General features: G+C 37.5%; 5 protein-coding genes and 1 non-coding gene across 15 annotated transcripts; 2 read left to right on the top strand and 4 right to left on the bottom strand.

Annotated features, from left to right (window-relative positions):
- Nucleotides 1-7,685: 7,685 nt before the first annotated feature.
- On the bottom strand, nt 7,686-11,010 carry LOC149017784 (zinc finger protein GAI-ASSOCIATED FACTOR 1-like). The gene is made up of 4 exons (XM_089152117.1): nt 9,978-11,010; nt 9,491-9,887; nt 9,205-9,383; nt 7,686-8,657 (listed from the first exon to the last, which is right to left on the bottom strand). The coding sequence occupies exons 1-4, from the start codon at nt 10,108-10,110 to the stop codon at nt 7,819-7,821; spliced, it is 1,548 nt and encodes a 515-aa protein (XP_089008243.1). The 5' UTR covers nt 10,111-11,010; the 3' UTR covers nt 7,686-7,818.
- A 36,816-nt stretch (nt 11,011-47,826) lies between these two features.
- Nucleotides 47,827-87,009, top strand: LOC149017783 (SIN-like family protein). Of its 5 annotated transcripts, XR_016172861.1 has the most exons (15): nt 47,827-48,476; nt 48,564-48,633; nt 48,789-48,899; nt 49,476-49,544; nt 50,404-50,553; nt 52,248-52,295; nt 58,603-58,709; nt 58,863-58,934; nt 73,387-73,438; nt 75,108-75,715; nt 78,562-78,771; nt 78,859-78,979; nt 84,060-84,178; nt 85,495-85,587; nt 86,187-87,009. XR_016172861.1 is itself a non-coding variant. In XM_089152115.1 (14 exons), exons 2-13 carry the CDS (start codon nt 48,568-48,570, stop codon nt 84,129-84,131), a joined length of 1,686 nt encoding a protein of 561 aa, XP_089008241.1. In that variant the 5' UTR covers nt 47,827-48,476; nt 48,564-48,567; the 3' UTR covers nt 84,132-84,178; nt 85,519-85,742. The 5 variants fall into 5 exon arrangements, 4 of the variants coding, with proteins under 4 accessions (XP_089008241.1, XP_089008242.1, XP_089008239.1 ...); XM_089152115.1 differs by lacking the exon at nt 86,187-87,009 and having other exon boundaries at nt 85,519-85,742; XM_089152116.1 differs by lacking the exon at nt 86,187-87,009 and having other exon boundaries at nt 85,516-85,742.
- Nucleotides 87,010-87,381: 372 nt separating this feature from the next.
- LOC149017782 (splicing factor U2af large subunit B-like) lies at nt 87,382-98,469 on the bottom strand. Of its 2 annotated transcripts, none has more exons than XM_089152112.1 (13): nt 98,152-98,469; nt 95,519-95,739; nt 94,062-94,187; nt 92,756-92,826; nt 92,243-92,307; nt 92,072-92,116; nt 91,930-91,989; nt 91,015-91,075; nt 90,828-90,940; nt 90,188-90,634; nt 88,956-89,091; nt 88,632-88,699; nt 87,382-88,378 (listed from the first exon to the last, which is right to left on the bottom strand). In XM_089152112.1, the coding sequence occupies exons 1-13, from the start codon at nt 98,266-98,268 to the stop codon at nt 88,241-88,243; spliced, it is 1,668 nt and encodes a 555-aa protein (XP_089008238.1). In that variant the 5' UTR covers nt 98,269-98,469; the 3' UTR covers nt 87,382-88,240. The 2 variants fall into 2 exon arrangements, 1 of the variants encoding a protein (XP_089008238.1); XR_016172860.1 differs by having other exon boundaries at nt 88,348-88,378; nt 88,632-88,851.
- Nucleotides 98,470-100,080: 1,611 nt separating this feature from the next.
- On the bottom strand, nt 100,081-115,507 carry LOC149017781 (splicing factor U2af large subunit A-like). 5 transcript variants are annotated; one of them, XM_089152109.1, is made up of 13 exons: nt 115,244-115,507; nt 111,508-111,824; nt 110,418-110,525; nt 105,693-105,760; nt 104,796-104,833; nt 104,591-104,650; nt 103,499-103,559; nt 103,300-103,415; nt 102,742-103,173; nt 101,557-101,701; nt 101,265-101,341; nt 100,843-100,954; nt 100,595-100,683 (listed from the first exon to the last, which is right to left on the bottom strand). In XM_089152109.1, exons 1-12 carry the CDS (start codon nt 115,364-115,366, stop codon nt 100,847-100,849), a joined length of 1,653 nt encoding a protein of 550 aa, XP_089008235.1. In that variant the 5' UTR covers nt 115,367-115,507; the 3' UTR covers nt 100,595-100,683; nt 100,843-100,846. The 5 variants fall into 5 exon arrangements, with proteins under 5 accessions (XP_089008232.1, XP_089008233.1, XP_089008237.1 ...); XM_089152106.1 differs by lacking the exon at nt 100,843-100,954 and having other exon boundaries at nt 100,081-100,683; XM_089152107.1 differs by lacking the exon at nt 100,843-100,954 and having other exon boundaries at nt 100,081-100,683; nt 103,300-103,412.
- A 314-nt stretch (nt 115,508-115,821) lies between these two features.
- On the bottom strand, nt 115,822-115,893 carry TRNAD-GUC (transfer RNA aspartic acid (anticodon GUC)). The gene has a single exon. It is a non-coding gene; the product is annotated as a tRNA-Asp (tRNA).
- A 4,070-nt stretch (nt 115,894-119,963) lies between these two features.
- LOC149017779 (COP9 signalosome complex subunit 4-like) lies at nt 119,964-134,637 on the top strand. Its single transcript, XM_089154226.1, has 15 exons — nt 119,964-120,236; nt 120,342-120,499; nt 122,037-122,140; nt 122,258-122,312; nt 123,503-123,595; nt 123,673-123,773; nt 124,972-125,113; nt 130,736-130,780; nt 130,883-130,951; nt 131,073-131,164; nt 131,255-131,297; nt 132,365-132,424; nt 133,600-133,659; nt 134,140-134,249; nt 134,347-134,637. Exons 1-14 carry the CDS (start codon nt 120,107-120,109, stop codon nt 134,230-134,232), a joined length of 1,245 nt encoding a protein of 414 aa, XP_089010352.1. The 5' UTR covers nt 119,964-120,106; the 3' UTR covers nt 134,233-134,249; nt 134,347-134,637.
- Nucleotides 134,638-136,818: the final 2,181 nt, after the last annotated feature.

The raw sequence follows: 136,818 nt of genomic DNA, 5'->3' as shown, positions 1-136,818 counted from the left end.
TAACAAAGTAACTCAAGTTGGTAGGAATGAATGTTAAATTCAAAAATTTTAAAAACAAATTTTTATATTTACTTGTTCAATACTTTTAGGCTTTCAGAATTATTTCAAAGTGACTATGATATAAGAGAATTGTGATGTTGTTTGGAAAATAATATTTCATAATATTAAAATTTATATGAATTATTATAGTTTCGTTCATTTTTTTGTGTATTATCCCAATAGATTTATGACTATTATCAATATCTTCATTAATTTACATACAAGAGTCAAAAGCAATAAAAATAGAGAAAGTGTGTGTTGATGCAACCACATATATTGTTTTAGAGAAAGATATCAAATAAAACAAGACATGAGTGTTACTTAATAATTTGAAAATGAAAATAGAAATAGATTAAAAAGTTTGCAAGTTTGGCCTTGACGGCTCGAACGTACCTTGACTCACCTTGAGCCTGTATGGGGCATGAACTCAAAATTCTAATATCAAGAATTGGTGAGAGTTGAGTGTTTGACTTTGGCAAATTCGACCTAATCCCTAGTACTTTATAGAATATTTTTAGTGAAAAAGAGACAACAATATGAAACTTACTAATTTTTTTATTATTTTGTGGTTAAACTTAGGGTTAGGGCCAATGTTAGAGTTTAAAAAGTCTGCCAATCCGATCTTATTGTAAATCTACTACAAACTAATGTTAAAACCGTGATTAATGGTGTTAGGTACTCTTTTAACTATTTTTTTTTAAATAAAACAATTCTTGCTTTGAGATTAAACACGTATCAAAAATCCAAACATGTATGAAAAATCTCTCTTTATGGGTAGAGGATCCAGATTTCAAAATGTACTCATGAAATTCAACAAAATCAGAAGAAAAACCAAATTCTCACCAAGTCCTAATGAACCAAAACAAGTTCTTATTTATATGGTGCAAGTAGAATCTAAGTGGCATATTGAGAATGTAAGCTCATAACAAATATGTTGAGGTATTTGAATCAAACTCAAATATGGTCGAGGTATTTGAGTTATACCCAAAATATTGTCTAATAAAGGCAATCAGATTAATTATAATCCAACGGTGTAATGGACCTTTGTGGGAGAGTCCAACTAATCGTAGAAAAATGTTGGTCTATAAATACTAGCTGGAAGCAACAGTCTGAACATTCCAAACTAGATATTCAGGGTATAATGCTTTAAGCAACCCTGTGCTTAAACTCTAAACCCTAATAGCATGAAATACCTACTAATTATAGTTGCTAAATAATTTGGTCTCAACCAGAGCTAAATGCATGGGGAAAGAATGAACCTATATGCTTTCTTTCATCTTTGAACCTTAGTGGATTATCATCACCAATATCTTAACATCATGATGCACAGGAGTCTTGGCTAGAAAAAGCTAGCTGTGTTGAAGCAGGAACACTCAGAGATCCTATCTTGACATCTCTACTTCTTTGTCGTGTCACAAAAACGGCTGGAGGGTAGAGACGAAGGCCGGGCTTCGTTGAGTATCATGCTTACCTGTTAATGCAATGGATCAATATATAAGTTGCACATCAATTGACTGATGAAATGATTCTTTAGATGAAACAAAGAAAATTGGGAATCATAGGAAATGTATGAAAGACACAATCTTCAGGTCACTTATGTTCTCTGCATTTGGAAGGTCAGTGGCAGCACAGACATGATAGATTTCTTCTCGTGCTTTGATCTGCCATTCTTGGTGCAATGCTAGAAGTAGAAGAGCACTGAATGGGCCTGAGGAATTTGTATTCTGTAGCAATGTTATCTTATCCATGTGAGGCTATCCAGTTGAACCAATACCTTTAGCACCTGGGCCTCAAGGGCCCATTTGAGGCACTCCAAAATCACACATGAAGATCATCACACCCTTAAACAAATGAATTTCTCTACGTTTGAATGCTGAGCTCTCTGTCCCTTTGTCTCCCTTGTAGAGGAATAAAGTCCAAGAAAATCATCGACTCGATCCTTCGTCCCTACCACACCTTTTTCTTCTTCTCCCCCCTTTCAGGTCTATGAGCACCCCCAGTCAATAAAGGTTATCGGCTTATGAGGAACATAAATTATGCCAATAAAAAAATACAAAAAAATAAATGGTAAAGAATTGAGTGTCACGGTATAGTTATTGATCACAATAAAAGCACTCATCTTAATTAAAAACCTAAATGTGAAATAAATTGCACAAATGAGTGGAGAGGTTGATATAAAAACTTAAGTGGTGGGTTTAGAACTCTCAAGCACTTATGGTCCCAATCTATAAAATGCTCCCAATTTTATATTTTTTTTTTTTTTCAAATTAATGATTTTATAAAAGGTGTTGGTAATTGTCAACTGAGTTAACCCATTAATGATTTTACATCGATAGTTTTTTTTTTTTGGTAAGCAAACATTTAATTAACTGAAGGGCAAGAAAAACCCAAGACGTCCTGATTACAAGCTTCAAGAAGCCAAGGAATGGAATTAGACCAGACAGTCCTACTTGCCACGGACTGGACTTTCCTAGCTAGAATGTCGGCTACAGAGTTAGCCCATCAATAGTTATTCTATCAACTTTGTTGGGAACAGATGATCAACACATCCTATCTTTTAATATGGGTAGGATAGTAATTTTATATCCAACAATATTTAACACAGATAAATGCCGCAACAATATGGCACCGTCAGTTTGTAGCGAAGGGGAGGGGGTAAAAAACATGTGGGTCCCACTTTTGTTATATTCCACAATTTTTTTCATAAAATTTTATCATTTAATGGGACTTTGAAAAGGTATGGCATGAAAAATTAGCATGCCATGCCAGCAAACAACAACTTTCCCATTTGATGAATTAAATGAGTCATACTTGCAAATTTCATGAAAAAATTTAGAGCAAATTGCACCGGCACCTAGGCATTAAAGCATTGATATCTTACTTTATATTTGAAAAACAAACATACCCCAAAATTGGATTATCATTTGACACATTAGTTCAATTTGTCACTAAAAATCATTAATTTTTTTTACTAACAAATTGAATTAATGTGTCAAATGAAAATTCAAATGAAATAATCAGTGATTTAATATTTTTTAACTAACAAATTGAACTAATGTGTCCAATGAAGATCAATTTTAATGTGTCTGTATTTTTTCAAACATAAACTGAAATGTCAATGCTTTAAAGTCTCCATTTTAGGGAGTGAATACAATTTACTCAAAATTTTATTTTTTCAAACTTTTTTCTACCTTATTTCAGATTCAGAAACAAACTTTGTCATGAAAATTATTCTTTGAAGTCTTCACCTATGGTAGTTGCTTCTAATGAAAATTCATCATTTAATTTTATTAATATCCATGCGAAACTATTCAACCAACACAAAATCATAAATGAGCAAGCAAAGAACTTTAATGCAGATTCCGATCATGCTGCTACGATTTGGATCAGATGAATTCAGATTTATCTTTAGCAGAAGCGAAAACTGTACCTGGTCAGATCAGTAGTTGCATGGAATTCATGAGTTTCTATCTCTTCAAGTAAATTGACCATTAATTAATATTCAAGTTCATACTGATAAGGAAGTTACAAACTTGTTCATCTGGTGTCTTCGGGAGGCCCCGAAAAAAACTTTTCCATTCATCTAAAGAAACCACCCCCCAAAATAAAAAAAAAGAAAAGACAAAGCACACACAAGGCATCACCGCTGGAAAAAGTAAAAATAAAACAAAAACAACCCACCGATCCTATTCTCCTCTTTTTTTATCCCGGTTTTTTTATTTTTTCTTTTTTCCCGCCCAAAATGAAGAGTGCCGAATCTCCACGTTACCTCTCCAATTATTCTCTCCTCACGATTTTTTTCCTAATTTTTGGACTACTAAATTATATTGAGATGGACAGTGGGCCCACTTGGCCCCTTTTCGGCCCCTCCAGTCATCCTGCCCGGCCGAGGTTGGTCCATTTGCAGACATGAATGGGGAAAGTTGAAAAGATAAAATTATGAATAAGCATTTAATGGAGTAGCTTGGCATTAAGTTCTGCTATGTTCCAAGCTGCATGAGAGTCACATTTTTATGGAAAGGATATAAGGACTATCAATAATAACAAATAATCAAACTTTGATTATCAAATTTAACATCTCATCAATCTAACAAAAAAAAATTATCATCTTAATGTTCAGGGTTTTCGTTTGTTTGACTATTCTCACGGGTCTATACTAACGCTATAAACATCAGGATCGAATCATATCAAGATTGACTGATGCTCAACTTTCACCGAAAACAATAAGATGTTCTCTTGATATTAGTAAAACGAATTAGGTCTCTTAGCACTGAAAACATTGTAAGATCATGAGCCATATTTATTCATTGATTTCTCCCTACTTTTTGGTTTTTGGTTGATACCATTACCATGACGAATTTGTTCATCGGAAGTGTCATATAATGTGAGGCATGATTCATGCCTTATTGATGGTTCAAATCCGTCCGTATTTGTATCTTATGTGGGTAACAAATCCAAAGTGCTTTAGACAATGACACTCTTATTATTATTATTATTATTATTATTATTATTATTATTATTATTATTATTATTATTATTATTACTATTATTATTATTATTATTATTATTATTATTATTATTATATAATATATATATATATTAACAGCATTTCATTCAGAGATCTAAAAAAAATAAACAAACACACTTGCATGAGTACACAAGGTTCGAAACGAACCAAGGAGCGGCAAAAGACCAAACTGACGTACAATGACACTCTTATCATTGGTACATAAGATGGTCTTACTAGAATGGCATGGTTACATTACATCCTTTCCTTTTTTTTCAATTTTTCTTCGATAAATCATTAGTGGCAACTGGCGACTCTATTTTATAGCACACACACAAAAAAAAAAAATCAAAGAACTTGTGTTGCACACAACTTATTTCCTTAATATTCCATATAAACTGCTAAATATAATTATTTATGGACTAGTCTAAAATTGATTATGACAACTGTATTATATAATCAACTCATACTAGTTCTTTTTTTTAACTAAAACTTAGCTAATTAGTTTATAAAACATTTTTTTTCCCGACAAAAGTTTATAGAAGAAATTGATGTTAACAATTTTTATTTGTTATGTCATTGTTATTTATAGTATTAAAATAAAATATTAATTAAAAGCCTGAAAGGAAAGTCAGGTTCTATATATATATATATATATGACACATGGCAATTCAATTACAGTCAAATATTATCGCCATATAGTTCACATCATCGTCTAGTCATGATAAATTTTAATGCCGATATGCATAAGTCATATGATTGTAAACTCCGAAAAGATGGTGGTGGAAGTCAACTAACAATTATGTTTGATAACAATTTAAAATTTTAAATATTATATATATATATATATAGTATTTCATATAGTAGAGTTGAATTTAATAATATATTTAAATTAATACCCATATATTCAGGTTCTGAAATTTTCTCCTCACAAATTTTTAAGGGATTCGGATGTTAGTGAATATTTTCATCTCTTTCAAACAGCATTCACTCCATGCCTTTTCTATATCTCTCACTCTTTTTTTTTTTTGGTAAACAGCACTTCATTTATATATCTAAACAAAGTACAAACACACATGCATGAGAACACAAGGTTCAAAACGAACCAAGGAGCGGCAAAAGACCAAACTGTCGAACATGCAAGAGACAGGGTTAGCCAGGGTAAGGGTTGGGTCAAGCCCAAAGTGGATCACAGCCACAAAACCCTTAGAACAAGAACACCAAAACAACATCAACACCCTCAAAGGGGGACAACTTACACGCCACAAGGGCGGACACAACACCCACATAGGGGGACAAACAACACGCCTCAAGGCGGAACACATAACTCCTACAATTGCAGCGATGGTAGCAGCGAAAGTGTGGAGAAGGTTCAAAACCTCCCATCCATCGATGCCGTAAAGGCGTACCGGTCAAGCTCGACGCAGAAGAACTTGAACCCAAAGCTGGAGTTGTTCTGCGGTGTGCACCAGGAAAAGCTGTAACCAAAGGAGCTGTTATGAAAAAAAAAAAAAAAAAAATAAAACAAAAAACAAAAACAAAGCACTGCAACCACAGATCTAAGGGGAAACCCTAGATCTGGTTATTAATGGAGAAAGCGAAACGGAGGAGGGAAAAGGGGAGACGGAGACGGGAAAGAGGACGGAAAAGAGGAGTAGGGAAGGAAGGCGGAGGGGAGACGGAGAGAGAGCCAACGGGAGAGAGAAACAGAGATGGGTGGGAGAGAGAACAGAGAAGCCGGGAGAGAGAAAACGAGGGAGAGAGAAATGGAAGAGAGAACAAAGAGGGGGAAGGAAAGAGAGAGAAACAGGAGGAGAGGGAGAGACGGGAGAGAGACGCTGGAAGAGGGAAACGGAAGAGGAAGAGGGAGAGCGGAGAGACTACTCAGGAGAGGGCTGGGCCGCAAACCGATGAGAGGAGGTAGGGAAGAGCGGTGCAGAGAATCGGGATCGGAGATGGAGTATGGAGGGAAGAAGATGGGAGGAGGGGAGCAGGGAGGAGGGAGATGGGACGGAGAAGAAGCAGGGAGGGAAGAAGATCGGAGGGAGGGGAGGGGGGAGAGGCAGGTTCGGAAAGGCTCTCCGCCTCAAATTTTAGGGGATTCAGATGTTAGTGGATATTTTAATGTATATCAGTGGTGGGTAAAATTAAGGCCTTTTCTATATCTCTCACTCACTAAGGCCAAAAAAAAAAATTCTTTCACTCCCACCTAACTCCACACCACGAACCACCATTCAAAGCTACAATTCCAAGAAATTCAATTATTTTTATTTTCTTCCGTGAAAATTTTTATTTTAATTTAAGTTTTCTTATGATAGACAACTTTCTCTCACCAAATTAAAGTGAAGATAAAGATTATACATGATAGAAGTCATTTTCATTGTTATCATCTCTAATTTCTTGCCACCATAAGGTATTGAGGGTTGAGATAAATCTCCTCCATCAAAATTTCTGAAGAGTAAGTTTTCGAATATTCATTATCCTTATATACCAAGAGATTAAAATTACTTAGGTGCTGCACAATTAATGCGCAATACTATATTAACAAAAATCCATTTTCCAAATGCCATTTTCACATTTTTTGAGAAACGGACAGTCGAGATAAACCCAGTGCTCCGCAACAATGAAATCGAACTTCCAAGAAATATGACAATCACTGCATATAATATATGTCTGCTCTGATGGATTAAAACCCAAAAACAAACAGATAAAAAACCTCATATTTATTTATTTTTCTAGTTACTTTTTCAATTTTAATTTTTAAAACTATTTTCTAATTTCATTTTCAATAATTATAAATCCCCCACTCGCAGGCGGGCAAAAAAACAGTTAAAAAAACCGAAAAAATCCCCAAGAAAAGAAATTACTGTATTTCAAAAGAAAAATATCATTGAGATCATCTCGAAGCCCGCGAAGGACAAAGTTTTGCTAGGGCCCAACGAGGGAAAAGGAGGAAAAAGCATTGGAATTGAAATCCCAAGATTCACATATCATAGTTAAGTTTCATTAATTAATAGATTGTTTAAATTTGTATCAATGTAATAGTTTCGCCCATGTCCTGTCCGCTGATTGTATATATTTTATTTTGATGGTTAGAAAGACGATCGATTATGGAGAAAAATCACATTCTGAACCAAAAAGCATTGTAAATTAAACTGCACAGAATTTCATTTCTTGCCTTCCCTTCTCTCTTTACAAAGCAATTCGTAAAACGTACACGCCCCTTCTCGAGGCTTCCTCGCGTATACAGGACTACAACGCTACACATTTGTCTATAACAGCGCTGGAGCAGGGGCTGCGCCGCTCGGCTTTCTTTCCGTGATTTCAGGCCTCCACGTCTTCGCCGCAGAATTTCCTCCACCAAAAGAGGCGGCGGCAGCGGCAACGTCCAACTCGCCACCACCAATTGACGTCATCAGAGCCGACAAGCCACCAGTGGGTGCACCACTACCAAGCCCAATGCCAAGCCCAAGAAGGTCCAGCGTCTTCGTTGGCCCAAAAAGAGATGATGGGCCCATCATTAACTCCGTCAATCCATTACCCCCATCACACGGAAGCCCAAGTCCAAGTCCCCCACCAACGCCGGCTGTGGCTGTCGTCGTGGAGCTTCCGGCTTCCGATTCCAAACGCCGATTCCACTGCAACCCCTCTTGTTGACCAGACGAAGACGACGATGACGAAGAGCTCAACCCCAAACCCAACCCACGCAAGAATGAGGAGTTACTAGCCACCCCCATCTGTGCAGCCTTCTGTAATAATGCTGTAGCAGACATCGCCGGCGACGAGGGCACTGTGTATTGCCGGCGTTCTGTCCCCAACGTCGCACCGAAGATTGTCGAACCACCACCACCACCATTGGATGACAAACAGAGAGAAGTAGGTTCCGCGGCTGAAACGGTTGCTAGGGCTGTAGACCGATCTGATCTTGCCATGGCGCATATTAAATCTGCTGACGAAGATGCAAATAGACTAGCAAAAACACTAGTAGTTGCAGCACCATTGCTGCTTGATGTGCAAGAACTGCTGCTGCTGTTGCCACTGCTCCCGTTTAAGCAGGTAGATGGTGGGATTTGGTTTATGATATCGCTTGAATTCCCTGGCAAATCTGTCACTAGAAAAACCCAAAAGGGACGAAAAATAAAAACAAAAACTAATAAACGGTAACAGAGGGGGAAGGAAAAAGGAAGAAGGCAAAGTAAAGTAAAGTAAACCTTTCTCTCCATTCTTTTCTGCAACTTTTTCTTTGATAGAAAGTAAAGACAATCATGTCTCTTTTCTCTCTCAATCTCCCAAGATCACCACCCCAAAACCCCCCAAAATAACCTTTCGCTTTCAAGCTTCGGTTTTATCGATTGCAGGGATTGAATCTCCCATACTAACGACATCTCTTCCCCCAGAAACAAGAAAAGGGTACAGAGAGCAAGACAACCCCCGTGTGTTGGGAAGAGAGATGGTAAATTGTAATTCCGGTTTCCATCTCTGTCTTAAGACTCGTCTAATAAAACAAGATCAAAAGAGACAAAAAAAAAATGCAAGAATCCAAGACTTAAAAAGAGGGGTTTTTGTATTTTATTTTGATAAAAAAAAATAAACACGAATGGGACAAGATAAAACAACGATGAATCTTCTGAAATTTCCTTTTCTTGACCTCCATTTACCTGGATTTTGGATAGGCAAAATCTCAGAAACGACAACAGATGATTGTGGAGGCGAAGAAGCAACAATCTGGCGCTTGGGCTCTTCTTCTGTTTTCGAATTCGCAACTGCTGGAGGACCTCTCGCGCTCTCTTCCGCCAATGCGTCACAGAAAGCTCTGTGAGTGATGAAGCTATCCCTTCTACAAACAGAGAGGAAGCACGAACATCAGCACCAGAAAAACCCAACAGAAAGGAAAGCAAAACCCTAATTTTGAAAACTAATTACGATTTGGAAGAAGATATGGACCTCGAGAACAAGGTTCCGCAATCGCATCTGTACTCTCTAGTTCCACAAGTTTTTGAATGCGCCTTCCAATCGGATTGAACGGCGTATTTCTTCGGACACTTATCGCATTTCCATTTCTTCTCGCCGTGTTTCCGACAATAATGCTTTTTAATCCCCGTAAGATCGCCCAGAGCTCTTGATGGATCATGGTGAACGCATGAAGGTTCGGGGCAGACATAGACTCGCTTACGAACCTCGTTAGTCGATCGCTGCCGGAGCTTCCACGGAAGGTTATGACCACGGCGGTGGAGTTGCAGATTCTGGTCGCGTTGAAATCCTTTGTTGCAGATCTCACAGACGAACCGATTCGTCGCCATTAAAGTTTTCGGCGATAGGGCAATTACCTCAGCATCAGGATCTGCAAGTAGGAAGAACCAATCAGTAATTTGGATAAGGAACTCGTCAATTCGTCTTGAACAAGCTTGGAATGAACATCTACCAAACTTACCAGGCATCCCAGGGAGGTTCCGCTTCTTCTTCGTCGGCGGCGGAGCCGCTTGGTTACCTGAAGACGAAACACTAGCTTCCCCAGAAACAGTAGAAACAGTCATGGCGGACGTATTTTCCAACTCGATAGGCATACCTCTCAAAATTCTGCAGCTCTCGAGAAATCAAACAAAGATTGAATCTGGAACTCCGGCTGTCGGAATCCAAGAGAATTCAACGATTTGACCTACCTGTCCAGGTTTTGAGCTCAGCTCTCATCTACCAGTCCCAATCCCAATTCTCTCTTACCTACCAGTTCCTATAGTCCCCCCGATCAAGAATCAACCCAAAATTAGAGCTTTAGCGACCGATCCAAACTTCGCAAAACACCCAGAACCTCACTGGAAAGCCGAGCTCTCAAAGTCGCTAAAAAGCCAAAAACCCTACCCTACCACCACTATAGAGCAGCACCAGCAGCACCGCCTTTAGCTTTAATCTCCACGAGTTGAATCAAATCAATGGAGTACCCAGTTGAAACCACAGAACATGGAACACCTACTGGAGTAGTACGAAAGGGAGAGTGGGAGAGGAGGAGAAAAAAAGTCGCAACTCGCAAGTGGGTCAGGTTTCCAACATTTTTGAATCGCAAAAATCTAGCAGGTTTTGCAACTCTAACAGACATTCGCAGATGAATCTGAAATCCTAGACACCCAGGCGAAAAATCCGACACTTCCGACGGAGTAGATCGAGCAAACAATTCTTCAGTCCTGTCCGTAAATCGTCGCCGGAGATGGTGGTCGACGGTCGTAAGAGGCAGCGGCGACTTTTGTGCGTAGCGATAGCCGAAGGGAGAGGGGAGAGAGTGACTTGCGAATTACGAGTCTCTATTTCGAAAGAAAACTAAAGCGGCGTAAATTAACCATGGTTAGGTTTTCAACTGGGAGAGCTTAACCATGGTCAAGAGGTAACCGCGTTTCCTCCCAAATTTCTTTCCATGCTCACTGGAACCAGGGAGGAATCTGGGGAGTAATCGCTGCCGTCCACGTTTCACACGCTGGACGACTTTTAGTCCCCAGGCCTTGGGTCATTTGGATTTTCGTTTTTGAGCTTTTCTATATAAGTGGAGTCTTGCATGTATAGAGTCTCGACTCTCTGGGTCACCTCTTCTACAATTTTTTTCAACACACATTTTATATAGGATTCATTGAATATGATAAAATAATTTAAAGATATAAATTACAAATTCCAGTGGGTCCCTCGTTGCCCATTAATAATATATATGTTAAAAATATTAGGGAAGCACATGGTGCTCGGGAGAGATGAAATGGACTCTTAAATATAGAGGATAATCAAACCCATGACCTCTTTACTAAAAAGTATTTGTCATTATCAGCTGAGAGTCTGAGCGAACATTTGATGTTACCTTAGATTTTTTTATTCTTTTATTTTATATTTATTAAAAAAATTCTCACTAGAGATTTTTAATCTTCTTAAAACTGGGGATTTGTTTGCAACCGTAGAACGTGGATAGATATTAGTAGATTGAAATATAGATGATGATTCTCACCCGGGGATTTTCAATCTTCTTAAAACAGGGGATTTGTCTGTAATCGTAGGTAGAATGTGAATATCAATAGATTGAAATATAAATGATAATTCTCGAGGAATTTTCAATCTTCTTAAAATTAAAGATTTGTTTGCAACCGTAGAATGTAGATATCAATAGATTGAAATTTAGATGATGATTCTCACCCACCCACCGCCAAGTCCCAAACCAAAAAAGAAGAAGAAGAAAGAAAGAAACAGGGGTGATTCGCTGAAGTGTTTGGAGACAAGAATATAGAAGAATATCTATCTAAATTTTCTTTGGTGTGTTTGGTTCATGTATGAACATTTGAATGGATATCTCAATTCCTTAATTAAATGCTAAGAAAGGTAAGGGTCCACCTTGTCTTTTGATTTCAAAAGCTAATTGGTACAGATATCCTACGTGGATGTGGACAGATGCTTAAAGGCTGCCGTCCCTTTTCACTGGTTTTGGGACATTCAATAGGGAAATTTCGTAACACCTTGAAGGCCATTTTCAACTTTATCACACCTTGAAAAAGGGTCTCCAAATAATTGAGCAAAAGATGGTCTTTTGATCTCACAGCTATCTCATCTATGAACACAGCTAGGTGTGATTTTTAATTCCATGAAGGACTTTGTGATACTTTCACACCATTTATGTGTTTGGATTGGGGGGTTATAGGTCTAGGAAATGGGGGGAGAAGTGTCGAGAGATGGAGATTCGAATCTAAGATCTTCTTAGTTTAACTGCTTCAACATAGGAAGTTGTATGTACCAAAAGCTTATTTACAAAACAAATTGAGCTTGCTCATGAGCCCGAGTTCAAGCCCGCCAATAGTTCACTTGTGAGCCGCTTGATCAATCAATGTCTATTCCAATCTAACCATCGGCTCAACATTGAGCTCCCGTACTCTGTACAACCTAGAAAAAGATATCCATCATGTGTAGATGTGGGATGAACCAAAGCATCATTGAATTTGATTTTTCCATTAGTGGAACTCTCAATTTAATATGGATCCAACCAATTTTATCACTTCATGTACTTCTTTTTTTGGTAACATATCACTTCATGTACTTACCATAATCCATAATTAAGGTTATGATAACACCTATGAACACACCCTAAAGCAAAATAACATAAGATCATGAACTAAATCATTACTTTTTTAGAAATTCTAAGTTGGTTTCTTGAAGTAACAAAACACATGCCTAACCTTTGAAACTCAAGCTAACTACAAGTGTTCTTTATCTAGCTCGCGTCATTAGAGAAGGCTATAATGTATAGTAAATAATAGATGCGTGAGACACTCACATAGGTTTAGGGATCCTCAAGGACAATTGTCATCAAAGACGGTTGGTACTTTGACAATAGTAAAAGAATCCTAAGAGATCATGGGTTCATTTTTCCTGTACAAGAGATTTGTTAAAATATGACTGATGTCCGTTAACGTAAAAAATCCCCTAAAAATATTCGTCCTAGAAGATGTGAAGGCAGACTTCAAAATTACGAGGCTAAAATATAATCATAAACTTGAAATATATTTAATCTTTACCTTCCATGATTACTTCCTAATCCTTATTTATTAAATGGCAAACTATTCAAAGTTTCAAACTCTATTATTTTATTAAATAAACTCATGTCTTCCAAGTCCTTAAGATACCTTTTTACTTTATTTTAGTCCCCAAATGTCAAACATTGCCCACAATTTACCTAATTAACAAACCCTTCCTGTCTCTTTCTTTGCTTTTTGTTCTTACTTGTCCCTTTCTCACTTCTTAAACACCTCCTCCAAATATAAAATTGAACTTGCAAGCAAAAGGCTGTTCATGTATGGCCACATTTTGCCTTTTAGGGTTTATTGATTACATGTTGTAAAAAATAATTAGGTTCATCAATAGATTATTATACTTTGAACAGGGTCTGCTTTGCTAGTTGAGTCACATAGCAAAGTGAGCCTTGCAACTACAAGAGAGCTTCCATGTAGTTTATTAGTTTATGGTTTTAAAAAGAACTTTACATGTTGGGAACTTCACATGTTGGCCACTTCCCCCTTTATTCATGTGGCCAATTTCAATTTTTTTTTGGTAAACAAAAAGAGAGGATGTCGTAGCGGTGACCTAGTGCCCCCCGCTACGCAATATTCGGACTTTTTATCGAGTGCGATTTATGCAAACATTAGTCCTGTGCACTACCACAGCAAATACTTGTCCCGTCAGTAGAGCCCCACCGGAGGCCGGATGCCTAGTATATATAGTCCATAGAAGCTGATAGCATTCATACCCAAACCAAAGAGCACACAATTGTCCAATGCAAGAAACAGAAGAGCAGAGGGGATTCGAACCTAGGACACGAGGTTTACCAAACCACTTGGGAGTGAACTTGGGACCACTAAACCATCACCCCGGTGGTAATCTCATCTCAAATCTCAATGCATTGTGAAAAAATAAAGCGCAATTTCCATTTTTGCCAACTTGTAGAGAATAAGAACCAACTTAATTAGGAACAAACCAAAATCAGAGAAATCTTCCAAAACACTTAGACCAAATTGGGTCCCAAAAAACAGAGTATACCCAATTTGGCCCAAGTGTTTTGCCAGGTCTTGGTTTATTTCTTTTTCTTTTTGAATATGCAATTTCAAAGTTTTTTTCTTAATCTAAATCTTACATTTAAATAAAATTTATGTTAAAATTATGAGCCAAAACCTTAGGATTTCGCAAAATACATGTAGAGAGTTAAATATTAGTTGATGGTTGATTTTAATTTGACCCCAAAATTTTGATATGCTCGTTGTTGGATGGTTAGACACTAACATCAAGGATCAGAAAAGTTATTGACATTCAATATCAATTATTTATTATAATCAGCATATCAACATATATGTCAAGATCATTTTTAACTAGTACTACTAGTTGTCTTTCATCACTCAACTATTACTCTTCTCCTTTTACCAAAAAATAAAAAAAACTATTACTCTTCTCCCACGAACACTCCCTCCAAAGAAAAAATCAGATTAAAATATCGCATGATTGGAGAAGATTTTCATCAGCTTTACATAATAGAGAAGTGTTTTAGGAACCTAGATGATGTAATGAAAATTTTGACCAAGAAGATTTGATGATAAGGGGGCATATATGGGGTGCTCGAGGAGCCCTAATTATATGCTACTCTCAAATATTTATATAAGATAACGTGAATGTCTAAGCAAAACCCAGAACCCAACACACCTTCTCATCACCTCTTTTTCCTCAAAAAAATTCTTTATTCCAAGAACAGAGTCTTTTTCCTATTTTACTAATATATAGATCTAGATATGTTCTAAGTTTCTAACCTAAAAAAGAATGTAGACATCAAGGATTTTTCAAATGTGGGGTAGCAGGGACCATAGCCATGAACCAAAGCTAGGACACGTTAGATCCCAACAGTAAAGGCAAGGAAGGAGGAAGAGATCATGATTCTGTACTTGCAAATCTGTGCAGGAAATCTCAAAATATTTTAAATTTTATGAGACTGTACAGAAGAACAGGGACACCATTCTATTAGTCCTGATGTGAAGAGTTATCTTGTGGATGACATTGGGAGAATCCAAACCAATAAAACAATTACTGCAATGCCAAGAAAAGAAAGTGAGTGACTAGTTTTGAGTGTTTGATCATCATCAGCACCTTGATTATTTTTCCTCTTCCTTCTTGCACTGTAACAGAGCCACCAAGTTGTATTCAAAGAGATTCTAGATTGTGATGTATTTTTACAAGGTAGCTATCCACCTTTGAATCTCCATTTCTGTATACATATATATCCACACCCACATATCTAATTCTCCAGTGTTCCTTTGCTTGGCCCTTATTTTTCTATATATATATCTCTTTATTATCAGGAAGTCCATCAAATCTTCTCATCATGTACTTAAAAAAACTTTCTTTTCACCTTTTTCCTTTTTCTCCCATGTTATTATGATACAAGCTGTGGGTCCTGGAAGTGTTACCTTATCAACATATTGGGTCAATGACCACTCATTCAGTTGAGTGTGTTCTTCTCCAACTTTTTTAAAAGAACAGAGAAGCTGACTCAGAGAGAGAGGGAGAGTAGTCTTTTTTTGATCAGTTTGTATCTCCTTAGCATTATCATCAACAAGACAGTGACTCATCCTTCCATGGGTTGATAGGGACAAGGGCTTGTCCTCAAACAACCATTCTCAATCAAAAAGGATGAATTGAATTACTATGGGATGAAAATGAAATGCCAGCACCAACCACTGATCAATTTGACTTTTGTCTATGCAAGCAACATCTTTCAACTTACAAGTTGGAAATTATTCTTGAATAATGGATCCTGCTCTACTTTAGACTAGACATGAGTTTGTAAGTTTCATTAGACCCTGGAGCTTCATCTTTCACTTTTCTTCTAACCCTTTTCCTCTACCCAGATACCCAGAAGCTCAGAGAGAGAGAGAGAGAGAGAGAGAGAGAGAGAGAGAGGAGGGAGGGGGTTCTTGTTGCATAGGTGTTGTGTTACTCATGAAATGTAAAAGAAGCTCGAAGTGCTTAACTCTTAAGCCACCTAAAAGGTCTAATTAGGTGTTGACATGTCCATGTCCACAGCCAGACACTGTGGCTGGCGTGGGACAGTTTCTTTTTCATTTTTTTTCTTCCTTTTCTCTTGAACAGACTTGCAACTGGGTGATCTAACTTAAATATATAAAGGAAAAGGAAGCCATTGAAAGACCCACAAAAAAAAAAAAAATGTAAACTTACATGAACATAATGGCATCACCTTTTGAACTCAAAGCAGTACTCTGAGGCTCTGAGCTATCATTCCTGCACCAGGAAAGTCTTTCATTTCAATACAGTGCATGAACAATCAGGTAATGGAGAAAGGTTTCCTTCAGCATGTGACTAAGGCATCTAATTTCAAACCAAACTTTATCTGAACCTTTGCACATTTGAACCCAAACACAAAACCATTTAACAAACTTCCAGCCATGAATAAAAAACTAGGGTCAACCTTGAATCCAATGTCATTGCGATAACGAACGCTAGTTATCCTTTCAAGTTATCTATTGATGGCACCACGTATCATTTCTTAAAACATCAAGATAATCAAATTATACTAAAACTTATTATAGGGAATATATTCTCCCTTGCCCAGTATATTCCTAGCTTTTCTCACAAAGTGGTACTTGAGATTTCACCTCTCAAGTCTGAGTTCGTTTTTAAGACATGTCATACATCCATACTAATTTCTGATTTGGGATCCTCTACGTGTCAACGTAAATATTTATACTCCTTTCACATGAATTCACTACATATTAGGAGAAAGTAGACCCACCTCTACATTATAACAAGATGAACAAAAAATATGACCCCAGTGAGTCCCCCTAATCTGTGGTGAAAAAGTGTGACAAAAGCAGAGACTTTTACTTGGCGGGTAAAACTCCCAACCCAACCAAACTAGGTAAATCACCGGTAATAATAGTAACTAACAGTAAACAAAAAGTAGGAGCCGAGAAGAAGGAAATTTTTCTCACAAAACAAAGGGAAGCTCCTAAATCAACAAAATCAAACGTTACATTAAGAGAAAGAAAGAGAGAGAGAGAGAGTGTGAGAGAGGGATCAAAAAGAAAACACTCACAAGGCCGCGCAAATCAATCAAGCGGTCCCAACATATCCACGAACTCAATTACCATACGAAAGCAAAACCCTAGAAACCAATAATTTGATAAAAACCATTACATCAAATTATTTGGTAGGGATAGTTTATGGCGGCCACCGCTAGCAAAGGAGGATTGGGGTGGTATGGTCAGGTGTACGTAAAAGATGGGTGACCCTCCTAAGGGTTAACTGTGAGATAATTAAAATATAGGTAAATTGGTGCTGTGTAATTTACTCAAAAATCAATTAAGCCCATAAATATATTTTAATACCCATGGTGCCCCTAAGGCTGCGTTTGTTTGCAAAGGTGGGGTAGGAAAAAAGGGGTGGGAAAAAAAAACATGTGGGTCCCATGTGTAGTGGGGTGAGGAGAAAGGAAAGGAAAGAAAAGGGTTTTCTGGAAAAGTAATAGGTGTGGGTCCCATTTTTTACTTTTCTCAAATTTTCCCACAAAGTCCCAACAAATATGTAGGGTTTTAAAATGGCATGGAGTGGGAAACTTGTCTCCCACTTTCTCATCCCAAGCAACCAAACAATCTATCATTTTGGGATTTAAAGGAAAAGTAAGAAATCTATACTTTTTTCAAGAATTTTCTTACCCCACCTTTATTCCAGCAAACAAACGCAGCTTAATGCAAACACTTATTTTGTATCATGTGTTATCAAGCTACTTTTGAGGCTCTTAAAGCTTTACTATATCAACACTTTTCTTCTTTCTTTTTTTCTTTTATTGGTAAACTTTTTTTTTTTTTTTTTTTTTAGTTCAAAGGGGCTTTATTAAACCGGGGATGGGATGTTCATATGGCTAAGCGAGAGTTGAACCAATGACCTCTTAAACATGAAATTTCGGGGGTAATTGACTTAAATGCAGAGCAACTTAAATGCAGAGCAAGTATTGAATCAAACACTATTTTCTTTAAATTCTATATAGACACCAAGATATCCTTTATTTAATGGATAACTTTCGTCATTGTATCCCTGTCTTTATTCCTAGGAGATTAATCAAATAGTAGATCTCTTAGTCAGGAAAGTCCTTTTGGTTTCGGGCCCCAAAAAATGATTTATTTCCACCATGTGGTTGCTGGCATTATATATATATATACACAAAATCAAATTCTTTTGTCTTGACAAGACCTAGTCATAGCATGAGTTTCGTAGAAAGCAGCTACTGTTACATTCAACTTTCACGTTCTGCTTTGTATTCAACCAACTTTTGACAAACATCTACAAACATTACACAAATATATAAAGAAGAACAGAAAAGAAAAGAAAAAGCTCATGCCGTACTTGTAAAACTGTATTCTGGATACACATGTGCACATCATCTACCTTGAGGACGGCAAGTAATGTCTCACCCTGCATCACCAAAAAAAAAAAAAAATCCATTGTTTTCGTACTTCCATTAATTGTTAAAAAACAAAGAAGCACTATTCAAGTAGAACGTATAAAGATTGGCTTCTGCTGCCACCTAATGGGAGCTGCTAACAAATACCTGCAATTCACTAAGAACTTACTCTGGCCTAACTGGAGCAACTGGCTGATGCATAGAAGAGAATACTTCACCAGGATAAAAGAGGCCACATCTGAATCATATCTGCAACAGAATTACAGGAGACGAAGTAGTTCCTTAGCTTTTCATACTTACTGGAGCGTTTTTTTTTCTTTCAATTTACTGGGCAGAGACATTCTGGGTAAAGATGCCAACCAAATGCATCCACCATGTCAACTGTAGCCTTCACATTGCAACTGGCACTCCTATCAGAGAGATTCTTTGCCACCTTCTTTCAATTATCATCGCTTCATAGCACAGTGTTGTGTACCATACATACCGAGGTGCCAGTAATGTTGGGAATCAGATGGTCCCATGTACACATATGTCCACCATTCCTGCAAGAAAGAAACTCACTCTGCTTTTTATATTGTCCTTTTAACGCACCTTTGTACAGACATAGAAATTGTGAATAGGGCACAGTAGGATCATGTGATTAATACAAAATGCAGGTAACAGTTATACTAAAGCTTTAAAAAAGTGTCTGTTGTGTGTGTGTTTGAGAGAGAGACAGTACAGAACTTCAGTTGCATGCTCATAAAAACCCAGAAAAATAAACATTATGAATATCAAGAATGAATGTTTCAGTAAGGAAAGGAAATTCGTAGGAACTACTTAACAATTAGCATCCACAGTTGACTAGTATACCTTCAGACCCAATTTTTGAAACTAACTGAATGAGGCTACACAGTCAAACAAAATCATCAGGACATCAAAAATCAGCAAGCCAAAATTCTCTTAGCATGGATAATTCATGCAGCAATATATATAAAACATACTTTTCTTACATTTTACAAGTCACATTCACAAATTGCAAACTGATGTCCCCAAGCAAAGCTTAGAATTAGCAGCATAATGGTATAAAGAGAAAACATTACAAAGTTGGTGGTCGGACAATTAGACATGCAACAGAGCACAAATATTTCTTAAAATTGATGAATAAGTTTCAATACGCTGTTGCTGGTCAATCTGGTGGTAATTATCTTCTTCTAACTTTCCATGCTTCAACCAGATTGCTTTGAAGATCTTTTATTTATTTACACCAGTTGCTATCCCCCGGCAATTCCATATCTCATCCAACCATTGGATGAAGAGAAATTTTCTAGGGCTCCTTCCCCTCTCCATAATTCCATATTCTGTCCTGATTTTGCTGTCACTGATGGTTTTCTTGTTGTTCTTTATCCTTCGATATGATACAGTTCATTTCAGCTGGTATTGGTTGTTGCTGCAATATTGAGAATTGTCCCCATGCAGCACTACACATGATGGGGAGATTGGAGGTATTGGATACTATTAGCTATCCTGTTCATGGAGATTATATTGCTTGCATCTTCTTTGGGAAGATTATTTGTTAACCTTCTTTGTGAAAGTTGTTGCCATTGTCTCCTTATTGGAGATTATTTGCCTCGTCTTCTCACTGAAGAGTTAGCCTGCAACAATGATATGTTCATCTTCTCCTGTTGCTACCTACTGGGATATTGTTACTGCTATTGCTGTTAAATGACAGCACCGGAAGCCTTCACATTCGCAATTTCAGGACCTCCCTACCTGATTATGTGAAGTTTTAGTAAGCCTTCCTACCCATCGACATCATTCTACCTAAATGGTGAAAAGAAACCACCTGGTTTTGGCATTTCAGGTTTCCCTGGATGCAGTGAATGTAAGAGTACTGAATTGGGTTTTCCCCTTTTTCCCATTTTGCCTTTCTCTCCTCTTTGCTTTTACACACTAGGTTTAATCAAAAAATATTCTTTCTACTTACAGAGAAGAACACCTAGTTATCTAGTGATGCTGATCCATTATACTATTGGAGTGTCCATCCTAAAGCGACCTGAACAACAATCCCATTTCACCACCACCTTGCAGGAATTTGTGCTGATTATGAACCTATGTTAGCTTGCCTAAGACACATCTTATAATTTGATGTATTAAAAACTGAGTTTTAACCAGTTCAATCACTAATACGGATACAGCAAGAAACTCTGGCATGTTAAGAGTTTGGGGAACCTAAAATAATGTGGCTGTGTTCATTTAAAGGATACATTAACAAGAGATCTATATGTTGGAACCTAAAGTTTTAGTACAGCATAGTGAGACTACGAAATGTGAAATTAATACCATTGATGAATTGCATTAATATGGAAATTTTAGGTTTAAACTGATCCAAGTGAGTTCCATCCAGTAGTAAATCCATCTGTAAGAAGATCGCAATTGAAGAGTGAAACCATGTTTGACGAAACATAGAACTCACTGAAGGTCAGATAAGCAGTGATAAGGATCTTTCACATAACTGGATCCAAGGAAACCCTTATGTTTTCATTTGTTTCTCTCTTATTTGCTTGCTAAACTGTAAGCCTGGTACAACCCACTACCAGATGTTGATTTCATTTGTGATTCCCTCCTCACTCTGAAATTCTCTGTAATCAGTTATCTACTTAAAACCTTTCGAATTTTTCTATAGTTACTATGATTTCTCAAATGCCTAAAAGAAACCACCACCTTTCCAGAAAATAAATGAAACATTTTACCTAATTAATTGTCACTGACTATTCTAACCAGGGAAACATCAAGTAAACTCTCCTCTTCCATTTGTTGTGTGTCTCACATCACTGAAGGCGCTGAATGAATGTGTGGAGATTCTCCCTACTTGGGGAGCCACTTCATCATCTAAGAAACCAACTTTCCATATTTACTTAAAGATTGTGAACTATGGCAGATACTTGCTTTTCTAGGTGGTGCACTACCGACCAAGGTTATAAGCTTAACAGAGGTTGTTAATCCCGATGAACTGAAAGATGATCAGGAGTATGAAGACATAATGGAAGACATGAGAACAGAAGGCGGAAAATATGGTGAATCTCATGATTCAAATATCTTCTTTCCTTAGATATATTTTGCTCCAATTATTTCCCAGATATTAGTCTTCATCATAGGGAATCAAGTTTCTCAAGTCTTTACAAACACTAATTAAGTGTCACAGAGAGCTGAGTTCATTTTATATGTATGACCCAAGCAAAGGACATGGAAGCACTAGACCAATACCAGAATATATTTCGTAACCCATATGAACTGATAATTGGTAGACTAACTTGTATTCTGCCAGATACAGGAAAACAAAAATATGAAAACAGAGGCTTACAGTCTCCAAAGATCGATGAGTTTCCTTTCTGTCCAACATTAGCCGTGCCAGGAATGCAACCGCATATGCAACAAGTCAGTAGATAGAAACTTCGAATATGAATTAATCCATGCTGAAACTTGTTGAGGAATCTGTAGAAACACTTAAACGATTGTTGTAATCACAATACTTCTTCAGAGCTTAAACGTACCAGAGGTACTTTCTTTAAGGTATTTAGACACCCAAATTGTCTAATACAGGTTCTAATTGTGTCTTCACCCCAAGATCAGTCAACCCAAACATTTAAGGTTGCACCCCAAAAAGGTTACTTAAGGTGTAATCAGATTATGTTCATTGCTTAATAGAATAACAATAGGGGGAGAGAAAAAGAAAGAGGAGAAAATTCAGTTTAAAAAATGAACTTGAAAATAGGTTTATTTAGAACCCCAAAGTCTGTGGGTGAAAGGGTAAAGTCACCTCTCTTTGTGAAGGTACCTATTCAACTCAACTCCCTATAGGAAAATACCTATCAGCTGACCTCCCAAAAAGAAAATGTCTCTCTAATAGCATCTCCTCGTTTTCACCCAACAGGAATAGGGCTCATGACAAAATGGGCTTTCTGGATCAAAGCCTATAACCCACAACACAACTCCAAGTCCCAAGTCATATAAAATTATTAACATTAATTAATACATATCTATATAACCATGGCTGGGTCACAACAGGGTTAGGCTTGATTCACGTCGCACAAGGTTCGATCATTTACCCAAAGTAATATTACATAGATCCTTACTATAACCCCATGTGGGACTAAATAAAAACCATAGAATAAAAGACACAATTAAAACTATAATTATATAAAAATATAAAATAATATAAAATTAAGTTTTAAACATATTTACAATAATCCACTCAGCACAACACGGCCATTTCATCCATGCCGTAGTGCTACAGCACCCTAAGTAGAACAACAAAGCAAAGGTTACATAGAAATCGGTAATCAAGCTGCAATGTGCATCACAAACAGTCTCACATTGCAGAATCAAAACGTAATTCTCAACAATTAGGGTAGAATGACATGATTAGGGCGTTATTACTTATTAATGAAAACTAGCAACGAAAGATTAGAATGACACCATAGCAATTAAAGTAAGATTGTTATTGAACTGTGCACTCCATGATAATCTTCAAATTTTCCATTAATTCAAGGGATGGGATTGTAATTTCCCTTTTAAGTTTTAACTTTTAAAATTTACCGCCAATCTGCTGTGCTGCGGGCAGTGTTATACTGTAAGTAAAACTCTTTGAATCGTGAATTTTTGTTTGCCTTTCCCTATTCGGACTTTGATCGGTGTATTTATTCAGATCCAACGGCTTTGAATTTTTCACTCTACTAACCACGGATCGTTAGATTCAGGGGGGGGAGATTACCACGTTAAGTAAACAAAGGCTATATAATAAGTGATTTTTATTCACACCCTTTCCCTATTCGGACTGTGATCAGTGTATTTATTCAGATCCAACGGCTTTGAATTTTTCACTCTACTAACCACGGATCGTTAGATTCAGGGGAGGAGATTACCACGTTAAGTAAACAAAGGCTATATAATAAGTGATTTTATTCACACCCTATACGAATTCTTCGTGTTCTTGTCTTTTTTTTTTTGGTAAATTCTTCGTGTTCTTGTCAGTACTGATTAGCAGAAGAATGTCTCTATTTACCTCCCAAGAACCATCTTCATCTGGTTCGTCTCCTCGACCTCGAAAGAGAGCACGAACATCCGATCAGGAAAATAATGAAGATGAGCAGAAAGAAAGAGCAGAAGCATCAACGGGTAAATTTTACGAATCTTACGCAACTGGTTTTCGATTCCGCCCAACCGACCAGGAGCTTCTTCTTTCTTACTTGAAGAAGAAGACCAAGAACGAGACAATGCCAAGAAACTATATTCCAGACATCGATCTCCGTAACTATAGCCCTGAACAGCTTTCTAGTACGTTAAATTCATCTGAAAATTATCTCTTCTGTTGTTAACGTCGTTTCTTTCCTAATTTTTAAATTATGTTCTTTACCTGGATTTTGTTGAAAATTTTGTTCTGTACTCTGTGGGCTGTGCTGTTGGGGAAGGGTTTTTAGGAATAAGCGAACAGGACTGAGGCAGTGGAGAGCATCTTCGATCTTCGCAATGGGAGGTTCAGGTTTAGGGATAGTATGATTAGGGAGAAGAAACAATGGGAATGCAGTGGAGAGCATCGAGCAAACCATAACTCTCTACTTTAGGAGCTAAAATGTATATATAAAACATATAATCATTAGTTCATCCAATGTGAGACTAAACACATATGGTAAATTAAATTATCAAATATATATGTCGAATTGCAAAAATATTTTGATTGGAATCTATACATCCAGAAGAGTCATATGATTATTTTTCTATCTATTAAATAGTAATATCTTTTTTATTAGTAAAGGTTTTTTATTTATATTACATAAGTGTTTATTTTTATTCATTGCATGATTCACAGGGAAATATCCAGGACCGTATGGAGAAAATGAATGGTATTTTTTCGTGTTAAGATATCGAAAATACAAAAATGGATCCAGACCATCTCGATCAGCTGGAAATGGTTATTGGAAGGCTACTGGGGCTGAACAAAAAATTTACGATGAAGAGAAAATTGTTGGCTATAGAACGTCATTAGTTTTCTATGTTGGACCAGCTCAGAAAGGTAAAAAGACTGACTGGCTGTTGCAAGAATTTCGGGTGAAAAAGGATGATACTGAACAAACTAAGAGAGGAGAACAGACTGACGTGATGGTACTTCTCTTAACCTTTTTGTGATAGATGATATGATCCATTCTATTTGGTTGATTTGAAATTTTTTTTTTTCTGCAAACACTAATTTGCTTTTTTTTTTTATTTTTTTTTTTTTTTTGTGTGTAGTTGGACCAGTGGGTCTTATGTAGGATGTATAAGAAAGGAAGAGCTCAGAATGAAGAAACTCAAGAAGAACGTGCAGACAATAATGATCTTTGTGAGATAGATTGTCAACATTCTTTGCCTGCGAGTGGTCATGATATTTCCAATCTAATGGAACCAGAATGCAACAATGAACGCAGTATAGTTAGTTACAATGGGCAAGGAAACCCATTTGGTGCGAATGAATTTAGTGGATTGAGAAACCCACCTGATGAGATTGGATGTAGTCATGCTCTTCAACAGGAATCCACTGGACTAAGAAACTTAGTTGGTGAGAATGAATCTGGACACGCTCTTCCATATCACACTGGAAATGAAAATCTAATTGGTGAGTATGAATCTAGTCATGATCTTCAGCATAACTCCAGTGGATTGAGAAACCCAATTGGTACCAGTGAATCCAATAATGCTTTTCATTATAACTACACTGGACACTACATAAACCCAACTGGTGATCAGTTTGTCTCCAATCTTTCTCCTCAATGTGGCTACAGTGGAAACCCAGCTGGTGAGTCTGAACCTTATCACGCACCTCAACATGTCTACACTGGAAACCCAGCTGCTGAGTCTGCACCTTATCACGCACCTCAACATGTCTACACTGGAAACCCAGCTGCTGATTATGCACCTTATCACGCTCCTCAACATGTCTACAGTGGAAACCCAGCTGGTGAGTCTCTACCAAATCATGCTCCTCAATACAGCTACAATGGAGACCCAATACGCAATTATGCTCCTCAACCTAGCAACCATGACTACCCAGTTTATGAATCTATACCCAATCATGCTCCTCAATGTAGCAACTGTGACTACCCAGTTGATGATTCTAGACCCAGTAGTGGGAATGAATATAGACATGCTCCCCGGCATAACACTACATTAATGAATCCAAAACCACGTCATATGCTTACTGATAAGCAATCTGCCAACTTCATCAATTATGATCATGAGAATATTGGTAATTCAGCTCAACCAGTTTCTGTAAACCAACCAACAAATCCAACAGAAGACATCTACAATCCAGGATTCGTTTGAGACTCAGCACCATGACTATGATGATCTGGGTTTACTCGAGAATTTCTTTGGGCCATTCAACTTCTGATGTGGATGTGGACCTTTAATTCCTGTTGGTCGTCGTGATGAGTTATCTAGTAGCCAATCGACTTCTACCATGGAGAATAAGCACTCTAGTCAGCATATCAAGTTGAGGAAAATTTGAGGAACTTATGTATAAATATTTTTTTCTTTTAATAATAAGTTAAAGACTTCATTCATAAATTCGAAACAGAACACCTAAGTGACGATAACTACACTTAAAAAACATGACTCGCCTTTATCCAGTTGCGGATTGGGCTTAGTTTTTGTATTAGTTTTTGGGTAGTTTATACTGTTGATTGTTGAGCCTTGGAAGCTCGTCTTCTTTTATTAAAAAAAGAAAGAAAAAAAATTGAAAACCAAATTTATAATGGCATTATTGGTATGAATGTAATTAACTTATAATAGAGCAGAAACAAAAGTGGCATGGTCGTAATTAACTCTTTAAATTTAGAGTAAATTGCATTGGCACCCCAATATGGAGGCTTTAAAGCACTGACACATGCCATTTTATATTTAAAAAACACAAACACCCCATTCATTAAACACACTAGTCCATTCTGTTAATAAAACCATTAACCCACAGTTTATTTATTTTAATTTCAAAAATGCCCTTACCAACACTTAAAACCCTAAATTCCAATTTGTTCTCTCTCCTCTGCTTCACCGTCTCCATTCACCGTCTCCAGCTTCCTCCGGCAACATCGTGATGATGCATCCACAACACCACAATAGTGACTCAAGAAACAAGTTCGAATTTATCCCGATTTTTCGGTGTCGTCGTTTTCATTAACATCATCATCTTCATCTTCTTCGACTTCCACTTTTATATCAAGGTCATCTACTTCTTCTTCTGGTTCATCGATGGATGAGAGATCGTGTGAATTGACACGCAAAAATTCGTGTGGTTCAAATTCCTTGGCCTTAGAACAGAAAGAGGAGCCTAGACAGAAGAGATATGGAATTGGATTTTCCAGTTCTTGATTAGATGGTGTTTTGGGGTGACGGGACGAAGGAGATGGTGACGGGGAATTCTCTGTTCCAGAAGATGGATTTGCAAGGAATTGAAGAAGCAGCAGGGGATTTGCAAGGAATTAAGCAATAGGAATATGATCACCAATTTGACCTCTGTTTTACTTCATGCTTCCAACATGAAATCTTTTAGTTTAATTGATAAAGCTTTGACTGCTAACTTCTTTACAATAAACAAGGATGATGCTGATGGAATCCAATCACAATTGTTTCATTTAAACCATCACAATTCTTCAAATCAACAGAATCAATCATCCTTGGAAGATGGCCAAAAAATCGATTCCGTTAAGGATCAAGTGTCGCTGGAGTTCAAGTATAAATGCTCTTGCCTGATGTAGTGATTATCAGCTGTCAGATATTTCAAAGACAATCCTCTTGATATGCATTCCCTGAAAAAGAAAATCACAATCTTTACTACTAAAACAGTTCATTCCTTTGCATCAACAAATGTCATCACTCACCTTAATCTTGTTGAACTAATTTGATTTGGTATCAACTCATCCACAATTTTGATGTTGTCCTGAAGAAATAGAAAGAATACTTAAGAATCATAATGTTGTGGCCCAGTCCACGTCCACCACAGATGGCTGAGAAGTGAGAATTGAAGAAGCAGCAGGGGTGTGTTTGGGCGTTGTGGTTTCTTCGGCTGTTTTTTCTTGGTTCTTTAGCGCTCGAAAGAGAGTAGGTCGGATCTTCAATGTTGGCTGCAACAAATTCATCGATTCCTTGATTGATAATCTGGTTGATGGATTGTTCTCTGAAACAGAGCTCAGCGGCTGGTCTGATGACATCTAAGGATTACAAACATATGGTGATAAAATATACAGAACTCGTTCGATCCCTTTTAATTTATGTATTTCATATACAGTATTTTCCAGTTCAGACTACTGCGAACACCTCCTTTGAATCGTTCATACCTGTTCACATCGGAAATCAAAATGACTAATCACAGAATTGGATCAATATTCAGATGAAATGAGAGAAGAATGTAATTGGAAGATCAACTTTGCAATCAAAATTTGAGCTTGTTTCTTGAGTCACTATTGTGGTGTTGTGGATGCATCATCATGACGTTGCCGGAGGAAGCTGGAGACGTGAATCGAGACGGTGAATCAGAGGAGAGAACAAATTGGGGTTTAGGGTTTTAAGTGTTGGTAAGGGCATTTTTGGAATTAAAATAAATAAATTGTGGGTTAATGGTTTTACTAACAGAATGGACTAGTGTGTTTAATAAATGGGGTGTTTGTGTTTTTTAAACATAAAATGGGGTGTCAGTGCTTTAAAGCCTCCATTTTGGGGTGCCAGTGCAATTTGCTCTTAAATTTACTACTGAGTTGGAAGTTGGAAGTTGGAAGAGAAACTTTCAACAGCGAAGAGACAACCGAATTGGCAATTGGCATTATGATTTACGGCAGCAATAGATTCTTCGTACCCTACAACACGGAGAATCTTTTGTCACACGTTCTTTCTTAGCGCAAAAGGAGTTATCAGAGTTAGACTGCGTTTGTTAGTAAAGGTGAAGTGTATAAAAAGAGATGGAAAAAAAAAAACATGTAAATTCCATGTGGATTGAGGTGAGGGAGAAAGAAAAGAAAAGGGGAAAAAAAAAAAAAAAAAGGATTTTGTAAAAATTGTTAATTGTGGATTTCACATTTTACTTTTCTTTAAAATCCTATACATTTTGAGTGGAAAAGTCAGGTTGCCACCTCATCCAACAAATTTCTCTAACTTTCTCATTCCAAGCAACCAAACACTCTACATTTTTAAAGATTTAAAGGCAAAGTAAAAAAAATAATAGGGTTATGAAAACAAATGCAGCCTTATGGAAAAAATAATAGGGTTGCGTTTGTTTGCAAATGTGGGGTGGGAAAGAAAAAAACATGTGGGCCCCATGTGTAGTGAGGAGAGGGAGAAGGAAAGGAAATGAAAGGGTTTTGTGGAAAAGTAATAGTGGTGGGTTCTACTTTTTACTTTTCTCAACTTTCCCACAAAGTCCCACTAAATATGTGGGATTTTAAAATGGCTTGAGATGGAAAAGTGAAAAATAAATATTTAATTTTTTTTTAACCAAAATTAGAATATCAATAGATACTGTAATGTTATCTCATCATTATCTCATCAGATTAACATAGTAGTACAACAATTTAAATACAACTTTGCTCTAGAATTGCAAAATTGCAAATTTATTCAGCTAATTCTAGTATAATAATACTTCAAAATTATAGTTCATAATAAAAATAACATGTCAATAAACACCTAATATGTATGTTGAAATATATAAAATTTTGTAATGGAAGGATTTAGATAATCATTCAATTCATTCAGGATAAATAGTCTAATTTAGTTCATAGTTATGAAATTAAAAATATATATATATTTGAGTTTTTTCTTCTTGTAGCTTAACAATATTTTAATTGCCTTATCAAACTCTTTCTTCAAAAAACAATAATTTGAAAATCATTGTGTTAAAATTATAACGAAATACATATAATAAGGAAAAACAATAGCCATCGAACATTTAACGAGTTAGATTATCCGTTATCCGATTTTCTATGAATATTTATTATCCGCAATCATGCATTATGTATTTATAAATTAAAAAAAAAATTAAAGACACCCTACAACAATTAGGAAAAATCATGGACACCAAAAATTATCTCAATGTGGCATAGCACCCCAAAATGTATATTGAATTTTCATAATGGTACACTTCCATTAGCAAATTCCGTTAAATAATGATTAAATATTTTCATAATTTATGTATTACTTCTAATCAAGCACTCGTTGTAACTTTATAATGCTGCCCCTAAAAATATTGTTAAGTAATGTTCTTTTTCATATACTAGGGGATTTCACTTGGAAAATAAAATGTTCCATACTAATGGATTTGGGTCCATAACCATGGGTTCCAATGCATGAGATCTTGTAGCACTTACCAACAAAGCCCTATCAATTAGTATTACACATAATAAATCAAATTTAGACACTAATACAATTAGATCCACTCTTCATAGACAAACTTGGGATTTTCAACCCAGAGTTTATCGCCATTGTTGATCGCTCTCATTTGGATCCATGGGACTCCTTCTCCATCGTCATAAAGGCAAAGGCGTTGGTTGCATCAAAATATGGCTGCTTCTAAGTAATTGCCCCATAGATTATTTATCTATCTATATGAATAAGAAAGTCATGTAAGGAAGGGGATTCTTATTTGTAAAAATGGTACTTCGAACTTGGAACGAGCATGAAGAAATTAACAATACTTCTTTATCTTTTCCCAGAGTTGGCTCATTCTCGGATTGCCTAGTCGCTTAAGATCTTTGGCTCTGGCTGGGAGTCCCGAACTGTGCATGCCCAAAAAAAAAATGGGATCACATTTTATGGATTCGTTGAGAATGAATATGATCTAGTTCGTGGCTTCATTGAGTAATGTAGATATTTGGCGTTTTTGGTATTGGGGAAATGGTATCTTCACGAACATAAAAAGATTGCAGTCAATTTGATAATGATCAAGTGACATTGCTTCTTCGGTCAGAACCAAGGAATCTCATAGATATGATGCAAAATGGATCTTGTTATATCGTTGATCAAATATTTCTATATGAAAAATACAAATCTAAGTTTGAAGAAGGGGAAGGAGCCCTTGACCTGCAATAGATAGAGGAGGATTTATTCAATCACATAGTTTGGTCTCCTAGAATATAGCGCCCTTGTGGCAATCTATTTAATTGTATTGAAAAGGCAAAGGCAATCTATTAATTAATTCTACCCAAAAAAAAAAAGGCAATCTATTTAATTGTATTGAAAGCCCAATGAATTGGGATTTCCCTATTGGGGCAGGTCATTTTGGAGCAAGCGGATCATTTATCATAAAGAGGATGAGCTGCCTACTGAGATATTGTTACTGCTATTGCTGTTAAAAATGTTCTGGCTGACAGCAATGATTCATCTCTAATGCTTTTGGGCTTATAATGTTGCTGCCATTCCTGTTACCATTTTCCAGCTCTCTGGCCTGTGGATCTACCGCTCATATTCACAGCCGGGTTTCTTCTTCATGGATAATTTCTTACATTTTTGTGTCAGTGACTGCTATATTTGGTCGATGCCAAGAAGCATAGTCTACAATGCTCCATTAGCTGAAATTGTCCAGAAATGTTAAATATACTCATAGAGGAACTGATGGCTTTCCTCCCCTGTAAGGTCTACTAGCTCTACCTTTATCAAAAGCCCCCTTCCAACAACTTTCTCAAATACTTGACTTCACTAGTTGGCAGTCTTTTCTCTGAAATTTCCATCTGCTTCCAACGTCTTACTTCCAAAATCAGAGAAGGATCTTTCATTAGTTTTCTACAGCAGGAAAAACAGTACAACAAAGATAGCGCATCCTTACTGTAGCTTGAAGAGAGAACTTCAATCCATGGAGCCATCAGAAATCCTTCCACTTATACATAGTTCGAACCCCTGACCCTTTCATCCAAAAAAGACGCCCAACTCTAAAGGTTAAACATCTTCCACTGGCACCATGCACCGGAAGCCTTCACATTTGCATTTTCAGGACCTCCCTACCTGATCATGTGAAGTTTTAGTAAGCCTTCCTGCCCATCGAACATCATTCTACCTAAATGGTGAGAAGAAACCACCTGGTTTTGGCATTTCAGGTTTCCCTGGATGCAGTGAATGTAAGAATACTGAATTGACTTTTCCCCTTTTTCCCATTTTGCCTTTATCTCCTCTTTCCTTTTACATACTAGGTTTAATCAAAATCAAAAAATATTCTTTCTACTTACAGAGAAGAACAACTAGTTATCTAGTGATGCTGATCCATTATACTATTGGAGTGTCCATCCTAAAGCGACCTGAACAACAATCCCATTTCACCACCACCTTGCAGGAGGTTTGTGCTGATTATGAACCTATGTTAGCTTGCCTAAGACACATCTTATAATTTGATGTATTAAAAACTGAGTTTTGAAATCAGCACCTAACAAGTTCAATCACTAATATGGATACAGCAAGAAACTCTGGCATGTTAAGAGTTTGGGGAACCTAAAATAATGTGGGTGAGTTCATTTAAAGGACACATTAACAAGAGATCTATATGTTGGAACCTAAAGTTTTAGTACAGCATAGTGAGACTACGAAATGTGAAATTAATACCATTGATGAATTGCATTAATATGGAAATTTTAGGTTTAAACTGATCCAAGTGAGTTCCATCCAGTAGTAAATCCATCTGTAAGAAGATCACAATTGAAGAGTGAAACCATGTTTGACAAAACATAGAACTCACTGAAGGTCAGATAAGCAGTGATAAGGATCTTTTACATAACTGGATCCAAGGAAATCCTTATGTTTTCATTTGTTTCTCTCTTATTTGCTTGCTAAACTGTAAGCCTGGTACAACCCACTACCAGATGTTGATTTCATTTGTGATTCCCTCCTCACTCTGAAATTCTCTGTAATCAGTTATCTACTTAACATTATTAGCTCTCTATCAGAAGAATTGAAGCCCAAGTCCATTGCCCACCTTTCGAATTTTTCTATAGTTACTATGATTTCTCAAATGCCTAAAAGAAACCACCACCTTTCCAGAATATAAAAGAAACATTTTACCTAATTAATTGTCACTGACTATTCTAACCAGGGAAACATCAAGTAAACTCTCCTCTTCCATTTGTTGTGTGTCTCACATCACTGAATGCACTGAATGAATGTGGAGATTCTCCCTACTTGGGGAGCCACTGACCACATCTAGCTGGGTTTATCCTGATATGCTGAGCAGCGTCTCTTTCCTCTTCCTATCTTGCATTTGTCATTCTCTTTTTCTTCTTTTTATTTCCCTTATCCTTATTCATCTGCCTTTTCTTCTCTGTTTTCTAGTTACAATTCTGTTTCCCCTCCTTTTATCCGTTTGGGTCCATGTAGCTGACTCCATTAAGTTAAGATAAGGCTGACTTTGTAGTCGTATACACTCAGCCCTCAACTTTTGGGGATCAGACCTCATGAACTCATTTAAATTTTAAGAAGAAAAAAATTAATTAAGCACTGGATCTGCTGAGAACACACTTAAGCATGATTTTTACAGAACAGGAATTGGAATAATTCACTCAAATTACAGACAGAATTTCTCAGTTTCTCAAGTCTTTACAAACACTAATTAAGTGTCACAGAGAGCTGAGGTCCTTTTATATGTATGACCCAAGCAAAGGACATGGAAGCACTAGACCAATACCAGAATATATTTCGTAACCCATAGGAACTGATAATTGGTAGACTAACTTGTATTCTGCCAGGTACAGGAAAAGAAAAATATGAAAACAGAGGCTTACAGTCTCCAAGTCAGAAGATGGAAACTTCAAATATGAATTAATCCAATGTTGAAACTTGTTGAAGAATCTGCCCGAACACTTAAATGGTTGTTATAATCACAATACTTCTTCAAAGCTGAAACGTACCAAAGGTACTTTCTTTAAGGTATTTAGACACCCCAAATTGTCTAATACAGATTCTAATTGTGTCTTCATCCCAACATCAGTCAGTCCAAACCTTTAAGGTTGCACCCCAGAAAGATTACTTAAGGTGTAATCAGGTTATGTTGATTGCTTAACAGAATAACAACAAGGGAGAGAGAAAGAAAGAGGAGGAAATTCAGTTTAAAGAATGACTTGAAAATAAGTTTATATAGGGTTTTAATTTGCGGTAGCGGCTGCCGCAAGCTGCCAACGACCCGATTTTTGCCACATAGTTTATTTTAAATTGAACGGTTCAGATTTCAACATGCTGGGGTTAAATGTAAATAGGAAATTTTTATTTTATAAAACATATATGTAAGTTTTTCAATTTACAAAGATATACCCTCTGAATCAACGACTTCATCCAGTCGTGGAGAGGCGAAGGAGTGAAAGAAGGGGAAAGGCCAGGTCCCATGGTCCTCTTTCATTCCTTTCGGTGGCTCAAATCAGCTGCGTCTTTCTTGATTCTTTTTTTATTTTTCCCTCTCGTTTGTGGTAGGGGTAGGGAAAGGTGTTCTGTTGGTTGAATGCTTGGATGATGAATAGTTGAGAATGACATCGAAAAGCCATGGGATGGAGTGGACGATCCGATCTCGCCGTTATGAAATCACTTAGGTCTGAAACTCGGGTGAAGGACATGGTCTGTCCCAAAGAAGATATTCGACGAGGAACCCGTAACGAGCCGAACCTAGGTTTACTGGGAGCAATGAAATTGGGGAAATCAGGGTTATCCGCAAGCCATTTTGCTCGTTGCTTGTCCCAATTAGAGATCTTTGGTCCAAGACTATACGGTTTGTTAGGGTCAGGCTTCTCCGTCTTCTTAGTCTGTGTTCTTAGGGCTTTGAGTTTTGTTTCTGGTCTTTCCAACTTTTGCTTCCTTTATTCAATTCCTAAATGAAACTTTTCCTCACTTCTGTCACAATGGAATCGAAGAAGTTACTACAGTTGATCGATTAACCATTCTCCATCCCGTATCATGTTCTCTTCTTTGTTGATGCGCTTCTAGTGATCTGGTTTCTCTAGTTTCCGGGTTATCTTTTCTTTTTCGATTATAATGGCAGATCGTTTTTGGATTCTCTTTTTCGCGGCGTTTCATTGTCTCATTGGGGTTCTTGACGCGTGATGCAGATCCAGTTTACCGGTAGGTGTTTTCTTTTTCTCTTTTGATGGTGTATTGAACAGTTTGGATTCAGTTAGTTTGGGCATCTCCTTCCTCATCGGCAGCTATCTGTGTTGTTGTTGTTTTTTGTTGTCTCCGTAGACGCACCTTGTTCTTCTTTAAGAACACAGCACGCCTGTCTATGGAAGTGAAGATGATCGGTTTGGTTGGAGAAACTGCGATAACAAATCTGGAGTACTCAAATCGCCGCTATGGTGGTGGATTTGATAAATTTTTGACCAAATCACTTTGTACTAATCAATATGGAGTGCGGAAGTATAATCACGAGTGAGATTGAAAGTCGGTGAGAAATGGATAATCAACCCCATCGACGACGACAACGCCACTGATGCCGGCGTCTCCTCTTGACAACTCTGGGTGGCTGTCGGATAAATGAGGGGCTTCCTTTGTAAATTAATAAAATTTAAATCTTTAAAATGAAATACAAAAATCAATTTTTACACTTAAACTTTCATTACTTGAATCTAAACCGTTCGATCAAATAATGATGAAGTGGTATTATCGGAACCGTCGGAAGCAGCAGGCAACGCTACATTCGCCGCAAATAAAAATCCGTTTATATAGAGCCCCAAAGTCTGTGGGTGAAAGGGTAATGTTAACTCTCTTTGTGAAAGTACCTATTCAGCTCAAAAAGTACTTATCAACTGACTTCCCTAAAGGAAAGTGCATTTCTAATAGCATCTCCTCGTTTTTACCCAGCAGAAATAGGGCCCATGACAAAATGGACCTTCTGGATCAAGGCCTATGACCCACGACACAACTCCAAGTCCCAAGTCATATAAAATTATTAAAATTAATTAATACATATCTATATAACCATGACTGGGTCACAACAGGGTTAGGATTGATTCACGTCCCATAGAGTTCGATCATTTATCCAAAGTAATATTACATAGATCCTCCTCTTTTTTTTTTTTTTTTTTTTGATAATCTTCAAATTTTCCATTTTTCCTTTTCTCTTTCTCCTCTCAATTGCAGAGGACTCTCTCCGTAGCGAGCGTTGGGTATGGTAAATGAACACGAAGAGAAATCACATGAAAGTTGGAAGATATCTTCAGATCTGATTGGAGATGCAACTGAGACACAGGACAATGAAGAGCAAAATTGATTCAAGGGGTGGGATTGTAATTTCCCTTTTTAAATTTTAAAATTTACCGCTAATTAATCTGCTGTGCTGCGGGCAGTGTTATACTGTAAGTAAAACTCTTTGAATCGTGAATTTTTGTTTACCTTTCCCTATTCGGACTGTGATCGGTGTATTTATTCAGATCCAACGGCTTTGAATTTTTCACTCTACTAACCACGGATTGTTCGATTCAGGGGAGGAGATTACCACGTTAAGTAAACAAAGGCTATATAATAAGTGATTTTTATTCACACCCTATACGAATTCTTCGTGTTCTTGTCAGTCTTTGATTTGATTAGCAGAAGAATGTCTCTATTTACCTCCCAAGAACCATCTTCATCATCTGGTTCGTCTCCTCGACCTCGAAAGAGAGCACGAACATCTGATCAGGAAAATAATGAAGATGAGCAGAAAGAAAGAGCAGAAGCATCAACGGGTAAATTTTACGAATCTTACGCAACTGGTTTTCGATTCCGCCCAACCGACCAGGAGCTTCTTCTTTCTTACTTGAAGAAGAAGACGAAGAACGAGACAATGCCAATAAACTATATTCCAGACATCGATCTCCGTAACTATAGCCCTGAACAGCTTACTAGTACGTTAAATTCATCTGAAAATTATCTCTTCTGTTGTTAACGTCGTTTCTTTCCTAATTTTTAAATTATGTTCTTTACCTGGATTTTGTTGAAAATTTTGTTCTGTACTCTGTGGGCTGTGCTGTTGGGGAAGGGTTTTTAGGAGTAAGCGAACAGGACTGAGGCAGTGGATGGGGAAGTGTTTTTAGGAATAAGCGAATCATAACTCTCTACTGGCATACACTCTATGTAGGAGCTAAAATGTATATATAAACCATATAATCATTAGCTCCATCCAGCTAAAATGTATATATAAACCATATAATCATTAGTTCCATCCAATGTGGGACTAAACACATATGATAAATTAAATTACCAAATATATATGTCGAATTGCAAAAATATTTTAATTGAAATCTATACATCCAGAAGAGTCATATAGGGTAAGAATTAAACAAGTCTCAAAACAAAATTAGAGAGATAGAATTTTAATGTTTTGAAACTTATCTAAATATTATATTATAATTTTATTTATTTGGTTTTCACCTCCTTGTTTGATCTTTAATTTCCTGAATTGCAGATTCTTTTGTTTCTTGTTTTTGAATCCATACGAACAGTTCTTGGTCCAATTCATTTAAGCGGAAAAATTGTCCACTCTTTTGTTTGAACGATTGAGATTAAAACTTTGGCGCTTAAAAACACATGCCATAATCTCAATGTGGGGTAGTATGGACATCACCACCTAGGACATTGTAGCCCAACATGACCCATCCTAGCATAGTGATGGTAGAACCTTTGTCCTCCACACGCTCCCCTCCCCCAGATCCAATGGGTCTATCAAAAAAAAAAATCAAAAATTTAGAAAATTCTGTAATATATAAGGGAAAAAAATGAGATAGGACTATTTTTCTCTCCATGTAAATAGTAATATTATTTTTTAGTAAAGGTTTTTTATTTAGATTACATAAGTGTTTATTTTTATTCATTGCATGATTCACAGGGAAGTACCTAGGACCGTATGGAGAAAATGAATGGTATTTTTTCGTGTTAAGATATCGAAAATACAAAAATGGATCCAGACCATCTCGATCAGCTGGAAATGGTTATTGGAAGGCTACTGGGGCTGAACAAAAAATTTACGATGAAAAGAAAATTGTTGGCTATAGAACATCATTAGTTTTCTATGTTGGACCAGCTCAGAAAGGAAAAAAGACTGATTGGCTGTTGCAAGAATTTCGGGTGAAAAATGATGATACTGAACAAACTAAGAGAGGAGAACAGACTGATGTGATGGTACTTCTCTTAACCTTTTTGTGATAGATGATATGATCCATTCTGTTTGGTTGATTTGAAATTTTTTTTTCTTCTGCAAACACTAATTTGCTTATTATTATTATTATTATTATTTTTTTTTTATGTAGTTGGACCAGTGGGTCTTATGTAGGATGTATAAGAAAGGAAGAGCTCAGAATGAAGAAACTCAAGAAGAACGTGTAGACAATAATGATCTTTGTGAGGCAGATTGTCAACATTCTTTGCCTGCGAGTGGTCATGATATTTCCAATCTAATGGAACCAGAATGCAACAATGATCGCAGTATAGTTAGTTACAATGGGCAAGGAAACCCATTTGGTGCGAATGAATTTAGTGGATTGAGAAACCCACCTGATGAGATTGGATGTAGTCATGCTCTTCAACAGGAATCCACTGGACTGAGAAACTTAGTTGGTGAGAATGAATCTGGACACGCTCTTCCATATCACACTGGAAATGAAAATCTAATTGGTGAGTATGAATATAGTCATGATCTTCAGCATAACTCCAGTGGATTGAGAAACCCAGTTGGTGCCAGTGAATCCAATAATGATTTTCATTATAATTACACTGGACACTACATAAACCCAGCTGGTGATCAGTTTGTCTCCAATCTTTCTCCTCAATGTGGCTACAGTGGAAACCCAGCTGGTGAGTCTGCACCTTATCACGCACCTCAACATGTCTACACTGGAAACCCAGCTGGTGAGTCTGAACCAAATCATGCTCCTCAATACAGCTACAATGGAGACCCAGTACGCAATTATGCTCCTCAACCTAGCAACTATGACTACCCAGTTTATGAATCTATACCCAATCATGCTCCTCAATGTAGCAACGGTGACTACCCAGTTGATGATATACCTAGTAGTGGGAATGAATATAGACATGCTCTTCAGCATAACACTACACTAATGAATCCAAAACCACCTCATATGCTTACTGATAAGCAATCTGCCAACTTCATCAATTCTGGTCATGAGAATATTGGTGGTGAGTCTGTACCAAATCATGCTCCTCAATACAGCTACAATGGAGACCCAGTACGCAATTATGCTCCTCAACCTAGCAACTATGACTACCCAGTTGATGATTCTATACCCAATCATGATGCTCCTCAATATAGCAATTGTGACTACCCAGTTGATGACTCTATACCAAGTAGTGGGAATGAATATAGACATGCTCTCCGGCGTAACACTACACTAATGAATCCAAAACCACGTCATATGCTTACTGATAAGCAATCTACCAACTTCATCAATTATGGTCATGAGAATATTGGTAATTCAGCTAAACCAATTTCTGTAAGCCAACCAACAAATCCAACAAAAGACATCTACAACCTAGATTCGTTTGAGACTGGGCCCTATTACTGTGATGATCTGGTTGGGCCATTCAACTTCTCTGATGGGGATTGATCGTCGTGATGAGTGATCTAGTAGCCAGTCGACTTCTACTATGGAGAATAAGCACTCTTGTCAGCATATCAAGTTGAGGAAATTATGTATATATATATATATAGGCTTAGTTTTTGTATTAGTTTTTGGGCTTAGTTTTTGTATTAGTTTTTTGGCTTAGTTTTTGTATTAGTTTATATTGTTGATTGTTGAGCCTTGGAAGCTCGTCTTGTTTATAAAAAAAGAAAGAAAAAAAAATTGAAAACCAAATTTATAATGGCATTATTGGCATGAATGTAATTAATTTATAATAGAGCATAAACAAAGTGGCATGGTCGTAATTAACTCTTTAAATTTAGTACTGAGTTGGAAGTTGGAAGAGAAACTTCCAACAGCGAAGAGACAACCGAATTGGCAATTGGCATTATGATTTACGGCAGTAATAGATTCTTCATAGCCTACGATACGGAGAATCTTTTGTCACACGTCCTTTCTTAACGCAAAAGGCGCTACCAGCGTTAGATTGCGTTTGTTTGTAAAGGTGAAGTGTAAAAAAAGAGATGGAAAAAAAAACATAGTAAATTCCATGTGGAATGAAGTGAGAGAGAAAGAATGGAAAAAAAAAAAAAAAGGGAAGGGATTTTATAAAAAATTGTTAATTGTGGATCCTACATTTTACTTTTCTTTAAAATCCTATACATTTTGTAATGTTTTGAAAATGCTTTGACTGGAAAAGTCAGGTTGCCACCTCACCCAACAAATTTCTCTAACTTTCTCATTCCAAGCAACCAAACAATCTACACTTTTAAGGATTTAAAGGAAAATTAAAAAAGTTTTATTTTTTTCATTAAATTTTCCACCCCACCTTTATTCTAGCAAACAAATGCAGCCATATGAAAAAAATAATAGGGCTACGTTTGTTTGCAAAGGTGGGGTGGGAAAAAAAAACATATGGCCCCATGTGTAGTGAGGCGAGGGAGAAGGAAAGGAAATGAAAGGGTTTTGTGGAAAAGTGATAGTGGTGGGTCTCACTTTTTACTTTTCCCAACTTTCCCACAAAGTCCCACTAAATATGTGGGGTTTTAAAATGGCTTGGGGTGGGAAAGTTGGGCTGCTACATCACAGACAAGATTTCGTTGATTCAAGAAAACTTTCACTTTTCCACCCCCAAGCAACCAAACAATCTACCATTTTAGAATTTAAGGGAAAAGTAAGAAATCTACACTTTTTTCAAGAATTTTCCCACCCCACCTTTATTCCAACAAACAAATGCAACCTAGGTGTTTTCAAAGGAAAGCCCGAAGCGATGCTGAATGATGATTCGGGTTAGACTTTACAAGGTGGGTAAAAGTAATACGAATATGCTTCAGTGACGATTTTCATGGTGCCCGGCTGTGAGATTTGTTTTTATCTTTACATTATGATTATGCCCATTCTAACCCAACCCTAGCCCCAACAAGGACAAGAATCTAGATCAACTCCCTATCAAGAGTGCTCTCCTGACAGTTATTGACCACAAATTAGAGGGGGCCCACAGAGTTTGGTGATGGATATTTTATTTTTATTTTTATGTTCTATTATGTTTTACCTGTGGGTCCCACATGATTTGTGGTTGTAACACAGTTAGGGGAGCAGTCTAAGGGTGTCAATTGCATTCCGAAATCGTTTAACCGTACTGAACCGCACCGTTCAAAATTCAATACAGTTCCGGTTTTAGGTACTCATACCGTCGGTATGTACCGAAATCGTACCGAATTGATACAATACCAAATTAAAGGATATAAATGTACTTTTATAATGAAAACACTTCACATTTACCCTATCAATAATTCCCTATTTTAATTTTTCTTTTCATCATTCACTCATCTTTTTAGATTTACATGCTTTGTCTTTGTTAATATCAAATTCTATCAATTGTTTGGTCGCATTTCATTAGAATCTTAATAAACTAATAACAAGTGTCATGGGTTTATTTGTATCAAAAGTGTATCGCACTAGATATTGTATTTAAACCTTTTTTCCATACCGATTTAATATTGAAACCGTACTGAACCGTTTTTACAAATATCAAAATCGTACCGTACCGAAGTTCAATTGTTTTTATACCGTTTTCTCATACCGATTTAATACCGAAACAGTACCGAACCGTTTTTACAAATACTGAAATAATACCGTATCGTGTAAATTCGGTACGGAACTGTTCTGGGTTTCAGTATTCAAATTTGGTACCCGAAACCATACCGAATTACCAAAACCATACCGATTGACACCCTTAGAGAGCACATAATGGATTTTTTTTTCCCTCTTTTTTTTTGGGGGGGTGGGGGTGGGATTTGATAACTTTACATACACTAATACAGAGGATAAATTATTCTTTATATATATAAAGCAAAATTAGAAGAAACCTCCCAATGAATTATACGATTCAATGAAATATAATATTCTAATCCAAAGTCACTCATTGGATTAAAATACTAAATGAGAACATTACTTCTCAAGGAAGTCATGGGTTCAACCCTTCAGGCATTCTCATTCCTCAATTTTCATTCTAGTAGAGCATTCATTTGAAATCTTCTTTTTACTGTGGGCTTCATAAAGGAGTTCATGTTATCTTTCTAGGGTTCAAATTTAAGTTGCAGTTCTTAAAAATAAAATAAACCACTCTTACGATGAACTTCCCAAAGAAAAAGGGAAAAAAAAAAGTTCAATATTTGTTTACTCAAGGGCAATAGCAAAATCAATGGGCAACCTTAAAAAAAACATAATGAGAACTTTCCATTTGAGGAAAAAACAGAAAGAAGAAAAGGAAAGCACGCTACAGACACTGCAACAACAAACAGCCTCGTTATGACTTCTATAAGTACCTAGTTTATCGCGCCATTTCTACCACAAAAAAAAAAAAAAGAGTTTATCGCCATTGTCTGCATCTGACCTCTATAATTTAGATGCAACAATATAAAATCTCATTCTCCATTGTATTTCATGAAGGTCAAAGGCCTTCGATGGTATTTCATCAAAATTGATCTCATAGTTCTGCTGCTTACGAAGTTTCCTTCAAATATCTGGCAAAGCCTATTCCTCTAGTGTTCGGAGAGGCTGCTGTTGGTGAAGCGATGGGGATAAGACAAGGACTATGTCTAGCAGCTGAGGAAGGTTGGCTTCATGTAATCATTGAGAGTGACTATCTCTTAGTGGTAAGGCTCCTCTTAAATTTAGTTCTTCCGGTCCCAATTCAGCTACAAAATGTATTCTCTGATATCAGACATCTGGCGAGGCTACCTTGTCTTGTGTTTTTTCTTTTACTCCAAGAGAAGCCAACTCTGTGGCTCATTTCTTGGCTCAGGAAGCCCTAGTGCTTGAGACAGCACTGGTTTGGCATAATTCCACTGTCTGGCTGAAGGAGAATGTTCCTCAGCCAGAGCTTGTGTCTCCTTCTAATTAATATAATTTTCTACAAAAAAAAAAAAAAAGTTCATTCAAATAAACAAAGAGGGTTTTCACAATAATGAAATTGTAGTACAATTTAATACTTTTTTTATTCATTTCTTACCATTGTGTTTAATTTAAATAATTTTTGTTTTTTTGGTATTTGAGGTTCATATGGGCGAGTTTGCACACACTCGATTACATCCTCCTGGTGGAGTTTTATTGTCCTCAAAGGTCGAACCCATGACCTCTCCATTGAGAAATATGAATATTACCACTCTGGTTCGACCATCCATTGAAAAGTATGGATCTTACCACTCTACCAACCTGCATTATGTTTAATTTAACTAATTGAGTATAGTTGTATAAATAAATCATGTCATTAAATCTAAATCATTTATGATGGACGGTTTAGATTTAATTTTACAAAATTTAATGGTAAGATTTTTAGGACCGCTCATCCAACCAATTTACACGGCTTCCCCATTGATTATTCTCTTCCCTCTTTCTATCGTTTTGTTATTACCCACTACTTTGAAAGTGACAAATAAATATCTAATTTTTTTAACCAAAATTAGAATATCAGTGTATACTGTAATGTTATCTCATCAGATTAACCTAGTAGTACAACAATTTAAATACAACTTTGCTCCACAATTGCAAAATTGCAAATTTATTCAGCTAATTCTAGTATAATAATACTTCAAAATTATAGTTCATAATAAAAATAACATGTCAATAAACACCTAACATGTATGTTGAAATATATAAAATTTTGTAATTGAAGGATTTAGATAATCATTCAATTCATTCAAGATAAATAGTCTAATTTAGTTCATAGTTATGAAATTAAAAATAAAAAATTATTTGAGTTTTTTCTTCTTGTAGCTTAACAATATTTTAATTGCCTTATCAAACTCTTTCTTCAAAAAACAATAACTTGAAAATCATTGTGTTAAAATTATAACAAAATACATATAATTAGGAAAAACAATAGCCACGAATATTTCGATTATCCGTATCGATTTTCTATGAATATTTATTATCCGCAATCATGCATTATGTATTTATAAATTAAAAACAAATTAAAGACACCCTACAACAATTAGGAAAAATCATGGACACCAGAAATTATCTCAACGTGGCATAGCACCCCAAAATGTATATTGAATTTTCATAATGGTACACTTCCATTAGCAAATTCCGTTAAATAATGATTAAATATTTTCATAATTTATGTGTTACTTGTAATATGTTGTAACTTTATAATGCCGCCCCTAAAAATATTGTTAAGTAATGTTCTTTTTCATATACTAGGGGATTTCATTTGGAAAATAAAATGTTCCATACTAATGGATTTGGGTCCATAACCATGGGTTCCAATGCATGAGATCTTGTAGCACTTTCCAACGAGGCCCTATCAATTAGTATTACACATAATAAATCCAATTTAGACACTAATACAATTAGATCCGCTCTTCATAGACAAACTTGCGATTTTCGATCCCAGGTAAGATTGTTTCAGGATCATGGGATCCTTTTCCATCAGATAGGAAGGGTTGTTGCACAAAATGTACTTCTAAGTAATTGCCCCATAGATTCTTTATCTATCTATATGAAGAATAAATCATGTAAGGGGATGCTTATTTGTAAAAATGGTACTTCGAACTTGGAACGAGCATGAAGAAATTAACAATACTTCTTTATCTTTTGAGTTGTTCTGCCGGATTGGTCGCTTAAGATCTTTGGTCTCTACCCGGACCTGATGAAAAAAATGGGATCACTTTTTATGGATTCGTTGAGAATGAATCTGATCTAGTTCGTGGCCTATTAGAAGTAGAAGGCGTTCTGGTGGTATCTTCACGAACATAAAAAGATTGCAGTCAATTTGATAATGATCAAGTGACATTGCTTCTTCGGTCAGAACCAAGGAATCTCATAGATATGATGCAAAATGGATCTTGTTATATCGTTGATCAAATATTTCTATATGAAAAATACGAATCTGAGTTTGAAGAAGGGGAAGGAGCCCTTGACCTGCAATAGATAGAGGAGGATTTATTCAATCACATAGTTTGGTCTCCTAGAATATTGCGCCCTTGTGGCAATCTATTTAATTGTATCGAAAGGCCCAATGAATTGGGATTTTCCTATTGGGCCAGGTCATTTTGGGGCAAGCGGATCATTTATCATAAAGAGGATGAGCTTCAAGAGAAGGATTCAAAGTTCTTGCATAGTGGAACCATGCAGTACTAGACACGAGATAGATCTTCCAAAGACCAAGGCTTTTTTCGTATAAGCCAATTCATTTGGGACCCTGCAGATCCCTTCTTTGTTCTATTCAAAGATCAGCCCTTTGTCTTTGTGTTTTCACGTCGATAATTCTTTGCAGATGAAGAGATGTCAAAGGGGCTTCTTACTTCCCAAACAAAACCTCCTAAATCTATATATAAACACTGGTTCATCAATAAATTGCAAGAAAAGCACTTCGAATTGTTGATTCATCGCCATAGATGGCTTAGAACCAATAGTTCATTTTCTAATGGATCTTTCCGTTCTAATACTCCATCCGAGAGTTATCAGTATTTATCAAATATGTTCCTATCTAATGAAACGCTATTGGATCAAATGACAAAGACTTTGTTGAGAAAGAGATGGCTTTTCCCGGATGAAATGAAACATTTGATTCATGTAACAGAATAAAGATTTCCCATTCCTTAGCCCAGAAAGATATGTGGTCATGAAAGGGGGATTAAGTGGAACATAATTGACGGGGTGGTAGAATTGTGGAAACACTTGTTTCTTCCATATTTTGGACCTTAGCTCCATGGAACAATATGCTATTGCTGAAACATCAAAAAATTGAAATCTTAGATCAAAACACTATGTATGGATGGTATGAACTGCCTAAACAATAATTCTTGAACGGCAAACAACCAGAGTCTATTACTCACTACATCAAAAAATTTCCATTAATGGAACATGTAAATCCATTGGAAAATAAAAAAAAATACACATGTTTGATGAAATGGTTGTTGTTATCTGTTCCAATAACAAATCATTGGTTTAACTTAGGGGTGTCAATTTTCAACCCAAACCGTTAAAACCGGACCGAACCAGCCTGTTATAGCCCGAACCGATCCTTAATGGGCCGTAATTGGGCTGAGGGTCCTCAGCCCGAACGGTTTCGGGCTGGCCCGGCCCAACCTGTGTGCGCCCGTCAGCCCGTTAGTCTTTACATAAATAAAATTAAAATATTAAATGTCATTAAATTTTGTTTGGAATTGTTTAAATGTAATTAATGATCCATGAATTTCGGTGTTTGAGACGTTGAGACTCGAGTTTGAGTAGTTGAGAGTTGTTAAGTTTTAAATTTTAACTTTTTAATTTTCAAATTTCATTTAGTTTTATTATTTTAAAATTTAAAAGTCTTAATTGATAACTCTTAACTCTTAAGTCTTAATCTTAATCTTAATCGTTAACTTTTTAATTTTCAAATTTCATTTAGTTTTATTATTTTAAAATTTAAAAGTCTTAATTGATAACTCTTAACTCTTAAGTCTTAATCTTAATCGTTAACTTTTTAATTTTCAAATTTCATTTAGTTTTATTATTTTAAAATTTAAAAGTCTTAATTGATAACTCTTAACTCTTAAGTCTTAATATTAATCGTTAACTTTTTAATTTTCAAATTTCATTTAGTTTTATTATTTTAAAATTTAAAAGTCATAATTGATAACTCTTAATTCTTAAGTCTTAATCTTAATCGTTAACGTTGTTTCAGTTTCAGACTTTCAGTCTTTAACATTTTCGCTTTTGTGAAATCAGGTATCAGGGTTTCAAATTTCATTTTCACCGTTTCATTTCCAAACCGTTAGTCAACCCGAACCCAAACCGCACCAAACCGAAACCGCACCGAAACCGTTATCTTTTAAATGGGCTGGTTTGGGCTGGGGGTTTTTCAGCCCGAAACCGTTAGGCCCGGCCCGAAACCGCTCCAAACCGCACCGTTGACACCCCTAGTTTAACTGAATAACTAAATAAAATAGATAGACCTTTCTCTTCATCTCAGGTTGATGGATCTTCTCAATTGGAAGATCTCCTATATGGAGAATACACATTCCAGTTGACCGAGCCTAATTCTAATTGTTTCGTTCCGAAGCAAAGATATCCGTGGGGGCCGATTCATCCTATTCAGATATTCACGACCAAGAGGTATTGTATTCTCTTTCGGATAGGCCCTAAAGGAGAAGGAAGTCTGGAATGCAAACAGACGTCTATTATTGTATTGAATTCACACAACCAACCATTTTGAGAATGTCCAGTGCCAAAGTCATTGAATGGATAAGTCGCCAATCCCTAAAACGGACTATGTAATGTACTTTATCTGCTGGGTTATGAGCAGACATTTTACCATAGGTTTCTATTGTATCAATCTACCCTTGTTTGATTCCTGTTGAAGCGTATACTTTGGGGGGTGGGTGCAGGGCAGACGATTTCAAAGCGGATTTTCCATTCATTAGATATAGAAGATCCCCAAGATTTGTGATCCAAATTTTCTAAAATATATATATTTTGGTAGACCCATTGGATCTGACGGGGAATGGGAGCGTGCAGGACAAAGGTTCTACCATCACTATGCTAGGATGGGTCATGTCAGGCTACAATGTCCTAGGTGGTGCTGTCTATATTGCCCTACATTGAGATTATGGCATGTGTTTTTAAGTGCCAAAGTTTTAATCTCAATCGTTCAAACAAAAGAGTGGACAATTTTTCCATTTAAATGAATTGGACCAAAAACTGTTTGTATGGATTCAAAAACAATAAACAAAAGAATTTGCAACTCAAGACATTAAAGATCAAACAAAGAGGTGAAAACAAATCAGACTTTCAAACCCTAATTTTGATGTTCAATAATTGAACCCAGATACTAACCATAATTGTACTTTTAGACTCTGATTGAAAAGACACAAATAGTATTTTAAATTTATAAAATGTTGATAGCTCATAGCTTTGGGATTTTTTATTTTTGATTTTTATAATTTACCCCATTTGATTCAACATGGGATAGCATTGGGCAGCGCCATGTTCCAGCAGCCTAACTAGATTGTAAAAGGACTGGTGGACCATCAGGATTTGCTTGATAGAACTGAATCATCCAAGATCCAAGATCCAAGATCCAAGAAGTGGTAACGGCTAGAGTAGTTATCCAATGTTTCTTGAAGTACTTTTCTTTCCTTCGTTACATAAATTTTCACAATTTGAGGACCGGAACGAGGACCGGAACGGTCTGGTTGTTTTTAACACGAGTCTTGCAGTTGGGCGGCTTGGGCCGTTCTATTTTCCAAGCGCGAAAAGTGGAGAAGCGAAATAATTCAGAAACAATGAGTTCTTGTTTCGTTTTCTTTTTTCTTTTTGGGGTTATAACTCACTGAGAAGTACAGAGAGCCAAAATAGGCTTAAGCGTCTACTCATTCGTATCAATTAATCGGTCGATCGCTGCAGAACGGCAGGCGAGGGGAGAAGAGCGACGTCGAGGGTTCTTGGTCTCTGCAACTACCTACCTCAATTCTCAGCGTCGTCTTCTGAGTCTTAAAACCTTCAGTTTCTCATTATGGACTTGGATTTGGACGATATCGGCATAGATGGTCCCAGTGACTCCGGCAAGGCTGCTTCGAGGCCATCTAGGTTTCTTCCAAAATCTTCAAAGCTTAAACCTCAACCCAAGGAAGAGCCAGTATCATCAGAACCTGGACCTCAACTTTCAATTCCGCTTCCGAAGAAGCAAGAGGATTTACGTATGCACTCAGTTGATGCCGCCGTCAAGACTGCATCTGAACTTCCTTGTTCTTCGACCCCTAACAGCTTCACCGAAGTGGAGAAGAAGGAAGAGCAAGGGGTTGAAGATGCAATGGAAGTAGACGGAGGTGAAGATACAATTGTCAGAGAAATAGACGTCTTCTTTAACCCTTCGCCGCTTGATAACAATACCCAGGTTCCCTTTTCGTCGTTTAATTGTTTTCTTGTGAACGATTACTTGTTAAATTTGGTTTGTTTGTTTATTTATTTCCTGTTCTTGTAGTTATATGTTATGCAATATCCTCTTAGACCTTGTCTGGCGGCCGTACGAACTTGATGAACGATGTGAAGAGGTCTGCTGGTTCTTTAGCATTATTCATTTTCTTATCTTTCGTGTTATTTGTTATATTACTGCTACTGTTATTGCCATACATATCTTCCAGTGTGTGTTACTTCTTTCTTCAGTTCTGAAATGGGGAATGCTCATGAGATCTATTTGTTTGTTTAGGTTAGAATTAAACCCACAAGTTCGGAAATGGAGGTTGATTTGTCTCTAAACGTTGATGATAGGAGCAGTTACAACGATGATGCTCCTGCCAAGCTGAAAACAGAAAAACAGGTTTATAATTTTCTTTTATGTTTTCATCTTGGTCTCATATTTGATTCCTTGCATTCTTGAACGGAGAACCATCTTAAAGCTAACCCCCTGGAGAGCTGCCAAGTTCTTTTGGTACAAAGAAGGGTTGCAATGAGAAATTTGTTGAATTTCCTCTTGGATATTTGGCCCAACCCCAGGACAGCTATAATGTCTTGAAACTCTTTGTCATGTTGGTGTATTGATTTCGTTGTTGTGATTGGGACCCCATTCTATACTGAATCTGCAAACCAGGACATTTTGAACATTTTAACATACAGGGAGAAAAAACACAAGATCTTCAAAGGGATAAGAAAATACCTATGTTAGAACTGTTGGTTTTGAAAGCTCTACCAATTACTGGGAAGTGCTTTAGTTTTCTTCACTTAAATACTTTTTTTTTTTTGCTGCATATCAGAAACTAATACAAAACATAGACATGATTATATATTTTCCTGTAGAATGTTTCCTTTTTAAGTTTGAACCTTTTGGTAACAGTGGATCTTGTACCCATATTCTGCCCTGATATGACACGTGTTTTTGTTATTTTTGTTTATTTAGACTTTATCAACTTCATGGGTGCCACCTGTCACCTCTGGCTATGCAATTGGACTTCTGATGGGAAACAAGGTATGCTTTGTTCTGGATTTGGTACTTTTCCTTATTCTTATTATGCATCTGCAGATTAAGCAGTAATTTATTAATCTTCAGACACTCAATTGGTATTTAATTGAAGTGGCCAGGTTTTTGCAGTAATTCTTTTTGTTTGTTTTTGTTTTTAATCTAAACCAATGCCTCTTGTTGCTGTACCTTAGTGCTTTTCAATGGTTGGGATTACGGTAAAGCTGTGTGTTTCCAGCAGCCTTAATTAGTGAAACATCTCCTGTTATACATTTAGTTTTTTTAGTCTCCCGAGTTTCTTTTTGTATTCCTAATGTATTCCATACTGATGATGGATGGGTAATTGTTACTTTTTTAATCAGTTTAACCTGAATGTCAGCTTACTCATTGTTATTTGGTTATTAATTGTGTGTATCTTTTGTCAAAATTCGGTACTGGTGGACACTATGTTAGTCTCATTATGGTCCTTCTTAGTTGTCATTTTCTGCAACATTTAATGCTATCTCACCCTCTCTTTTTTTGTCAACCAGCTTATCTATGAGGCATATTTTTTCTTGTGCAGCAACATTACTATATACTAGGTTCTAATTCATTTCAAGTTGCATGCAGCTTATTTTAAGGTTCTTGGTCTGTAAATTATTATATATGATTAATTGGCTCATAGTGCGTGGGAGTTGTTAATGAGATTCTTTGTATTATCATTGCTATTTGAGCTCCTGCCTAATCCTTCCTCTTTCACTCATCATTTCACTTGCGGATGGAAGGAGTTCTGGGATTTTGGGCATATCATTTGATGAAGTTAGTTATCCTTTGTCACTTCATTTCCTGGGAATTATAGAATTGGTTTTCCCCTTTTTCTATCTTGCAGTTGCACCTCAGTCCTGTTCATGCAGTTGTGCAGCTTCGACCATCTTTGGAACACCTGAACTCTGGTGGGGCAAAGAAGAACACTAATGTGAAAGCTAATATGAAGCCCAATGAGAATAAAGAAGAGTCTGCAGGTCCGTCAAAAATGCAGGTGAAGTAATTCTGCTGTCCATCCTTGATAATCTTGGTGCCTATGTGGGTATTTCCTATGTTTTCATTTTAGAGGGTCTTCAATGCGGTATTTGGTGGACGAAAAATCTCCTTCCTTATATACATTTCACCCTACATATCTTCATTGATTCCTGGGTTACCCTTGAACATTTTTTGGTGTACAGAGGGGAGGTTTTTGGGACTGAATCTATTTATCTTTAAGATAAGCAGGAGAAAAAGATGTAATGAATGAGAAAGGAATTGAGAATCCAGCGAAGACAACTCTTCTAGTGGGTGATGGGATAGTGAGTTAGTATGCATCCTACTTTGAATTATTTTACATGAGAATGAGGAAAATGCTTCCGTGTAAAGCACATCTGTAAAATTTATATCGGTGCATATAGCGGTAACTTATTAAATTTTTATTATAATTGTAATTATATTTCACATACTGACATCTTGGCTTTATATGTTATTAGTGTATATCTACAAATTTTAACTTTTACAATATATATGATTAAGTCTTTAAAATGTATTACATTGCACACTAATGTGCCATGGTGGGTTTGCTGATGTTCAACAGTTATTTAAGTCATCTTCTATACACATTGTATGTGTCAATTCACTTGCCTCTATTTTTCAATTATTTTTTGTTTTGTAAAGCAATACTGATTATATTTGCTACAGAGACCGAACAGTAGCTAACAATGTTCTGGAAATATTTGTAGAAAAATTCTGTTAGAAGGGAGGAGTTAAATTTTATGCATGGATCTTTATTATTTTGAGCAATAGTTTCAACAATGATTAATATATCTACTTTGGTTGATCACAGTTGGATCTCATTAATATGTTTTTTTTTTTTTTTTTTTTGGAGGAGTTACCAAGATAAGGTGAATACATTCCTTTGGTGAATTTCTTTAGTATTTTACTTTTTCTGTGCCACTGTAGTCTACAGGCCCTCAACCATGTGAGGAGGTTACTTTTTAGGTTAGGTGGGGTGGTGGTTGAGCCACAACTTGTCAAAAGGCGCCTCTGTTGTTTTATAGCCTGTTTTTGCATGTATAGGCAGTAAAGTTCTTCAGAATGTTGTACTTTGCCCCCCCCCGGTGATAACTACCAATTACTGTTCTATTGAAATAGAATCAATAGATACAAATACAATATCCTGCAAGAATTGATACTATCCAATTTGTATGGAAATCTTGTTAACTTTGTTGGGAAAAGAAATCCTCAGCCGAGGGTTCCACAAATCCACCTTTGCAATGAATGGTTAGATGACGCCGCATTTACTCTGACATGCATGAGAAGTAAATATAGGGTGTAGTTTTTTTATAAATGTGTATACAAATCGGTGTCCTTTCAATTTATTTGCTTTGTTCATTCATCTTCCGTTTGCTTATTAACATTCTTCAGTTCTTATTTTCAATACTGGCCTTGGAATACATGGAAGGTATTATTCTTGAAGTATTAATGTAATAATGTCTCTGTTGAAAAATCCAGTCCAGATTTTCTTTTGAGAAAATATTTTGGAGCAGACTTTTAGATCAGTCATTCTCATTCAGATAAAAGAAAAGCATGTTGATTTCTTCACATCTACCCTGTTACTCGCCTTCCCTCTGTTTTTCTACTGAGCTTTCTTTTACTTGTCCATGTGATGTTTCCCTAGAAATTTGAATTTTTATCCTCTATGTGCAGGGGAAGTTGGTGAGGGCATCTGATAAGCAAAACATAGATGATGCTGAGGTAAAAATGTCAAAACTAGCTCACTACTTCATGCGTTGGAATGAATTTTATAATGCTATGGGTTTGTTGTTGCCTGCTGTTTATTTAAGATAATCTATACGAGTCTAACCATTTAAATAGATATAAAAAGAACATGAAGGTGTAAAAAGATGCTGGTTATATTTATCTTCTATCATAAAGGATTAATGGTGATTCCTCAATTTAGTTTGTATATATCATGTTAGGGCCCTGGGATCATGACATGTGGAGGAGAGAGGTGGAGTTGCTGTAACCACTTACTGGTTGCCTGGTTGGTGGGTTATAATTGTTTTTTTTGGGGGGGGGGAGGTTATTGTGAGGACTGAGGAGAGGACATTGAATATGTTATGCGGGTTTTGCAGCCTTTGGCTGCGGGGCAGCATATGCTGTGGGGGTGATCGGCACCATCATCGCCAGTTTATCTTTTATTGTATTTGTTCTTCATTATTCCGCTAAATTGGAATGCAAGATAAATTGGTTATGATGGCACCAGACACCCCATGCTGCCCCTCAGCCAAAGGCTGCCCAAAACCGCTCACAAAATATTTGATGTTCTCTCATCACAATTCCCCCTCTCCCCTATTTATAACCCACCAACCAGTAGTTGGTGATGGCAACTCCTCTCTCCTTCACGTGTTGTGATCCCAGGGCCCTTATATATTAGTACAAAGATTGTCTTATTGCTACAGCATCCTCCTTAAACTCATTCGTTGTATTGGCGCCTACATGTGGTGACGAGTATGCAAGGGCAAGTGTGAGGGAAGAGCACATCATGATAGAGTAGGATTAGATTAGCTTCTTTGAACATTGGATCCTTAACAGGTAACATGGAGATATTATGTTTTAAGAGGAAAAGTAAGATTGACATTGTGTGTATCCAACAGACTAGATGGAAAGGTAGCAAAACTGAAGCGTTGGACGAATTTGAACTTTGGTTTTTAAATGTACTCGGCATAATAGCAGATAAAGATCTATATAATGATGTTGTGGAAGTCAAAAAAGGATGGGAGATAGGATTATATCCATCAAATCAGTACTGGAAAAGGATATGGTCAATATGCTTTGCTTGTATGCACCCCAAGTAGGATTGGATGAGAATGGTCTGGTTAATGTTGGGACTTGGGACCACTTGGATGATTTGAGGCAGAATATTGGTCAAGCCTAATCGATGATTATAGTAGGTGACCTGGATGGACCTGTTGGGAGTGATTGTAGAGGCTATGAAGGTACACATGGAGGCCACAGAGTTGGGAAGGGGAATGAAGAGGGGGCCTCAATCCTAGACTTGTGGTAGCCTATGACTTTTCCATTATGAACACATCCTTTGAAAAAAAGGATGAGTGTCTAGTTACCTATAAAAGCAGAGAACTTTCTTACTCAGTGCCTCGATACAGGGTTGTGTAGAGACTGTAAGGTTGATGAGGGGCGGGAGGCTAAATACCCAACAGAGACTGGTGGTCTTGGATATGTGCCTCTGTATAAGAGGAGGGTGCAAGTGCCTTCAATATTAAGGTGGGGAAATTAAAGGGTGAGGCATCTATAGATAATGTGGTCAAGTATGGAAGTTGTGATTTTGATGGGAACTCGAATTAGGTGGGGAATGGATAATAACTTTGTGTGAATAGGAAGCCAAAACTACCATTTTGGAAACAAAGGGTAGTCACCAAGCTCCTAGGTAGTGAGTGGTCGTTGGATGATGCGGTACACGTAGCCATTAAGAGCAACAAAGCAAGTCTTAAGACATCACAAAAGTCTATAGAGACGAATGAGAAAAGAGCTATTATGTTGCCAGAAATAAAGCTAAGAAGGCTGTGGATTTAGCTAGGGTGAAGAGACATGATAAACTCTTTATGAAGTATGAACCTAAACACTTGAGAACCTGAAGGAGCTTCATTAGATATCTATGATAAGAGATAAGAGGGCAAGGGGTTTTGACCAGGGGAGGTATATCAAGTGTGATTAATGTAACAATGTAACTACCACCTGGCAGAAAAACATGGTGTTGGGAGGACCCTTCAAATCATAAACCAAAAACAACAGCAACGTATATCTTCATTAGTGGTTTCTTTGGTTGAAACCAGCAGCTAGTAGCCTAGTATGGTTTTCGGTTTCTATGAAACCTAGCCAAAACCCTCCACCACCTTTTGGAATCATCCTTTCACTCGATCCTTGCTGTTCTGGTGGTCCCATCAAAACCTAGTTTCAATGTTTCATTAAAACCCTGAAATTTCAAGAAACCACTCTCCCACAATCACAAGTTTTCCAACTTTAAACCCTAAATTTCCATCTTCTCTTTGTGAAAACCCAAAACCCACCCTAATTTGCTGAAGAACTCAAATTCAGCATTTAAATTGCTTCCTCAGAACCCCAAACTTTCACTCATAGCTTCCACATACTACTCAACCAATCATTGAAATCTAGTTTTAACCAATACGTGACCTTCAAATCAACCAAAACTGTAATTCTGTCCTACCCAAATATATGCATTCACTGCAGGTCCTGGCTTGCAGGTTTTTTGGTTGACCCTTATCAACCTAGGCCTGCATCACCTTTAGAGATTCTGTTTCTGCCAGTTTCCTCATTACTGCTTTCAGCCTTATTTGTTTACTTGTTTAATAGTTGGGCGGGCTCATTAGTTATCCAAACCGGGGTTTTCAAGCCTCAGATTGCATATGAAATGTCATGAGAAAGCAACCATGAGAATGAAACCCCATCCACTCCTTGTGCCTGTTTCTCTGGGGTCTGATAGGTCCTAGTGGGATGGCTTTTAGTTGACCTGCTATGCTTCCTGAATTTGCGCCTGGGTGTCAAATGGTTACTGAATAGTTAGTTCTTATTCAAAAAAGATAACGTGCAGTATCACCCATTATTTTTGGTTACATATGCTGATAGTCATGTTATTTATGTGCTTTTTGGTTGTATAACCATTTAATCTGATGGTTGGACATATGTTTTCTGGTTAGAATGGTCAGCCTTCTGTTTGGTTTTAGATTATTGCTGTTCCACCCATCTGTTTGATTTGTTGATTGTTGACAAAGAAAAGATCAAACAGTTGTAGAATGGGAAAAAGGCAAGTTCTGAGGATCTTTTTCGACGCTTGAAAAGTTAATTTCGAGCCTCAAATGCACTCAAAGTTTGGTTTCAACTACCTATTTCCAGCAGAATAAACACTATAGAACACCAAATTCATTTGAGTCTGCTTTTACCATACAATACATTTTACAAAACAAAAATTTTTACGCCAAAAAATAAAACAGAAAAATAAAAATAGGAAGAATAAAAAAATAATTTTCAAACGAATATAATCTAATACCACATTGACACGATTTAAGGCACCAATGAACAAAATAAAAAATGGGGGGTCACCTTGCAAGATTTGGAAAATGCACAAATGGAGGAGCAAATCAAGTGTTTGCTAAGGAAATGGACTGGGGATACTGAAAACAATCCTGAAGACAGATGCAGAAAGAGCCGAACAATATGAGTAGGGACTGATGAGGAAGATCACCGAGCAGAAGGAAAGAATATAACTTGAGTTAACCAAATATGAGCACGCTCGGGGGTTTAGAAAAAAATGTGGTGGGGGGGGGGGGGGGGGAATGGTGGGGGGGGGGGGGGGGGGGGGGGGGGTGTTTTTTTTTTTTTTATATATATATATTCCTGTTCATGGTAACCTATTTAAGATGATACAAGTTGGCATAATTGGAATTTGGAAGACCTTATTTTGGCCCATGGTAGGGTTCTGACTTTGGGCTTCTCATTTTTAGGTTGATTGGTGTATTTGGTATAATTTACAAGCCCATAAAGTGGCGATAATGTTAGTACACAGGATTAGTAGTTAAATCGAGTGTTTTGAGTTGCATTAGAATACTTAGGTTGCGTTTGTTTGCAAAGGTGGGGTGGGAAAAAAAAAATGTGGGTCCCATGTGTAGTGAGGTGAGGGAGAAGGAAAGGAAAGGAAAGGGAAAGGGTTTTGTGGAAAAGTGATAGTGGTGGTTCCCACTTTTTACTTTTCCCAACTTTTCCACAAAGTCCCACCAAATATGTGGGGTTTTAAAATGGTTTGGGGTGGGAAAGTTGGGCTGCCACATCACTAGACAAGTTTCCTTGATTCAAGGAAACTTGTCTCTCACTTTTCCACCCCAAGCAACCAAACAATCTACCATTTTGGGACTTAAGGGAAAAGTAAGAAATTTACACTTTTTTCAAGAATTTTCCCCCCCCACCTTTATTCCAGCAAACAAACGCAGCCTTAATGATCAGATTGAATTCTAGGTTGAGTTTGTTGTTTTTATTGAATGCAAGGAAAAAATTTCAGTCAAAACCAAGATTTCGACCCAAGAAAAGGCCGAAAATTTTAGGTTTCGACCGAAAACATATGATTTTTCTTTTGAAATTTCAACCTTAGGTTTTGGGCCTTATATGATGTCCATTTCATCTGATTTATTGCCTCCTATCTATTTAAAGCATAGTAACCACAATGGAACTAGTATTTTGCCAAAAAAAAATCATTGAAAATTTATCATTCAAATATACTAACAAATGATTGGTTCTGAAAAGTACAAACTATATTGCATACAAGCATAGAATCATTAGCATACGTGAATTGTTTGGTAGAGTGGTTACACATACAACTAGTCACCAAAACAAAATGACCAACTAGATCAAGTGATGGTGTCTCACCTATATTAAGTTGAAGCCTATATATCATATATACATAAAATAAAAATACATAATTTTAGAATATAATTATTAAAATAAGAAAATGAAAAAATGGTGGCAAATTAAAAAAAAAAAAAAAGTTTAATAAAACACAATCATAGATCATAGTCCTAGGCTAAACATATATTAATTTCAAGGTAATACAAGATCATTAAAGGCGTGAACAAAACAAAAATAAAAAAGGGAAAATTTGGAATTGTTGGGTATGGCTCATGCTTCACGTTCTATTGCTACAAGAGTTTTCTTTTTAGCTATTGTGGCTTAGGAGGTGCTTGGAGGCAAAAGATGAGCAAAAGAGGTGCTTGAAGGCAAATGAGTTGTGGAAATTAGGTGAAAATGAGATAGAAATCAACAAAAACCGAGGAAAAACAAGTTTTTTTTGGATGAATAAATAACTATATTAAAGAGAAATTGACAAACAAACAAGGTCTTTAGTCAGAAGACCGAAAAGAAGAATTGAGACTCTAGAAGACAACAATAAGCCTGTTCCTTGGGGTATCATCAACAGGGGGATGGGGAATAGCTAATAGTCTAGATGAAACATCGAAATAGATGGCATTCCAAATCGTATCTATAAAGCGAGATTTGGAAGTCCATCTACGAAGGTTGCGCTCCCACCAAAGATGATGGATCAATGCACAAAACACTAGCTTACCGATCCGATTGCAAATGGAGGTTCCTGAAAAGTTTCTTAAAATCCAAGTCCAGTCTCACTCAAACCCAAAGGAAAGCCTTGAATGTGGCCATATGGAGGAAAAACAAGTTGGAATGTTGAAATGGTCAAAATTTTGGTCGAAACCTCCGAAATGGTGGAAATCTCCGAAATTTCAGTTGAAATTTGCAACTTTTCCGAAATAATTGGAATTTGTTTCATTTTTGAAAAATGCAGACATTTCAACTGAAATGTTGACAATGTCGGTTGAATTTTCTTCTATGATTGAATGTGTATATATGTATATAAGAGAGAGAGATAACAAATATCAGTTCTTTTCCAAGTGTTTTGGTGTTATTGAGCAATGGATATGGTATCCCAAACCTGATTTCTTTTTCTTCCTCGGAAGAAGAGTGATCTCATCCCTCTTGTCTCCCCTTCTGTCAGTCTGATTGGATTGCTTCAGTTCCTTTTCTCTCGTTTCCTATTTTATTTATTTTGGAGGGGGAGGTTGTCTGGGGTGGAGTAATTCATTTGGAGAGTATTAATCACTATAGCTGATTGCAAATTAACCTGAAATAAGATCCCTGGGTGATTTTGGGAGCCGATGGCTATATGATTATCAACTGTCAAAAAGGAAGGGATGGGGGGAAGACATCGCATGCTTTTGAAATCTGTAAACATTGTTGATCTTGTTGAAATCATGAAGCAGCCAGAAGAAGTTACTCCATATTTTGCTAGTGAGTATACTTTGCTATGATATGCACAGGATTTCTTTGGTTTCATTTACTCTCTATCAGTTACATGCTGTGAAGTACTTCTTGATTCTTTTTTCTTTGTATTGTTGGCGATCTGCGGAGAGTTATTTAACTATATTTTTGTTCTGATGGGATTTATATTTTTGTTATTTTCCAGTCTTGGGTTTCACTTGAATACCATGGCAGAGATAGCAGTTTCTCAAGCACAAACCGTCAAAAAATGGCAGCAGAAGAAAATCATTTGATACCCTTTTCAATGGACCCGTATGTCTTCATTTCTGATTAGCATTTTATATAGTTTGCATTGCATAATCAGTTTCAATTGAAAGTTCTCTATTTGCATCCATATATTTTGATAAAGCATTGGTTTATTTTTATTAATCTTGCTATGGCTATCCCCCCTCCTTCTGTTTAAAGGCGTGACTTTATCAACTCTTTATGTCCTGGAACAACTACAGACAACAACAGAGCAAAAGGTCCTTCAAGAAGGTATATCTGTTTACTATGCTTCAAATCTTTTTTGGATGTGGCATTTTCTGTTGTTCCTCAAGCATCAGATGTCCATATCTTATGTTTCAATTTGTTACAATCTCAACTTCTCAAGTCAATGCACATGCTTATTGAATTGGGTTTTCCACCCATTTTATGTGCCATTTCAATGATTGGTATTGAAGTTGAAGGTGCATTTACAGTAGAAATCTTAATTAGCTATCCTAGAAAATTAAATTAGACCAAGATCTTAGCTAGTTGGTGCATCTTGTTTGGTCAACTCGAATGACTGTTTTTTTTTTTTTTTGGGGGGGGGGGTGGTGGTGATGCAGTATTAGGCCAGTACAACACTTCCGGTCCGACCCCAAAAGAACTGGTCCTATGGGGTTTGGTCCAACAAGAGTTGGACTTAATTTAGTATTCTATTTCAGATTTAATTTAGTCTTTTGCTTGTTTTGTCATTCTTATGTAAGAATGAGTTAGACTTTGGTTATGATTTTGTATTAAAATTTGCATTTTATTAGAAATTTAGGATACAATTTTCAGGTTGAACTTAATGAAGAGTTTCGTTTGTTGTTGAGAGATTTCCTTCCCCATCTACTTTCCCCCTTCTTCTGCTCCCTAGTCTCTAATTCTCCTTGCCCACCATTGCAGCCCTATACCAGGGGCTGTATCATCTGGTATCAGAGCCGAAGATCCTACACCCATCATCTTCTTCCTCAATTTGCTCTCCTCTTTCTCCCGCAGTTCCAGTAAAAAAGAATCCAGAAACCTGCTGCTCTTGTTTTGACAGAAGCAGAAAAAGGACCTAAGTTCTTCCTTCTTAGCTGTAACAGTAGCCCAAAAGAAAAAAAGCAACAAAGTCACGGAATAGAAGAAAAGAAGAAAAAGCACAGTCGAATCAATTATAAAAGAAGAAGAAGAACAGCACTGAGGTTTTGCAGGAAAGTGTGAAAAATAATGTGCAGAAGAGAAGATAGAGCAACAGAATCAGAACCCAGAAAAAGAAGAATAGAGAAGAAAGATAGCAGAAACAGGACCAGCAAAGAAAAAAAGAGAAGATCACGAGACAGAATAAGAACACAGGTAAACAAAAGAAGAGAAAAGAAGTCAAAGCAGAGAAAGCAAAGTACCTGGTTCTTTTCCGTCAGATCACATTATTTGTGCAAAGAGTCCTCCAAGTTCCCCAATTCACTGCTGCCGGTGAAGTTGAGTCTTGTCCAGGCTGTGTGTGAAAGCCTTGTTTCTTTTCCTCAGTTTCATGTTTAGTTCTGACTCTTATTTATTTTACCCTTTTAAGTTTAGTCTGTTTCCAGAATTGCCCCTCCTTTTTTTCCTGCTTTCCATCTTTTTGCAGCTTTACCCTCCACCTCCCAAACATACCATTAAAACATTCCTTTTCTCATTTTTATTCTCAAATTACAATCTTGCCATCACTTATGATTCCTTCTATTTACAAGTCTGCTGTCCATAGTTAAAGGTTTACATTAATTACAAGTTTGCCATTATTCTTATAAAGTTAGGTTTACTTTCTTTCTTTTTTCCATTCCTCTTCCTTTCCTTTTGAGTATTCTGTTGTTTCCCCTTCGTCATGGTAGCCAATAATGAAGTCCTTCAGCAACTTAACTCTTACAAGGCTGACACAGTTGCTAGAATTGATACTCTTACTACCAATATGAATTCCATGAGGACGCTGATAAAACTATACAAGCATCTATTGATCAATTGCCAGCCTTTGATGAAGGAAATGCCCCCTGTTTTTGTATTCTGTGGGAGGCCTTCTTCCAAGGGCAGTGTGATTTCCTACCTTTATGGTATGCAACATTACTTCAAGGATCACCAATCCTTGCACGACAAGAAAGCCTCGTTGTGGTCACGACCACCCCCATCTTATGGAGGTGGTTATGATGACCATGGAGCTAATAGAGTGGCAAGGCTGGATGTTTCTAGCAAAGTGCTCCATCTATCAAGGGGACAAGAATCTGCTGCAACAATACGTTGATTGAATGGGTTGCAGTCAGAAGGCATTTTTGGATCTTATCCGTTGAGTCCTTTCAGGGGAGAGGGGAAGGCTCAATCACTTCTGTGTGCAAGCCAAATTGAACCAGTCCAGCTGGATTATGGTTGGATCAGAGTTGGACAACAACAACAAAATTGTTTTAGATTTAATTTGGCATATTTACTTGTTTTACTATGGGCATGAAAGAGTGCATGTTAAAACTTATGTTAAGATTTTGTTTTGGATTTAAATTTCAATAAGGATTTGCATTTTATTTCCCTTAAATATATTGTGTTAGGATACAATTCTTAGATTGAATTGATTGAAGAATTTTGATTGTTACATGGGATGATTTTTTATTATTCTACTTCCCCTTTCTCCCCTTCCCGACTTTGATTGGGATGAAGAAGTATGGCTCAATTTCATAATGGATTGCATCCAATTAGATTAGGACTGTTGGCACTTGCTTTCAATTGTATGGAAACTAAACCTACAATGAGAGATTGATTTTCGGACCGTAGTTGTAAACCGAGATACAACAACAACAACAATAAGCCTTGTCCCAATTAAATGGGATCGGCTACATGGATTCTTGCCCTCCAATTAGTTCTGTTCGAGGCCATGCTAGATACAAGGCCTAAGCTATACATATCCTTTCTCACCACTTCTCCTAAGGTTATCTTAGGTCTACCCCTAGCCCTTCTAGTTCCTTCAATATGGATTATATCACTTCTCCGTCAAGGGGCATTTATAGGTCTTCGTTGAACGTGGCCGTGTCAACTCAAACGACTTTCTTGAAGCTTATCACTTATGGGAGCAACTCCCAGACCAACTCTAATATGATCATTTCTTATCTTATCCATCATAGTTTTGCCACTCATCCATCTTTGCATCCTCATTTTTGCTACATTGAGTTTATCTATATGATTCTTTTTAACAGCCCAACACTCTACACCATACATCATAGCTGGTCGAACAACGGTCTTATAAAATTTTCCTTTAAGCTTTAATGGAATACGCCAATCACATAAGTCCCGGACGCACCTCTCCACTTCATCCACCCTATTTTAATTCTTTGGGAAGGCTCATCCTCTAAATCACTTCTTTTACTTATGATTGAACCTAGGTACCTAAAACAATCACTCTGAGGAATCTCTTTATCATCAAGTATCACCACCTCATCATCTGCCCGATCATGACTAAAGTTACAAACTAGATATTCTGTCTTCGATCTACTAAGTTTAAAGCCTTTTGATTCCAAAGCTACTCTCCATGATTCTAATTTGGTATTAATCCCCACTTGAGTCTCATCAATCAACACAATATCATCCACAAAAAGCATACACCAGGGGACCTCATCTTGAATGTCTTTGGTTAATTCATCCATTACCAGTGCAAATAGATTTGGGCTTAAAGTTGACCCTTGATGTAGCTCAACTGTTATCGGGAATTCATTACTTTGTCCCCCCATTGGTCTAACACTAGTCACCGAACCATCATACATATCCTTAACTATATCTACATATTTACTTGCAACATTTCTTTTCTCTAGTACTTGCCAAATTAACGCTCTAGGGACTCTATCTAAGCTGTTTTCTAGGTCAATAAATACCATATGAATGTCTTTCCTACATTCTCTATACCTTTCCATAAGTCTCCTAATTCGGTAAATAGCCTCCATTGTAGATCTTCTCGGCATAAACCCAAATTGGTTCTTCGTAACTGTAGTTAAGTGTCTCAAACGGGTTTCAATTATTCTCTCCCATAATTTCATCGTATGGCTCATCAATTTAATGCCCCTATAGTTATTACAACTTTGTATATCTCCTTTTATTTTTGTAAATTGGAACCATGCCGCTTCTCCTCCATTCATCTGGCATTTTCCCTGTGCTTATAATCTTATTAAACAACTTAGTCAACCAAACTAGTCCATGGGTTCCTAAATTCTTCTATACTTCAATTGGGATTTCATCAGGACCTTGTGTCTTGCCGAGTTTCATCCTCCTTAAAGCTTTTTTTACTTTGGACATCGAAATTCTACGTATATAAGTTCAGACACTGGTGCCTTGGTGAAAGGTGTTATCGTCCGAATCATAAGTGCTTGAAGAATGCTCATTTGGTAAACTAGAGAAATAGGTTTCCCATCTTTTCTTAATGTCCTCCTCACAAACTAATACTTTACCATCTCCATTTTTAATACATCTAACATGGTCAAGATCTCTACTCTTCCTATCCCTCATCTTAGCTAGCTATTTTATAAATAAAATTTTCCCCTTCCTTTGTGCCCAACTTATTATATAACTCTTCATACTTCTTTTCCCTTGCTTTTTTTGCAATTTTCTTAGATTCATTTCTATCCAACCTATACCTTTGAAGATCCTCAACATCATTATTTCTTTGCCATGTCTTAAAACTAGTTTTTTTTTTATTCCTAATGGCTGCTTGAACCTCTCTATCCCACCACCACGTCTCTCTATAAGAATGGAGCTTTCCTTTTGATTCACCTAGGACATCTTTAGCCACCTTTTTAATACACATTGCCATCTCATTCCACATTACATTGGTTTCCCCTTTAAAATCTCATTTTCCTTGTTTGACTACTTCACTAACGAAGGATTTCAAGCACTCTCCTTTCAAATTCCACTATCTTTTTCTAGGATAGTTTACCTTGGACCTTTTATGTGTTCTTGGGACTAAGCACATATCCAAGACCACATGTCTATGTTGTGCAGTTAAGCTTTCCCCTGGTATCACCTTGCAATCCTTGCACAACAATCTATCGGTTCTTCTAGTTAGGAAGAATTGAAGAAATCTATTTGGCTTTTATACTGTCAACTTTTGAAGGTAATTAAAAGCTCATCTCTCTTTTTGAAGTAAGTATTTATAATAGATAGATCAAAAGTAGTAGCAAAATCTAAAATTAAAATCCCCTCCTCATTCCTTTCTCCAAAACCATATCCTCCATGTACACTCTCATATCCTCTTTGATCTTTTTCAATATGTTCATTTAAATCACCTCCTATGATAATCTTTTCTCCTTGACGAATTTCTTGCATTTTCCATCCATATTTTCCCAAAATTCTAGCTTTAGACTTTCATCTAAATTCTACTTGAGGTGCATATGCACAAATTATATTTACGAACTCTTTCTCCATTACAAGCTTGATAGCAATAATCCTATCACCCATTCTTTTAACATCCACCACATCATTTTTTAAATCTTTATCCACTATTATACCCACTTCATTTTGATTTGTTTTATCCCCAGTATACCAAAGTTTAAATTCATCCAACTCTTTGGTTTTTTTACCCTTCCGTCTAGTCTCTTGAATGCAAGCTACATTAATCCTTCTTCTCCTCATAACATCTATCAATTCTAAGCTCTTACCAATTAAATATCCTATGTTCCAAGATGCCAATATAATCCTACATGTATGGACTAGCTTCTTTCCTGCACTCGTCCATGGCGCGGGAACCCTTGCCTACTTATCACCGCATCCGGGCATCGATGCGACGCGTCGCTTACAGGGAATGCCCTAGCTAACTCTTGCCCACTTATCACTACACCCGGGCCATAGTGTAGCGCGACGCTTCTTTTGTTGAGGAACACCCTAGTAATCTTGCATAACTTTTATCATATAAGGTCGAATCCATGAAAAAAAAAGGTTTCGCTAGATTTTTTCCGGTGTCGGCTGCTGACTTGACGCACCAACCCTCCTCCTTTACCCGGGCTTGGGACCGGCAGCAAAACAATGGCAGAGTTTAAGACACACTGGTTGTATATCAGATAGAGGTGTCTAAAACAATCATACACACAAGAGGTTTCTTTCAGATACCTCTCCTAGGGGTAACAATTACAGTCAACCGCAACATGCTTTGCAAGAGAGGTTCTTCAACAAACCCCAGGCATCTGGCTCAACAATGGCAACGTTAATGCCTAATAGATCATACTCATCAACCCAACATGGTTTCCAGAATCCTTCTGTCATTCAGTGCTTCCTGTGTAAATGGGCATAAGAGGTTTTAGTGCCCTAATCGATTGGTGTCCTACATTGACAAGTATAACATACCTTTAGAACCAAAGGAGCAACCACCTACAAGAACAGTCAATTTGGTGGCTGAAAGTGATCCGGAGTCTTATGAAGTTAATGATGAGCAGAAATACTGCTATGTTATTCAGACCCACGTAGCTACACATAAAAATTACTGATGAGGAAGATAAAAACTGGCATCGGAATAACATTTTCCAAACCAGAGTGCGATGCAACATCATTCTGTGTGATATGGTGATCGATCCAGGTAGTTGCACTAAAGTTGTTGCTGAAGATGCTGTTTGAAAGTTTGGCTTGAAGATGGAAGTACATCCAAACCCTTACAAGGTCGCATGTGGGAACAACACAAACCTCAAAGTGAATGAAAAGTGTTTGTTTTTGTATTCTGTAGGTAGCCTATTTGATAAGGTGCAGTGTGATGTTCTTCCTTTAAAGTATGCAACATTCTTCTAGGATGCCCATGGTTGTATGACAAGAAAGCCAAGTGTTGTGGTTATGAGAACACATATTCCTTCCAGCATGGTGGACTTGAGATGAAATTCCTCCTAGCAAAAGTGCTTCCATCTATCAAGCTTATGAAGACTGCTGCTACATACCTTCTACAACGGGTTGACGCAGATGGCATTCTTGGACCTTATCCGTTGAGTTCCTTTCAGGGGAGGAGAGTTGATGCAATATTAGACGGCTCAATCACTTCTGGTCCAATCCCAAAAGAACCAGTCCTATGGGGTTTGGTTTAACCAGAGTTGGACTTGATTAAGTATTCTGTTTTAGATATAATTTGGCCTTTTACTTGTTTTGTTATTCCCATGTAAGAGTGTGTTAAAACTTCTGTTAGGATTTTGTTTTGGATTTAAATTTCAATAAGGATTTGCATTTTATTTCCCTTAAATATATTGTGTTAGGATACAATTCTTAGATTGAAGAATTTTGATTGTTATTGGGAGATTTTCTTCCCCCTATTCTACTTCCCCCTTCTTCCCTTCCCTTTTCTCTAATCTCCTTGCCTACCATCACAATTCAGATCTTGCATCAGGGGTGCTTGTTTGTAGGGATGCAGCTGAAACTTGGTATGCATCCAATTTTAGGCCTTTTGGACATGATGACTTTCAATTTTATGAAAAATAAATCTAAATTAGAGATTGATTTTCGGACCGTAAGTTGAAACCAGTACGATGAACTTAAAGTCTTGAATACCCTATTCTTCACATAATTTAGTCATAAAAGGTAATCAAATCATACATTTCATGAATAACAACTTCAAATAAACATTAGAAAATTTTAAATTACAATCTCTTGGAATTGGTTGAAAATAGGCTAGATGGGTCGTACTGCTGTAGATGGAGGCAAGATATATTCACAATCATTTGTAGGGGCAACTTTGATGAAGAATTTGGTGAAAAGTCGAGTTAAAGGGTGAGAACACAACTTCCAACAGAGAAATGATAGAACTTGATTAAGTTGAGTCAAGATTTCTTGAACCAATCAAGTTGTGGAGGTCTTTATTTGCTAATTTTGGTCGATATCTAGGTCAAACCAAGATCTCGGACACAACTGAGATACCCCATGAGATATTCCACCTTTGTTTCTCTTGGGTTTCCAGTCTCACCTATTGGAAAAAGAGAGAGATATCTAACAAGTTCTTGATCTATGTATAAAACTTACAACTGGTGATCAACTGAGGTAGCAAAGACTTGTTGGAAACTAGATTATTTGACCGTGACTCAACCTGACATTGCCTTTCTTGCAATGTTGTGAGTTAGTTTATGCCTTGTCGGACATCTTATCGAGATGCTGTTAATTTTATATATATCTTGAGTTACCTAAAGAATGCTCCTAGATATGGTTTGCTTCACTTGGATCATGGCCGTGTATGGATTGAGGGTTTTCAGATGATCAATCGTAGTTCCCTTGTCATAAAAGATCAGCCACTGGATATTTCACATTTGCTGAAGGGAATCTATGCTGTGGAAAAGCAAGAAAATATATAGTTGTGGCTTAATGCAGTGTATAGGCAAGATTATCAAGCCATGACACATGTTACATGTGAGTTGATGTGGGTGAGAATTGTTGATTGAGCTTGGATTTCTAGATGATTCTTTTATTTAATTGTGATGTGATAATCAAGCTGCTTTATATTATGTGTTTCTTGAAAAAATGACACACATGAAAGTAGATTGTCGCCTTGTTTGAGAGTGTTAATTTGTGGCGGCTCAGATAGATCTCGTGAGCACTCCTAAAAATAACTTAACTATTTATAGGCTAATTTACAAGTCTATTCTATATAGGAAACAAATTAGAATCAAAATAGGAGAGTATCAATCAATTTCGATTGGTATAGAACACCAAATTACTATCTCTTTTTCCTACTCTCGATGGAACCATCCTTTCCCAAATTGCCCTTCCTAACACTCCCCCTCAAGCTGGAGCATATATATTACTCATGCCTAGCTTGATACAAATATAGGTAACTTCTCCAGTCCTCACATGCTTGGGGGATATTATGCCTTATAGTAACTTCTCACAAACAAAGTGGCAATCAACTTCAATATGCTTGGTACGTTCATGAAAGACTGGATTTGATGCTATATGAATCGTAACTTGATTATCACACCATAACTTTATTGTTGTGTCATCAATAATTCCTAATTCATGGAGTAATTGTTTTATCCATACCATCTCACATGTTGCCTGTGCCATAGCACAATACTCAGATTCTGCGTTTGATCTTACTACCACAATATTTTATGTCCATGATTAGTGTAAAGAAGTCCGCGTCTTGGTGCTTTCTTAAGATACCACATAATTCGAATAACTGCATCCTAGTGTGTTGTTTGTGGGGCATACAAAAATTGACTCACAACACTGACAGAAAGGCAATGTCAGGTCGAGTCACAATTAGATAATTCAGCTTTCCAACAAGCCTTTTGTACTTCTCTGGATCATCAAGAATAGTTCCATCTTTTGGCATTAACTTTAAGTTATTTTCTATGGGAGTGTCTAGGGGTTTTGATCCCAACATTCCTATTTCAGATAGCAAATCCAGTACATACTTCCTTTGAGACAAGAAGATGCCCTTTGTTGATTGGGCGACTTCAACTCCTAAAAAATACTTTAACTTGCCCAAGTCTTTGGTTTGAAATTTCTCTTGTAAATAGGTCTTTAATCTATCAATTCTTGAAGTGTCATCTCTTGTAATGACAATATCATCAATATAAACTACAAGAAAGATTTTGCTTGCATCAAAGTTTTTAATGAATATAGAGTGATCACTTTCACAGTGAGTCATCCCAAATTTTATTACAACAGTAGTGAATTGTCCAAACCATGCTTGAGGTGATTGCTTGAGACCATATAATGATTTGTGGAGGCGACAAACCTTATTCTTCTCCCATTGAGCAACAAACCCAGGTGGTTGCTCCATATACACTTCCTCGTGCAAATCTCCATGAAGGAAGAAGGCATTCTTCACATTTAATTGAAACAAGGGCCACTAATAGGTAGCAGTAAAAGAGATTAAAATGCGGATGGAAGTAAGCTTGGCAACAGGCTAAAACGTATCTACATAATCCATGCTATAAACTTAAGCACAAGGTTTATAGTATTGGTATCGAGTATCTTATCGATCAAGTGATTTTTAAGAGACGTATCGTCTTGTATCGAGTATTGTATCGCTTTGGCTAGTGTATTTTAGTGTAATTCAATGGAGACGTATTGAGATGTATCGTATCGGTTAGGTCAAATATGGATATGTATCGGCTAGTATCGTATGGTATCGTGGGATACTTTAAACCTAGCTTGAGCATAGCCCTTTGTAATGAGACGAGCTTTCAGGCGAGCTAAAGAACCATCAAGATTAACTTTCACAGTGAATATCCACCTACAACCAATAGCTGTCTTTCTTGAGGGTAAAGACACAAGATCCCAAGTTTGACTATCTTGTAGGGCTTGTAGTTCTTTGTTCATTGCACTAACCTACCCAGGATTAGACAAGGCTTCAAGAACATTCTTAGGAATAGGATAAGTCGCTATAGTAAATAGAGTAGTAGAAAACCCAGGTGATAAAGCAGAATATGAAATAAAGTTAGAGATGGGATACTTAACATAAGGACGAGTGCCTTTCCGAAGAGCGATGGGAATATCAAGGTGATTTGGCAGGAATGTCCACAGGATCAGCTAACGAAGTCGGCATAGAGGTAGAGACCTAGGTGCAGAGGGGGGAGTAGGGGGTTTAGGATGGGCGTATGTACACTTTCATGATGCCTGGCGGAGGTGGAGGTGAAGGGAACTGTACCCAGTGGAAAAACACTTTGAATAATACATTGATCATCATTTAGGTCAATTAAACTATGAGATTTAGTTGAAAAAGAAGTGGACTTAAAAAATGACACATCTACAGTAACAAAATATCTTCGTAAGTTGGAAGAATAACGACGATATCCCTTTTAAGTGCAAGAGTATCCCACAAACATACACTCAAGTGCACGAGGATCAAGTTTAGATCCCTGGGCGATGATTATGAATGTAACATATACAACCCAATACGCAGGGGGGGCAAAGTAAATAAGAGAGATGAATGAAATAAGAGAGAATGAGGAATGCCACCTTTTAAGACAGATGAAGGCATTTTGTTAATAAGATAACAAGTAGTTGAAACTGCATCAGCCCAAAAGGATTTAGGGAGGATGGATGAGCTCCAATAAGTGTCTATTTTTTCTTTCTGCAGCCCCATTTTGTTGAGGAGTATCAACACTTGAGGATTGGTGAAGCTTCCTATTAGAAGCCATAAATTTACAAAAGGGATCAAAGAAATATTCTTTGGCATTATCACTACGAAAAGTACGAATAGGAACACTAAATTGAGTACGAATTTCAATAACAAAATTGTAGAATATGTCAAATAATTCCGAATGATTTTTCATTAAATAAAGCCAAGTGACTCTTGAAAAGTCATCCACAAATGTAACAAAGTATTTGTAACCTGAAGTAGAAGTAATAGGACAAAGTCCCCATACATCAGAATGAACTAAAGAGAAAGGGTGGTCTGATCTGTTATTGATACGAGGGAGAAAACTCACACGATGAAGTTTTCCAAACTGACAAGACTCACAGTCCAACTTAGAAAGAGAATGAAAACTTTTATCTACCAATTTTAAGTTTTCCAAAGAGGGATGCCCCAACCGACAATGTATTTGATGGAGGATGGAAATACTAGAACAAGCAGTAGAGGATATCTCCTTGAATAAATACAACCCCCCAGATATACGGCCTTTACCAAGCATCTTCTTTGTCGTAAGATCCTTAAGGCTGCGTTTGTTTGCTGGAATAAAGGTGGGGGTGGGAAAATTCTTGAAAAAAGCCAAACTTTTCTTACTTTTCCTTTAAATCTCAAAAGTGTAAATTGTTTGGTTGCTTGGGGTGGGAAAGTGAGAGGCAAGTTTCCTTGATTCAAGGAAACTTGTTTGGTGAGGTGGCAACTCAACTTTCCCACCCCAAGACTTTTCAAAACCCCACAAAAAGGGTGGGATTTTGTGGAAAAATATGAAAAAGTAAAATGTGGGACCCACAATTTTAACTTTTCCACACTTTCCTTTCCTTTCCTTCTCTTCTCCTTTCGCTTGGGGCCCATATGTTTTTTTTTTTTTTCCCACCCCTTTTTTCCCACCCCACCTTTGCAAACAAACACAACCTAAATAAACAATATCTAGGAAAGAATTTCACCTAACAGTTATTAGTGGAAGTAAATTTATGAACATATAATAAGTTAAAAGGCAAATTAGGTATGTAAAGAACTGAGGGTAGGGTAATGGAGTGAGTTGAATTGTACCCACTCCTTTAACATTGATATGAGAGCCATCATCAAGTGTAACCAAAGAGGATGATGGAACAAAAGAGGAAAATATACCTGTAGTCCCGGTCATATGATCAGAAGCTTCTGAATCAATGATCCATGGGCAAGATGCGGTTGAAAGGCAAGCAATAGCATTACTTGTCTGAATAAGGGTGGCAGTGGTAGATTGTGGTTGAGTGGCCTAAAACTGAGTGAAACGAATATAATCTTCCTCAGTCATCTTTACAGTCTTAACCTTAGGATGAACTTTAGTAGTTGTAGAGGCTGATTCAGAGGTGATGATTGCATTAGCCATGTGTGGGGGCTTCCCATGAAGCTTCCAACAATATCGTTGAATATGTCCTCGATGACCACAATGATGACAAGTCTTAACTTGTCTTGTACTGTTAGTAGAGTCGTGTGAACCCCAATATTTTCTAGTATTATTTCCTTGAGTGTTTCTTGTATTCCGTCCTCCAGAGGCCTGTCCTCCAGAAGTGCCGCAAGAGACTGTTGCCAAAGCTGAATTTTCTGTAAAGTTATTGGTACTTTCCGTGCAACATGAAGAACTCTTGAAAAGGTATCAAGCTAGCAGCTAACGTGGGTACATGATCACTACCAAGAATCTGTGCTCTAACTACCTCAAACTCCTTTCCAAGACCTCCCAATAAACTCATAACTGCTAATTGCTCTCTTTGATTTTGCATAGTTTTGACATTAGAGGAGATAGGTAGAATATAGTTTAGTTCTTCATACATTCTTTTAAAATCTAAAAAATACTGAGTAATATGACTATATCTCTGCCTTTTCTATCTACTCGATAAAATTCCTGGGACAATTCGTAGGTTCTAGCCAGATTATTCTAGATCGAATACAACATATTCAAATACTCCCATAATTCCTTCACAGTTTTAAATGAGTAGCCAAATCTACAACATTATCAGCCAAGGAATTCAACATCTGCCCAAGTATTCGAGCATCAACAATTGCCCAAGTATCATCATCTTTAGGTATAGTCTTTAGTCAAATGATCTATTAGCAAGAACAATTCTAACTATAGCCCTCCATTGGTGGAAAGATACACCTCCAATTTCTTCTTAGTTAATTGATGAAAGGATGAAGAAATAATTTCAGTCATGGTATTTTTACTTGAAGTTTCTCCCATATCCAAACTTAATTAAAACCAAATCAGATTAATCTCAGAATCAGATTAATTCCAGAATCAGAATTATTCCCAGATTAATCCCATAATCAGATTAATCTCATAACCATAATTAAACCAGAGATGTATTTCAGATGATCGCAGGTCACCCAACTTCTCTCTCGCTCTTTCTGATCTAAAGCAGCGCTGGTCAGTGAAACTCCGACTGTTTCTCACCCCATAGTCAACACCAGCGACTTCTCCGGCGGCTGCTTCTTCTCCTAAGAATCGTGATTCTCTCAACCTTAAACGGATCAAGAGTGAAGAGGACTACAGTCACTCTTCCTCAGCCCCAAATCATGGAACAAAAAAGATCTCAATCAATTGCAGTTATTTGTATCTGAAAAATGCAAATTCTGGCATCAATCATGGCAATGATCTTGAGAAGAGGTCATCGCATAGCTCAGTTTGGGCATTCTCTTGCACCGATCTTCAACAGAGACTCCAAAATAATGGCAACGTAAGGAGCTGCATCAATCTTCAAACAAAAACCACCAACAAGTGCAGCGTAAGGTGGTGCGTCCCTTTAATTTCTGGAAATGACTCTCATACCAGGTACAATTTCTTTCCTTTCTATAGAATCAACTGTTTGTACTAGTAACTCTTAGAATCGAAAGGAATAAGAGGACCTACAGCTTTGATACCATGTTAATTTGAGAAAGAATAAGGTGAAGAACGAGGGAGAGGAGAAGTTTGAAGTGATGGCTTAGTTGTAGAGGCTCAGATAGATCTCGTGACCACTCCTAAAAATAACTTCACTATTTATAGGCTAATTTACAAATCTATTCTATATAGGAAACAAAGTAGAATCAAAATAGGAGAATATCAACCAATTTCGATTGGTATAGAACACCTAATTAGTATCTCTTTTTCCCATCGAGACTTGATGGAACTATCCTTCCCAAATTGCCCTTCCTAACAGAGAGAATCTGAGCTGTCACAAGGACTCTTCTCTCATAGTTATGTTTGCACTGGAGAACGACTTGCCAATTTATTTATGAAGTTTTTGGAGGAGTGCTAGAGTGGATTGTATATTTGTAACTAGCTGTGAATGATCAATATCAATGCTCCGGCATGAGGGGAAATGTTACTAGAGACTGTTTAATGTTTTGGTTCTGGTCAAGGGTACTTCAGGTATTATGTTTTATTCATTAGTTTCCTGTTTCCTTATTGTGTCAATTAATATATATTAAATAAAGTGGGAGCTCCAAATGTGAGTTGGATTCTCCCTAGGGTTTACACAAACACATTTTCTCACTGTACTTTTCTTTACTCCTCCAATATTTTTCATTGCTAATTCAATTAAGCAGAGTTAGGAAACCCTAATCTTTTTGCAGTTCTAAATTTTAATGTCTTGATATTTCATACAGGTTCTTACTTTCCCTGCCACTGGAGGAACGAATTAAAACATACCTTTCTGAGGTTTGCATCCTATTACTCCCTACATTAACTGTCTTTCTATATTTGATGGAAATAATAATAATTTGAAGTACCTTATTTAGTTTATCAATTTAATCATTGACATGCAATTGTAACATGCATATATGAGGATGACGTTTAGACTAAGTTTGAATTTGGGTTTCTTGGGATGTCCAAAAATTCAAAAAAATAAGAGAAAAGGGAAAGAATGGAATGAGACAGACTTTGTTACTAATCTTGTTCTTTAATGGGAGATGTGGATAATTGGGGCTGTTGGCTGAATCCACTGCCACAGCAGGAATCTTGGACTTCAAACAAATTTACTGACCTGGATTTTAAACACCTAGGATACCAAAGGCTTGGACTTCAACCATCAAGAAACTGCAATCTAGACTAAAAACTCTTTATCAATAATCCATGAAGGGAATGAACCCCACAGCCAAGGCTGGAAATCCCTTAAATTCATTAATACCTTTACTCTTCCAAAGTGGGTATAAATAGATGGCTATACAGCCTTACAAGTTACAACTCAAAAAAGAATATAGGAAATACATCCTAAAAGAAGTAGAACTTAAAAACCAATTTGACTAAGGACTCCTAGACTTAAATATACCATAAGAAAAGATCCTCCTGTCCTTAAGTTAAACTAGTATTACATTAATTAGACCACTTGATCCAATAGACTATTCTGGTAGTTAGCCTAGACACTTGACTTTTGGGTCCATAAAATAGGACCATGACTATATAAACTATGGACAAAAGCCCAACACCCCTATGCATTAACTATCAACCCTAGGTTGACTTCAAAGTGAAATGGTCCAACCCGGTGCTGGATATGCATCAGCAACTCCGTTCTTGAGTTCCTTGATCAGTTAGATTCATTCAGCACTTAGAATCTACTGATTGGTTTGATATGAAATTTTAGTAATCTGCTTCTCTATGATGATAGAGTCCTTGTCCAGAATTCTACCCCTATCTGAATTACTGACTTTTTTAGATTGGATATATTTTGAATTTCTGATAAATTCTCCTAGCCTGTGGGTTTACTGTCGTTTTATGAAATCTACCACTGTGTGACGTATAACTCCATTGCTGCCTTTCTCTTGACTCCCTTTCGCACCAATTGACCTATATGGGTGTCTAGCATTGAAATTTTATGATTACTGAATTCTCTAGTTGATGGATGTTGAGCTTAGGGCCCTGGTCTATGCGTCAATGGCTTTGAATCTTGTTTCCTTCCTGATAGTTTTATAATCAGAATTCAATCGTTGGATTGCTGGAAATTGAAATGTTGGATACATGCTATCATATACTGGTATTGAGCTTATGCTTTACATCAGAATAGTTCAAACTAGAACAGCTTTTGTGAAGTTATACTTTGGAATTTTTTTACCATTATAGAGGGGTAAATATCTGCTTGCATTGGCTGACTTGTGTTGATACTTCCATTACTTTCTTGTGAGTGGACGGATGGCTTCAAGGTCTGGAGCTAAACATCCCTCTCTCCCCAGTTTGCACTTCACTGGTTCTCCTTTGATTCAATCAATCTAACTTTCACTTTCTTTTTTTTTCTATCTGAAACAATTTTGCTTGGGCTTTGATTCCCAGCAACAAATCTTCTATGTGTATGATGGTTAACTGGAATTTCCTTATTTACCTGATACTCTTATAGGGGCCCCAAGTTCATCGCTTCACTGCCATTAAGCACTTTGCACCTGATGAGTCAGACGAAGATGTTCTGCTGGTCCTCCAAAAGCATGCTTATCTAGTACAAGGATTATGGGTTGCAGCAAGCCCATTGCTTTATAAAGGAATTCAGTGTGTTGCTAGTGACTACATCCTTCTTTTATTCAGCAAGAATCCACTAATCAGCTACAAACAGATAGAGATGTCAGGAATTTCAAGAGAAGTTTTGAGGAATGTGCTAAAGCCATTGGCTGTTGAAAGACCTAGTTTTAAGAATTGGAAATTCAAAGTAGCTACAGATACATCCTTTATAAAGGGCCATCAAAATGTGGTGAGGGAGCAGGAACAACGATGGGAAAAGCGTGAGAAAAACATAATGGCTTTTCCACATCGTGCTGGGAAAGGTGGGCCTGCAATGAGAAATTTATCGAAGTCAGCTGTGAATAATAAGCTGGGAACTTCTAGTTCTGATCAAGATGTGAAGAGAAGTGTAAATGGACTGGTTAACTCTGAGACAATGTCCATGTCTGATGAAACTCGAGAGGCTCTCCCAAGGGCCCTAGTGGAAGTTTTCCGTATTCACAAGGTCTGCAGGTAAAGTACAACAGAATTTGCCATTTCATACGATTGGCTTGTATCCTTTGAAACATTTATGGTATTGAGTTGGTTAATTTGACTATCCTTGTCTATTCTTTGGACAACTGCCTTTTTCATTTTTAGGTCGAGCAATTTAGGATTGCAGTGTATTCATCTCCACCCCCCCCCCCAAACCCAAAAAAAAAAAAGAAGAGCACACACACAGACACACACCCAAAAAAAAAAAATCGAAGTGATCCTGGCAGGTAGTATCCTTTAAACCATCTCGTTCATATATGAAGAATGGTTGAGTAATGGATGCACCTTGACGTGCCAGTTAGAAATGGTTGAGTAATGGATGCACCTTGGCGTGCCATTTGTCTAACTAGAGAAACATTGGGTGGTTTTCCTTATTTTCTTGTTTCGGCTGTGTAATCTGAATCTTCTAGCTGTCGGTAGAACCATGTTACCTAGATTCATCTGCTACCTGCCCAATCATGTTATATTACGTGTGAAAACAGGTTTCAGCCACAGGCCCACAGGTACGTTTAGCCAACTTAGGAGGGCTTCAACTTCTAACAAGTTAGTCAGACCTTGAGTTGGGGGGAAAAAGTGGAAACAAGAATGAAGTTAGAGATGACATAACAGAGATAATTTTCTGCAGTTTACAAAAATTCAAAAAAAAAAAAAAATCAAGGCGAAGAGAGAGAAAGGTAGCCATTGGAAGTTTATCTGAGATGGGAGAGTATACCCCCCTTAAAGCAGTTTTCTCTCCGGGTCCAAACAAGTGAGCAATCTGCCAAGATCTTCAAACGGACTTGTTGATGTGAACCAAGCCCAGGGCCGAAACAGGGTCTAGGGTTGATTCCCCAAACCTTACAGCCTTATAGTACCAGAAGGGGTATTTTGGTAATTTTTCACTTCTTCATTCGAGTCCATTTAGGGTTCAATTTGATCCACTGTGTTTGTGGGACCCTAGATCTACTTTTGTTTTTGAATTTGAGTTCATATTTGTTAAAGTTATTAAACAGTCCTCATTAGGGGAGGATTCTTAAGTTGTGAAGGAGTCCTCTTGATGAGCACCAAATTCTGGGCTGGGGTTTGGCTCGCAAGAATATTGCCCTAGAATTGGGCTCACTCCTGGATCCTCTCTCAGGGAACCAGCAGTCTTCTAGGGCTGTAGGTGCCTTTAATTGGGGATCTCTTTGAGGAATTAGGGTTGGCAAAGGTTTGGGTTAGGTCTTAGGAGGTTTCGACCAGGCTTAGGATCGAACGATTTGGGGCTTTAGGGGTTAGTACCATGCTGTAACTTAGGTTTCAGACCTGGGAATTTAAGTCTAGGATTAGGTTTCAGGGTTTTAACTTTTATGGCTGAATAGAAGGGTCTTAGGGTTTCCGTGTTTGCTGTAATCTAATTCCAGAATTGGATTTTAAGGTTTGGAATTAGAGGCTCTATGGTTTCGTTTAGGCTAGGGGGAGGGGCTATTGTTAATATTTTGTAGTTTCAGGTTAATCTTAATAGGATTAGGCTTATTTTGAAGTATCTTAGTTGGGTTAGGACTCTTAAGAAAGTCAACTAGTGTTAACAGGTGGTAGGTTAGGGGTGGGAGATGGTAATTCTAAAGGGGTTTGAAGTTTGGTTGGGGAATTTGAGAGTTCTTTGGTTTCTAGTATGGCTAGGGTTTTATGGTTTTTAGAGGTTGGGGATGAATTGCAGAAAATTTGAAAACTAATGGATGTAGGCTTTTGAGGAAACTAAAAGTAGGAATAAGGAGATGAGAGGGTGCAATCCTATAGGGTAAGGGAGCAGGTCAGAGGGTTAGGGAATCTAGGGCTGAAAGGGGAGGCAATTTGCCGCTGCCGCAGGAAGAAAAGGGTGAGAGGGGCTCGTCAGTAGGTTAGGAGAAGGGAAGAGGGCTAGGAAGGGGCTGCAGGTTGTTTACTTCTTGGAGATATGAATGAAGCTGCTGGATTTGTTGAATGGCCTGGAATTGAAGAACAATGGCTGAAAATTTGAAGAAGACAGAGTCACAAGCTGCCCCAGGCCTCCCAAAAGGAAACCCACTACTCTGTTCCCTCCAAACTCGCAATCTCAATTTATTTATCAATTCAACTTGTGATTACAAAGGATGGAGGCTTTATTTATAGCCTCAAAAAGAAATAAACTAAGACTAAGACTAGAAAACCCACTGGACTTCAAATTGACTCTCTAATTCTAAATTCTAATTATGACTCTAATGACTCTCACATAAACAAGGACTCTGTCATAACCTGTACTCTAGAGAGATCCAATTTGGACTATAGGAGTAGATATGGAATCCTAATAAAAAGTAGACTCAAACTAGGGGATTCCAACACAAACTAGGAATCATGCCTAGACAAGGACTCTGCAATAACTCACAAAATACTAACTCAAATGAGAAAATAAAAATAGACCTAGGGTCTTGACACTTAGCTGGACTCAATAGGACCCAGACCTAGGACACCATGAAATTTGCAAAATGACCAAAATACCTCTGGATCAACTTAGGGGCCATAGAGTTTGGGGAAGTAACCCTAGGCCCTATGGAACACTTGGAAACAATTTACATGACCTCTAGTTTTGTCTTCTTGCAATGATCCCATATCTACTCTTAAAATTTAATTTGGACAAGGTTCCTTGTGTGAGTAAGAGTCTTTAATCAAATAGGACTCTTAGTTTGAGTTTTCCTGCAAGGTAGTGTCCTAGTGTGATTAGTTTCAAAGGGCTATTTATAAGCCTCATAATATTGTATGCGAACTATATTCTTTCAGAATTTGTAAGCAATCCTATTGATAACTTTCTTTGTGAATCAATGTTAACATCATGTCTCATATGCTGGTAGCTTGCAATTGATTCGTGAAGGCTTACGGGACTTGGCACTACTAAAATCTAATCTTCCAAAGGCTGATCCAAGGGCTGCAATTGCTGCTGCAAAAGGTGCAAGTGCCAGTCTACATGAGCTCCAGGCTGTTATTAGTCAAGTTGCTGTAAATATCCATGGTGTCTATGTTTTGAAGTCATCACCAGATAATTCAGATTCCAATCCTTTGAGGTTTTTTGATCTTCTTCCTCCCCCTCCCTCACCCAAAAGGGAAAAAAGGTTATTGTTTTATTCTCAAGAGTTAATTTTTCCTTGCAGGAGTGTTGTCATTAAGCTTTTTTGTGCCAAGGAACCTAATGCTCCATTGAAGAAGGCAGAAGTTGTTCATGCTGCCAAGATTGATCTTAAGAGGGACATCAAAGATAATGAATTTAGTAAGGTCAGTGGGAATACATTTTAAAGAGCTTTATTTATGTTCTGATGGAATCAAATTACATAAAGCAGGAGTAAGTAGAAATTTAACCCCAAAAATATACTCCAATATTTATTATATTATTGTTTGAATTAACTTTGATTTGATTAACAAACTACTTGGAGCACTTGTTAGTTACATGTTTTTTTCTCTGTGCTATTCACGTTGAATGAAAATCATCATCTAGAAAGTTGAGATTCATGGGTGAAAAGTTTCATTAATCAGTTCACCAGAAAGTGAAATCTAGATATCATGGACATATATGGATAACATATTCATGAAATTTCAACAAAAATGTCTTGAAATTTAAGATGCAGAAAGAAATCACATTAGTGTTTTCATATCTTGTAAATAGAATAAAACTGTTTGTGTTTATAGCTAAAGTATAATAGTCAAGGATAACAGAAGCCCTAGCACTAGTGCCATCAACTCAATGCATACTTTATTTTTACTTGAAGGGAAAAATGTAAATGACCCTTTAAAAAAAAGAAAAGGTTAATCATTTATTATGAAAGTCAACTTACGAAAACTTGGAATTAGAGGTCCCAATCTGATATGGATGCCTGGAAGGTCAGTCAGACCAATCACATGCTTTGGTCACTTTGGACAGAAGAGCATGAGGGGAAAACAACGACAATCATACAATGTGACAATAAGAAAAATAACTTATGCAGTTCACTAGTTTTGATGGTCGCCTATCAAACTAACATTGTTTTGATCAAATCCTTTGACTTTCCAACTAGTTCAAATACCCCCTCACCTTGAGGGCAAGGTGAAACTGCTGGAGGGGAGTATTGATAGGTCCCTAGTATCACGAGTCTACACTCGACAGGGAAAGCAAATCCCTAATTCTAGGGAAGGAAACGATTGGCAGATTTTAAGAGTCCTATTGTATTCAGGTTACTTTTTAGGATTAGATTGAAGAGTCATATTACATTCATGTTAGAGTCATATTACATTCAGGTTACTTTTGAAGAGTCCTATTCGAATTCAGGTTACTTTTGAAGAGTCCTATTCGAATTCAGGTTACTTTTGAAGAGTCCTATTCAAATTGGGATGATTTTGTTAATAATATTGTTTGAACGTAATTGCTATAAATAGGGGGAAGGAAGAGTAGAAGAGAGATGTTTTGAGATATAGAGAGAAGTTTATGTGAGAGCCATTGCTCTTGGGTAGCCGTAGGAATCACCTACTGCTGGTAGAATGTATTGTTTCTTATTCAACTTTTATTCAAAGTCCCTTTTTTCTTCTTGAGTTATTCCACCTTGTTAAGTAGCCTCATTCAGGTACCTAACAGTATCTCTATCCCAGAGGAAGTATACATTGGATTTTCTTGAGAAAACTAGGATGCTTGGATGTAAGCCAGCCGAGACTCCTATTGAGCCTAACCTACACTTGAAGGCAAAGGAAGGAGAACCAGTTGACAAGATAAGGTATTAAAAATTATTAGGAAAGTTGATCTATCTATCTCACACTAGACATGACATCACATTTGCAGTTAGTCTTGTTAGCCAGTATATGCATAATCCCTATTCCTCACACTTGGATGCAATATATCAGATCTTGAGATACTTGAAGGCCACTCTAGGAAAAGGGATTTTGATTTTAGCTCATGGACATTTGAAGATTGAGGCATATACAGATGTAGACTAGGCAGGATGTCCAAATGACAAGAGGTCTACCTCTGGGTATTGTGTGTATGTGGGAGGTAACCTTGTGATTTGGAGAAGCAAGAAACAAGTTGTGGTTGCGTGGTCCAGTGCCTAGGCTGAGTTTAGGGCGATTGCTCAGGGCATTTGTGAGGTACTATGGCTTAAAGGGTTGTTTCAGGAGGTTGGGACAGATTTGGAGGTTCCTATACAGTTATACTCAGATAGTTAATCAGCAATCAACATAGCTCATAACCCAATACAGCATGATAGGACTAAGCATGTGGAGATTGATAGACATTTCATCAAAGAGAAGGTTGAGGTTGGGTTGATCCATATTACCTTTGTTACTTAAAACGAGCAGTGGACTGATGTACTCACAAAGAGCTTGAGCACGAAGGTATTCAATTACATTATGAGCAAGTTAGGCATGATAAATATCTATGTTCGAACTTGAGGGGGAGTGTTGAAAGCATGGACTGAAGTTTTCTAATTAGAATTGGGCTCTGTTTCCTAATAAGTCTAGAGTTAGTTTTTTATTGGTTTTACATTTCTTTTTCCTACTTAGTGTGGGACTTTACTAAATTGCAACTATAAATACCCTATTGGGATTTACGAATAATATACTTTTAGAGCAATTCTTCACATTACAACAATTTGGTTACTATGCCCTAAAATCAGGGTTTTGCCAGGGTCCTCTCCTTATGAACCATCAATCAATGACCAACAATTGTAGTTGAGGATCAAGGGGGATGGTTTTGGGAGAATAAAAAGGAAGCTAAAAATTAAATTGGGATGGGTTGGGGAAAATTTGTAAATTGGTTATGGGAAAGATTTAGGGTAAGTTGGGGATTTTAACAAACCTATGGAGTGGGTGCCAATTAATGGTTGTGGGATATCCAAATGTACCCTAGATAGGTTGTGGGGGAAGGGAAATCAAACTAGGATGTTGTGGCAATGAGAAGGGAAAGGTTAGGGATTTAACAAAATCCCAATGGGATGATTAGGGTAATGGATATTGGGCCTAAAGGGAAGATGGGAACCTAGCGGTTGGGTGTAGGGACAACTGGATGAAGGTATGGGGCTGCAAGAATCTTGAATCTTTATTCCTTTCTTGCTCTTTCTTTCTTTTCTTTACTTTTTTCTTTACTTTCTTTTCTGAATTCTTTTTCTTTTCTAATGTGCTCTAAGATCAAGAAAAGGGGAAAGAGAACTGGCGGGAGGAGGGGAAGGGCTGGGGAAGAACTAGGACTGAGAGGGGAGGGGTTGGGGAGAGTCTGCAATAGGAGGAGGGCTGCTGTAATTCCAGAATTAGGGTTAGAGAGGGTGGGAAGGCCTTGCAGCTGAAGGGCAGGGTGGTGAAGACTTGTGTGAGCTAGGGAAGGGGGAGGTGGCTGGTACTTATTTGGAGGGAAACTTGAGCTGCTGTAGTTACTTGAGTTAGGTTGCTGCCAAAGCTTGAAGAAGGAGAAACTTGAAACAAAATGCAGAACTAGATCACACTCAGCTGTGGGAGTCTAGGAATCCACGACTCACTCTTCCTTCAATTTTCTGCTTTTAATCAGTAACTCATGACTGATTTCATTGCTAACTCTCTGGGCTTTCATAGTTTACAACCTAAGCAATTTGACTAAGACTCAAATTGGGAACCTGATCCATGGGGGATTCTCCTTACCAAAGAACTCTTAAAAGAAACCCTAATTGGACTCTTACATCGGACATCTTGAAGGAATCAAATTACTAACTCTGGGGAGTCTTACTTGAAAATTGAACTCTAACTCAGAGTCTTACATAGACTAGGACCCTGTCGTTACTCACAAAATACTAATCCAAATAAAAAAAATAAAGATAGATCTATGACCGTTGGATTGAGGGGGGTTTCATACGAAAATACCCCTAGGGTATTTGGCCAGCTTTGGATTGGACCTTTTGGGTCTGGATTTTTTGGGCCCAACCCTGGTTACATCATAAAGTAAATACAAAGTTGAATGGTTCATCTTGTTGTACAGCAGGGCTGGACATCCTTTTGGGATTACGAGAGGGCCAGGTTATATACTTACATCATAACAGGAGAGGTAGTATCTATACAATACTGGCAACTTAAAAGGATTTCGAAATATCCAACAGCTATATGCACTAAGTAATATGGCCAGGCTGTATCTGGGTGAGGCAAAAGATCGGTCTAGTTGTTGATAATTAGACCAAAACTTAATCAGCTGGTTCTCTTTGATTATATGATGCTGTTGAGCTACAAAATGTCCCAAAGTTACAGCATCCATCGCATCTTCCTGCTGCCCTAGTCCTGTGTCCACTATTCTACAGCATCTTTAGTGCACAAAACAAAAGGCCCAGGGAAAACCTTTTACTGTATCCACAGCACACCATGCTATCCATAGAAGTATCATTAACTGAGGTCCAATTAGGCTGAGGAAAATCTGTTGTTGTGACGAGTGATTAGAGGTTAGCATTCTATATCAACTATGTTGAAATTTATTGCCAATTCATTGAGCAGAATCTGGAGCAAGGCCTCATTTTAACTCCTTTTGTGAAGTTCAGTGAGATTGTCCTCACTAATGGATTTGGTAGGAAGACATGTCATTCATTTTTGTGCAAGTTGAACATGTACGATGGTTTGGTCATTATACTGTGAACCTACTTTCTCTTCATTCTATTAAAACCAAGGGGGCTTATTGTCAATCTCAATGTCAGACATAGCTCCCTGAGTCCCAACATATTTTATTATAAAAGCTCACTTTGAAAGTGAGATTTTCTATGTACTGTATATTGGTATTTCTGGACTTTTAGACATTTGTTGAGATTGTGTTACTCAAAACTTTTTTTGTCCATGTTTCACCAAAAAGTAAGTTTTCAACTGTTATTTTTTGCCAAGGTGGAATAAGTGCATCTTTTAAGTATTTCACACCGATCCAGGCTGTTTCAGTCCAGTTCATTTGGGTTTCAGCCAAGATTCGTACCAGTATTATAAACCATGGTCATGTTTAGGTTTCGGCACCCCTCATTGTATTGTTCACTTGTATTGTGTTATATTTCCCCCACCCTTTTAAGATTGTCATTGTTGCATATTACTTGTTAATTTGGCACTATTTATTTCTAATGAATTCATTTTTTTCCCTTAATGTTATTTCTTGTAACCAATGCTCCACTCCATAGAGATGAACTTTTAATGGCTTTCCAGAAACTTTGCACTGATGTTTCTGTTCTAATATTGCAATCAGACATGCAGAGGTGAACCTATTATCTATGGTGAAAGGAGAAAATGAAATATTTTTGGAGTCATTCCAACTTATTTAGTAGCATTTCCTGTAAACATTTTACGTTGCACTTCAAAATGGACATCCGCTCTTATTCAACTCTATGTTGTTTAATTTGTTTGGCAGGTTATCAATGAATTATGTGTTGCCAGAGGTAATGCATGGTGCATGAAAAGTGGAGATGGAAAGCCTAGATGACTTCTTGCACTGCATCATTGTTTGACCATAGATTTTCTTTTTACCAGGTAAGTAACCAATGCTAGCTAATCATGCCATGCATGCTATTAGTGTTATTGATGTGACCATGGGATTCCACTGTCCTGTATTTAAGTCTCTACAGGCCCACCTAAAAGTTGAGAATCCAAACATAAGAAGATAATGGCTCTGCTGTAATGAGTCCTCTAGAAAAGAGTAAATGAACTGTGACAGAACGGAAATAAATTCCAATAGGGAACCAACTAGTTGCTTCAGTTTAGACTTGGAAGGAGCTACAAGTAGGGGTGTAAATGGATCCGATTCGGATCGGATAGTGATAATACCATATCCATATCCTATTATATTTGGACGGATTCAAATAATATCCTTTGGTTTTCGGACGGATTCAGTCGGATTCGGATGATAGTTGGATAATTATTTTCTGAAGTAGATTCTTCTAAATGGGCATGAACATAGATTTAATACAAGTTTTCAACTTCCTGTTGACATATTTTCCATTTTATTTGTAAGACTAGGTTTGAAATTTAAGAATTTAGCAACTTTGATAGTTATTTTATTAGAAAATCTAGAAAAATAGTCACATATCTCAAGTAAAAAAATATAAAAATAAGAAAAATAAATCCAAATAATAACTTAATTGGATAATTTTATCAAACATATAATAATCGGTAGGAGAGCGGTATATCATATCCGCATCCTATTAGTAATCGGATGGATTCGTTTACCGCTAAACAGATGCGGATGCAAATTTGAGAGCAGATTTCGGTTATCCATTTACACCCTTAATTACAAGTAATATGACAATTTCTGTCATTATTGTGTTTAATGCCATGGGTGCTTGGGTGCCTAGGTGCCATGGACGTCTAGATGGGTGCTTTTCTGCCTTGTTGATATCACCTGGTTGCCTTGCCTCCTTGATTACCATGCTGGTTTGTGATACTGAGGCCTCTTAGGAACACCATAATGGATCCATTAATCATATGGATAGTAATGCCATGTTTACCAAAGAAATTTGTCCGATGTTATGTTCTATGGGAACGAAACAAAATGATTGTTTTGCATTTGGTAAATCATATTTGCTTTTTTTATCCTAAAGTGATCCAAGCAACTGAACACCAAAAAAAATAGATACACAAATAAAAATAATGTATACTTCATTGATCCCCAAACACACTTGAAGGGGGTGGAAAACTTATATTCTCTTTCATCCCCCAACCCCCCCCCCTTCCCATAGAGTAGAACACTAGTCCTTAATGTGCCTGTATCTTGTTTTCACACTCAGCAATGAGCCACAAGTCCACCTCTCTTTTCCTTGTCTGATCCTTCACATGCTTCTAGTTAACAGATTTTTTTATGGCGCTGGCAGCAGCATTGGCGCTTCTCTGTGGACCTCTGGCAATTTTGTAGAAGTCGCCCTTAACAAAGGGGAAGCTGCAGGGTAATATTCTTCAACAGTTTCTAACAACAGGTTTTGGTATTATGGCCCTCTTTTTTTGGTCTTTCAAAATTATAAACGCTGGACTTGTATAGCATTAAGGTCCTGATGGGCGGTCGATGTGGAATTAGTGCTGAAATTTTGTATATCTCATTTCCCCCCCCCCCCCCCCCCCCCCCTCCCTCTTTCTTTCGAATTGGTAAACCCATGACCTTGTCACAAAGAGGTGCTGGTCATTATCAATTGACAACAGGTTGTGATATTATGGCCCTCTTTTTTTTGGTCTTTCAAAATTATAAACGCTGGACTTGTATAGCATTAAGGTCCTGATGGGCGGTTGATGTGGAATTAGTGCTGAAATTTTGTATATCTCATTTTCAACACGCCCTCTCCTCTGTCTTTGCGAATCATCTTTCGGGATAAACCACAATGACCTTAGTCACAAAGCAGGTGCTGGTACCCGAGATTTACTCAATTGACGCACCCTTCGATGGTATTTTGTATATCTCAATTTATTTCTGATTATACATCGACCAATAGCTGATAACGTGGGTGTGCCAAAAATAAATATATGCTTCCTGGCTTATTGCTTTCCGTTATAGGCACCAAAAGGTGGCTGCTTCTGCTGTCAAAAGTCACAGATTGTATTGCCAGCGGGTGTTCTTTTGTGTGCGCGTGTAAATTTTATTTACAACAGAATACTTGCATTTTTCTAGACTCTTACGTATGTCTTGGGATATCATTCTTTTCAGGAAGAATAATTTTTACATTTCAAACTAAAATGTAATTTTAATTTATTTATCAAAGAAGCAGGTAAGTTAGGTACCCAGAGAATTTACTCTTGACTCTACGTCTTCAATGAGAGCGTTAGTGGTTGTAAGCAAATCTATGAGTCTTGCAAGTCTGAAATTATGAAGTTGAAGGATGAAACCATTCGTGTGAGTGTTTGTATTGTAGTTATTGATATGTAACGAAATGTAGATTTATTGATAGAGTTTATAATTTTTTCAATGTATTATATCTAATAATAACCTAACAAAACTGTTTATCACTCATAATATATTATCACAGTTGATTATTCATAAATAGGTCATAAATATAAATTATTGTTAAAAAGAGTCTTTATGTCATGAAATACTATAATCATGGCAGTTAAATTTTAATTTGTCGATTCACTTCATTTATACCCTAACCACATAAGAGGGTGGGGAAAAAATTCCAGTTGGCAAGATTGATTTCCAATTCCTTGCAACCACTTTTTCATCTCCTTTCCTCTCGCAATCAAAGATACTAATATTGATCTGGACCGAAAAAGATACTAAAATTAATGAGCTTGACTTGGCAAAAAGTTATACATATAATGATGGATCGCCACTATCCCAGTGCAAGAACTCGTATACAAAGTACAAACAGGAATACTTGGGGCAAGTAGACTCAAACGAGAAATGAGAGCAGCCCTGGAAGGTCTTAAGATAATTGGGAATCTTCCTGGCAGGAGTTAAGGTGAAACTATAGTTAAATCTTTCGAGGAATTGGACTGGCACCCCAAAACGGAGGTTAACATATGTGTTTTTTAGACATAAAAGTGAAGTATCAATACTTTAAAGCCTCCAATTTGGGGTGCCAGTGCAATTTGCTCATCTTTCTCATATGTAGTTTACCCAAGAGCTGCTTGAAAGTTGTTTCCGTTCCTTCAACGTCTGTAGAGCTAAATCTGGAATGAATGTACACCATCAATCACTGTTCAATGGATGGTCGAAGCCAACCCGATTGAGCTTGGCAGTGGCCTAAACCAATTCCACCCTCAGTAGTACTCTTTTAACTACACTTTTCAATGGATTGGTTCAGCAATCTTATTCCAGATTCATAGAACCTTGCTAACTTTTGGGCTCTCTTTTATTCTACTTGTTCTCTTTCACTTTTCAGTAGACCCAAAAACAGTAAAGGAGTGAATCCAGTAGATCTAGCACTGAAGTGGACTCTCAAACATGTATTGCCGCCATAAGGGTACGTGTCCAGGGGTTGACAGAATGGGCAAGTTCCGGGATAAACACAAAAGCGAATTTTAGGATGAACAGAGTAGGTTGTTACGTACCTTGTTTCAAAAGACTTGGAAAAACAAATCTGGTCACTCTAGGAAGAGCAAACAAAATCCGTTAAATAATTTCATCTCTCGAGAACGCATCAATATATTTCCTATTATACTTGGTCTCATTCTACGGCTAAAATATTGAAGAGTTTCAACAAATTCCCTCTGCACCTCCAATGCCAGCACCCATAAATTTTCCCTGCCATGATAGTGGGAAAGAATGAGAAAGTAGCCCCCAGTGGTCAACGGCCTCGCCGGAGAAAACCAGTCGGAATGATGGAACAATTTAGACTACGGTTAAAGACCTCTCGAGGAGATGTCAAATTTATACAGCAGTAACCAACTCATTTGTCAGATCTAAAAGTTCAGTGGATCAGAAACCTGTGGTGTACTTGTTCTTACTCTAAAAAAAATCGACTACTGACCGACTTGTGCAATCTATGGATAATAACAGGTCCATAGTTCAACACAATTCTTACAATGGTTTGCTAATAGAAGGCAAGATGTTGATGCTAAGAAGTCACTGGGGAGAATTTTCAAACAGTTAGGCAAGAATTCGGACAGTAACTATCCATCATAATCGCCCTGGGAAAACTTATTCTCTGGATAAAAATTGGCTGTCACCAAATTTCCTCCAAACTTCCTCCCATTCAACCCTTGCCTGGCTTTTGTAGCTCCATCTACGTCTACATACTCCAAGAACACCTGCAAGGCAGTAAAAACAAGTACTTCATCACTACCTGGTCTCTCATTTTTGTAAGGGCTTGTGAAAAAGGGAACATTATTGGACCTCAAAGATTGAAAAATAAAACTTTCAGTTTCTTAAAAATAACTATCATATGCATGGTCCACAATTTTACAAAGAAACAGCATCTACGATGGATATCATATATCCAAAATGCATAATATCATGCCAAAGCATCAAAAGAAAAACTGAGGACAGATTCTCTCCACAAACCTTCCCAACACCAGGAGATAACTCGCCATTTGGTCCTGGACGTGGAATGACTACGCTGACCAGATTACCTGCAGATACAAAATTAATAAACTTCAAAGCAATTCAAATTATCAAAAGACCAAAAAAGTAACAAATTTCGAGAGTAAAGATGGAAGGTTTAAAATCTTCCGTATGAGGGTTAGGTGTGATTCTCTATAGCAGAATGTGGTACTACAAATGGCTGTAAAACAGAAAGATATATGATACGAAAGTTAATATTTAAAAAAAAAAAAAAAAGAAATCCAAGGAAAATACAAAAAGGAGATCAGAATAGTGAGTATTCACCATATTTTCCGCCTTCCATTCTCATGTCTTCCATTATGTCTTCATACTCCTCATTGTCTTTTAGCTCATCTGGGCTAACCACCTGTGTTAGGCATATAACCTTGGTAGGCAGTGCACCACCTTGGAAAATAACTTTCTGCAACATATTACAACAACAAAAAAAAAAATCAGTCAACAGCAGTTCAATGAACCAACCCGGCATTACTTGAAGCAAATAAAGAAAAGATAAAGGGTGACATGCTGTGATGAATACTTCAAATTCTGTCCCACTCCCCTATGGAAATGAACCCTGCTCCCCCGTTTCCACCCTCTCCATTGGGTGTAGCCACTAGCTCCATAAAAGCCAGTGGCATACCCAAATCTCTCTCTTGAAAAATCTATAAAATAGTGACCAAGCAGAAAAATGTATTATTAAGGTATCACCCAGTTCAATAATTGAAAAAGAAAATGAAAAAGAATGCAGCACAACAGTGTTGAATTTGGCAAGAGAATCGTTGTTTGGTCACATAGCAGCATCAGCAAGGGGTGCCAACGAGAAAAAACTCATGGGCAACAAGACAGATGCACCTTTTATATAATGGGGGGCATGACCGTACTCCACACAGTCCTGTGTCTAGGTTCACAAGCTACAAAACTAAGTAGCTTTTCCCCATTGAATAAATTAAACCTGTGGTTATTGGTTACCATAGCATCCCTCTAAATTACTTCCCACTTTCAATATAACGATTATTTTCATCTTTTCCAAAGACTCCTACATACCATTGCTCTTCCTTGATTTTGTGGAGGGTTGAAGTTTGCACTAGAGAGTTCGACACGTGGAAGTGCTTCATCCACAGGTTGAAGCTCAACTGACTTCTATTCTATTTTTTTTCCGTGTCCGCACATATGTTGTATCTTCCACATGTCAAGCTCTCATACCTGAAATACAAGGCACTGCAGAGGAATTTTTTCTAATTCTTCTATTTGATTAGACATTTCAAAAGTATGGATTTAAAGAGCAATAGCTTAACCAAGTATCAGTGCACCACAATGAACCCAATGTCATGGCTAACCGGAAGATTAGAAGCTTAAATCTCCCAACTCTCCAGGTTCAACCACAAGGAAATCCAGCAAACTTGAGACGAAAGGCTTTCATCAGATTCCTAAATGCTCTTCAAAGAAATCTCGATGGGAAGCAACATGGTATGGTAACCAGTCAGCCAGACAAAATGGACTAAATCAAGCATCCTTACCTGCATTGCTACCTGCTGCTGCGCCTGCAACAATACACTCTCCTGCTCAGGTTTTGGCTGTGAAGCACCCTGGTTTGCACGCCTTACAGTGAGAGTTTTATCACCCATTTTTATTCCATTGAGGGCTAAACAAGCGATGTCAGTTACAGACAGATCTTGATACACACAAAATGCATAACCTTTTGAATTCCCTGTTTCCCTGTCCTTTACAAGATCAAACCCGCGAAGAGGCCCAAAGGATTCTAAAAGTTCCCGTATTTGTACTTCAGTGAAATAGTACGGAAGCCCACCCACAAAGATTCGGTCAGGACCCTCAAGCCCACCAGCAGAACCTGGCGTTAAGCCAACGGCAGCTAGGTTTAAATTGGGATTTGGTTGACTTGGCCCAAGTGCTGCAGCAAGAGATGGGTTGTAATCACTTGGCCTCCTCACCTTCACTGGCGCACCCTGTAGAACAGAAGGATTGATACAAACAAATCATATTCTTAGGTTAATGAAAATAGGCATGGCCTGGAATCATTATGAATTTATCACTAGGAAAATTAATAAAATTCAAGATGTTTTAAAAACCAAAAACTATGATATCCTCATACTCAAAAATGTCGTATGATCAAACATATAGCAACATGAATATACCAACCTCAAAAATTATACCATCCAAGGCCATCGCATTACTAGCCTCCTCAACAGACCTCATTTCAACAAATGCAAACTTCTTCTCATGGTTGATGTACACATTAACAACAGCATCTCCTGAAAAAACAAGTGTCAAGGTATATTGATTTTGAAATTACCAACCAAAGGGATAGCATGTCGCAAATATAAACCTGGTCCAGCAGAATTCCCCCCAATAGCAGCCATAACCTGGCTGAAGAAAGTTGCCACTGACTGGGTAAAAACCAATATAAAACGATAAGTAATCAATCATCTTAAATTGGAAAATCCAGAACTTAATTGATTAGAAAAATTCAACCAAGTCGAGCAAGAAGAGCAAAACATATACTGAAAACCACTGATCCTAACAAAAGAGTAGTAAAGACTAAAGAGTAGTCATGCAGACAAATTGGAACTGCATAACAATAAATTGGGTCACAAGAAATGTTCTTCAATATTCCCCCCAAAAAAAGCATTTTTTACAATATTGAAACAATACAATACGTTAAGTTATATAAGGAGCCAGAAACATTTACCAAAAAGCAGTTCAATGTCCAATTTCCTTCCACTCTAAATTCTCAGTCTAAACAGATACTGATTACAAATAGTAACCTATAACAATTTTCTTTCTCAAGTTTTAAGATCCAAAGTGAAGTAATTAGGTTTGCAATTTTCAGAGCTTAGAGAGAGTAAATTTTGAATACTCTCTTCCGTCGTGTCAGAATTATGCTTCATGAACTACCAAATCCTCTTGCATTCTTGACAGTTCTCTCCAAAGGAAGCAAAAATTAAAAAAGGGTAAGTTTGATATTCCAGAAGAATGGAGAAGGAAAACAGAAAGGATTAGTTCAGCCAATCCCTTCTTTTTTTTGTCTGTGGGGGTTGGAGGGAGGAGTTGGAATACAGATTAATTCAGTCATTAACATGCAATAACAACAACAATTAATGCAAAGGATTCATACATCTGTTTCAGTTACACCCTCGGCAGCTCATTACTTTATTGAAGCAGAAATTTTTAAAATCCAAAACCCATCAAAGACAAGGAAAAAGAGTTGGACTAATGACAAAATGGTCAGCAGGATTATAACCTGTTCATTCGCAGTTGGAGAAAGACCACCAACATAAACCCGCCGGGCATGTCTTGTTGCCTAATAACACATTGAAAATTAAACATTTAGATATCAAAATGCATATAAAGAGGGCTGGATACATTTAGAACTAGTTGTGTACCTGCTGAGTCATTGCCTGAGGGTGCATCAAGATTGGGGTTGTCAGCTGGAAAAAAAAATCATCAAATAAGAACATATTAACATAAAAAGTCACCACAATATGAAAATAAAATATTCCAAAAAAAAACAAAAACAAAAACAAAAACCAACAACACACACACACACTACGTACCTGTCCAGGGAGTAACATATTTGGAAACAATCCAGGGACGGCTGTAGTGGACCCAGTCAGTTGACCTGCAATATCCATATAAAATTAAAAAATGGTGGTGGAAAGGCAAAATCTAATATCAAATACTGCTAACAATAATGAGTATCAAATCAATATGCACCTCCTTATGTTCATATATGCTCAACAAATCCATTGGCAGCACAGTGGGACAAGTAGCCCAACATTGCCTTCTTACAACAAAACATAAACACAGAAAAAACAAACAAACACCAAAAACAAGAAACAACCAACCACTCTCAGTTTCAGGATTAGATCAATGAGTATAGAAAATAAATAAATAAGCCAATCAAGATATGGTTTCCTGGGTTTGCTATTGCTTTCAATGTAAAAAAGCAAATGAATATGGCTTACCAAATGTTACCAACCAATTTGATATGAATTTCCAAGCTAGACACAAGCACAGAAAATAGGCACTTAATCAAAGGTATCGGTTAGAAAGAAGTCCCCATGTACCTGCAACAGCAGCGGCTCCTGGCATCAATGCAGCTGCTGGAGGAGCCATGTCGAAACCACTAACCCTTTTGCTGCAATGACAAGTTTAAATGAGCCAGTTACTTCAACGGAGGGAAACAGTTGGATTAGCATGAAGGTGAATGAAAGATAATAATATGCATTAATAATTATTAAAAGTTAAATTACCACCTTATCTACTGACCACAACTAAAACTCTCACTTAATCATTCACCACAAGCATCAATATGCACCCAACACACGTCCTTCCCCCTTCCCGCCCCCACCTCCACCCCACCACACACACACACACACAAAAATAAAAACCAGAGTTTCTGGGCACTTGACAATGGTTAAGCCATCCCCAACCCAACCCAATATTTTGGTTAAACAAAGGTTGGAAGCAATTTATTTATTCATTAATGTCTTTCAGTATTAGGAGTTAGTAGGTTGAGTTTTTTCATTTTTGTTTTTATTATTTATGCAGTTCTGCAGTTTGATTAGAAGTCATGTTATTTTCTTTAAATACCTAACTGTAAACCAAAAATGGGGCAAATTAAATGAATAGAAGTTTATTAAGTTTTACTCAATAAGAGTGCTTGTGCATCTGATTCCTCCTATCTCCTCCACAAGTCTGAGTTTCTTCTCAGATTGTCTTCTCTTTCCTATACACCCTTCACCAGCCAGGCCTAGCTGAAACTAGACAGATCAAGCCCCCTTAACTGGACCATAGCAGACAACGTCTTCAAGCAGTAAGTTGGTTTCAAGTCAAGCTTTTCACTCGACAATACAAAATGCAAACCACCAGCAAGTGAACAAGACCAGGACATGTCAAAGAATCAGACTGCCGAACATCAGGTCATACAGTTTTGCATCATTGACTATGGACTGAAATTGCACCAGCCTCAAGCTCAAAGAGTTACGATGTGAATTGCCAAAAAAGAAATGACAAAGAAAGTAAAGAATTAACCATGGATACCACAGAATTAAGCTCATTTTTTATTAACTGCAAGCTAAACTGGATCATTTCATAACACTAAATTAACCTACTATTCTACTAATATGTTCCTCAGCCAAACATGCTACATGCCATATAAAACAGATGGGAGTTATTATGTAATCCATAAGCAAGAATGCCAACAAGACCTGGTTCACAAAACGGCCAGCACAGATTAACCACTAAAACTATGCAATATCTGAGAACAAGGCTTAAAGAAAAGCCTGTTCTTCAATTAGGTAAAATATGTAGGCACAGATCCATGCTCATCCGCTGATCAGTGATGAAAAAGACAATGAAATGTATGATTACCTTTTTGATCTTGAACGAGATCGAGAAATAGAGCGTGATCTTGATCTATGATGAGATTTACCCCTTGAACGAGATCGAGACCTATGCCGACGCCGTCCTTCTTGATCTCGATCATACTCTCTACGCCTGGAAAATAAACGAAACGATTAATTGTAGAAGGCATTAACACAACAATAGACTTAAAAGAAGTGCCGAAAAACATTCATCTGTTTTGATGTTGAAAAATATTTTCATTCAAAGTGCTTTTGTCAGGCACAGTATATTAGTTTTGCTCAGGACACAAGACCTTCAATATTCTAAGCAATCTTGGAATTGTACAACCATATTTGGCATAAGTCCCTGTGGGCTGTGACACTTACATAATGCCTGTCCTAGTCTCAACTTTTGATGGGGTGAAGTGACATGTATATAGATTTTCAGGTTGAGATTTGTCGGCTGAGTTGAAACATGTTGAAACTGGTCAAGTTTGGTTGATAAATGGAATTTTACAGTCAAATGATATCATCTCAATAAAATATTGCACCCTACAAGAATTTTCAGCAAAAATCTGGAAAATACAGCAGACAGAATCCTATAAAAAGGAAATAGGAATGATGGCTAAGAAGTTCAATAGTGAGACAAGTCAAATTGCACTCAGGGTTTTCAAGCAACAAGAAGGAACGAAAAGCCTACCACTTGGTCTAAATCTCTGAAGCAGGCACTCATGACCATGGACTAGATTTTTTTTTTTTTTTTTTTTTTTTTTAATTTTTTAGAAAAGAAAATTGCAATAATATGAACCAAAGTCATTTGCATACATGATGATGGCTTGCAAATTCAACAGTCACATTTCCATACTATGAGAGAAAATTCAGTTTTTCACTTTCTTTATCTTGCAGATTAAAACACGTAAATTTAAGACATATCGAAACTTGAAAACGTAAAAATGGATCTGACATAACAATAACTCATGTAGTCGAATAGACTCTTCCCAGCTCCTCCCCCACCCCTGGGGTAAAAAAGGTCCATTGCAACAACATTATTTAGCAATAAAATATAAAAGATTTTATGATGGACCAAATGCATGAAGCTTTTCTGCTTCCAACCTTTCACAGCATATGGCTACATCGCATGTGCCTCATCACCTGCCCACGAGCCTCTTTAATCAAGAACTAGGAAGTTTCCTTTCACGCTCACCTCAATGATTAAGCCTGAAGGCTTTTTGGAGAGCGAAGAACAGAAAACCATAATGAATCAATATGTGGAATTGCATCATACACTTCTCATTACTATGTTACTAACAGAAACCAACCTACAAGAGAGAAAAGAGAGTCGAATACGGGAATCAGCAGAACATGTGGATGCCTCTTCCAATAAACTATCAATTGGTCAGCTCCAAAAAGGAGGTTTCCAGAGAGTACATGAGCTTAAATACGTCAGGAGAATTAACCGAAACTGGAACATGCTCCAACTCATACCTCTCATAGTCTCGACTTCGGTGATAATCCTCATCATCATCATCTCTATCTCGACCACGGTCCCTTCTGTCACCCCGTTCTCTATGGTGACGATCCCGATCTCTACCTCGATCCCTTTCCCGGTCTCTGTCTCTGTCTCTGTCTCTGTCCCTGTCCCTGCTTTTTGCTCTTTCCTTCTCCCTACTTCTGGAGGACCCCCTGTCATACTCACGAGATCCATGCTGCAGTAAATGGATACATTTGATTGTACCATTAGCACGGGTAAAATACATGGCCAAATGGTTATTCTCAATCATTCAAACGATTGTAATGATCCATTCAGCAAATAAGATTAAAATTTCAATTTAGTTTGACAACCAAATCTGAATGCTCAAAGATTTCTTAGGGCTCTCAATTATAAGAACTAGGATGAACAATTACTTATATGACTAAATGGATATTTGATATACATGTTATGTGGTAATAAGTATAAAAACTACATAATTGATTCCATGTATGATAAGTCTTCGCCCTGGCGATTGGTAAGTAGCACTCCTTGGAGTCATGCTCAAGGAAAATTTGCATAAAATGTCTACATGGTTAACATAACAACTCAACAAGATTAAAGCACGTGGCCATGTGAAACATGGTTATTCCCTTATTCGAACTATGTCTATGCAAGAATCACCAACAAAAGCAAAATGGGAAAGAAACAACTACAAGCCTTTCCACACATCTCCTACCTCAATAAGATGAAACAAAGCTCGGCAATGCTTCAGGGAACCAAAATGAGAATCAAAATTATCCCTTGTGTTTCAATCGTACAACTTTTGCTCATAACATTAAATAAATATAGTTACTGGCATAGGTGGGGGGGGGGGAACGAAACCCAAATCCAAAAATTCAGCCAGATTCACAAACTAATTCAGATAAATCAGAAAAAGTAGGCTTATTTTAATGGAAATAAGCCTTGGGTTAATTGTTGAGGTTTTTTCTTGGCCACTTTAATAGGCCTCAAGGCCCTCAACTGGGTTGCAGGCAGGAATATGGGATTTACTTTATTAGATAACGTTTAACTGTTTTTTGAGGTTTAACTCTTTGATCTTGCGTCAAGCGTACATTTCTTATCAGTTTCAATATCACTGGTGTCATTTGCAATAAGGATCTTTATGGTTTTTAGTGGTTGAGATGGTTAGAGTTTTCAGATGGGGTCTATCATTTAGGTTTTAGGATGAATTGTCTAGGTCAACATTAGAGTCCAGCTTATGGTGATGATGGGAATGACCTGATCTGATATTGGACAATTATGATTGGTTGAAACAAGTCTTTTGAAAAAATTGTAAGTTTTGGTGAAATTTGGGTTTTCAAGAACTAAGTTTCTGCTGATGGACAGGGCTGTAACATGAGCAGAGTGCGATTATGCATAAACAGTCTATGGTCTAAATCAAATAGAAAGTAATTTATTAGATCAGTCAGGATTGATGTAGGTCCAGCAGCCTAGGTTACTGCCCAGCAGCATTAGAAGCATAATTCAATACCAGGGGTATTCTGGTCATTTTGAAAGCCCTACTTTAGCCCTGCTGGGAATAATAGTTACATGCATTAGGTTGTACTTATAGCCTGCATTGAAGGACTCATAACTGGACTCATTTTTTGAAAGCAGAACAAACGAAAACTTTTAAATACTTAGGATCATTTCTAACTACACCTTATTGAGCCAGCTTAGGACTTTCCCAAATTATCAACATACCCTTCACATTGGCCAAAATTTCCCATGTTGCTGCCAGAGCCGCAGGGTGTTGGGAAGCCCCCCAACCCGTCCTTGGGTTTTCTTGGCGTGACCGTGGGTTCTATATCACCATTGCACTAACAAACAAGCTTATATTTCTTGTTTGCCCATAAATAACATTTACTACACATTACCAAAACACTGTCAAAATATTTTTCCCAATAATAAATGCAAAACTAGTTAATTTCTGGAATACAAACATGGCCAAGAAACAGAGGAGTTATCATGCAAGCCAAAAATATATCATTTTGGCTTTCAATCTGAGCAGCTAAATCATAGCAGTACCTAAGGGTTTTAATATCCTCACGTATTCGGAACCCCATCAATATAAATTGACATTTTTTTGGTGAAAATTAAAAATTGACATTGAGTATACTAGTGAGACCCAAATTCTGGTATAAGGTGTTCCGACAATCATGTTTAAGGGGTGTGAAATCCGAACCCAAGGTTCAGCAACAACAAACTCTAGTAATGCGTTCCTATATAAAAATTTTGCGGGAAGGGAGAAAGTATCTCCATCCAGCTTTGCCTACAGACTAATCAAATACCTAATAATTGTTTTCATCAACAACCAATGAAAGCACTCCAAAATAAAATGGAAGTAGTTCTAACTCCACTATAATTTGAGATTAACGCTTTGTGCTCTCTTTGTTATTCTCTTTCTCCTTTGGAGCTTTGAACCCATTTTATCTTCGATTATGAATCATCTTATCCGCACCATTCACCCCCTCCCCAAAAAAAAGAAAAAAGAATTCTCAAGCAAACCAGTTGAGGACATTAACCAGGAGGTTTGTAGGAAACATAGAGAACAAGAACGAATTTTGAGAAGAGAACATAATGGAAACAGTCGAACAGAAGAAGCTACCCGTGATTTAGAGTCACTATAATCGTCCACACAGCCATGACTGCTACTCTTGTGTGGGGGCGAGGAACTATAATCGTTAAGTACATCGCCGTTATATCTTTCCTCGTAATCCGGCATTCTGAAATTGAAATCCTCTTTCTTCCCTTCGATCCTCGAACTTCTCTGGTATGGCCCTCTGTGCTAATCGCGGAGCGAAATCGAGCGGAAGATTTATGGCGAATTTAGGGTTTCGAAAAGTCCATTTTTATGTATAATAATTCAGGTTTCTTCGATCTAGACTCTAGAATGGTACTTGGTGGTGTGAAATGTGAATCATCAATCATGAATTACTACCCAAAAAAAAAATCATCAATCATGTAACATGTTAATACTCGGTTCCGTACAGGCCCAACCGCAACTATCAATGGTTTACATCTGCGTTTGTTTGCAAAGGTGAGGGTGAAAAAAAAAGAGTAAGAAAAAAAACATGTGGATCCATATGTAATAAGGTGAGAGAGAAGGAAAGGAAATGAAAGGGCTTTGTGGCAAAGTGATAGGATGAGTCCCACTTTTTACTTTTCCCACCAAATATGTGGGGTTTTAAAATAGTATCGGGTGGGAAAGTTTTGATTGCCACATCAGCAGACAAGCTTTCTTGAATCTCCCACTTTCCCACCTCAAGCAACCAAATAATATATCATTTTGGGATTTAAAAGAAAAGTAATAAATCTACATTTTTTTCAAGAATTTTCTCACCCCACCTTTATTCCAGCAAACAGACGCAGCCGCGGTTCAACTTCAGTGTTGCCCAGAACTATATCCAGTGATTGATATCAAAATCTCGACTATTTAATGCGTATGTATATGATTTGGGTCGGAGACTCGGAGTAGTGGGGTTTCTGCCCTCAAAAATACGTAGTAGTGGATTCTCATTATCCCAAATTGGCCCATTTGCACACTTCTTCAATAGAGTATCTTCCTTTCTCTTGGTCTCCATTTGTTTATATCGATCGTCACAAGATTCCAAAACCGGTTTGTCTTAGCTCAAACCTAGCTCGCCCGTGTTAGCAATGAATCATGACACTGACTACAAGAGGAGATTCCTTCCCCTCTGCTCTACAACTTTAGAGGCCCTGATGTTGAGTGTATCACTCCTTGGATGTTTCTTCACCACAAAATCAAGTGGGGTTTAGTTTTTTTATTTTTTTATTTTGGATTAAGAGATTCTAATATACTAGGATGGGAATGTGAATATTAATGCTGCCAAATGGGTGCGAACCCAAGACCTCCCCATGGGGTCTATATTTGAATAATAATCAAATAATTCAGAGATGGACAACCAGTGGATCTCAAATAAATCCACCCGATTTTGTAGTGAAAGAAACGTTGAGGGAGCACACGGGGAGGCGGGGAGATGATTTGAATTCCTTTTAGTGCCTGCCAGAGAGAAACCTTTTGATGCTTGGGTCAGAAATCCAAACAAAATTAAGAGAATCAAGTATAGGAATTACTGAAAATTTGAGTCTCTTGCACAAGGGCTTACCTCTTATTCATGGGATAATGTCCCAGTGGGTCACACCTCTATGCAATCTTGGGTGTGGGTGTCTTAAGGACACGCTGGAAGGCCTCACGGCCCTCAACCCTGCCAACGGCTAGTTGTCGATTGTTGATAGGAGGCATGGCTCCCAATTCTAGGGTGCCACTGAGGATCCCTTTTCGAGGCTTTCCTTTATGACTTCAACAAAGTGTGGTATCCCAGCAGATGTATTCATTTACTCCATCTGCCTTGGTCCTTGGGGTCCTCAGCTCCCAAGAGGAGTTTCTTAGCTAAAAAATGGATGAACACTCTAAGAGTCTGGAGGATCATTGGTCATAATAGGCGATTCTTAACACTTCCGGACCAGTATAACCGGGTCAAACCGGGTCCGACCGGGTCATGTATGTCCGTCTGATCCTTATTTTGGATACTTGTTGATCAGGAAAATAGGTTTCTGACCAAAGCATACGTAACCTGTGTGTCTCTCTAATGTCTGTTCTCTTTATCTTCTTCGTTTTCCATGAACACAGTACTCTAAAATATCATTGGAAAACCTTTTCACCTCCTATCTTAGCCACTATTCACTCCAGTCCAGAATCAACTGAGCATCAATAACACAAGTTTAAATTTCCCGAATTAAGAACCACACGTTCGAGACTACTGCCACCAGATTAACAAGCAACTTCTTTATTGCAACAAAAACTAGTTCAACTAAACAACTACTTGAAAGCTGGCAAACAGAATTACACCTATACTTTATGCAAGCAAAAATTATGTCCTTATCTAAACACTTCTATACATCCAAAAATGAAAGAGGCATATGTCACAGTGTAGATGGAAAGCAAGTTTCAATTGCCGAGCAGAAATTCCAAAAGCAACTAGCTCTCATATTCTCCCTTAGCAAAGCTGTTCACTGGATAAAAGTCAGCCACAACAACTCTGCCATCAAATTTCCGACCATTCAAGGATGCCAGGGCTTTTGTGGCTCCTCCCAAATCTGCGTACTCCAAGAACACCTGTGAAGCAGTATAAAAAGGTAGAACAAAAACAAGTCAGTGCTATAGCTCTGCAAATAAAAAGAGTAGGCTCACTACCACTACCCTCTTTGGGGTAGTTTCAGTGGCAAATACTGTGAAGGTTGAATTCTGATGAACTCTTTAGAGTTCACAGGTTACCTCATTATGAGTAAAAGATAGGTGAAACTATGTCAGAGGAATGGGATTTCCAACTGTACTCATTGGTCAAGTTGTGATCTGATTCCAGTAAAAATTGGAGACGAACCACGTTCTGACATCCAAAAGATTACAAAAGTGCCAGTTTGATGTCAGTGACATCGGTGTAAAATTACTACCTATTCTGGATTAAATTTTAAAGGAAAATGACCTTGAAAAAAGGATAATTGGATTGAGGCTGCATCACAATGGAGGTAAACAGAGACTGATAATGCAAGGCAATAGAATGCATGGCTTGTCTCCCAATTCCAGGTAGGGCATATGGGTTTCATCATCAACCCCTATATAAAGGTGGGGTGGCGCTGAAAATTAAAAAGTATAGAAACAATATTTCAAAAAAAACTGCCAGAATTTTCTGTACAAACCTTCCCAACTCCTGTAACCCCTGTAGACAACTCGCCATTAGGTGCTGGACGAGGAATTACAACTTTCACCAGTTCTCCTGCAGAAGCAAAACCAGTATTAGAATTGGGAGTAATCACAGGTAGTCAAAACAGTGAAAATGAGGAGATAGTGTAAGTATGATGTAACAGACAAGTATGGGAAAATATGGTATCAATCTCTTGTATGTGTTAAGGCCTGATTCGCTAGTGCAGAATGTACAACAAGAAGCTATTAGAAAGGTAACACAAAGATATTTGAGTCATGAATATTCACCAAATTTTCTGCCTTCTGTTTCCATATCTTCCAATATGCTATCATACTCCTTATCATCTTTTAGCTCATCTGCACTGACAGCTTGAGTTAAACATACTAATTTGGTAGGCTTGGCACAAATTACTGCTCCTCGGAAGGCATCCACCTACACAAGGAAAGAACGTCAGTGATGAGTGTCTTTAACTTCATTTCAAACAAAATTCTCAACTTCTATGAAAAGGCTGACAAATACTTTAGGGCCTGTTTGGTTACATGAATCCAGAGATTTGAAATTTCTGGATTCATAAATCTAAGATTTATACCCGTTTGGTTGTGAAAATCTCTAGATTCATGAAATCTAGAGATTCATATTTTTACAGTAAAAACATGAATCTGTAGATTTATGGGTATGGGATGAAATCCAGAGATTTCATGGCTACTATAAAAAAGCTAAATATTTGTGCATTCACAAAAATCACGTCGATCAAATAATTTTTAGGATGAATCCACAGATTTTATTCCACAGCCAAACAGTTAATTTTATAAATTATGACTCCATAGATTTGAAATCTCTAGATATTTGAAATCTCCAGACTCACGTAACCAAACAGGCCCTTAAGCAAATAAGGAGACAACATAGTAGGCTAACTGCTAGAAGACAAGATGAAGTGCAATTCAAATACTGCAAAGTAAAGGCGTTGAAAGTTTAGCTGGACCTTTTTAAGTCATTAAATGATTAAAATGTCAACATCTATGTGCCAAATCCTAATTAAAGCAAAACATTCTTGAAGAACAAAAATGCTACGGAACTTTCTGAATTGGTGGCAATGGTATAAAATTACTAGACCAAGCTTATGCTCCGGCAGATAATACTATTTTAAAAACCAGCCCACATGGTGCTACATCCCTTACCAGGCAATAAGGGGAACTTTTTTCAATCACCATAACTACTGATTTCATTTCCCTCTGTGTCAGAGATGAAAGAACCAAAAATCAGGACTATATGGGAAGTAACAACTGTGATAACAGGCTCAATATATAACATGCTAACATGCCATGATGACAAAGCTGAAGACTTAAAAAGAGGCTTATAGGTCATATATTCATCAGGTTTTAAATGCTCTTTCTACCTAATGTTAAGGAAACAGCATGATATAAATTCAGGATATATTCAGAAAGACATAGAAAGGGAAACAGTGCTGCTACCTGCTGCTGAGCTTGCATGTACAAGCTCTCCAGCTCAGGGTTGGTCTGTGAAGTACCTCGGTTTGCACGCCTAATGGTAAGAGTTTTGTCTCCAAATGGTAAGCCATTAAGCTTTGAGCAAACATAATCTGTGACTGAAAGATCCTGGTACATGCAAAATCCATATCCTTTTGAGTTCCCTGTTTCCCTGTCTAAAACAAGATTAAAACCACGGAGAGGCCCAAAGGATTCTAGAAGGTCCCTCATCTGTGCTTCCTTGACATGGTATGGAATCCCACCCACAAAGATGCGATCAGGACCATCAAGTTCAGAACATCTAGGTGATAACCCAATAGCAGCCAAGTTCAGATTGGGATTGGGTTGACTAGGCCCAAGGGCTGCAGCAAGAACAGGATTGTAATCAGTTGGCCTGCTCACCTTCACTGGTTTCCCCTGTTAAACAAAGGGACAGCACAAACAAGAAAAACCATTTAAATCAGATTGGGGGGGAAAAAACAAAGTTATTTTGTCTTCGCCATAAGTGTGTGTAATTAATTGTACAAGTAAAAAAAATCCTACCTCAAAAGTAATACCATCCAAGGCCATTGCATTACTAGCTTCCTCAACAGACCTCATTTCTACAAAAGCAAACAGCTTCTCACGGTTGATGTATACATTGATAACAGAGTCTCCTGCTAAAAAAAATACCAGCAACAACATTTATCAGTTCAAAGCAATCATAAAGAAAGGTTGGATGAGGGATCAGTGGATTACATACCTGGTCCAGCAGTGTTTCCTCCAATAGAAGCCATAGCATAACTGAAAAAAGTTGCTACTGACTGAGGCAAAGAAAAATGAGACAAAAGAATCAGTAACAATCATCAAAACTAGCTATCAAAAAGTCTCATATGTATCATATTTCAAAAAGAATCACATACATACTAAAGTACAACACCACTGCCAAAAACATCTTGTGTGAAAAGGTTCAACAATGAAGTGAATGCTCAGTAAGTACACCACATTGCATATAAATAAATGAAGTGGAGCATGGAGAACCTAAAAGCAACTATTATAAGCAAGGGCAATGTGTTTCTTCACAACAAAAGTTGGGTATTTAATAGGGAAATAGAAGAAAAAGAAAGTTGTTACAGGAAATGTCATACGTTATCAAGGGACAAACAATATATTCTAGAAGAATAGTCAAACGACTGTTCTGTTCCATCTAAATTCAGGGACTAAATGATCAGATGCAGATCCTAGTTACCATTCTGATACATCAAAAATATTCCGATTTATCAAATTTCAATGGTATAAATTTATGCTTTCCAGAGTGGAGAGTCCAGAGAGTCAAGCTTCGAATGTGAGATCTTTCTTTCTTCTGGATGAAAGTCTTCCTATTGATTGGCAATTAGTTTTGACCCACATTCATCAAACAAATTGAGCTTTCTACAGTTTTGATAACATTCTCCTAACTCATGACATCATTAGACTAGGCTGAAAATCAAGATGCTGAGCTGGAGATAGGGACAACGTGTCCACAAACATCGGAGTCCACTGGGAAAAAAGGGGGAAAACCCATCACTTAAAGCATGCCTTCCACTTGACATGCTGCAGTTCGAGCCCACTGCTATAAAAGAGTTTAGAATTTCAATAGCAAATGCTTGTAGTTTCATGAGATAGCAATTGTTATCCCATAAAAATGAAAACAGCAACAACAAACTCAGCCTTCTTCAAACTTAATGGGGTTAGCTATATGAACCAAAAAGAAACATGTCAAACATAGTAGAATGAGACTAATTCAACGTAAACAGAAAATTGACAAACATGACCAATAATGGAAAACAGCAATAGTTTAAACGATGTATATAACCTGTTCATTCACGGTTGAAGGCAGGCCACCAACATAGACCCGTCGAGCATGTCTTGTTGCCTAATGACAAAAGAAAACCTTAAAAGCATTAGATATCAAATGAATAACATAGGATGAATCAACATAGAAAGTACAACTGAAAAGAATTTCAGTGAGCCAATGCATCTACAAAAATATCACTTTAACATGGAACTTATAGACTTACCTGTCCAGGAGCGGTTGGAATTGCGCTGTTCAATTGACCTGCAAGAGTTGATCACATCAAATTGGGGTGTAAATGCAAATTAGGACTTTATGGTTATATTCAGCTCAATTCAACTTAGTAGGCCTTCTCCAAACTGAAATGGGAAGCCTCTCTTTTCTCAGTCTACTAGTCTAGCATAAACAAAATAATAAATCAACACACGACTCCTGATCTTCATGTTTTTACAATAAATCAAGCATTTTCCCCTGATGAACTCAACAAATTATGATTGATGTGGCCTATCCTAATCAAAATTAACAAGATAAGAAGAATACATCAGGAAAACAAAAAAAGAATGTTAGTAAAGATTACTAAACAGTGGTAGAAGCAGAAGCAGCCAATACTGCCTTCTTATAAAGTAAACCAAGCATAAGAAGAACCAAATAACAAAAATAAGAATAGAATAAAGAACAACACAGTTTAGGCGGGTTCAAGCCCCACCGCTACCTTGTTTGAGTTTCAACCCAATGCAAGTAGTGGAAACATCTCAAAATTGTGTCCAGAGTAGAAAGGTATAAAAAATACCATCACAACAAGATGTGTGCTTGTAATTTTCAAACTTTAAAATTCCAACCACATGCAACCAAATTTAGGCTGAAATTCAACCAATGAGAAAAAGTGGAAATCCTCTATCATATGGAACATGCCCATCAAAATCTGCGATGGCAGGAAAAAAAACACAATCTCATAACAAAATGAAGCATCATGCACTGGATATTTCTACTCACTCCAACTCTCTGGAAAAAGGAGAACAGCTTAACAAATGAGCTCATGCAGTCCCACAATTTTCCAAGCCAAAAACAAATATAGATATGGCAATAACTCAAATTTTAGGTTAGAAAAATAAAGGTTATGTACCTGTAGCAGCAGTTCCTGGGATCAACTCAGTTGTCAAAGGCGGCACATCGAAACCACTCATCCGCTTGCTGCAATTCAAGTTAAAATTAGCCATTTTCACAAAGAAAATCCTGATTATTTCAATCTGAATATCAAAGACTAAAGTGTACAGGAGTATACTGAATGACAATGTTCAGTCTAAACAAGGTTCATTGAGTATATGATTTATATACTGGGCAGAACCAAACCAGCTTCAATTGGACCAACTGGACCAGGTCAAATTAGCCCAGCTGGTCCACAAAAGATCCCAAAAGAGGTCAAATCACTGTTCAGAGCCTTTATTTGCCTTTGTGTGAAAAATATTAGAAGATTCCATGAGGCCTGAACAGATCATGTGGAGATTTTAGAAGGGCAAAGTTTGTGTGTGGGAGAGTTAGGAACTAATCCGTTTCCATTTTTATTGGTTTTGAAGCTAAGAATCAATTTTCACTTGCTGCAAAATTAGTTTCCAGTTTAGTTACTCATGCATGCATAGCTGAATTACCAAATAGCTCCTAAATTTCAAATTTTGTAACTTCCTTTTTTGCCATCATTGAATATTAGCTATATAACTTAGAATTCAAAAGTTTCTCTTTTTGTTGAGCAAATTGCTCTATACATATGTAATTGGCTGTTCACAGCCCAGTAGGATGATGATCTACTGAATTGATGAATAGATCTTTAGGCATGAAAAATCCCTAGTGCATTCTGAGTGATAAAAAGAGCTAGGGTCTTGCTGTGACCTGTGAGAGCTACATACCCAGGGTCTAACCCCACTATTGACTGCTAAATCCTATGGCCGAAGGAACCTTGATGAGAGAGCTAAATCCAACTATCCTTACATCCATTTCTCTTATTTGAATTCTCCCAAATCTCCTGCCTCTGTTGAAGAGTGTCAAAGTAAGTTTACTTCATCGCTGCTGATGCTCCAATCTAACCAGGCTAGACCTTGCAATCTATCCATTTAAATTCAATCAAATTTGCAGGAGTACGTTTAATTTTATTTTATTTTTTTAACTTGCGGGCTATACACTGACAAGGCCTGATCACACTTCTACTGTCTGGTTTGGCCATACAACTTGGACTTATAAATCTGCTTTTGTTCTAATTTTTCTGATTTGTGGGTTAAACAGGTTAAGTGATCTTTGATCTTAGCTTTACATTGTTACAGCTCTGATGCCATATCACCAATTTTCTCTATATGACATTTGGTATAGTTCCATTGTGAATTTGAAAATATTCACTATTTGGAAGGAATTATGAACTTGAGAGACATCTACTTTCAGATGGGGAGATGAGCATAAAACGAGAATACATGACAACCCTAACCAGTACTTGGGCTGAAAACAATAGGAGTAAGGGAGGCTGACAATAATTGACCACCAACAGGCCATAGTTTCAGACATGGAGTCAAGTTCTGGAAAATAGAGCGGCTTGTGTATGAAGACATACTATTATACTTTAATTTGTAGGGTGGCTAGGGTCACATATTTGTGCACAACTGTCAAAGTTTAGGCATATCCAATCTACCTAAGGCCCCAATATGATTCAGCACCACCTATACAATCTTAAACCAGACCCAGGTCTGAATTGGACCGTTTTTAGGGTTTTAAACTGGAGAGTTGGGGAAACAGGGTTTCCAGGGTTCAGAATCTTCAGATTGTGCTGAACGTTGATTTGAGCACAATGTGAGGGTTTTTTTCTTCTCCAGTTTGGCACCGCCCTCGAGGGGGGAGATGTATACAGAATTAGGACAATTCTGATAGATGAATCTCAATTATTTAAAGTTCAGGGCAGTTGAGAAGTACTAGGACTTGCTGTCAATGGGGTTTTGATGGGAAGTAGGGGGCAGGGTTTTAGATCAAGTCTAAGGGCTGTGATGAATCTGCAATCCTCCAAAATTGAATAAATTTTAACAGTTGGGGGATCATGGAAGCCTCTTTCCCTTTTAGAAATTCATGCTCGTCCTCCATTTCTCCTTCCAGGGTTCTCAGAAAACTTCTGAGTTGCTATCTCTGGGTTCAAAAACTCAATGGAAACACTGGTAAGATGTCCAGAAAGCCAGACCAAAAGTAAACACGAACACCGAAACCCAAGCCTACGAAGACGAAAACCCGGATCGAAAATCAATAAACTGACTTGTGTATGATACTTCAGCCCACTCTCTTTAACTTCTTGTTCTCTCCCATCTCCACCGGTGCCCTAATCTTAGCTATTCTCTCCTCATAATCCGCTCTTGCAGCTGTGCTCTTGTGGTTACATGATTCATGCCCAACCCAAACCAATGGCTGAGAAGTAGAAATTGATTCAAACACTACTGGTACACAGAACAAATAGAAACATTAGGAAGTTTTATTCACACAACTAGGTATGTTACTGAACTCAGTTTCACTGGATTTCTGAATTCTAACAACCTGATTAAGACTGTTGTGAACAATAAATGATTTTTACAAAAGAAGGGAGAAAAGAAAAAGAAAGACTCACAGATTCACGGAACAACAGTTTACCTCTGTCACACCATACACTCCATTTGCTTCTATAGTTTTGCTAAAAAATCTCACTCCCAACAGAACATCTCCGTCAAGGAGCGGTGATGGGTGATTTCCAGCAGGAAGAAAGTGGATGGGTATAGGGGTAAAATGTAACTTCATTTATTTTAATTTAAGATGAGGATATTATGGTCATTTCTTGTTTGAGTGTGACAGTGTTAGTTTCACCTAGACCTAACATAATTTTAGTGACAACAGAGACCCAACCTGAGTTTAAGCCAAGAATAAGGACCCCAACGTAAAATTTTCTATTAAGAAAACATAAGGGTATTTTGTTCATAAAAAAGTGATTAAGTGTCCTTAATTGATTTTTTAAGACACCACGGGGAAGGCAAATGCAAGATATCATTCTTTTTGGGTTAAAAATGACTCGAGTCAAACCTCAAGGGGTCCAAACAAAAATCACCCAAAAATAGGGTCTTAGCACATCGGTCACAGTTGAAAGCCCGACGTCAAGGCATCGAAACAGCCTCTCAGCAAAAGCTATTGAGGTAAGACTGTGTAAGAAAATTGCCCACTGGACTCTGCTTGTCTGGAAGCCCTCGGCACTTGGTTCGCCCTTTTTTATCTTTCCCAAATAAATCATAAATATCCTACTGAACTGGAACAAGGCTGGGATCCAGTTCATCTTGGTTTGAGTTCTCAAGCAGATCAGGTCATCCATGTGATGTAGGATCCAAGCCTTCCAATGCCAACTGGAAGGCCAAGAGAAGCACCTAAGGTTGCCACCCACAGCATTTTTTATTTTCAAAGTTCCTAGCTTAGTTCAATGGTCAGTAGCATGTGATTCTGTCCACTTTGAGAGCATATTAGTAACTCTTTTAATTCATTTTTTACTCATAAGGTCGCCCACGACTTAAGGGTCCAAATCAGTGTATAGGTCTGACTATTACAGACCTAATAACAACAGTATTTCCAGTTCCTAGATCAGACAGATATTTATTTTCAGTTATAAAGTACAGCTGCGAGTCCAAATCAGATTAGGACCCCAACCTATCATGAATAGATAAGTCCCTTCACATGGAGGTAAAGGCATCCATTTATTTTATGACTAATAAAGCTTCATTTATTATATGATTAATAAAGCTTCTCTAGTCAAGTATCCACTAGGTTTTACTGCCGCAGCTCTGGTTTTGATCAGTTTGGTCAGTTAAGAACATCCAAGATTGAAGAAGCTCCTAAGGTTCTAAGGTGATATAAAACCTAGATCTTGCTGTGACTGAAAGGATAGCTTTCGACATCATAACTTCCATACGAATCAAGTATCTACAGGGCTCTCACCCAGGTATCCGGCAGCTTACCCCATACCCCTTTTCATTTCCCCTTTTATTTTCTGTTTGGAATCCCCTAATCCTGGTTTGATCCCTTCTCTCCAACCCTACATCAAGAAACCTCATAACTCCATCACCAGCCATCCTTCTACGTCAATTTGCAGCCACCACGCCGCCACTAAGCCACTACCATCAATCACTAATACAGCCCAAACTAAACTACCCAGATGAAACTTAGATCTGCTCCTTTCTTGAAAGAGAGAAATTTTATTTCACTCCAAACTCAAGATCATTTATAACTTCGTATTCTACCATCCAAAACTAATGAAACTTGGTGAAGAACGACCTAGACAGTGAGCTCAAGACTCTATCCAAGCTTCATTTCATTCCCACATCATTAAGTATACGTAAGTTACCCAAGAAACTAATCCTACATTCATTCCATGTACCCCATTATCTTAAGCCCTGCAAAACTATCCAAAGCTACCCCATAATCCCCACCTGTTCCCATCAGGGTCCTACCTTACTAGGTCACAATCAGAGGATCCCTCTCAGAGGCCACCCCATATGCCATACCCAAATTTATTAATTTGGGCCTGGAATCAGTCCTGCCATGGAGATCTTGGAAGATTGGCCCTCATTCAAATTGAGGCTAGATCACCATCGGAATCACTGTGCACCTGCATCAGTTTGATGATGTAACTAATCACAAAAATCCTAAAAGGGGTCCCTCATCAAACAATATTCTGCATTTCCGCATTGATGGTCTACAACAGATAAGTGAAGCTTCAAAATTAATCTCTGAGAAAACCCTATGCCTAGGTTGGGTGATGGCTCAAAGTTCAACCTGCTTCAACAATGAACCAACTAGAACATGTATCCATTACCTCTTTGATCTGGATTGAAAAGGAGATTGAGATCTATCCCTAGACCGAGATCGAGACATATGCCTCCACTTGTGCCACTTTTCTACGTCGCAATTGTAGTCTCGATACCTGCAACATAATTGTAACAACAAATCATTTCAATATTAAAATAATGATATCATTAACATGTCAAGACTGAGAATTAAAAAGCGATATCAATGGAACTATAATAAAACAATGAGACCTGTTAAAAAGTGATATCCATGGAACTGTAATACTAGAATTAATAGCCTCACAGAAATAGGGATTTCAAGCACTGCAGTATGACCATTCTAACAGGCTTGTAAACCTCCACCGGAACCTCAAACCCAACAAGAATGGCTTTTGATAAGAATGGTATAATAATAAACATACAAGAGAACTTAAATAAATGAGATGAATGCAAATGCTATTTTGAAAGAGAATAAATAATAAATCTTTTACTAGGTTTATTACTAAAAGGCAAATAATCAACATAAGTTTCTCTAAACAGATTCAACCCTATTGAAACTGTGCAGCATCATGCAGCAGAAGCATCATACTATCACCATTTCCAAGTTTTTTCATTACAGAATATTTTTCAACAAAATTTAGGGAGCCACGCTACCAACTTTCACCGCATCGAGCTGTATCTCATGTACCTCAACCTTTTTGCATGGGCATCAAATCAAGTAAAAAGGCTTTATCCTTAATGCTCACCTTGATAATTTATTCCATGTGTCTTCTTGGAGAGTGAAGGGAAGTAAATCATTAATTCAAAATGTAGAATTGTATCATGAGCCTACATTAATGTTGTTTACAGATAATCCAGCCTACAAAACAGACAACAAATAAACAAACAAAACAACTCAGTAACATACATAGATGACTCCCCCAGGTAACAGCAACAACTATGAATAATAGATGAGCAGTGTAAAGGAAGTGCTCAGGAGGAAGAATGAATAAGAAAAAAGAAAAGAGAAAAAACCCAAAAAAAATAAAAAAATCAACTTCATTTATGATAAGTGCAAAACTACAAAATCAAGATGAATATGAAATTCAAAAATACCTGCAACCTTCAGTCATTTCATACCTCACGTAGTCTCGGCTTCGCAAACAACCATAATCATCTTTATCACGAACACAATGCTTTTTGTCACTCTGTTTCCTGCTGTGGACTCTACGGTGGCAATCACAATCTCTTTTACATTCCTTTTCCCTTCTCCCGTCCCTGTTCCTTACCTTCACTTCATCTCTCCCTTTTAATTTTTCCATCTCCTTGCCTCTTAAAGATTCTTGCCCATAATCATGGATTCCATGCTGCTTCCTTACCCTCACTTCGTCTCTCCCTTTTAATTTTTCCATCTCCTTGCTTCTTAAAGATTCTTGGCCATAATCATGGATTCCATTCTGCAATCAATAAAGAGAATTTCAGGTTCAGAAAGGAGATTGAAAGGGGGGGGAGCCAAGAAATTACGCTATATCCTTCAAAGAAATATAACAAGCATGAATATCCAACAAGGAAAGTAGAAGAGAATAAACATATAATACTTTCAAATAGACACATACATGATTTGATGGACCAACTTCCATGTTCAGATGACTTTCCAGGGGGACGCGACTTGAGATCTCAAGAAAAAAAGGATAAAATGGAAGGGGGAGGTGGGGTTCTCTTAGATAAGCATATTTAGGACAATTCCGACAAGGGGGAAAAGAGAAGGCCAAAAAGTTGAATGCTAGACGCTTTTGACTGGTACACGAACATCTATGTCAAATACATTACAAGGCCATTACTAGTGCTGATCCTGCCTACATGAGGTAATTTACTTTGGAGTCATTCTTAGCCTTCGCATTTTACACAAAGTGCCTCTACTCAAGAACAAACCTGGGTGTTTGCCCTGGCAGCCGAAACTTTTTACCATTACTCTAAGAAATGGACCTGAACGACAATATCAGACACACCCCAAAAATTTTGCCTAAAAACACAGGCACCCCATGATCCTTCAGTTATAACTGTTAGGTCTAAACTGGAAAATAGCATTTTACTCGTTTTATTAGTTTCCACTTTCCTTTTATTAGACCCCATTAGTTAGATAACTCATTCATGTAGAGCCAAGATCAAGGATGACTTAGCCCCAAATAACCCACAAACACAAAAATATAGTTAAGGACAGAGAACTCAAGATAACTCACAGTTATGATGGTGGACTGGTTCGAATTGTAGCCTTTAGCAGATAGATAAATCTCAAAGTAGCAGCAGTTGATGCTGGTCTTGAAATAGAGTTGAGCTTGAACAACAGAAAAATAGTAGTAGGGATTCTAGGGAAAAAATACAAAGTGAAGGGATAAAGGTGGTTCAACTCTCTCAGCTAGGTTCCTCAACCCTAGGTATTTAGCTCTCGACAACAAGGTCCTCACTCTTCTTATCACTCATGGAAAAGACAAGAGAATAACACAAAGCAAAGCTTCATAATCAATTTCATATATTTGTTTGTTGAGAACAGCCTATTACATATTAAATATTTATAAAGCACTAATACTTGCTCTCCAAGTTACATAGAATACGAAACTATGGGCTGAGAATATTTTGTTGACATAGTAGCTAATATTCTAAACAATATAAAAGAAAATTTTACCATAATTAACAAAAATTAGGCTCTAGCTTTTATAATCAGCCACATGCTTGAATGCTAAAATTGAAACTAAACTTATAGAATTTAGGAAACATAAAATAGCTAATAACTCTTCAATCTTCATAAAAGATCTTCACTTAATCTACTCTTGCGCCTCACAAAATCTTTAATAATATCACTTCAAAGCCAAAGAAAGGTTGTGACATTGTTCACACTACTGTTCACGTAAATAGTTTTTGGCCTCGTATTGGTCCTTCTAGAAGACCAGCTGGGGTGATTTGTCCTGGGCCAGTTGGTCCGCTTGAAGCTGATCTGGTCCAGCCAAGGTTCAACATCACTCATCCATGGAGATAAGTGAAGACCCCACATCAGTTACATAGGTCAGCAATAGAGATAAGTGAACATCAAGTCACATATATCTCATCAAACTCTTCTTTTGTAAAATACCTTTTTCATACTTATCTTGTGTAAAACCTCAACTCATGTAACCATTGACATAGCATTTACCATGTAAGGTTGTATAATCCATTAAAAAAGGTTTGGTGAATTTTTTCCCCTGTGCCAACCACTAATTGGACACACCAACCCTATTCCTATAACCGGGCTTGCAACCAGCAGCAATATTGGAAGAGGTTCAAAGCAAACATCTATTTTGCATTATAAATATAATAGGAACTCATATTCAAGAGTGGGATAAACACTATTACATGACTTTTATATGGCATCACAGCCTACCTGGTTAGATGTATAAACCTCAATTTTTTTTCTCTTTACCTCTAATAGCCACCTCTGCTACTTTAACCAACCCTAAGTCCCTCACTAGTCCCAGTTCCTCTTCTCAAACGACGATGGCTGCTACTGTCACTGCTCCCTTTGATTTCAGTTATACCTTGCACATCCCCCAAATAAAACTTGATCACTGCAACTACTTGTCACGGCATGCTCATTTCCTTCCGTTGTTTCCCTTGCATGCCTATCTTCACTTTGAGTTCAGTAATATCTCCCATATCTTCCAAAAAAAACTTGATCACTGGAAGCACATCACTTCCTTCCGCTGTTTCATTCGCATGGGCATCTTCACTTTGCTAATGGTCCACATCCTTGTTCCTCTCCAACCATCCTTGCTTCTGATCAGCAATCCACGGTGAATCCGGCATTCACCACACATGCACCCCATCATAAATGATAGCGTGACACTATTTACTAAAGAATTGGAGCAAGGTGCACTTTCATAACACATTTATGGGATAGTGGTGCTTTAGGGGAAGTTTTTGGGGTGTCTCTGGTATTAACTCTAAATGAATTCTACCAAGAAAGAAGCATGAAACAGTGAATCTACTGTGCACATTGAATAGCAATCAGAGAAATAATGTATATGTTACAGGCATGGTTCAGAATATCAAGATCGGATATCCAAGGGTAAATGGCTAGTAATATTAAATAATAAATTTACTAAAAGCACGAACCAAATCTATGTAATCCTCGATTTTGATCCAATTTAAGACATCTTTAGCTATGGTCATAGGTGCTGGCAAGTCTATGCGATAAGGATGCAGCATAACCATTACTTGTGGTTATTTTCAACGCATCACGTACACAGGAAAATAAATAAAACACCAGCTTCTATACTCACTGATGATGGAGGTTAAAAACCAAAATCAGAACAGACAAAGCTTTTCTCCCGGTACACCAGGAAATACAGCTCTGCTTCATTGTCCCCGAGTTGAAGCTGATAAAAGTAATCTCAGCGCAGCTACAATGAGATAACAAACAACTTACTAACGATTTCATTATTGGAACGAACAACCAGCAGTGTAATTTTCTAACGACTTGTAAATAAAGAAAATTGAAAAACAGGGAGGAGAACCAAATTCCGACCCCTAAGTTTTTCTTCTACCGAATCACTAGCACTGCTAGTTGTATAAAATTTTCTGAGGGGGTAGAACATGTATAGTTTGATGTGATTTGCCAAAGAACATATCACACAACAAATAGCATCCCGCATTCAAATCAACTGTTTATAATTACAACGAATCAACAGAAACAGTGGATCGCCACCAAATAAATCCTTTTGGCCCCGTCCGGAGTCCGGCCAATCTCATTCCCCTCCAAATCTTTTAATCCGTTAAAAGTAGGCGTAGACAATAATAACAATAAAAGAACAAAGAATGAAGATAATGAAATAGCAGGAATTACCTGAGATTTACAGTTGCTACCAACGTTTGAAACGCCATGACTTCCATCCTTCTGAAGAGCTGGGGAATAATTGTTGTTGAACCCTTCGCAATCACTAACGTCTCTTCCTCCGGAATACGGCATTTTACAGTTATAATTTCCGACTTCTCTTGGGTCTGGTTCTAGTTTTCCCCGTCACGGTGAAGAATCAGTTTATATGTGCAGACCTCGGCTATGAAATTCACGCCCTTGAAGAACCCAAAAAAATATCGAATTCGTCGTTGCCGTGCTACCCAAGCTCTACTTATACATTGCTGTACTCTTACCATACATAAGTATAAGGTTCCGTACTAATTATGTATTACCTAAACCCAGACAAACTCAAACTCTAACTAATTAAAAAGTAAAAGCCTAATACCGTAATACGTATACCTGTTTTAATCATATCATACATTAACTAATAACCTAAACTGCTAAACCCCAAAAAATGATATATTAATAGCCTAAACCCAAACAAACTCTCACTCTGTCCCGCACCGTAATTAATAACCTAAACATCTTGATAAAAGGAAAAATAATATAGTACGGAGCTCTAAAATCGCCGTTGCCGGGGATCGAACCCGGGTCACCCGCGTGACAGGCGGGAATACTTACCACTATACTACAACGACTTTGGATGCTTTAAAAGCTAACAAAAGAAGATATAAATAAAATTAGATGTGATTGATGTACCAAAGTAATACAGAAAACAGAATAATGATCATGCTAGAATTGAGTTAGTAGTAACTGCTGTATACAATATAAATGAGAGACCTTGAGATGCCATTTGGATCTCATTTTGTTGATCTACTTATCACTATTGCTCGATGTTTTCCCATGCTTCTTGAAGTTTGCCTAAATACGGCTGCCTCTAATTTTGTTATGAGGATGCATCCTACAATTAAGCTATACTACAACATATGACTAAGGCATTGGTCATCACCATGGCTGAGGCATTCCGATATTGGCTTATGCTTGCATCTCTAACATTGACTGGTAGACCACATTAGAACATTTGTTTGCTGTTATATAGATCTTTTTTTTGTGTGTGGGTTTAGATCATTATATATGGTATTTTAAAAATTCAGCATTGAAGATCTATTCAATCAATTTTTAAGATTCAATAAGGAATCCCCTCTCCCTTTGCCACAAGCTTCCCGACCCCTTTCCTCTACTCACAAGACCATTGAACGCACACTTGTTAACCCTAACCATCCCTGGACTCAATCATTGACTTTCTTTATAATCCCTCACCAAGTTTTGGTATCTCAAATCATACACATGCAAACCCTAATTCTCCCTGTTAGTTTTCCTGGCATCCCTAGTTCATCTTGTTGGACCTTCGTTAATTTTGTTAAACCCTAAACCATATCTTACCACTCCATCCATACACGAGACACAAATTTGCAAATAGATCCAACCCTTCTAAAGATGCTAGTAATCCTATAATAATCTACCGAGGAGTTTGATAAAGCTCTAACTACCCTAAGTTAACCTTTGAAGTTTGAACATCTCAAAACCATAACTAAACCGTCTTATATAAACCTAACCTTATAGATAATTCAATTATTTGTATGTTTTAATTAAAAAGTGTCTTGAAATGCTGACCTAGACTATGGGTTACATTAGTGATTATAAGATCGGGTCGATCAGAATGTTGAATCCCAAAAATATCACATGCCATGATTTGAGGACAATTACAAAAGTGAATAAAGATTGGGATATATCCAGTGCCACTCCTCGAGTTACTGTCTAAAATTACCATTCGTTGAGTTATCAGATTTATCAAGTAGCCCCCTATAGGGTGAAAATATATTAAAGACACCCACTGGAATTAGGAAACCACAGTTAGGTGTTGATGTAAGCAGGTTAAATATTTCAAAATGATAAGAATAACCTTAAATAATAAATCATATGCTCGACTTGTTTATTTGTCTCCCTCCATTGTCTCTAACTTCTTTAATAGATTATCACAAAATTTGAAAGATACAGTTAATGGAGGGGAAACATCATCTAGTGTGCACAGTAGTGCATATAGATATCAAATAAAATGTTTAAAAAAAATTTAAAAAAAATACAAGTCTATTGTGGACTTTTTAAATTTGAAATCATATTTTGAATTCCGGACTATTGGGTTTGGCATCTATGTACATTGTTGTGCACAACAAATGATTTTTTTCATGGATGGTGTTACAACATATGATTTTTTTCCATTCATGGATGGTGTTTTAAACTTGGTGAGACTAATTGTGATAGTAATGGGGGAGGGAGGGTCTACCTGATAAATTTAACAATTCAAGGGATGTTATTGGATAACTTTTAATGTTTCAAAATAAGAAATTATGCTTTGATATAAAAATACAAGAATGCCCCTCCGTTTTTTTGTGTATCTCAATGTAGACTTATAAATATGCCAAAACCTCGGATAATTTTAAAATTAAGTTGCCATACAATCCCCGTTAATTTAAAATTCACGATCACTAGTTTTCTTTGGCAAGAATTGATGGGGGATGGATTGTAGTTGCTTCTGATCGTAATGGAATTACAAATCAAACAGAACCTAAACATGTAATTAGAGGGATTCTTCCTTTAAAAGGTTCATGGAATCACTGTAAGCTTGATTGCATCAGTTCATAGAAATGAATGCCATATTGAGGTTATTTGTTCAATTTGACTCGGATATTTGTATGAATATCAAATCAAATGAGCTCTAAAATCAAATATTTCACAAAGCTTAGCTATACTGCAAAAATGCAACATACAGCTAAGGCAATGATCATCAACATTGCTGAGGCATTCCAGGATTGTGTTCTGCTTACATCTCTAAGTTTGACTGCTCATGGATCATATTAGAATGTTTGTTTGTTGGTATGTTAGATATCTTTTGTGCGGATTCAGATCATTACATGTGGTATTTTAGAAATTTGACCACTAAGTTCATTCAATAATTTTTTGAGATCCAATCAAGAATCCTTTTTCTTTTCTTTTTTTGGTATCTGAGTTTCATCTGGGTCAGCTTGAGCACACCTCGATTACATCCTCCGGGGGGAGTTTTGTCGTTCGCAAAGATAGAACCCTTGACCTCTCCACTAAGAAGTATGGATCCTACCACTCTACCAACCCTATATTGACAATCAAGGATCCTCTTTCCCTTTGCCGCAAGATTCCCTACCTCTTCTCCTGTAGTGGCAAGACCCTCGAACCCATATTTGTTAACTCTAACCATCCCTGACTCAATCATTTTATTCCCTTGGAAAGTAAGTTTGGGTTTTTTAAATCATTATATATGTACCCTAATTCACTTTATTTCTTTTTCATAACAATCATAGTTCATCCCATATGATTTTTATTATTTTTGTTAAACCCTAAATCATACACGAGATACAAATTCCCAAATAGATCCAATCCTTGTAATATCCTAAAATAATCCATTCGTGAATTTGTTGATGCCCTAACTAGCCTAATTTAAACTTTGAACTTCCCAAAGCCATAAACAAACCATCTCATAAGTAACCCTAACCTTATGGATAGCCCAATCTGGTTGTAATTAAAGAGAATCCTAGAAATCTAACCCAAACCTCTGGTCACATTAATGCGTGATTGTAAGACTGGGAGAGAACATAAGGTACAGATCCTTTCCACCCAAATCACTTGTCCTCCCATCCCCCCCACCCTCACGTACTCATAAAGGCTTGTGTTAGCCCAAATGTGAGGGTGGGAAGATAGAGGGACAACCCATCTATGTTGAGAGGTTTTGGACTCGAGAGGTCATAGTCATTGAATCTCAAAACTACCACATGTGGTGATCTGAGGAGGGAAAACTTTTGCAATTGGTTGGAATTAATGGGGTTATTACAATTAAGGCCCAACAATATAAGGCCACACCAGAAGCTATCCCCATTCCTAGAGAGTTCAAATTCTTTATGCCCATTTTGTTGCGGTTCAACTTCAGTACTGCCAATTGTCAAGATTTCGAACTCGACCGTTAGCAGCAGGTGCTACACATTTAATGCTCAATATTCAAGTCTCGCCTTGTTTGTTGAGTGTCAATTTTGTCATATTTTCAGGGTGATGAACGGTTGTGTCCGTTCTCTAGTTAGGAGGGTTCTATATCATTCACAACGATGGCTTTGCTCAATTCCAATATGTGGATTCACAATTTGATTGCTTTGGATTCTCTGGTTGTATCCCATCCTCTTCTTCTCACTGAAGGACTTCTTTTTTACCTAAAGAAAAAGGAAACCAAATTTCCCTCAGATTAAAAAGACCCTCGGATGGTCATTTTATCACTCTATCATAATATGGTTAAATCAACAAATTAATTTAATTAAATTTTTTTTTTTTGTTGATCTGAGGTTCATCCAGGCCAGCTCGCGCACACCTTGATTATATCTCCTCAAGGGAGCTTGTTATATTAATGCAGCCGAATGGGTGCCAACCCAAGACCTCCCCTAAGAAAGTTTAGTCTTTAACCGCTTTAACATACCATCATAGGGTTTAACTTGATTCTTCAATCTTCACTAATGTGAAACGTGGGTTTTGTAAAGTTTTGATTTCGGGCAGGTGCGCCATGTTTCCGATAAAATCGGAGGTTAGTCCGTAACCGTCTGTGGGTCCCACTAACCATTTGGCGCGCGGGAAAATTTTTGCCGTCGGGTTGAGCTTGGATTTTCTTTTCTTTCTTTTCTTTTCTTTTCTGGGGTAGACGAAGTTGGAACTATCGAGTTTCATTTTATCTGTGCGGAGAGAAACATCAGAAGACAAATCGTCATCGGGATTCACGGTATAGAATAGGGTTTATTTGTTTGGATTTCAGTGAGTTTGACACTCAAGAAGCGACAAGCGATGGAGAGCGCAATCGCAGCTGCCTCTGCAATTAGTAACGTGGTTGAAAAGATTGAACGACTCTCTCGTATATTCGGATCAACTTTAGAATCCAACGACGTCGAACAAATGAAGAAGTTCATTGATTACAGTTACGTGTTCCTCTGGCCATTAAAAGTTTGCCTTATTCAGTTCTTGTTTTCTCAATTTCATCTCACTAATTATTTTGCTCATGGATTTTCTTTTTGGGTAACAGTGGTATCCGGTGTCTTCCCCCTGGTGGTGTCGCAAGTGATACTGAAGAAATTTGCGCAAGAAATTGAAGAATGGGGGGCGGAGGCCCAGAAAGTGCTTGGGCATTATGCGCTTGATCAGATACAGATTCAACCTACCGTTGTGTGGTTCGAAGATGTGGTCCGTATTAACCCTACAATCGACATGGTTGATCACTTGTGAACCTCCATTCTATTGCGAAGATCCAGAATTTTTAAGGGGGAGGAAGGAAAAGTAGAAAACCCTGCAATTTTACAATTTTTAGAAAACATTTGTAAAAATCCCCTTAAATTGTTCAGTTATATTTGTATTATAAGAAAATGTTATCAACTATAGAAACTATAGCCAGAAATATAAAGATTTAGGAGAGAAGTAAAAATAATTATAAAAGAAAAATCAGGTAAGCTATTGACATCACTAGGATAATTTAGAAGGACAATGGTGTGATTGGCACTACCTGGCTCTATTTTCTGTAGCTGAGTTCTTTACTTGCTGCCTTAGTGACTTTTGGTTCCTAATTATTGCTTAAAACTTCATCCTCTCTCACCACTCCTTTCTTTATTTTCAATAAAAGTCCAGAAGTCTTTATAGGGAGAGTGAAAGGTATTGTGGTGGGTCGTCTTGGCTGTTGAATGAATCTTGCTGAGGTATCCAAACGACATCAACTTGGAGTTCTTAGTTTTGTCTCAGTATTTTACATTGATTGTATGCTTCCTACCTGAACTTGGGTTTGTGTTAGAAGAAAAGGTGAAAAAAATACACCTCCTCTGTGAGATCTTGGCCATACTCAACTTTCTGCCTGACAAAAACCAGGTCTGATACTGGGATCTTGAACCATGGTTTTGCAAAAGTCATAACAACATGCGAGAAACCCACAGATGCACCAGAGACCACAATGGTATTTTACATTAGCTTGGCATGTAATGACATAAACTTGCTTGATAAATGGTCAGCGCTGGGTGGCCTACCACCTAGCTTTAGGTACACTTATTGATTTTCTTTCACACCACCATTGGAAGTATTAATAGAGCATCTTCTTATGGATTTGAATGCCAGAAGTTACATCCCTGTATATCCTACTTTTTTTCTTCTAACAGTTACGTTCTGTTTTAATTAGAACAGTCGTTCCTCATGAGGTTGTTTCTCTCTGTTTTGGATTGTGGCCCTTCGAGTTACATTATCATTTACCTCACCTCTATTAGATGCTGCCATTTTTTCCCCCAACATTATATCGTGGAGAGATTTAGAAGATCAAGTTAGGTAGGAACTGTACCTCGTCTACTCCTCTCTCTTTCTTCTGAAGGGAAGCATTTTATATATCCTTCATCTAGGTTGCCATATGAAGAGTAAGGCTATTCAGTACCATGTTTGTTCTTATTTTTCTTGCCTTTAAGTATCTGAATCTGATGGGAGATAGATTAGAGATTTTATCATCCCACTAGTGGGGTCTGTGTGGAGACATAATGAACCTGTGCTTTTTTGGATTTGAATGGTAAAGCAAGGGGTTTCAACTTCAAGCTAATGCACTTACCAGGAATCACAATCCTTGTTCCTTGAGGGGGGGGGGGTGTTATATTAATAGTTCTTCGGAATTAAATATGTTCTGTGCTTTGTCAACATTGTTGGAGATGTCAACCTCATTTTCTGGATGGGACATGACAGAAGTTTTAACTGGCAGGTGTTGCTTATCAGAGAGAAGCTTGCTGATCTGTATGAATCTAAGCAACAATGGTCATTAGCAGCTCAAATGCTTAGTGGCATTGATCTAGATTCTGGAATCATGTGAGTGAGTTTGCTTCTTGTTTGGTGGTCGTGGACAAAGAATTCTTGTGTTGTCCTGTTATAATCCCACAGCTTCTTACCATATGGTCTAATTAACCACTGTATATTTTGTGCTAGGACTGTGGAAGACAAGCTATTCAAATGCAACCGTATTGCTTTCTTATATCTTCAGGTAATTTGACGTTGTGTTCGATTGAGAGATGTTTTTCAAAAGGATCTTTAGTCAGAACATTATAAACAATCAGTAGGCCAGATCAAGCATTTGACGCCTTTAAGGAGAAATGACAAATGTATTCTGATTAAATGATTGTGCCTACCAAAATAGGCTCTTCTTCAAGAACATGGTATCCTTCCATTTTTCTTTTCATTTGCTATGAATTATGTAAGTGATGAAAGAAGGTATCTTTAGCTATACAGGGCCACAGGCAAAGGAAGTTAGATTGACAAGGTCCAAGGAAAAAATGTAATACTAATTTTTGGATACTGTACAGTGAGGGGAAGACTTGCTGTTAAGTTGAAAGTGGGATTGCTCTAAGTTGTCGTTGTCCATGACTCCAAGTTAGTGATTGCTGTTTAGTTAATATTTGGTCGTAATGATTCTAAGTGGGTTTCCTTCTAAGAGTAGATTTTGTAGTACCATATTACCATACATGTAATGGGACTAGGCTATGGCAAGAGTATTGGACTACTTCTCCATTGCATCGTGGCTCTAGTTTCTCTCTTTGCTTCATCATAATGCCTCTATTCTCTTTTTCACAGGCTCTGGTTGTTGAGATTAAGGTTAGTCACACTGAAATTACATTCAGAGCATGATTCAAGTTCAACTGAGATAGGCCAAAATTTTGGTTAAATCTTGGTATGCCAAGAACCTAGATGAAACTATGGGATAGTTTTAAAAGTTTCTGGCATCAATAAGTTTCAACAATATTTCAATAATTCTAACCAATAAATGGAAAATTATAACAAATTTAACCAATTTTAGCAGTTTCGGCTAGTTTCGACAAGTCTTTGTGGTTTCAATCAGCTTTGATCAGCCCATCACATGTTGAGTTTTACCTCAAAAGTCCCTGGAATCAACATGGTGTTAACCCGTCTTGGCCATGTCTTTGGTTTTGGCTAGGTGGCTAGTCAAAACCAGCTTCAGAACTCGGATCTTGCTCCTTGGTTTAGGGTCATTAATTGGATACATTTTGCCTCGGATATAGGTTGAACTTTTCAATTGGTTGATCCAAAAGCATGTATTGCACGGATCTTGATGTTGTCTGTATGCTTTTTGTATGGTTTAGACTTCTTTTTTGTTTTCCCTTTTGAATATTGTTGAGTGTCACAAGGTAGACTTCTTTTCTTCCTTCATTTTTGCAGGATTATGATGATGTAAATGCAGAAGCTTTCGTTAAAGAAGCCTCTTTCTTAATTAACTATAGTCAGCTTGAAGGGTTAAAAGTGCCACACAAGGTTAGCATTCCTTTTCAGCCTGAGAGGTTTGCATGTTTTGTAAAACAATTTTTTCTGGTTCTTCCCCTCATTCACAGGTTTGTTGCGCAAGGCTTTTAGAGGTGAAAAGGAAGTTCTTGGGAGCTGCTCTACATTACTATGATATTCACCAAATAAAAATGCGAGTTTTACAAGATGAGTATGTACATGTTCATCTAGTTTCTGAAGCTCTTTTGGTTGTAGGTATATTATGCTTCAAGTGAACATGTAGGGTTTTATTTATTTATTTATATTTATTAAATCTCTGTGTTGGTTTTGATTTCACTTCAAATGGATAATTTTGACTCTGACCCATGTTTAAAAGGGTAGAGAAATTGTTTAGAAAGTCTTACCATGTTAGGATTCATTTAATGTGGTTACGTTTTGTTAGCTGCACTTTGGATCCTCTTAAGGATGCTAAGATTCTTCTTAAGGTTTTGTTAGAATGGTCTGTGGTGGGAATGAACTGTCGCGACTTACGAGGATTTCTCTTAACAAATGCATTTGAAGCACTTGTGAAGGAAAATTGCTTAATCTATTCATCAACAAAAGGTTCCTTCCCAACAACAGGAAGATTTTTCCTTGACTTTCTACTGGATTCTCACTATGGATTTCTTTGCCAGGACCATATTCTGATTTGGAATATGATTGGGCCCTACATCGGTCCCATTGATGGGGGCAATCACATGAATAGACGTTTGGATATTCACTTAGTACTTAACCTTCAATCACTGGGATTTGTCGTTCACTTTCTCAAACCGATGAAGCCTACTTGAATGTCGTATTCCCTGCCACCATGAGGGAGTTAATAGCTAGAAAAAGGGGATATTTCATCTAAGGCATAAGAATGCATGAAAGAGGTGGTCAATGAAGTATTTTGGGTAAAACAACTTGTGGCAAAACACCTCTACTTAGTAGGAAAATATGTCGAAACGTTCTCTTTGAAAAATAAAGCTGGTCGTAAACCACCAATACTTGGCATCATCCTGTTTTGAGGTCTCATCTTAGGTTGTTTTAAACTGATATTTTGAAACATAAACCTGGATATAAATCATCAATACCTGGCACCATCCCATTTTGAGGTTTCAGCTCAGGTTGCTTTGAAAATGATATATCTCTTTGCGATTAAACTGAGATTTAGAACCATGATAATAAAAGGGTGAGGCAGTTGCTTTTATAGAGAATTATGATCTTTCAGATGGAATTAAATTCTTGAGGCGGATAGGAACTCTATCTGGGTTCTTACTTCTGAGTGTACGTTCATCTACATGAATCTTCTATATTGAATGAGAAAATTTGCTCTACCATTTTGGACTTATGTATATATATCTAAAATGTCCTTTTATACTCCCCTGTAGGATGGAACACAGGCGGTTATCTGATGAATCTCTGGACTTAGTCAAGACTGATGCGCATATATCTCTGCATTCTGCTGTTAAAAGCACAATTTTGGCTGCTGCTGGTCCTCGACGTACCCGTCTTCTTGCTTGGTTTTTTCAGGTATAAATATTCAGGAGATACTTGACAAGTCATTTTATGTTCAATTACTTTCAAATGTTTTGAAATTAGAATCCTAATGCATGATACCAGTAGAATTGTCTCTTTTTTTTCTTATGTAATTTATATTTTCTTAATAGGACCCCAAAATAAAAAGTAGGGTAATTTGACCATTTTAAAATATCAGGGGAGAAGTAGAGGTAAAAGTTCATTTTTTTGGGAGAATCGGAGGTGAAACCTTTGAGAGGGGGAGTAAGAGTGAATAGTGAAGAAGTACAAGGGAGAGAGAATTTTTCCCAAAAAAGGAACTGAATGATGCAAGTTTTTTATTGTTTGGCTATCCTGCTCCTATATAAGGCTTTGGTTCAGTTTAAATTTATGATTATTTGACTTATAAACATAAATCGATGTATATGGGTTGATTTATCAACCTTGTTTCTCGTTAAATAAATCAATTTAAAGATAAATTCCTAATAAATTTTTATCAGCATAAACTAATTTTTATTTTTTTATTTTTTATACAGGTACCATTAATCTCCAACCTCCATGTTGCTCCCATCTCCACTTTAACAAGATTTTAGTGATATCAAAACTAGCCCAGAACAATAAAAGTGAGTCAAAACCAAAACTAAAGCTGATATATATTTTACAAGGTAAACCAAAAACAACTTGAGACCAAAATTTTTTTTGGATGAATAAATAATTAAATTAAATGAAACACCGAACTACAAGAAGGATCCCAAAGGGGGAGGATTAGAGAGAGGAATGGAATGGGAGTAGAGACCCCAGGAGACAACAATGAGCCTGTTCCTAAGGAAATCAACAACCGGGGGATGGGGAATAGAGATAATCCTAGCAGAAACATCAAAGTGGATAGCATTCCAAATCAAGTCAATAGAGTGGGATTTGGACTAGACCAAAAGAACGAAATCCGCCTCCAAACGCATCGACGTTAAGGGTATCCGATCCGAAAATTTTCTACCGGAAATCGGATCGGATCGGAAATGCATCGGATCGGAAAACCGGATAAATTTATCCGGGGAGAAAGTATTTAACATTTCTTTAAAAAGATGATAATTGGATTCGGATACCGGAATCGGATCATCGGTAATCGGAATAGAAATATAGTAAAAATGTAAAAAGTGACAATTATCAATCAATAATCGGATATTTTATCGGATCGGATTATTATCGGATATCCGATAAAGTTTCGGATTCGGATTCCGATGCGTTCTCTAAATTTTAGCCGGATTCGGATTCGGATAGCGGATTTACGGTCGGGGTGCGCCCCCCCCTGCTCCCACCGAATGGTGGACCATTGCATAGAAAACAAGTCTACCGATCCGGTCACAAATAGAGGTACTTGAAAAGTTACTCAAAACCCAAATAACAATCACAATCAAACCCAAATGAGCGACTAGAGCGGGGCCAGGTGGAAGCAAGGGCTTTTCTCCAAAGAGAACTAGAGAAAGGGCAAGAGAAGAATAGATGCTCAACGTCCTTAGTACCATTCCAGCAAAGGAGACAGTTGGGGTTAGCAGGGATATGGCAGCTAATAAGGAAAGCTTCAGTGGGGAGAGCTAAGTTTAGGGCATGCCAAAGGGAGAGGGAATAACAGGGAATATAACCTTTGAACCAAACCGGGGGGGGGGGCAAGGGGGAGCGAGAAGGGGAACGAAATAGGTTCCAAGTAGAAGATGTGGTGAATGATTTGGTGGTGGAGGGGAGCCAAACTAAAGTATCATGGGTGGAGGGTAAAATTGGGGGGGGGGGGAGAGTTCCATACTTATGTGAGACAATGGTGGGGGGAGAGGGTCCCAAGAACCATTAGAAATGAATGCCAAGAGAGGGGTTGATTTGGGAATGCGGGTTTCATAGACAATGCAAGGGGGAATAGTGTAAGGAGAATATCCATCGGATGCCACAGATCAAGCTAGAAGGATGTAGAGGAACCAAAGGAAACATGGGTGGTGATGGCAAAGAGAGCTCGAGGTCTTAAGAGGAGAAGTTTTCTCTAGATCCAGGAAGCGTTAAGAGGGATAGTGATAGTCCAAAAAGAGTTAGATTTGAAGGAAGAGTGGACCCAATCAACCCAAATGGAGTCTTGTTTAGAAACAATTTTCCAGATGAGCTTGAGCAAAGCAGCTGAATTGACCTCTTGGTTCCGGCAGATTCCAAGGCCCCCCTCAGATTTAGGTTGACAGATGTTAGACCAAGTGATGGGGCGAAGGAATTGTGAGGATTCTTGACCCTTTTAGAGAAAGGCACAAAAGAGGGATTGCATTGCTGAAGAGATAGTCTTGGGAATTGGGAAGATACCACACCAATAGAGATAGGAGGATTGGAGGACAGACCAGATGAGCTCAACCTTACCAGCTAAAGAGAGGAGCCTACTTTTCCATGAGTGAAGACTCTTACAAATGTGATCAAACATAGGGGAGCAGTGGTGTCGAGAGAGTCTACCAGGAATGAGAGGAAGACCAAGAAGGTATACAACAAGAAAGGATCTAGACTTGAACCCAGAGAGATTTAGGAGATTAGAGAGCAGAGGATTAGACACCTCGGATATGAAGAGAGTAGATTTGTCAAGATTAACCTTGAGACCAGAGATGGATTCGAAGAACGAAAGGGCTGAAATGATGGAGGAGATAAAGCTATGTTCAGCTTTGAAGAAGATCATGAGGTCATTAGCAAAGGCGAGATGGGTGGGATTGAGAGATTTGCATTTAGGAATTGGGGAAATCAAGAGCTGATTAGTTTTGAATTGAAGGAGACGGGAGAGAACTTCCAGGGCCAAAGGGAAAAAGTGAGGGGAGAGGAGGCAGCCTTGTCCAATGGCGACATGAGAGCGAAAAAATCCAGTTGGGGAGCCATTGGTGATGATGGGGAAGTATGGAGTGGAGATACAGACTTCAATCCAATGGATAAAAGAATGAGGGAATCTCATGGCAGAAAGAACATCACTAATAAAATCCCAGTGGATGGAGTTGAAGGTTTTGTGGAGATCAACTTTAAGGAGAGCAGCAGGGGAGTGGATGGATCTCTCAAACCCGCAGACAATCTCCGTTCAAAGAAGAATATCATCCGCAATACTCCGACCCAAGATAAAAACTGTTTGATTGGCACTGACCAGATTAGGCATAACCTTCTTAAGCCGGTTCACAAGGATTTTGGAGATGAATTTGCAGAGGAGATTACAAAGGGAGATGGGACGAAAATTAGAGAGAGAGGAGGCACCCGCCTTCTTAAGGATGAGACAAAGAAAAGTTTGATTGACAGAAGAGAGTTGGGAAGGATTGGGGAAGAAACTACGAACAACACGCACAAGGTCATCCTTGATAAGATCCCAAACACTAGAGAAGAAACCCATACTAAAACCATCTTGGCCTGGAGCACGGTTGGATTTGTGGGAATAAACTTGAGACCAAATTGATGATACATAATATATTATTCACCTAATGGTTCCAAACCTAGTTATTGTTTATAACATATTATGTCTTATTGCAACCAAATGAAAATTGTGTATCACTCATAACCTATTAACATAATTGATTATTCATAAATAGGTCATAGACATAACTATAAGTTATGCCAAGAGAGCCTAAATTCATAATGATTTTGCAATATTTTGTAGTCTGTGTTATTTCAATATTGTCATGCATTTTACCAAGTTCATTTATTACCATTTTATTTTACACGAGTTCTATTATATTTTCCATCAGACTTCCCTCTGATCTTTGAAGTTATAATTTGGTTTTGTACTCAAAGATCAAATGGTGACCAACATCTTTTGGCTTCCTTGGCTTTGATTACGATCCTAGCTAGGGAAAATATCCTTATGTCCCAACACCTTTAAGTAGGAGGTCAGAGTTCAAAACCCCTTGAGGCTAGGGGCGAAGCCCCACCTTATATTATGCAGTACCCTGATCCCAATATATAAAATCGCTTGTTAAAAAAAAATCATTTATGTTTGAGAAGGGGCTCAGGTTGTCTCATGGATGCCATTTACATCCCTTCCCCCTTAAGCAGTAGAATAAAGTGGACAAGCCGCTAAACAACAATTGGGATATGCAACCCCAACAATTGGCAGTGCCCCGCTTAAAGCCTGTTTACTTGCCTTTTGCTTGCTTATTTGTACCCTACCTCGATATATTCCCACCCACAGCCCTCCCCTCGGCCAATCTTCACCAGCCAGTTTACTCCTTGCTTAGGCAATTGAAGTGATTGATCTGATCAAATATTTGGTTTTTCCTAGTCAACTGAGTACCTTTTACTCACTCTGTAAGTCCACGAGTTGGGGAGGAAGGAAAAAGAGAAGAAAGTTATTAAGTGGTTCATGTAAAACTTATTTGTATAACAACTTTAAAGTTGTTATCAACTCATACATTTAGTGCCTCATTCATTATCATGCTAGTATTGCTTACTTGTGATGTAGACCCATCTCCAGAATAGGCTTGATTTATTAGGATAAGTCCAGGTAATGCAATCCTAGATTAATAGGAGGTTAACCAGTAACCAATTCTTCTAGGATATTTAGTTAAGCAACTAGAATTTGGGTGGCTATGTGTAGGGTAACTAGCCAAAATTCGGTTAGGATGGCTAGGGCTTCGCCATGGGATCTGTCTGGAAGGATGTAGGAAATAAAGCTTTGTCTAGATTGAAAGAATGTATAGGGAATAAGGTAGGACAAGGTTGTGATGAGCACATTTATGTGCATTTTATTCACTTAGATTAGAGCTACCTTGGGCTTTAGTTGTTGTTTGCAGATTTTAGGATATTTTTGAACGTACAAAATATTTTGAATTATGTGTGCAATACATGCAATTTTACATTTAAAGAGGTCCATCTAAATTCTCAATTGCGAAGAGAGTCCAATTCTAAGCGTGATGGGCCTAAAGTGGATTGAAAGGCAAGTCTGGGCTAGATCAATCATTCGAAGGAAACTATTTATGATCAAGGGCTTAGGTTTATTTATATTCTTTTTGAGAGAAAAAAGAAATTTCAAGTGCACATATAGGGCCTGCAAAGTAGTCAAAGATTAAGATCTCCTTCCAATTTTTCCATATTATCCTAAGATTTTATGAAATCTTTTATTGCATTATTATTTCTTTCCGAAATTCTCTTACTCTTTTGTCCCACCTTCCATCTTTTTTCCTTTTTCTTAAACCCACAATTCTCTCATCTCTAGATGTCTTTACATTTGAATCCCCTTTTATTCTCTCTCTCTCTCTCTCTCTCTCTCTCTCTCTCTCTCTCTCTCTCTCTTTCTCATTCTTTCGTATCGTCTTATCACTTACCAATCACAAACTTACCATCGAACACTAACTTTGACCTAAACCTAGCCTTCTTCCTGATCCACGCAATTTTCACGTACTAGAATATGATCTCTAGTTGATCCTCTTAAATCTAGGGGAATGTCAACTGGATTCAATGCTTATAATCTCTAACATCACTCCCTTTTGATGGTTAAATGCTTAATCCTTCTCGTCACTTTTGTTTATCCCCCCTAAAGTTTTTGATGGACATCCATCCATGGCTTTTGAATTTAAGTGTATAACATATTATGGGTGCTTTTAGACATGTTGATCAAATAAGATATGATGCTAAATGTTGGGCCATTACCAGGATGAAGGTTGCGCAGAGCTGAAAATTTACCCAATATTGCGGAAGGTATAAACTACTTACTGTTCCAGAACACGTATTTTCTGTTTCCTTTCACCTGATCAAATATTTTCAAGGAATGTGATAGTCTATCATGAAGTATCTTACCAGGTGCATCTCAAGAGGATTTTGAGCAAATCAGAAATTGATGCTTTTTCTGAAGAGCTACATGATTACCAGGTTTTCAGTCTCCTGGATTTATTTGTTTTTAAAGGAAGATACAGTAATTCTTCAGTATCAGCTGCTTTTTCTTATTCTGAGGGGAATATGCAGTAATTCTGTTGTTGAAACATTGTGACAGAAAGCTCTTTTGCCCGACAATTGTACTGTGGTTGATCGTGTCATGATTGAACACAATCTTATTTGTGCAAGCAAAGTTTATGCAAACATAAGGTTGGAGATTTTATGCTAATGTCACTGTTAATGCAATTATAAATCTACTGATTCTTTTTTGTTCCTCTTTTAATTTTGTTACTGGTGTAGCTTTGAGGAGCTTGGTACTCTGTTGGGTATTGCTCCTGAGAAGGTACTATCTCCACCATTCTGTTTCATTGATCATCTGCTTATTTCCAGGCTTTTTATTTGTGAGGGTGTGGAAACAACTTCGCCATTATTTCCAATGATAAAACTCTTTATCATGATTCATTCTCTCTGGTGGGATAATCTTTCCCCTTCACTTTCATTGTAGCTCTATAAATTGGTTTCTCAGTCAAATACATGTTGCAACTTCTTCCCATACATTTTTTTATTTATTTTAAATATATGAATCTACCTTAAAATTTGGTATTAATAATTTTTCTTAATACCTACTAACCTATTGCTCATTTCAGATTTCTGGGCTTTTATTAGGGTAATTTTCCTTTATTTGAATGTTAAATTGCTACATGTAGGGTGAATAGCTTTGAAGCTGATGTGCCTCTTGGTTTTCCGAGGGGTCTGCAGAAGAAGAGGTTCACTTGGTTCCTGAAAATGTTTTATATCATCAGATACAGCTTTTACATTTTTTTGGTAATTCAGAAGGAGTAACCTTATCTATATCATCATCTATCTGTGCCTTGTTGAAGGATGATGCGGCAACTTTTACTGTTGGTATCTTAAGAATGGTCTGGATTTTCCATGTGTTAAATCTCATCCTCATGTCCAATTGTTTACTCATCCATGTGTATAAATCTCTTCGGTAGTTCCAGATTTTTCAATGCTGTGTTTTGCCACTTCTCCAACTTCATTTCGGCTGAAATTTCACTTCTGGTGTGGGGCTTTTTTAGCTGTATACCACATTTCAGCTCCACCTGACATGCAACATTCTAGAATAGATGAGCCACCCTACCAACTTTTCCCTTCAACTAGTACAATTAATCTACAGTTGCTATATTTAAAGAGTTTAACATGTATGTCTCTTACAGATATGCAATAGGAGTTCCATTTGCTACTAGTGTTTATTGTCATTAGTTACTGTAGGTTTGCTTGTTATTTGTTATTAAAGCATCTTCTCTCTCTCTCTCTCTGTCTCTCTCTTACACACAAAAATCTTACTTGACATGCTTTACTTCTGATTTTCTGTGATGTTAACTCTTTGTCTAATTTACTTGACAGGCTGAAAAGATGGCTTCAAGCATGATATGTGATGATAGAATGAGAGGATCCATCGATCAGGTATGATTTGATTCTTATGGATCTAGTGCAAATCTTGTTGTGTTGAATCATGAGCATATATTCCTGTTGACGAGGGAATTACCGTCCATGATTGCATCCTTGGATGTTGGCCAAATGAAAACCAACTTACCTTTGTACCCAATTTGGCTCTACTTGAGTGGCTTCCAACATGCTTGTGGTACACAGCATTTCCCACATGCCTAATGTGGGCCTGCAAACTTAGTCTGGGAAGCATTAATCTTTAATGCTCTGAAGCCTAAGATGGCGAATGAAATTGGGAGAGATATCAAAGGGAAATCACCAGGAATTCCATTAAATCTTGACCCCATGAGACCTGAAAATTAGAAATTATAAACCCATCAAACCCCACTGTGAATATATGGTTAGAGATGGGAGAGCAGAGTCACAGATCATTGTAAACATGTATGTAGGGATCACCTCGGTCATGCTGGGGTTAGATGAAGGATAGAGGTTGTGCCTGCAGAGTGAAAAATTACAAAGCATTTGCACATCCCTTTTGTGCTAAGCACTCATGTTTCGGGCTTCAGAGGAGTACAACGGATGCATTTGTACACTTCCCTTTTTTTTTTTTGCTTGCTGCTTGCTTTATTGCTTCAGAGTGGCAAAGGGAGCCTGCTTCAAGTTTCTTGTCTGGCTGTGATTGAAGTTAATCTATTGTCCCCTAGGTTGTTTATGCAAGATTGTTACCCTTTTTTTCCTTTTCTCCTGAGGGTAAAGCATGTCATTTCACATGGATGATGAGTCTGACAACCATTTGAAACGACATAATGGTAGGTCATTTTCAACTTCTAATGAAAGTACCTTTTTACCGTGATGTAAAATTACAATTTGGAATATTAAAAGGGGCAACCTAGAAAATGGTATAATTTTAATTTTTAACTATACTACTTGGTGACAAAAAGATGCATTTATATGTGAGAGAGGACTTCCATCAATCAAATAGATTGTGATGTCAAACAGAAGTTCTGTTAACAGCAAATACATTTTTTATAGTTCTGAATACCAAATTTTCTAGCCTTACTAACTATAGAACCTGGCTGTTGGCTTGGGAGTTTTAAGTATTTCAACTGTAGTTTAGTAAGTTTTTTTTCTTTCTCTGTCTAGTTATTGTTATCTAAATGGTGTTGCTTGAGTTTATCAATCCCCATTTTCAGGTTGCGCGTTTAATTCATTTTGATGATGACATTGACGAGGTGCAACAATGGGATCAGCAGGTTTGTTGTTTCTCTTCCCTAGTGTGTTTTTTGCCTTGTTGGGTGTGGGGGTTGAGTTGCAGTATGAAGCCTTCTGGTGAGAATTTCCAAGCAACCCTCATTTCTGTTTCTAGTCCTTAGTCCTTATGGTGGAGGCCAATATTGTAATGAGTTAATTAAAGGATTAGAAGATCAAGACAGAGTTGATCTAATGAATGAATACAACGTGCCTGTTGTCTAGGATGTTATGGCCTATAGCTACCATTGCCCCATCCTGAATCATATTTATAATTTCTCTGGCAGTGATAACAGTATCATTATGGTGTTGCAACCTATCAATGATGTTGCATCAAGAAAAATATAGATCTTTTCTACCATCTGACTTTGTTAAGAAAGTAGTCACTTCTCACTAGGGTGAAAGCTGGCAAGGTGATATAATGCGATGATCACGTTTTTTTATATTTTATTTGTTGAACTGTAGTTTGACACTTTGCGTTGCAGGTTCTGTCGGTCTGTGAATCTCTTAATGACATAGCAAGCAGCTTCAACATTAACAAAATCATTGCCTCAGAGACCACCAACAAAACAGAGTAGAGTTAGCATTAATGAAAGTATGTTGTTTGAGTCTAGACTTTCTATTCACCTGTCCATTAATGTTATCTTATTCTTTTATTTGTAAATTATTTAGTTTGCATTGTTGATTTTCAGGATGAAGACATTATCATCTTACTTCTCTGTCTGAATGCACCAGAGCATAGTTCATGAGCAAAAGCAAGCTTCTATCAACAACCAAAATTCAAATTTCTTACTTTGGCTTTGCCGTCTGTCCGATTGAAGGATACAATTACACCGTCACTTAAACATTTTAGCCTTTTGATTTGTATAGCAGCTCTTAGTTTAGCATTTAGATAAAATCAAATATGATGCTTTGGTGCTATAGTTTGACTTGGAAAAGAAAATTCAATTGGAAGGATACAATGGAACCATCATGTTTTAGCTTACTTGACATTTAATTGAGATCATAGTCATATCCATTCAGCATTTCAAATGATCTGGTGAATCTTTAGAAGTGGGCATGACTTCAAGTGTCAAGTGGAATTGCAGTCTCAATATTTGGTAAACATGTACAATTCAAAGCCACACTTGCTTCCTAGATCTAATGTCTGTTGGTCTGATGTTTGAAAAGTGCTTTTCTCTTTTCTTGCAAACAAATGGAAAATGGAGATTTCAACGGGTTCCAAGAAAAATATCTCATATATATATATTTTTTCCTCTAAAAGAAATGAATCTCTTTCTTGATATCCCATGCATTACTTGTTTTTCTTTTGTTAGTTGGTAACGACCACCAGTTTTTGGTGAAGAGATCACCGACAGACATTGTTATTGTTTCAAAAACTTATTATACAATGACATCTTCTAATAACATGATGACGATTCACTTTAAGAAAAATTTGAAAGGTCCAATTATACCCTCAAAATTTGTTATTTGGAATATTTTTTCATCAAAAAGAAAAAAAATATTTGTTTAGTAATAACATCAGCACAATAGTAATGATATGTAATTAAAAAAAAAAAATTTATCAAGAATTTGCTGTTTAAAAGAAGGGGATGGTGGCCCCAAGGTTCCTCGTGTCGGCAACACCCCCAAGCGACACCGAAGTAACCAAAAGTTGGTGATATAACGGTCGAAATATCGACCAAGGGTCGCCAACTTAAGATCTTCTCAAGCCAAACTCTGCAAATTCTTCTCCTCTCACACCCTTAGGGTTCCTCCAACAAGCTTCTACTGTTTACGGTGATTGTGCCTCCATCGTCTACAATGAAACCACCTTCACTTGGTCTCAAACCTACTAGCGTTGCCTCCAAATCGCTTATGCAATCTCCTCTCTAGGAATTCGAAGAGGCCAGGTCGTCTTTGTCTTTGACCCAAATATTCCGGCCATGTACAAACTCCACTTCACCGTTCCGATGGCCGGAGCAATTCTCAACATCCGTCTCGACGCTCGCACCATTTCAATCCTCCTCCGCCACACCGAATCAAAACTCATCTTCGTCGATTCCCTCTCTCGCTCCGTCCTCCTTGAAGCCCTCTCATTATTTCCTCCCAACGCAAAACGGCCGGCTCTCATCTTCCAGGCCGTTGATGAAGACCCATCTCTCACTATCGATGTGAACCGGACTTACAAGGGTTTTCTCAAGGCCGGCGATCCCCAACCAAAAGTCACTCAACTTTTGGCAACATGTCGCCAGGGTCCGACACGGCGACATGGGCCAACATGCCGAACCTTGGGTGGCCCTACTACCTTATCCCCTCCTTGCTTTATATGGTTAATACTATTGGTCGAGAATGCTTTCACTGAGAATTTAGGACTTTACTGGGTTCTGGATCATTGCCTTAGTGACACCAACAACACAGAGCAGAGTTAGCATCAATGAGAGTACATGTTTGAATTTAAACTTTCTATTCATCTGTACATTAATGTTATCTTATTCTTTTATTTGAAATTTAGTTTGCATGGTTGATTTTCAGGTTGAAGACATATCGTCTTACTTCTCTGTACCTTCCAGTTTCTGAATGCACCAGAGCATAGTTCATGAGCTAAAGCAAGCTTCTATCAACACCCAAAATTCCAAATTATTACTTTTGCCAAAACTGTCCTGTGTCTGATTGAAGGATACAATTACACATTTACACCCTCATTTAACATTTCAGCCTTTTGATTTGGATGGCAGCTCTTAGTTTAGCTTTCAAATAATGTCAAGTATGATGCTTTGATACTATAGTTTGACTTCGAAAAGAAAATTCAGTTGGAAGGATACAATGGAACCATCATCTTTTAGCTTACTTGACATTTAATGGAGATCATAGTAATCCATTTAGCATTTTAAATGATCTGATGGATCTTTAGAAGTGGACATCTTCAAGTGTTAAAAGGTACCAAATGGTGAAAGAGCTGCTGAACCATCATATGCTTTTTCGTCCTTTGAGAGGCATTATTAGACGGAATCATATTTCTATGTAATTTATTTTATTATTTTCATATTGTAGTGCTGGAACATGCACGGAAGGATGAATAACCAAAGACACAAGATGAGGCCCCGGGAGCGCGGATGATATTGGTGATGATGAGACCCAAGTGGGGATAAACCAAATTAGAACATGGAGAGTAGCTGGAATCA

The sequence above is a fragment of the Hakea prostrata genome, chromosome 4 (genome assembly GCF_041222555.1).
Source record: "Hakea prostrata isolate BN-2017 chromosome 4, UWA_Hpros_2, whole genome shotgun sequence".
Taxonomy (NCBI): Eukaryota; Viridiplantae; Streptophyta; class Magnoliopsida; order Proteales; family Proteaceae; genus Hakea; species Hakea prostrata.
The sequence above is the reverse complement of the archived record's forward strand: the minus strand, read 5'-3'. Positions and strand labels throughout refer to the sequence as shown.

What these genes read in the sequence shown, in the direction of transcription:
- LOC149017784 (XM_089152117.1), bottom strand. Translation starts at nt 10,110, where the DNA reads ATGCCTATCGAGTTGGAAAATACGTCCGCCATGACTGTTTCTACTGTT. An exon ending in GAACCTCCCTGGGATGCCTG is followed by an intron (nt 9,888 to 9,977) that starts GTAAGTTTGGTA and finishes TCCTACTTGCAG; the next exon opens with ATCCTGATGCTGAGGTAATT. An exon ending in TGCGGAACCTTGTTCTCGAG is followed by an intron (nt 9,384 to 9,490) that starts GTCCATATCTTC and finishes CTCTGTTTGTAG; the next exon opens with AAGGGATAGCTTCATCACTC.
- LOC149017783 (XM_089152115.1), top strand. Translation starts at nt 48,568, where the DNA reads ATGTTATGCAATATCCTCTTAGACCTTGTCTGGCGGCCGTACGAACTT. An exon ending in ATACCCTTTTCAATGGACCC is followed by an intron (nt 58,710 to 58,862) that starts GTATGTCTTCAT and finishes TTCTGTTTAAAG; the next exon opens with GCGTGACTTTATCAACTCTT. An exon ending in GCAAAAGGTCCTTCAAGAAG is followed by an intron (nt 58,935 to 73,386) that starts GTATATCTGTTT and finishes TATTTCATACAG; the next exon opens with GTTCTTACTTTCCCTGCCAC.
- LOC149017782 (XM_089152112.1), bottom strand. Translation starts at nt 98,268, where the DNA reads ATGCCGGATTACGAGGAAAGATATAACGGCGATGTACTTAACGATTAT. An exon ending in ATAGTGACTCTAAATCACGG is followed by an intron (nt 95,740 to 98,151) that starts GTAGCTTCTTCT and finishes CATTTACTGCAG; the next exon opens with CATGGATCTCGTGAGTATGA. An exon ending in TGGATGGTATAATTTTTGAG is followed by an intron (nt 90,635 to 90,827) that starts GTTGGTATATTC and finishes TCTGTTCTACAG; the next exon opens with GGTGCGCCAGTGAAGGTGAG.
- LOC149017781 (XM_089152106.1), bottom strand. Translation starts at nt 115,366, where the DNA reads ATGCCGTATTCCGGAGGAAGAGACGTTAGTGATTGCGAAGGGTTCAAC. An exon ending in CTTCAACCGTGAATGAACAG is followed by an intron (nt 103,560 to 104,590) that starts GTTATATACATC and finishes TCTTTGCCTCAG; the next exon opens with TCAGTAGCAACTTTTTTCAG. An exon ending in AACAGAAGGCAGAAAATTTG is followed by an intron (nt 101,342 to 101,556) that starts GTGAATATTCAT and finishes TTGCTTCTGCAG; the next exon opens with GAGAACTGGTGAAAGTTGTA.
- LOC149017779 (XM_089154226.1), top strand. Translation starts at nt 120,107, where the DNA reads ATGGAGAGCGCAATCGCAGCTGCCTCTGCAATTAGTAACGTGGTTGAA. An exon ending in AAGAGCTACATGATTACCAG is followed by an intron (nt 130,952 to 131,072) that starts GTTTTCAGTCTC and finishes ACATTGTGACAG; the next exon opens with AAAGCTCTTTTGCCCGACAA. An exon ending in AAAGTTTATGCAAACATAAG is followed by an intron (nt 131,165 to 131,254) that starts GTTGGAGATTTT and finishes TTACTGGTGTAG; the next exon opens with CTTTGAGGAGCTTGGTACTC.